This window comes from Scardinius erythrophthalmus (genome assembly GCF_964197995.2).
Source record: "Scardinius erythrophthalmus genome assembly, chromosome: 16".
NCBI lineage: Eukaryota > Metazoa > Chordata > Actinopteri > Cypriniformes > Leuciscidae > Scardinius > Scardinius erythrophthalmus.
Window position 1 is genome coordinate 1442601 of NC_138236.1, and position 144179 is coordinate 1586779.

At 36.7% G+C, this 144179-nt stretch overlaps 3 protein-coding genes across 3 annotated transcripts in view; 1 reads left to right on the plus strand and 2 right to left on the minus strand.

The window, feature by feature from the left end:
• Positions 1 to 5780: 5780 nt before the first annotated feature.
• eif3ha (eukaryotic translation initiation factor 3, subunit H, a) lies at positions 5781 to 93277 on the minus strand. The gene is made up of 8 exons (XM_081389134.1): positions 93116 to 93277; positions 82058 to 82214; positions 34639 to 34806; positions 27014 to 27113; positions 23171 to 23320; positions 15132 to 15252; positions 7977 to 8109; positions 5781 to 6306 (listed from the first exon to the last, which is right to left on the minus strand). Exons 1-8 carry the CDS (start codon positions 93194 to 93196, stop codon positions 6209 to 6211), a joined length of 1008 nt encoding a protein of 335 aa, XP_081245260.1. The 5' UTR covers positions 93197 to 93277; the 3' UTR covers positions 5781 to 6208.
• A 2386-nt stretch (positions 93278 to 95663) lies between these two features.
• rad21a (RAD21 cohesin complex component a) lies at positions 95664 to 116105 on the minus strand. Its single transcript, XM_081389577.1, has 14 exons — positions 115958 to 116105; positions 115086 to 115272; positions 114837 to 114966; positions 114640 to 114739; positions 113056 to 113162; positions 112644 to 112841; positions 111238 to 111360; positions 110255 to 110386; positions 108996 to 109219; positions 103166 to 103319; positions 102173 to 102318; positions 100998 to 101180; positions 99890 to 99970; positions 95664 to 96406 (listed from the first exon to the last, which is right to left on the minus strand). The coding sequence occupies exons 2-14, from the start codon at positions 115227 to 115229 to the stop codon at positions 96215 to 96217; spliced, it is 1914 nt and encodes a 637-aa protein (XP_081245703.1). The 5' UTR covers positions 115230 to 115272; positions 115958 to 116105; the 3' UTR covers positions 95664 to 96214.
• Positions 116106 to 129718: 13613 nt separating this feature from the next.
• Positions 129719 to 144179, plus strand: part of ext1a (exostosin glycosyltransferase 1a) — a 61617-nt gene continuing 47156 nt past the window's right edge. The window contains exon 1 of the mRNA XM_081389151.1: positions 129719 to 131372. Within this exon, the coding sequence (XP_081245277.1) occupies positions 130456 to 131372 (917 nt within the window). The 5' untranslated portion in view covers positions 129719 to 130455. The remainder of the gene's footprint in view (positions 131373 to 144179) is intronic.

Below are 144179 nucleotides of genomic sequence, written 5' to 3' on the forward strand. Positions count from 1 at the left end.
CTCCATAGACGTAAGGGTTTTACACTGTACAAACTATATATTCTGTCCCCTTACACTAACCCTACCCATCACACACACACTAACCCGACCCCTAAACCTACCCATCACACACACACACACACACACTAACCCGACCCCTAAACCTACCCATCACACACACACTAACCCGACCCCTTAACCTACCCATCACACACACTAACCCGACCCCTAAACCTACCCATCTCACTCACACACACCCCCGACCTCTTAACCTACCCATCACATACACTAACCCAACCCTAAACCTACCCATCACACATACACTAACCCAACCCTAAACCTACCCATCACACACTAACCCAACCCCTAAACCAACCCATCACACACAAACTAACCCGACCCCTAAACCTACCCATCACACACACACACACACACACACACACACACACACACACACACACACACACACACACACACACACACACACACACACTAAGCCGACCCCTAAACCTACCCATCACACACACTAACCCAACCTCTAAACCTACCCATCACACACACACACTAACCAGACCCCTTAACCTACCCATCACATACACAGACACACACACACACTAACCCGACCCCAAACCTACCCATCACACACTAACCCGACCCCTAAACCTACCCATCACACACTAAGCCGATCCCTAAACCTACCCATCACACACTAAGCCGATCCCTAAACCTACCCATCACACAAACACACACACAAACCCGACCACTAAACCTACCCATCTCACACACACACACAAACTCTAACCCGACCCCTAAACCTACCCATCACACACACACACTAACCCGACCCCTAAACCTACCCATCACACACACACACACTAACCAGACCCCTAAACCTACCCATCACACACACAGTAACCCGACCCCCAAACCTACCCATCACACACAAACTAACCCGACCCCTAAACCTACCCATCACACACACACTAAGCCAACCCCTAAACCTACCCATCACACACACTAACCCGACCACTAAACCTACCCATCAGACACACCAACCTGACCCCTAAACCTACCCATCATACACTAACCTGAACCCTAATCCTACCCATCACACACACACACTAACCCGACCCCTTAACCTACCCATCACACACACTCTAACCCGACCCCTAAACCCACTCATCACACACTAACCCAACCCCTAAACCTACCCATCACACACTAACCCTACCACTAAACCTACCCATCTCACACACACACTCTAACCCGACCCCTAAACCTACCCATCACACACACACACTAACCCGATCCCTAAACCTACCCATCACACACACACTAACCCGACCACTAAACCTACCCATCACACACACACACTAACCTGACCCCTAAACCTACCCATCACACACACACTAACCTGACCCCTAAACCTACCCATCACTTACACACTAACCCTACCACTAAACCTACCCATCACACACACTAACCTGACCCCTAAACCTACCCATCACAAACACACTAACCTGACCCCTAAACCTACCCATCACACACACACTAACCTGACCCCTAAACCTGCCCATCACACACACACACTAACCCGACCCGTAAACCTACCCATCACACACACACTAACCCGACCCCTAATCCTATCCATCACACACACACACACACACACTAACCTGACCCCTTAACCTACCCGTCACACACACACACTAACCTGACCCCTAAACCTACCCATCACACACACTAACCCTACCACTAAACCTACCCATCTCACACACTCTAACCCGACCCCTAAACCTACCCATCACACACACACTAACCCGACCCCTAATCCTACCCATCACACACACACACACACCAACCTGACCCCTAAACCTACCCATCACACACACAAACCCGACCCCTAATCCTACCCATCACACACACTCTAACCCGACCCCTAAACCTACCCATCACACACACACACTAACCCGACCCCTAATCCTACCCATCACACACACACACTAACCCGACCCCTTAACCTACCCATCACATACACACATACACTAACCCGACCCTAAACCTACCCATCACACACACACTAACCTGACCCCTAAACCTACCCATCATACACACACACACACACACACACACACACACACACACTAACCTGACCCCTAATCCTACCCATCGCACACACACACACACACACACACACAGTATTTCTTGTCTTGGTCTGCAATCTTCAGTATTTTTCCTCTCATCACGCAAATCCTTCATTCATCTTTCCCACCCACACCTTTGCTAAATCAATATTTTCGTTAGGTTTTGAGGATTTACCAGATTACTCCAGAAGGGTTGAGACTCCTCTCGTCTTCTATCGCATGTGCAAAGGGAATCTGCAGTTGCCATGGCAATTTCAGAGATGAGGAAGAAAAAGAAGGGAGAAGTAAGAGAGTCATGACTTAACAGCGAGATAACTCGTTTCATTTTATTAATCCGAGGCAATGTCCATCATTACTGACAAGCTGATGTGAGCTGTATTTAATCAACACAACATATTTCAATGGCTCGCTGTAACACACACACACACAGGCGGAGGCCATCGAGATATCGGAGAAACACACATCTTCTGCTCTATTCCTCACACAATATGAAGCACACGCTTGTTTTCAGGAGTAAAGGACATCACAGTCTTCGATGGTGAAGCTGGACTGAGCCCTATATAGTGCGCTGCCTTCCGAGCACCCTTACACTGTAAACATGGAGGATAAAACACGGATTCTTGGAATGCGTTTACTAATAAAACCCTTTCTATTTTAAGATTAATTTTCTAATATATGGAAGCTTGTGTCCTGAAATGACCTGAATGAAAAATTAAAAGGGTAATTGCAACTTTTTTCTCACACAACTGCGAGTTTACATCTCACAATTCTGACTTTTTATCTCAGGATTGCGTGATATAGACTAATTGAGTGTTATAAAGTCAGAATTGTGGAGAAACACTTCCATAGAAATTTAGCAATATCTGGGTGAAAATGGTTTCTACATCTATTTCCCCCAAAAAACATTGGCTTGAATGTTTCTTGAATGTTTAATAAAAAAAAAAGTGGTGGCCTATCAAGAAAGCCTTCAAATCTGGAGATTATCAAGATTTTATTAGAGACTGAGAGAAACAATCCAGTAAAATTTCACATTTTAATAAGCCCTGCAAAAACAAATGAAAAACTAATTGAGCCACTAGTGCATTTGACCAAAGATAGATTTTTTTTATATATCAAATTAAACCATGTTAGATAATAATCTAAACCTTGTATCGCTGCTGCTTAAATCCACGTAAAAAGAAGAAAAAAACAGTTAGAAAAGAATTAGAAAAGGCTGTGGAAAAGCTAACACTCAATGCTTTTGTCTCCAAATTAATGTTTCGCCCACGCTCTGCTGCTAATGGAAATTATGAATACGTGAGTATAATCTTTACAAGAACCAGATCAGACTTCTTTCAGCTACTAACTGAACTCAAGAGTGCAAAAAAAGTGCAAATTTTTTATCAAAGTGACAAATATCTATTCAGTCCACTCTTGATGTGACAAGTCCACTTTTGAAGCACATACAAAGTGTTGTTTTTTTGTTTTGGAACTCAATGTGATCATAAAATGACAACGACAGGAAAGCATTATTGCACAGTAAAATAAACGCATTCACTAATAATAATAATAATAAAAAATATATGTATAACACATTGGTAGTATTAAAATAGCAATAAATCATGTTAATGCATGAAAAGCAAGATTTATTTTAGCTGAAAATGATTTGGATTAATTGTGCAGCCCAAAAACTACTATATGCCTTATTTTAAAAACATTTGTAAATGAAATGTGTTGTGGCTTCGGATGTCATTCGGTTTCCAGATATTTTTTGCCGTTCAGAAATGTTGCAAACTGGTATTTTTCACATATTATTTGAATGTATTGCCTTGATCATAAACACACTGGTTTGTAACGCAGTTTTACCATTTACTGCACTTTATTATTGCTTTTGTGCATTACTGCCACCTTATCCATCGGCTTTGGTTCCAGATGTATATTTTTCATTCATTTTTTCCATAGGGATTTAAAATAGTCTTAAAGTGTTATAAGCCATGAACCAAACCAGGCAGCTACGAGAACCACAACATTCCAAACTTTGATTTGAAGCAAAATTTGGCACAAAAAAAAGAAACTATCGAGAAACATAAAACTACTCATTTAAAAATGTTGATGTATAGTGAGGAAAATAAGTATTTGAACACCCTGCTATTTTGCAAGTTCTCCCACTTGGAAATCATGGAGGGGTCTGAAATTGTCATCGTAGGTGCATGTCCACTGTGAGAGACATAATCTAAAAAAAAAAAAATCCAGAAATCACAATGTATGATTTTTTAACTATTTATTTGTATGATGCAGCTGCAAATAAGTATTTGAACACCTGTCTATCAGCTAGAATTCTGACCCTCAAAGACCTGTTAGTCTGCCTTTAAAATGTCTACCTCCACTCCATTTATTATCCTAAATTAGATGCACCTGTTTGAGGTCGTTAGCTGCATAAAGACACCTGTCCACCCCATACAATCAGTAAGAATCCAACTACTAACATGGCCAAGACCAAAGAGCTGTCCAAAGACACTAGAGACAAAATTGTACACCTCCACAAGGCTGGAAAGGGCTACGGGGAAATTGCCAAGCAGCTTGGTGAAAAAAGGTCCACTGTTGGAGCAATCATTAGAAAATGGAAGAAGCTAAACATGACTGTCAATCTCCCTCGGACTGGGGCTCCATGCAAGATCTCACCTCGTGGGGTCTCAATGATCCTAAGAAAGGTGAGAAATCAGCCCAGAACTACACGGGAGGAGCTGGTCAATGACCTGAAAAGAGCTGGGACCACTGTTTCCAAGGTTACTGTTGGTAATACACTAAGACGTCATGGTTTGAAATCATACATGGCACGGAAGGTTCCCCTGCTTAAACCAGCACATGTCAAGGCCCGTCTTAAGTTTGCCAATGACCATTTGGATGATCCAGAGGGAGAAAGTCATGTGGTCAGATGAGATCAAAATAGAACTTTTTGGTCATAATTCCACTAAACGTGTTTGGAGGAAGAAGAATGATGAGTACCATCCCAAGAACACCATCCCTACTGTGAAGCATGGGGGTGGTAGCATCATGCTTTGGGGGTGTTTTTCTGCACATGGGACAGGGCGACTGCACTGTATTAAGGAGAGGATGACCGGGGCCATGTATTGCGAGATTTTGGGGAACAACCTCCTTCCCTCAGTTAGAGCACTGAAGATGGGCCGAGGCTGGGTCTTTCACTTTAACGACAATTAATTGGTAATTTTTATTGCCATCAAAGTGAAATAACTGAACATAAACATACAAGATTGATAAAAATGATCATTCTAGAAGGAAGTTTCAGATGGCACTTAGAGGCTTATGCATGCATGATGTATATATATATATATATATATATATATATATATATATATATATATATATATATATATATATATATATATATATATATATATATATATATATATATATATATATATATATATATATATATATATATATATATATGCATCTATATATACATCTCAGTGTGTATGTATATTTATACACTTCAGTATTAGAGTCTTGTAATCATCTCGATCTCCCTACGCTCAAAGGAAACCCAGATAATGTGGCATAAAGTTACATCTACAGTTCAGATGTGGAGAGCCACCAATGATGCTTTAAAATGCACAGAAACACAGACGACTGCTTGCTGACCAACTGAGTGTTTTTACAAATACCATTTAATCAACAGCAGACGCAACCCTTCCATCGCATGCAATCGCTATTCCTTTGTTGGAAGTGACATGGAAATCTTTACGTACCATTTAAAGCGAATAACCTCTTGTGGAAACACACTACAGCCTTCATAGTGCATATGATTATTCCCCATGCGACAGCCTCATTAAGACCACAGGCATTTAGTGCGCAAACAAGTCTGTCAATTCAAGAAAACCCTCACCGTTTTACTCCTTTAGACAGCAGGATTCTTCCTGCAACTCGGATAATGAACAAACACCACAAAGAAAAATAGACAGTTATGAGAGATGCATACATTTTTATTGTACAAATTGCAAAAAATCTGTACAGGATCTCTCGTCGAGCTCCTCATAATGGTTCGTGTGTGTGTGTTTGGAGATGGGAAAGGCTGGTTTCTCTCTTTAGCTGTTGTGACCCTGAAGACCCTCGGCCATGAACAGCTTCCCGAGGTTCTGCGAGGTGAACTCCTTAATGTTCTGGCAGTAGTTGTTGATTTGTCCTTGTGAAGAAGAAGCAGAAATAAAAATTAATTATAGACAAGACCGAGCGATACGTGTTATTCAGATGGAGGACCGGCCACACACGCACAGATCTGGAGAAACACGGTAAAACTACAACAAGACACAGATCCGTGGTTCTCCATCTGGATCCCGAGGGAACCCGGCATTGCACATTCTGAAGGGTGAGCTCATGATATCAGTCAGGTGTGGAGAGACATCCAAGATTTCTGTTTTATTCAGTTTTTGCTAATTCTGCTTATAGATAATGGAGTTTAATTGGCTAATGGATGTGTGTAACAGGCTTAGCTGGAAGGACTGAACATTGTAAACGAATCAATAGCCGTGTCCATCCAGCTTTTATTATTATGTGCATTTTTTGATATCGCATAAAAATGCGCATCAATTCTAAAAATGCACATAAAGAATCTTATGTGCTCAACTGAGGTGGATGCATTTTTCATTCGATGAGACGACATGCATAAACCACGATGGAAACGTATACTGAATAAATCCCAGGTGACTTTCTTAGCTTACTGTGTTTCATCTGAGACACACTCGTTTATAATGGAGGGAATACAGCCTGAATGCAGAAACTTAGTTTATTACTGATATTTTGCACCAATTTCCCAGGAAGTGACGAGTTTATTCTCTTATAGACATGGGAAGGAAATTATGCTTTATTTGTTTTACACCATATTCAAAAGTTAAATCGGCAATTATTATTTTGCATAAAAGTATGCCATTGTGGAGTCATGATGGAGTTATTATAGAGTTTCATGGCTGTATGCAGCGTATCTGCCATAATCAGCCCTTCCAATTTAATACCATTTGCAAAACCTTTCCAAAAAATTAAGACTTGCATATCACGATGCAATCACCCTGCTCAGCAGAGATATGAAAATGTTTTGTTATATTAATACTGGACTGAAAATATATAATTAATACACTTTACTTAGGGATACAAACAGCAATATAACAAGTGTAATATATTTTTGTTTTAACTCACTTTTATGGATTAGACCAATTTTATGATTTGAAAAAATTGGTGAAGTGAATATGTAATTAAATCTTTACTGTTGTGTCAGTTCGATTGCATTAAGACATTAAGATATTTTAATGCTAATTAAGGCCTTATTTTTACATTAAGGAATTTAAGACAGTTTAACACTCAAGGATCCGCAGACACCCTGTTTGTAGTTTCCATATCACTGATTTAGATTGTTCTTAAAAACAAAACAAAAAACAAACAGTGTAAATATAATAGTTATATTCATGAAAAAATAAGTTGCTAAAAATGTTAAGCAATATTGACAGTGCAGGTTAATTAATTAAATCCTTCTATTCCCTGATTTACACAAAATATATAATATTATAAATACATTTAGAAACAAAATGAAATTTAATTAAATGAGATTAATAGCAAAATCATGTTAATAGCAAAAAAGAAAAGATGGTTCTCTGATATAAGAGGGCAAACCTTCCCGCTTCTCCATCAGGATAAGAACATAGTGTGATAGATTTAAGACCTGCAGTAATTCCCATTCCCATTTAAACTGATCCGTTTATTGCTGAACTGACCAATTCATGGATCAATTCTTCTGGACAGAGGACAATAAATTTCCGATGGCCTGCAGAGCGTGCTGTGGGAAAGGCTGAGGGAGAAGAGTACCTGCGATGAGGAGCGTGTCCATGCGAGGAGGAGCCTGAGGAGGTTTGAACATCTTACTGATGTCTTCCTCCGGTAACGGCGGCTCTCCACGACTCTGGCGCTGCGTGTTCTCCTGCTGACGCCTCTGCAGATACTGGGAGATGCAGGAGAGAAGAGGAAATGAGGCGAGGAAGGTCAAACATATCACCTGTGGAAACTTTTCATGGAGGAACCAGCAAGACTTGAGCCGTGTGAAGGAACACACACACATTTCACACTATTCCCATGACCTCTCTAGATGATTGAGATTATTTTCATTACACCATTATATAAAACCTTAAACTAGTCTAGACAAAAGAAGCAACTTATAGAATGTGGCTTATCCGAATTTAGAGTCAGATTTTATATATATATATAAAGTACAACCAAATATAAAGAGGGGATTGAAGTAAAAACGGTGTGAATACATTTATTAAATTGATGTAAATGGTTTACATCTATTCAAATATAAGTATATCCACTGGAGGTATAAAAAAATAGAGGAATAAAAATGAAGAGAAATAAAGAACAAAATTTAGAAAAAAGGTTAAATAGAGAAATAAAGAACAAACCAGGAATGAAGGACGAAGGAAGGAAGGAAGGAAGGAAGGAAGGAAGGAAGGAAGGAAGGAAGGAAGGAAGGAAGGAAGGAAGGAAGGAAGGACGGAAGGACGGAAGGGAGTAAAGAAATAAATAGAGGGAAAGGAAGAACGGAGGAAAGGAAGGAAAAAAATAAAGGAAAGGATAGGACAGGAGGAAAGAAATAAAAGGAAAGAAGGAAGGAAGGAAGGAAATAAAGAGGGAAAGGAAGAAGAAAGCAGGAAAGGAAGGAAATAAATAAAGGAAAGAAGGACAGGAGGAAAGAAATAAAGGAAAGAAGGAAGGAAGGAAAGAAGGAAGGAAGGAAAGAAGGAAGGAAGGAAGGAAGGAAGGAAAGATAAAGAGGGAAAGGAAGAAGAAAGCAGGAAAGGAAGGAAATAAATAAAGGAAAGAAGGACAGGAGGAAAGAAATAAATAAAGGAAAGAAGGAAGGAAGGAAGGAAGGAAGGAAGGAAGGAAGGAAGGAAGGAAGGAAGGAAGGAAGGAAGGAAGGAAGGAAGGAAGGAAGGAAGGAAGGAAAGAAGGACGGACGGAAGGAAAGAAGGAAGGAAGTAAAGAAATAAAGAGGGAAAGGAAGAAGAAAGCAGGAAAGGAAGAAAATAAATAAAGGAAAGAAGGACAGGAGGAAAGAAAGAAATAAAGGAAAGAAGGAAGGAAGGAAGGAAGGAAGGAAGGACGGAAGGAAAGAAGGAAGGAAGTAAGTAAAAGAAATAAAGAGGGAAAGGAAGAAGAAAGCAGGAAAGGAAGGAAATAAATAAAGGAAAGGATAGGAGGAAAGAAATAAAAGGAAAGAAGGAAGGAAGGAAGGAAGGATGGAAGGAAGGAAGAAAGGATGGACGGAAGGAAGGATGGATGGAAGGAAGGAAGTAAGGAAGGAAGTAAGGAAGGAATGAAGGAAGGAAGGAAGTAAAGAAATAAAGAGGGAAAGGAAGAAAGGAGGAGGAAAGGAAGGAAAGAAAGAAAAAGGAGGAAAGGAAAGAAGGAAAGGAAGACCCTATCTGATGTCATTAGTGCGCCAGAAGTGTAGTGCGACTGATCCGACATGTGGAGCTGTGCCGTTTCAGAGTCCTGGTGTGTCGGCTCTACCATCCGCCTTTCTTAAAGATGTAGTAGATCAAATTTGAACATGAAGAAAAAAAAAAGAAAAAAAAAGAAAAAAAAAAAGGATGAGGAATTCATAACCTATTTGAGTTTGTGCGACTTATGTCCCCGCTGAGGATACCGGCCACTTCTGTTGAAATTAGGCATATGATTTAGGAACGCACACTGCCAACACAGCGGCCGTTCTCTCTGATATTAAATGGTGATTGATGCGGGTCATTTGGTTTATATGGTGCACCGGGGCCGGAGTGTGTGTGGAGTGTGTGTGCAGACGGGAGGGATATGATCGATGACAGCAGTAATTACAGCAGATTTCAGCGTGGTTGATATAGGAGCCGTGGAGATGACCTGCGCGTGACCAAGCCTCGTTCAGGACACGCTTTAGATTCCTCTGAAAGGCTCAAACGAAACGCTGCACTAACGTCTTCCTGACTGCAGAGTGTTCTGTTCTGGGAGAAAGCAATGTTTTTAAAAGTGCTAATGAGGCGAGAGCGGAGAGGAATATTTCACCCCAAAAATATAAATCATTACCACACCATCAAGTCATTTGAAAACCATATGAATTCATGGAATCCAAAATGAGAAGTTTAGTCTCGGGAACAGTCTGTTCCGGAAGTAAATCTCCATTCTCGATAAGGAAATCAATAACTTATAAAGTGTTAAAGTCAGCCCTACTGTGAGAGACGAGGTTGTTAATCGATGCTATTTGCTTCTTTTGAAGCCGTTAGTCTGCGTTATTTATATATTAAAATAATAGTGTTTAACAGAAGAATTCATGGTGAAAAACTACATTACCCATGATACTGTGCAGAAAATTCCACCAATCAGAGTCAAACTAAGCAAAATGCGCCAAAAGATCTTGTTAGCTCCGCCCACTCCCATGAAGCACTGCGAATGATGTAATCGAGTAATGTAATCTCTCTACACACATTCTATTTATTTATTTGTGTGTATATATTTATTTATATGCATAGTTTGCAATAAATTTCATGTTTATATATCAATTTTAAAATGGTTTTATGTTTGTCCATCGTTTTTTGATTTGCTTATGCTGTTCGCAATGCTTCATGGGATTGTAGTTCGTTCCCTCACTAAAGCTGTGAAGTTCAGTCTTGTAACGTAATATTTTTGTTCCGATTTTCAAATACTTTTTGTTTCAAATCAAAGTTTGTAATGTTTTGATTCTCCTGGTTGCTTTGGTTCATGGCTTATAACGCTTCAATAGACTTTTTTTTTTTTTATCCTTACGGGATAAACGAATGGAAAACATTCTTCCGGGCGACACTAATGTACTAATGTCGAGCTACAAAAACGACCAAAAATGCCTCATAAGTACCATAAAACACCTAATTTGATTTGCTTTTTTATTATATACTTGATTCCGCTAATTGCCGATATTAGGACAAAAAAAAAAAAACACTATACCTTTAAATTTTAGTTGGTTCCTGATGCAAACTAGGGATGCACAATATATCAGCCACCATATCGGTATCGGACGAAATATGATCATTTTTAGTGTTATCGGTATCGGCCCGATAAGATTTGGCCGATATATTAAAGCCGATAAATGTATTATTTCCTTCAGCTGAGACACAGATGCTTCTGTTCAACATGATGTTTTAGAATTGCTTGAAATATTATTGAAATCACTTCAATAAAAGGAAAATACAGTTCATTGCAACATGTGCAGCGCAAGTCTGTCATATCGGCTACATAAAATTATAATGAGAACATAATTGTGTGTTTGGGACACGGCTTTTAACGGTGAGACTTTTGTTTTTGTAATCAGGCTCTCGATTTATATAAAAAAATTGGATTTGGATTTAGATTTCTCAGCCAATATATATCGGTTTTCAAATATAAAGAATTATCGGTTATCGGTATCGTCCAAAATGTTCATATCAGTGTATGCCTATGGAAAACTATTGAATGTCTAGGGTTTTCCTCATTTTTGGAGCTAAACAACTTTCACATGACAATCAGTGGCTGTGATTTTGCAGGGTTCGTACCGATACTGTAAAATGAAATTCCACTACTTTTTTGGTTTTCAAGGATGACAATCAGAGATCTCACTTATCTAACAGTATCTTTATTATCCTTCAAATCTAAAAAAGGTAAATAGATAAATAAAAATAAACAAATAAAAGGTACAAATAAAGTGCGGCACATGCAATGCCTGGTTAATTTAACCAGTGAAAGGATTCTATGACAAAGATATTGCTTTCCTTATTCAAACTGATTTTTATTTTCTCATGAATATATTTCTCCTGAAAAATGAACGCTGAATCATATACTTGGATATTTATATGAGCAAGATCACGCTCAGCAATGTAAAATGGCTCTCTCTCTATATCAGATTGGATGCAGTGCTAATTAAGCATCATTAAAAATAATAATGATAATCAAATAAAATAAAAGCATCAAGATCTTGGAACTGATTTCAACATGACAGCTCAACAAACCATGAGAAAACATGAGATCAAGTATGTGAACTTGCAACAGAACACATTATTATTTTACATTTGATATTTATTTCTACATAACTTCATATGTTGGTGTGCCTTAAGCCTTTATTTACTACTTAAATTATGACTACATTATGTAATTATTTGTCCCATTTTTATTTAAATAATTTAGCATTTTTAAAACTTTTTTTTAAATGCCATAAATTGTGTATGCCAGATAGGATCATCATTTATTATGCATTATGTAGTTTCGTGCGCGTGTGAACGTCATGGCAACGTACAACACAAAGTACCTCACACGGGAAACACTTAACGTAACGCGTAAATGCACGTAACTAGCATAAATCAAGCGAGCTAGTGCGCATAGGCCACATGGAATGGAATGTATATGGAATGTTTTACAGAAAACTTCTCACACAAAATAAATTCAAGCACTTTCAAGGACCTGTATCTGTGTGTGTTTATTTTCAAGAACTTTCCACGGCCTTGAATTTATTTATTTTTTTCAGATTCTCAAACTTTCAAGGATTTCAAGGACCCGTGGGAACCCTGCAAGCATAAGCACCTTGTATGAACCATTCCTTTAAGGCCTTTTGTATTTTATCCAGACATTTCTTAGTAAATATTCTCCACTAAGCTTTGTTCTCTTTAATGAACGACCGTAGTCTCCGTTCGCTGCTGAAGACAATCTCCACAGTGGAAAAACACAGACACACACTTTGACAAATGTGCAGCCGTTTCCGTCACATTCCCAGCGTGAGGAATAGTGTTCAGTGCTGTCTGATTTCAGGGGTGGCCTCTCTTCAAATGATCCTGTTATACTTGCATAAGGTCAGATATAAAGCGACCCGAAGCCTCCCGTCGTGATTCACGCTCCTCGTTCTGTTTTCAGAACTCATGTTTACAAAATGCCAGCAATGCAAAAGCCTGTAAATGTCAAGAGCATTCTGGCCAATTTGTCAGCCTGGCGAAATGGATGAAATTATGAATCTGAAGCGAGTTGTGATTGTAAATTAGATGGCCATCCTGAACCCTAAATAACATCTATTGAGTGGTGTTATCTCAGGCAGAGCAACAGCAGACATTTATGCTGCAAGTCAAATCATATATATTGGATCAAATATATAATTCACAATGTCAAAGATAGAAATCACATTAGTTTTCTTAATAATATAAGACATAAGTGAACATGAGAGGGACTTTTGAAATAATTTCATTAATTAATTTGTGTCAATATATAGTGTTTCTTATTTCGATTAGAGCGAGAGAAAAAAAGATTCTTGAGAATATTGTTATAAATGATCTATTAGCAGTGTTTTTTGTATTATTTATATACCATTATACTATTTAAAAATATATTGAAATATCTTTATATTTTCAGTTTTCATTTTAGTTGTACTAATTTTGTTATGTGCTTTTGTCAACAATCAGTTACAAAAATACAAAAAACAATAAAACCAAGCAAACAAACAAGTCATATAATTTTTTTTTTTTAATTAACATATGATAAAAAAATCTTAGGCATAATCTTAATCTTACTAAATAAGTCCTCAAGTGAAATAACTTCATAAAAGAGCATTCTACTTGTATTAAACCCAGGACAGTCCAATAAAATATGTTTAACAGAGAGGGGAATCTTACAACACACGCATAGAGTTGGTCTTCACCTTTAAGCAAAAAAGCACGAGTCAAACTCGTGTGACCTATACGACATCTGGAGAACACCACTGGTGCACTGATCACATCTAGTTTCAATTGTGATCAAAAGTCTGAAATTTCCAGATGAATTTCATATAGCTTATTATTCTTGCACATGTTCCACTCCTCTTGCCACTAATCCAATATATACTGATTAATAATAGGTCTGATATCTGAGGGAGGAATTTAATCGGAGGAAGAAACGGCGTAAAAGAGGATGAAACGGCGTAAAAGAGGATGAAACGTTGTAAAAGAGGAGGAAGAAAGGGTGTAAAAGAGGATGAAACAGTGTAAAAGAGGATGAAACAGTGTAAAAGAGGATGAAACAGTGTAAAAGAGGATGAAACAGTGTAAAAGAGGATGAAACGTTGTAAAAGAGGATGAAACAGTGTAAAAGAGGATGAAACGGTGTAAAAGAGGATGAAACAGTGTAAAAGAGGATGAAACGGTGTAAAAGAGGATGAAACGGTGTAAAAGAGGATGAAACGGTGTAAAAGAGGATGAAACAGTGTAAAAGAGGATGAAACGTTGTAAAAGAGGAGGAAGAAAGGGTGTAAAAGAGGATGAAATGGTGTAAAAGAGGATGAAACGTTGTAAAAGAGGAGGAAGAAAGGGTGTAAAAGAGGATGAAAGGGTGTAAAAGAGGATGAAACAGTGTAAAAGAGGATGAAACAGTGTAAAAGAGGATGAAACAGTGTAAAAGAGGATGAAACAGTGTAAAAGAGGAGGAAGAAAGGGTGTAAAAGAGGATGAAATGGTGTAAAAGAGGATGAAACGGTGTAAAAGAGGAAGAAACGGTGTAAAAGAGGATGAAACGTGTTAAAGAGTAAGAAACGGTGTAAAAGAGGAGGAAGAAACGGTGTAAAAGAGGATGAAATGGTGTAAAAGAGGATGAAACGTGTTAAAGAGTAAGAAACGGTGTAAAAGAGGAGGAAGAAAGTGTAAAAGAGGAGGAAGAAAGTGTAAAAGAGGAAGAAACAGTGTAAAAGAGGAGGAAGAAACAGTGTAAAAGAGGAGGAAGAAACAGTGTAAAAGAGGAAGAAAGGGTGTAAAAGAGGAAGAAACAGTGTAAAAGAGGAAGAAACAGTGTAAAAGAGGAAACAGTGTAAAAGAGGAAACGGTGTAAAAGAGGATGAAACAGTGTAAGAGGAGGAAGAAACGGCGTAAAAGGAAGTAACAGTGTAAAAGAGGAGGAAGAAAGTGTAAAAGAGGAGGAAGAAACAGTGTAAAAGAGGAAGAAAGGGTGTAAAAGAGGAGGATGATGCGACTGTACCTGCTGCTTCTGCTGGGTCTGTTTGCTGAGGTTACGACAGTACGTGTTGTACTTGACGATATCTTGGTTGGCGTCGTCCACGCGGTCCATCAGCAGCTGGAGGCTCTTCTCCAGGTGGTTACTACGGCAACAGATCGACAGATAGTTTAGTCCAGCAAAGTTTGCGTAATAAACGGCTGACTGCACATCAAAGCGTAATTGCTGCACAGCGATCATTCTCAATTAAAAGCCCAAGATGACAGAAGCATGATGTGCCTGATAAGGACGACTCTCTGCTCTGCATTTACACGGTTCAGAGAGACGTCTAATCGTAGCATGTGCCACCAAACATGATATATCGGCTCTGTTCCAAAACCTATTAGGCTGCCTATGTAGGGAGCGCATTAAAGGGCTGTGCTGAAACAAAGCCTGCTCCAACAACTAAGTGTGCAAGCATGCTTTTCCAGAAAAAATTAATTATCATAAAGCAGTATTGCAAGCATCCTTCCTCGAGAAAGCAATCCCATAATGCACTTCCCAGGTATTTCAGACCGTTTTGTGACCCAAGTTGCTGCTTATGTAGTGTGTTCCAAATTAGTCACTTATGAGGCAATGCACTTAAAACTAAAAAGGGATTTTTCGCAGCAATGCTATAGAACGTTCTTAGAATAGTGCGGAGAACATTTTAAAACCTTTTTTTCACTATAATGAATCTTATGTGTAATGGAAAGCTTCCATGGTTACAAGTTCTTTATGAAAGTGCCGATGCCAATAAGGAACGTTTATTTTTAAGAGAGCATTAGGGGTGTGTAATATATATATAGTCTCTGATAATATCACGATTGTTTTAACGATGTGTGATCTGACATTATGGAGTGTGTCTCTCACTTCACAGAAACACATCTATTGAGCGCACACATACACTACGTGATGTAGTCTAGTAGGTTACACTAGTGTGCTTGAGCATTTAGACAATTAATATGCATTTATAACGCCCTCGATATTTAAGATTAGGGGCAATAGGCTAATACCTTTTTATTTATTTTTATAATTTAATATAGTTAATATCACAAGGACAATGCCGTTTTTTTCTCTAAATATCAGCATGATTACAAATGTGATTTTGAACAGTTCAATAAACAAGTTAATATATAGTGACTTACATTTTAGACACAATATCGCCTGTTTTTGCTCTATTTCGCCACAAAAATCATTCCAAACAAAGACACAGGACTGTTTCGTGTCTCTGAGCGACACGGCGGAGTTTCATTACTGAATGAACGAATCGGTGGAATGAATGATTCAATGACTCACTCATGTCCTGAATGAATCAGCCGTTTGAATGAATCGGTTGAATGAATGATTCAATGACTCACTCATTATTTCCTGAAAGTATCAGCCGTTTAAATGAATCGGTCAAATGAATGATTCAATGACTCACTTATGTCCTGAATGAATCAGCCGTTTGAATGAATCAGTCGAAACTCAACGACTCGCTCACAGTGACTTGCTGTCTCCTATTGGCGGTTTTAATTTGATCAAGTATCTAATAATTTTTTTAATCATTTCAAAGAATTTGACAAAAGATGATGCATACATATAATTAGGTTAAAAAAACCGCCCATATACCACACACAGAATATGAAGAATAACCAAAGCTTTAGGAGGCTGATGCCACGCCAGTCCAAAACCAAAACATCATGTAATTAATAATAATTATTATTATCGATAAAATCCCAGATAATATTGATATGTTATTATTTTTGTCAATATCACACACTCCTAGAGCACAGCAGGGTTGGAACAGAGCCATTTCACCTCGTACTGTAATTCCCCAAAGGCCAAGAGAATCACTTTATTAATCAAGATTAGGCTTCCGAAGAAAAAGTCATTTCCATTTTTATTTGGGGATAACGTGCCTTCGAGAACATTCTGGAGTGTCAGGAAAGAGATGACATCCGTCCACATTAAACACCTTGACGATAGTGTAAGTCACAAACTAGAGTTAAAATGTTTAAATGATAGCACTAGATCATCTAGTTAACATCAATATTTAATCATTATGTTCCCATCATATATTTTGGATAAAATATTAAATTCATAATGTCAAAGATGGAAAATAACATTTAGGTTTTCTTGCAATATAAGAATTAAGTGAACATAAGGGAGACTCTTGAAATAAATTTCAATGCTTTAGTCAATATTCCAAGTGTTTATTTCGACTAGAACAAGAAAAAACACGTTTATTGGGAACAGTTTTAATTGATCTATTAATAGCAGTGTTATTTTTGTATTATTTATATACTATTAAAGTATTTCATAATATATTGAATTAGCTTTTATATGTTTAATTTCAGTTTTACACATTTTATTGTATACTTTTGTCATTTTTACTAGTTTATTATATTTCTATTTAGCTTTAATTTATTTTTTACTTCAGTTTGAGTCATTTCCAAACCATTCTGAGTTTAACTACTTCAAAATAAATGAAAATGAATGAAGACACCTCCAAAAATAAGCAAAAGCACCATAAAAACATAACGGTTTATATAACTCGTGCACAATACTCAAAGCCTAAACATTTTCTAGTGATAAACCATGTTTATTAGCGGTTTAATTCATAATTTAAAGGGGTGGTTGATTATGATTTGACTTTTCGAACTTTAGTTAGTGTGTAATGTTGCTGATTGAGCATAAACAACATCTGCAAAGTTACAACGCTCAAAGTTCAGAGCAAAGGGAGATATTTGCTTTTAAAGAAATCGCTTTTTAAGGACTACAACAAACGGCTGGTAGAGACTACACCACATTCCTCCCGGGTTAGTGACATCACCAACCTTAAAATTTACATAAACCCCGCCCCCGGAACACGATTTATAGATTATCAAGACAGAATATGCTAATCAATGACTAGAAGATAACTCCACATCAGCTTCATAAATTCATCAACTAACCATTCAGAAATGTCCTGTTGCTTCTACATGTCGTCACTTCTTCGAGTCTCTCCATCATTGTCTGACTCTGGTTTGAACATAAAAGGCTAAAAGTTTTTGAAATTTTCAGCGCATGTGTGTGTGAGGTAAAAGAACACGAGCTCTTGAAGATCCGCCCACTGTGCCGGGAGCAGCAGCTCATTTGCATTTAAAGGAAGACACAAAACGGTGAGTTTTTGCTCACTCTCAAAAAGTGACAATTTTAACATGCGATATTAAAATATCTGTGGGGTAATTAGAGCTAAAACTTCACACACACACATATTTTACATCTTGTGAAAAGGGCATTATACCACCCCTTTAAAAAGGTTCTAGTGAAGAAAAATCTAGTGCACGAGTCGAACGAAGCGCTTTTGCACCCTTTAGGCCCGAATTCATTGTAAATGCATGGGAACAAAAAAAAAACTTAAATAACTTTTGGAACGACATGATGGACAAGCAAATGAAGACAATTTTCAACAATTTAACATTCAATATTACATGCTTTCAAGCCTCTGTTTTTGGAGTGACACATCTGCTCTATAGACCTATTGGTATTTGCCAAGAAAGGAAAGGGCATCTTCTGCACACCGGAAGACTGAAATTACATGAATACATTATCATTATCTGCGCGCTGATGGGAAGGCTGAATGATTTCACCGGCAGGGCCGATTAAACACACACCAACTCCTGGGATGTTCTGAACTACAAATGAAAGACTTAGTCAAAATGGCAAAGATAGTGCCGACTCATAAAGCATTAACTATAAAGACCAAAACACCTGCTCACGTCTCAAGTATTTAGTCTATCAATTAGTGTGATTGAGATGAGGGTCCTGAACAGCTGTGGCTGATGGGAAGCATGAAGTCAGAAAAATTACATTTTTAGCTCATGTGTTCATTAAAGAAAAAGAACAAAAAGATGATATTTCTTGCTTTTTCGAAATAAAAGATATCAATGCACTCACAATGCAATGTAGATCAGAGCTGGGTGATATAGCTAAAAAAAACCCTTGATTTTCTTCAACGCTTTGATCATGAAACTCTAAATATATCAGTGTTTATCTTTATGCACTGAAATGGTTTCTTTTTAATGGTTTCTTTTTTTTAAACAAACAGTCATTGCAGCCTCAATATGTCTAATCTAGAAACTAAACTGATGTAAAGATCTAGTTTTAAAATAATCAAGGCATGCTTTCCATGCAGTTTTTCACTAAATGAACAAGAATACTACTGTTTAAAAGGTTAAGATTTTTTTTTTTAAATGTTACGTTAAGATTTTTAAAATGTAAAAAAAATAATTAAAGAGTGCACTTATGACCAAAAATTTGGAAATATTATTGCAATTTAAAATAGCTAGCCTGACGTCGTCATACGTCATGAGTCTGATACTGGTCCATTGAGCTTTGATTATGGGGCGTGTTTCAACCGAACCAGGAAAAAAAATGCCTCTGCACTCAATTGGATAGAACGTTACAACCAATCAGTGCAACGGAGTAAGTTTTCATTCATGTTTCCGATCGACAAATGCCTTGATCGCGGTTCTCTTTTCCTCTTTTAAAATTAATGCACTGTCGATATCTTCTATAACAGACGCGATGGCGGAATCTACACATGATGTTTCATAAACAAAGTTCAGCAGGAGCACGTTCACATAATCAATCCAATCAACTTGTCATCAAACACAATGTCTACACTATCAGGATGAGAGGAAGCATATATTCACTCTGTCAACTCACCTAACATTCCTTTGACAGTTTTCAGCATCCCTCCACTCACTCTCAGCTTGTCCTTCCACAGCATTGGGTTCGGGCCGAATACCGAGCCCTCTCCACGCACAGCACGCCAAATATGCATTTATTCTATCTGACTTATTTGTAAGCGTGAACTCGTGAAATCTCAATTCTACAGCGGCAGTCATTTGAATTCAAACCAAGCGTTTGTTGATGACGTGGATGATTACGTTACCGTTGCTCATCTGTCCACCATCGTATAAAGCCCGCCTCTGACAATTTGATTGGTCCGAACAATTTTTGTTCGGGCATAATAGCTCCTCAACGGATCGAGTCCAGACCGAACTTCCCGACCTAAAAATTATGTGGGCGGGGCTAAGTTCGGCTGGCGTCCAGGCTATAAAATAGCGGCTCTCTATGTGAATATATAGTGAAGTGTAATTTATTCCTGTGATCAAAGCTGAACTTGCACAGGGTTCGTACAGATTCTGTAAAATGAAATTCCAGGACTTTCAAAGACTTTAAGCACTACTTTTTTTTGGATTTCAAGGACTTCAATCAGCACTTATCAAACAATATCTTTATTTGTTACTCAAATTACATAGGCCTATATATGATATCTAATGTTTCACGTCATAGAGATCAATCCATTGACCAGTGCTGTCAGGCATGGGAAATCACCTTAACCATTGAAAGGATATTGAAACAGATTTTTTTCCTATGAATATATGATTGACCTGAAGAATGAAAGTTGTATTACATAATTATCATATACTTAATATCATGCTCATAGCCATGCGAAATAGCTCTATATCTCAGACGGGTTGCAGTGTTAATTTAGCGTGAAACGATTGTATTTTTTCAACAACAAATTTTTTTTAATTAGGGATGCACCGATAACACTTTTTGCAGAACGAGTCCAATACTTTCATTTTTGGTACTCGTCGATACTAAGTACCGATACCGATACCTGAATTGTCAATGAAACCAAAATAATATAAATCATATTAGTTGGCTTAATTTGTTCATCAAATATATATTTCAGTTATTTTCATGCTTAATTAAGCCTGCTAAAATGCATTGTAAGAGCTTCTGTTACTGTCAGAATTTCAACTAGTAAGAAATAAATTCTTGATATCGACAATTGATTTTGAATGGCAGTCTATAGTGACATTTCACTAGTGAAAATACAATTACAGATCAAAAATAATCAAGAATTATAGTTTTTACTAGTTGAAATTCAATTCTTAATATCTAGAATGAGCATTTTAACTAGTAAAAATATAATTGTTGATATCAAGAATTAGCACTGTTACTAGTGGAAATGTAATTTGTGATATAAAAAATTGTCATTGTTACTAGTATAAATCTAATTCCTTATACCAATAACTAGAAATTGAAATAGTGAATATTGAATTGTTGATATCAAGAATTCATATCCTGGAAATTGATAAACGTTAAAATGGCTTGCCATACAGTAGTGTTACTATATTGGTTGTTGGTATCGGAGCATTTTTACGAGTACAAGTACATGAGCTCGCTATCGGTGCTTCCCTATTTTTAATAATTCAAGCACTTTTCAAGTACCTCTTCAAAAATATGGCTCTTTTCAAGGGTTTTAAAGGACTTAAATTTCAAAAAGTCAAATTCAAGCATTTTAAGCACCCTGTACGAACCCTGTTTTCAGCATCATTACTCCAGTCTTCAGTGTCACATGATCCTTCAGAAATCATTCTAATATGATGATTTGATGCTCAAGAAACATTTCAAGACCTATTCAATATATTCAACAACTTGGCAAAACGGATTTAACTCACATTCAGAAGTAAAATAAAAGGAAAAAGAGCCAGAGTGGAAATGCTATAGGAGTATGGCCATTTTATAGACACTAATCACTGCTCTAAATTCAACATGTTTAACATGCTGTCCTTGAAGCTCATATTAGTAAAGGGAAAAAGAAAATTCATTCCGAATGTAATGAGGCTCATTTCTGGGAACTGCTCTCCTGGAAACAGACTCGACTCAATCTGTAATAAAATTCAGTGGGATCTAACTGGATTAGCCAAATTAATTTAGAAGAGAGGACTATTTGCAGGAGAATAAAACGTCCAGCTCCGGATAGCAGCGTTACTGATGGACCCCCGGAAACTTAATTTTAGGGCAGTGGCTCTCATCTGGTATAGAAAATTATATTAAACGCAAATAAAATGCATTTAATCATGCAAAATAAATAGGCTTATAAACTTTTACAATGCTTCCTTATTTTTGACGTCTGGTCAAACACCACAGTATATTGGCACAGATTCCGATGGTAATATTGCTAATACTAAAACCATATTAGGTCACACTTTATATTAGGTGTCTGTACTTGCATCAATGTGTTTGTGTTGATGTGGGATTTATGGGTAAGGTTCAGACAGGTTTGGAGGAACAAATAGGTTTTAAAGTCCCCCTGTGGTGAAAATCCAGCTTTTAATGTTGTTTATGTGTCTATGAGTTGTTTTTAATGTGCTTTAAGACAAATCATGTGTAAATTCATAAGTCGACAGCATTGCGGAGTATTTCCTCCTTAAAACTGCAGTGAACCAAAGACAGTCTCAAAAACACGCTTTGAAATCGCTGGTGTTTCTGACGTCACAAACTACCTTGTAACCAATCAGATCAACGTGTGATCGTCAACCAGTGGATCTTTGAGCTGAGCGAGTGAGTGGAGGCGGGACTTATTTGAATATTCATAGAACCGTGCATACTAAATGAGGCGAGGTTGTCGAGTTACATTCAAGATATTTTAAGGCATGAAGATTTTTTTCATGGAAAAAACGTTTAAATCTATAATTTTGGTGAGTTTTAAGGGATAAAATGATTGACTACAGGGGGACTTTAAGGGGTCAACAGTGTAATTATATTACAGAACTAAATATAAGTACAATGTAAAAACATTAAGTGCATTGCATCAGATTAGATTTAATGTTCGTAGACAAAATAAAGTGGGAACCAATATTAGATATAAACCCAATTAAGAAGCACAGCTTTTGGGTTCTAGTGAGGGATGATGATAGACTAGACGCTTGTGCTTATATTTGCAAACGCAAGAATAAAATCACTGCTTCGCATTCGCAGCATTTCTCTACTCCCAGAAGGCTGTTTCTGTAACTATTACAGGCCCTATTCCGAGTGTCAAGATTAAACTGTGAGCATGTCAGCATGTATTGCATTTCCTCGGTCAACCTGTGCGAAACAGAGCCGTGACAGAGAGGCTTAAAAGACACAAACTGACGAGATGAATCAGCAAACAACATTTTTCCCCCAAAATAGCAATGTGAGTGCTGGGTCGCGGAGGTCGGGGTGATTCTGACCTGCTGGACAGATTGAGCAGCTCGTGCTTGTCAGCCACCGTACTCTTCTCCTGCAGATGCCACATGAGCACGTTTATGAGGTGAGAGTTCTTGATGACGATGGGGACTTCCTCGAACATGTGCTCGAAGCCAACGCACGCCTTCTTCAGCCTGGGGAAACACAGGCGTTCAGAGTTACAAACCAAACATTAGGAAAATACACACCACCATTCAATATATATATATAGTATATATTTAAAGAAATTAACACTTTTATTGTGCAAAGATTGTGGGAAAACATGCATCAGTGAAACATTAAAGTTCCCCTATGATGCTATTTTAAAGGTTTTGCATTTTGTTTGCGACTCCTAAAATAGATTTACATGCATTTAAGATAAAAAAAAAAAAAACACTTTAGTTCTCAAAATAGACATCACAGCATCAGCTCATTTCTCAAAGCGTCTGAAACGGTTAGTTTGAAGATTCAGTCTCTCTAAACTCCGCCTCTCCGAGAGCTGCTCTGCTCTGATTGGTCAGACGGCAGAGTCTGTTGTGATTGGTCGCTTTAGGAGACAATAACTCTGCACTGATTTTTTTTAAACTTTGCAGACCTTTTACATTCACAAACAGCTCTATTACACACTAAATGAAAGGGAATATCTGAAAAAGCATATTAAAATAATAATGTAAAAGTTTTAGGTTAGGCTTACAATGTGAAGGAGACTATAAACGGCTGTGAGAAAGAATTCAGTATGCAAATACTACAATGACCTTATCATCATTAGTTGCATTTTGAATACTTGGTGTTCTATTAATTTAAGAAAAAAAAAAAAAAAAAAGTTTAAATCTTCGACAACATTAACATCCATCTCATGTGATCCAGTGTCCAGAAATAAATACAGGTGTAGACCGGGTTAAAAATGTTGCATTCAACGAACGTAATGTAAATACAAAAGCACAGTACTTTTAATTTCTTTTTACATGTTGATGCATCCAAACAACACCTAAAGACGGCGTACTCAAGTGTCAATCATCTACTAAACTTAAAGAAAATAATGATTCAACACGTGGAAATGCCCAGATTGTGGAATATCTCCAAAAAAAGAAAAGACATTTGTGTTCCAAACATCATGTTTGCAGTGAGATTAAAATGCATTAGGGCTGTCAAATAAAAATTCAAATTTCGAATATTCGTAAAAATAATAATAATAATAATAAATAAAAAAAAATGCAAATCGAACGCAAAAACAGTGCATTAGAATTTTTGGTGCTTTAAGAGGCGCGCGAGACATGACGTAACTGACGCGGTGTGTGTGTTTGTTAGCTTATCCAGTATACAGTGTGCTGAGTGTGTGTGTCATCAGCCGGAACACTGTCAACAGAAGTGCTCAGCACTCGCTCAGATCAAGAGCGCCTGGTGTTTTTGATTAACAATATGTAGATGTAGTGAGTAGAAGTGTTTCTGAATGCCAGTTTGCTGTTGTGTGTTCATGTAGCTCATTACGCGTGTTTTCTCAGTCACTGATGCACGAACAAGTTTTATGCAGGATTGTAACCTTATTTTCCTTGCATGCAAATTAAAAAAATTATATTTTATTTAAGAACAATTGTTTTAAAAGTCAATGCACTTTAAAAAGTGAATATTTCATTTCAACAAAAGATGCGATGCCTTCATTTATATTTGCTTATTGCGCTCGCATGCGCCCTCTTTTGGGCATAGGAGACAAAACAGTAAATCTTTCCTCTAACATTAAGTATTGCCTTTAGAATTCAAATATAATTTGAATCTTGCTAATATTTAAGAAAGAAATTTGAATTTAGCTTTTCAGCCATTTTGACAGCCCTAAAATTCAGGAATATATTGAGAAGCATGCGTGTCTGATTTCATGCACTGATGTAAGTATGCATGAACTCAATCAATACAGTTCAATGAAACGCAGGCTATTAGGTGTAAACGGCCATCGGTCATTCAGACGACTCACGAGCACCTCGTTCTGAGCAGTTGAAGGGTCACTGGACCCTCCGGCCCTAACGCTATCCATCATCTCAATGAGTCGGTGTGTTCTGCCAATCGAGCTGAATTGCAGAAACTCATGGAGGAGCAGGAGAATGTTTGAGGAATACCAATATAGCACTGCCTCGCACAGATTTCAGATTGATATTCCGTATGAATCTGACAAGCGATCTTGTATGCATCATTCACGATGACCCCCCCCCCCACCACCACCACCCTGCTTCCTTCACTACACAAATAAAGGCTTATTTTCATAAATCAATAGCAGTGCTCTTCTTAACTAGCTGAATATTCAAGAAGCACCGTCGCATGACGAGTGTCAACCCGGCAGATGACAAGGTCAACACGAACATGTCCGATGTCAACATGAAACACTGTGCTTTACCCATTAAATCTGTAATATGACACGGTTCTGAGTGAAACCAGACATTCTAGGAGACACCAGCTGATAGTAGTACTGTACACGTTCTTTAATTTTAACCCGGGAAATGTGAATGTAAAAGGTCTGCAAAGTGTAAAAGATCAAGATCCTTCGTAGGATTGTAACAAGTTTAATAGGTGTTTGGTTTCCGGCACGCGCTCTAATCAACCAATCACAACAGAGTGAGCCGTCTGACCAATCAGAGCAGAGAAAGCTTTCGGGAAGGCGGGGTTTAGAGACTGAGTATAACCAAGAGCATATAAATCTAAAATAACAATAAATAAATATAATTTATTAAATTTATGGATTAATTAATGAATAATAATACAATTGTATACATACAAATATAATATTCAAAACAAAAAAAATTATATATATAGATTTTTTTATATATACATATATAGTTGTAGCCTCTCTTTGAATTTGCTATCTTTTATATACACACACACACGTGTGTGTGTGTGTGTGTGTGTGTGTGTGTGTGTGTGTGTGTTGTGTGTATGTGTATATATATATATATACCCTTCAGAGTTCAAGTCCCTGAGGGAAAGATAGTGTTATCCTGATTGCTCAAACGTCACTACTTTGCTGATACACTCCCCCATTAGCCTTATGTCTAGCAGCAATTTAAAACCAATTACCATCTGCCGAGAAGCCAGTGAGGTTGTAAACTTTGTGCATTTGTTTGTAGGCAGACAGTGCTGACAAAGACGCCCCATCGTCACAAATAAAAGCCACGGCTCTTTCTGAGCCCAAACACACTTCTGTTTGTGCGCTGAAGATGGTTCTCATTTGCAACAGATTAATAGTAACAGGAAAGGGGAGTGACATGGTAAATGTAATGAAGTGCTTTAAAGGGATAGTTCACCCAAAAATGAAAATGAGTCCATGATTTACTCACCCTGAAGACATCCTAGGTGTATATGACATTTAATGCAATCTGCGTTATATTAGAAATGTCGTGGTTCTTCCAAGATTTATAATGAGAGTTAATGGCTGTATATCTTTGGAAGTCCATCCAAGTGCGTGTCATAAAAATATCCATGTTTAAAACTTCAGCCATGTGGAGCACCTTTATCACCAATGGATGCGCTTTAATGGACTTCCAAAAAAAAAACAGCTACACTTTATTTTAAGGTGTCATTGTTACAGTGTAATTATATATTTAAGTACTGAGTAATTACAATTCACTACATGTACTTGCTATAGGGTTAGGGTAGGATTAGGATTTGGTTGAGGGTTAATTGCATGTAATTATGCATATTTTATGGTTATTACTATGGTAAGTACATGTAACAAGGACACTGTAAAATTAAGTGTTGCCAAAAAATATACCCATTGACTCCCATTATAGAGCTTGGAAGAGCCAGGACATTGTTATAACTCCGATTGCATTCGTTTAAGTTGGCAAGAACAGAAAGTGTCTTACCCCTCCGGACTAAAGTCCTTCTCCTTGCAGATCTCCATTAGTTTGGGGGTCAACCTGTAGGCCTTCAGACACAGAGAGCCCTGTGCAGTCTTTATGGGATCTATGAAGCAAAAAACAAGCTAGATTCACATAAGTTGTTTCTCAACATGTGTTCTTGCCTGTAATTGTGTTCTTGTGAAGCTTCATCAGTCTTTACCCAAATACTGTTCCAGATCAACGCTCACATCTAGTCAAGTACAGTTAAAATCCCCAGATATGTTCTTGATCCGCCTCTTATCGAGCATGCATCAGGAGGTGACTTGAGCTTAAGGCAGCCAGGTATCCCAGAATGCATCTCGCACCAACCAGCAAGCGTCAATGGCGGAGGAGAACACCCACGTAATTTTAAAATACTACTGCTATTGTGTCACAACACACACAATTGTATTATTATTCATTAATTAATGTGTGTGTGTGTGTGTGTGTGTGTGTGTGTGTGTGTGTGTGTATACATTCTCACACACATACAAATATACATTTACACACACATACATACATACACACACACACACACATATATACATGCATACACAAATATAATTCTCACTCAAAAATATACATTCACACACACACTGTACATACACACATACATACATATACACACACACCTTGTATTAGAGAACCGACTTTGTACATTTTACTGAAATTGTTCGTCTCTTTATTTAGTATTGTATTAGATTCTTATACTTAATAGCTATAATTGTTAATTAAAACTTTTTTTTTTACCCTGTATGAATTTTATTATAAAGCATGATGCATTGGAATGTTGTAATATGCAGATACGTGTACGTGGAATATGATTGTTTTTATTTGTTATTTTTTTAATATTTTTTTTAATTTTAGTTTGTGATGTGATGCAACAAACTTAGAGACCGTGTTGTGCGCATACATATTATATACACATATATATATACATACATAGATATATATACATATACATGCATACATACATACATGCACAAATACTGGGTAAAATAGTCTGAACTAATTTTTTTGGTATTAAATGAAAAACACAACATTTCTTTTGCTTTATCTGTCCTCTTGAATGGAGTTTTCCCAATACATTCTGGTTTGCCTAAAAAGTAGTCAAGGTGATGCTTTGGATCAAATATTTGGATACATTGTTATCAAATCAGTTAAAGGGTCATGCAACTAGACATTAAAGGCCCCGATATATCCATTTTTTCCGTTCTTCGCTTCCTCATGTCTGTCCTCAATGGACTGAACAGAAGAAATGAACCGGAAAAAGATTTCCACCTCAAAGGAGGCGGAGCCTCAGAGCCACACCCACTTATTACATCACCACGGACCAATGAGAGTTCAAGTGTTAACCAACCAGAGCGAATTTTTTTTTGTAAATTTAAATGTTGCTTTGGCAAACCACTTCAAACTCCCGAAACGAACACCAAACGAACATTGTGTCCTGAACTTGTTCGAGATGTCACACCAGTACGTTCTTAACAGTATGTCCTGCCTGTAATGGAAGACATGATAAAAATCAATGTTGAATGAACATGGTGTCTACAATGGATCTGAACTCATATACACCATCAGTACCTCAATGTTATGAGAAATGCTTTCTTTCAGCGGCATTAAACCACAAATATAATGGTTCAAAAGGACAAAGGAAGGAATTGAATATTCTCTCTGGCAATGCAGACTAAAGCCTTCGTGAATGGCAGATTTTAGGGCTGGGCGATGCAACTATAAATCAATTACTTTTCATCATATCTTTAATGATATTTGACGCACACCGCCATTCAAAAGTTTAGAATCGCATTTTAAATAGGCTTCTGCCAAATTTTGCTCACCAAGGAAGCATTGAATTGATCAAAAACAACACTAATGCTGAGAACTATAATCACTGCTTGAAACGATGGCTTTCAAGAAACCTCATCCTTACAAAATAACTGTGCTAATTTGGTACTACAGAAACATTTCTTATTACCTTAGTACTGTTCGGAATGGCTCTGCTACTTAATGAAGCGTGGAAATGGTAATACAATGTCTTTTTCAGTTGTTGAAATATTGAGTACACTTTTCCTCAAGCCCAATTTTGGTTTTACAAAGAAACTGCATTTCCTAGAAACTCTCCAGTCTCTCCAGAGAGAGAGAGAGACAGAGAGAGAGAGAGAGAGAGAGAGAGAGAGAGAGAGAGAGAGAGAGAGAGAGCAGAGAGAGAGAGAGAGAGAGAGAGAGAGAGAGAGAGAGAGACAGAGAGAGAGAGAGAGAGAGAGAGAGAGAGAGAGAGAGAGAGAGAGAGAGAGAGAGAGAGAGAGAGAGAGAGCGAGAGAGAGAGAGAGAGAGAGAGAGAAAACGAGAGAGAGAGAGAGAGAGAGAGAACGAGAGAGAACGAGAGAGAGAACGAGAGAGAGAACGAGAGAGAGAACGAGAGAGAGAACGAGAGAGAGAACGAGAGAGAACGAGAGAGAACGAGAGAGAACGAGAGAGAACGAGAGAGAACGAGAGAGAACGAGAGAGAACGAGAGAGAACGAGAGAGAACGAGAGAGAGAACGACAGAGAGAAAGTAGATCAGAGTTTGTAGTTTGAGATGCATTTTGGGATTAAATATCAGGTTTATCTGAGAAGAGAAAACAGTTTCACTGAAAAAGCTTTACTAAATAAGGTTCAAATGCACAATAGAACAAAAGATTAGATGGTCGGGTTTTACGGACGGATGAATCTGAGGTTTGTAAGAAACACCACAAGCTAAACCACTTCTGCTGGAAGAGCCGCTGAAAGCATGAGATTAAAAACCTCACATGAATATTAGTGATACGGCACAAATTTTCTGCCAAAAATGCCCTTTGCTGCAAAAAAAACCCCCGAATGGATAAAAGGCAGCATGCACATACAAAGATCCAGGTTTAATCATATTTAATGTAAACACTGGCTGATCTTGCTAGAAAGATGTGAGAGATATCACACACTGTGTGAAATACGACACATTAGCACTTGCCTTTTATTCTAGAAGCAAAAGCAACATCTCATTTGATGCATTACATGCATTTTAATGAATCAAATCAGTTCAAGATTCATTTGGGGACCATTGGGTTTAGTTTATAATAAAAAGCACATCTAAAAAAATAATATATATATATATATATATATATATATATATATATATATATATATATATATATATATATATATATATATATATATATGGCAATATCTAATTAAATATGTGCTAATTTGCATATATTTTGGATATGCATCTGAGTATTGGATAAAGCCAGGCTAAAAATTATTTTTTCATTGTGTTCACATATTAGATGGGAAAAAATTACAGAGGGATTCATGGATTTCTACTTTTGTTATCCTGTAAATCAGAATATACTGTCAATAGCCTTAAAAAAAGATTTTCGCCATGTTTTTTGGAATAAAATGTTATAGAAATCAGGCTAGGAATAATATATTTACAAATCCCTCTGTAAATGTCTTCATAATATAACTAGGTACAAGACTGGAGAGTTTGGTGTGTATCGGTGCTCCTGAAGAGGAGATTTCAGACTTGGAGAATGAGAGAAAAGTCATTTTGAGAAAACGGGCTTTAAAGATTTATCATCAGCCAATGAGATTGCGCATTCAGCCCTATTACTTTCACGATTGGTTGCTGATAAAAAGGAAATGACCATATTTGGATCCGACAGCATTGTAGAGGAGAGAGAGAGAGCTTTCTAACGGTGTGTGTGATGACAGGAGCAGACAGCGGTCGCAGAGCAGCGGGAGGATTTACAACGCCAACTTTTGTCGAATTTATGAGAAATTCGCAAAACGCAAACAGACAAAATGTAGTAAAATAAAGACCTAAATGTGTATTTTGGACTTTTTTTCACCACAAGTCTGAAAGACGACATGTTGAGGACAAATATCCCAAAATCTCAAAATTGACCAGTAAAAAAAAAAAAAAAAAATCATTTTTGCCTGCCGTGTCTCGCCTTAACCTCATAAAAAAATAAAAAAATAAATTCCCTTTCCTTTAAATCTTCGCTTATCGGGCTTATGCTACTCTGAACAATGTCTGAATTTTGTATTTTGAGCACTTCTTGCTTTGTTTTTTGCCTCTTCACAATGACTCGCTTAATCTAGTCCTAATTTGTAAGTCGCTTTGGACAAAAGTGTCTGCTAAATGACTAAATGTGAATGTAAACGATAATACTACCCATCAGTACATTTTATTGTGGTTTATAGTGAAACCGGTAATCGTCCCATCCCTATTATCACCAGCAACAACAAAAAACAAACACAAATTTATTGTGAATGTTCAATACATAACCCAGCCCCAATTGTTACTTTGATGCATTTTAAACCGCAGATTCAGGTTATGTTTAGACTCAGGTTAGGTTTACATATTCAAGTTACGAGATTATTATTAACATCATTACAGATCATCTTTAAACTATGTCTTTGAGTAGAGGAGAGAACTCAGACGAGCGATACAGTGCCTTTAATGGTCCATTTGAAACGGGAACAAAGCGTATGACAATAACAGAAAGGTCACAGAGTTAAGCGCCATAAAACAACCACTTCCATCCAGCGCCTACAAGACATTTATATTCACCCGCCGGATAACCAATCTCAGGCACGAGGGCCAGGAGGTCACGCAGAGAAGCTTTGTCTCCTGTTTCATAAAGAAATCATGGACTGCAGGAGCTGTCAGGTTTCATATTCAAGCTGCGCAACCACACAAGCCCTCACTGCTTTTAGTGAGAGAGATGTATTGAATTAATGTGCTTGTCAGAGAGTTGTCAAAGACTTTGAAGTGTTCACACAGGTCTTATCAGAGCTGCCACTCTCTCACACACACACACACACACACACTGCAGAGGGTCCTGCGCACTTTGCAAACGTCCTTGCTTTGCCAGAGGAACGGCCATCTAGAGTCACGGTGGCCATTTTAAACGATGATGCAATGATAAAACAGAAGCCAGTGCAAAAAAACAACAACATTTCAGCATCAACATGGCGTCGCACAGTCACATCGCAGAATGAGCAATGCCAAATTAAAGCTGCAGTACGTAACTTTTGTGTGTTAAAAATTACCCAAAATAAATTGTAAAAAACAACATAACCAGCCAGAGTTCAAAACTCTCTGCTTGCCTTAGCTCGATTCAAATCGGTTAGCTTTTAATAATGATTTTAATTCCAGTGGTACTGGTGGATTTCCGTGGGAAATTCGAGCATGTGTTTGCGTCATTACTTCACATCTGTACACATAAAGAAGGAGTCCCGCTAGTAGGCTATATTGCATGTGAGGATGTTCGAGGTGTAGATTTATAGCCTTTTCTCACAGCACTTGAAATAATTAAACTCATGGCGGATCCAGAATGTTTCAAACGACAATCACCAGTGAAAACTGGAGATTCACCAGTTGTAAAACCCAAAAGACTTCGGACTTCGGAGTGGCTAGAGATAAAAAAAAAGAGACTGCAACCGGCCCATGCGAGAACCAGGATAAACATCTGCAGGGCTTTTGAAAGATGGCGTGAACTCCGTGTTTTAAAGGGGTTCAAAACGGACGCAGAGACGGCTTATTTTTGCTAGACAGGTTAGACAGTTCAATAGTTCAATTACATAACAGTAGCGCACTTGATCGCTTAATTTACACAGATACAGAGTTTCCTTTATTGTGCCTTTCTCGTTTTGCCATTATGGTAAAATTGAATTATTTTGTGCTAGCTATGAGAGGGAGCAATTCACCTCTACTCCAAGAAAATCAAACCCGCCTCCTCCGTTGTCAAGTATTGGATCTGAATCAGATTGTTAAAGTGAAAATTTCCCTGACGTAAGATGTTTATATTATGTTATATTATAAACATTGGATTCATCCGCGCTGTTTCATGCCGATGTACAACCCACGTAAACTTGATAATTCCGCAAATAACTGCAATTGCAGATTTCTTACAGAGATGGCGACAGAGGAAAAACTACGGACTGCAGCTTTAAATTAAATAGTCCCCCTGTAGACTATAATTTTATCCCTTAAAACTCACCAAAATGACATTTAAAAAATTTCTGTTGAAAAAAAAAATTATTCATGCCTTAAATTCATTTCATTTATCTCTTAATTCCTTTTAAAACCATTTTAATTTCCCTTGCTTTTATTTTGTGTTTATTTTCTAAGCAAAGCACTTTAAATTGCTATTGTGTATGAAATGTGCTATATAAATAAACTTGCCTTGCCTTAAAATAGCTTGAATGTAGTAACTCGGCACCCTTGCCTCATTAATAAATCTTAATAAAACTTAAATTATAATATTCACAATGCACTAATATTTTTCACCTGATAAATGCAATGCAAGTCGCTTTATGTAAATATTAGGATTACAAGTCTGCTAAATGCATATTTAAAAAAATATGCAAAAGTAAAAAACGACGTGTAAAAAAACGTGTCATGTGAGATTTGTCTTGGAGTGAGTTTCCACCAAAAGCTCACAGCTTTCTCAGAAAGAGTCAGATCTGATGAACTCAAACAGAGAAACTGTCTGAAACGGCGAGACTTCTTTCCTCGATATGCAGAGAGATGTGAGCAGATTTTTATTTAGACTTTAATATATCAGCCTGCATTATTGATGGGTTTAAAGGGGGCAAGATTAAATATAAAGCACAGCAGCAGTGAACCGAGTCTAGAATACAGGGCAGTAAAATACTCGTGATCCTGAACACACACTTCACCCAGCATTGTACCAATGCACTTTACATTCACACCATTGACGGATGCGTTCATCTCAAGCGATGCATTGCATTCAAGGCATTTATTCTGCAAGTTTGTGTATCGACAGACTTTAACATTGAAACGGTGTTCTCAGGCATAACTGTAAAGCAGAGAACATAAAATCACCTTGACAATGAGGAAAACGCTCAAAGCACTCGCAGCAAACACAAACAGGTGACGTAGTGGCGGCAATAAAAAAAATAAAGAATTGTTGAAACGAGAAGCATTCTGGACTTATAAACTTGAATAATGGAATGAATAAGGAACTAGATCTTTGTTTATCTATAATGATTCAAAATAATGATGAAAAATTATATATGCACACACATACATATATATGTATGTATGTATGTATGTATGTATGTATGTATGCATGTATGCATGTATGCATGTATGCATGCATATATATATATATATATATATTAGAGGTGGGCATAGATTAATTTTTTTAATATATAAAAAAAAATGTATATATGTGTGTGTATATGTATGTATATGTATGTGTATGTATGTGTGTAAATATTTATTTATAATAGGAATAATTCATTAATATCTAAATACCATTATGGCATTTTCAGAAAAAAAAATTAAAATGATTGTTGCAGAAATAAATGCAAAATCCAATTATGAGACACACACACACTCTGATACACAAACACACACATTTATACATACATCAAACATTTGAAGTGGATCAAAAAATTACATTAAAGTTGTCCAAAGACAAGAACAGGTAGTGTTCAAAATTCACGTATAACTTTGATGAAAGGTTTTGATCCACTTTTTTTGTACTTTTATCTGCAAATACAAGTGAAAAGCTCTTGCTGTCGAGCCCTGAATCCAGGGTTATTAACTAATGAGACTCACCATAAATGAGCACCACAGACTCTTCGATGGCGTGCTGGTAGCTGAACTGCGAGTCCAGAAGAGCTCGGCTGACGAAAGACCCGTAGAACGTGGACTGGTACCAGCCGACGTGAAGATGGTCGATGTTCACGTGCCGGAGACTCCTCATCATCTCCATCTGGTATTGAACTGGAAGAGGCAAAGAGAGAGAGAAAATGAGTTTATATCTGCTTTATGAGAAATGATTGAGCTGGGTAACGAAAAGTTTGACATTTCCAGGGCCGTTCATTAGTCAAAGCGAAAGGCTTTGAGCTGGTGCATCATGGGAGATGCTGGAAGAACAATGGCTGGGTGGGTTCCAGTATCACTTTTCCCCAGTGCACTTTCATTTGACCAAAAGCACTATAACACAGTGACTTCTCAACATTGTGTGACGAATTAGAGAGCTCCCTGTCATTATAACGCACCTATATCAAGATACTAGGCACAGATATGATAAAAATGTAACAAATTATTATTGGATGACATGTATAAAGCATAGACAACATGCAATTTAAAAGGCAGAATAACTATTTATTCGGATTATAAAGGAAGCAAGAAGAAAAAGCATAACATTTAAAAAAAAGCATATTTGTATTAGATTAAACTAAGATTAAAAATTAAATGTTTTTTAAGTTGTGCTTAAATTGTATGCAGTGTTTAAAAGCAGAAACAACGCTCTTATCTCAATTAAAGTGCTCACACAAATACAAAGTGTGTTACTTGAACTTTAAAAGTTGCTAAAATAATTTCTAGGTTTATTAAATTGTGTTATGCAGATGCTTGCTTTAAACTGAGCGTCACACGGAGGCGTTTCATTCCTGAATGAATGAGTTGAATGAATGACTCAGTGACTCATTAAGAGAGTCAAATGCTTAGTTTCTGAATTAATCAGCCGTTTGAATGAATCGATTGAAACTCAATGACTCCCTCATAAACAGTGACTTGCTGCCACCTACTGGCGGTTTTAATTTCACACATAAAGTATAATTTCAAAATATCTACATTTTATGTTTAAAACATCAAAACATTATGAAAATGCTGGTTAACCTTAAAGCCACTTTAGACGCAGATTCTGTGTTTCCTCTACAGCGCAAAGATGAATTTTGATGATGTCGATTTCATTTGAATAACATCACTATTATGTCTTATTTTTTTTAGAATTTATTGATTAAACGTAAGAATTTGACTCAGAAGATGGTGCATACATTTATTTGGTTAAAAAAAAGCCTTATAAAAGGTAAAAATGCCCATAAAAGATTTGTCACTGCTGTGAACTGACCACCACACAAAATATTGAGAACTTCAGTAGTCAGCTGTTCACAGCAGTCCTAAATCTGACAAGATACCAACACAGTCATCAAAACATCATCTAATTTTTGTTATCAATAAAATCCCAGAAAATAGAGATATAATTGTCAATACCGCACACCACCTACGAAAACTACATCCTAATCCGATAAGCCTAGAGGCAAATTTTAGGTGCGCTGTCTGTAAAAACACAAGTCAAGTTTGCAGGAGTGATCCGGCACAGCCAGACAGAAGAAAAGAGAAACGAAGGGCAGCAGATTATGAGGAGAGATGTCAAGTCTGCAGAATGCCAGGTGAAAAGGGGACAGCGTGAACTTTAACAAGGATTTACACAGGGACAGCTCACTTTCAGATGGAGAGGAGAGAAGCAGAACACACAAGACCGACTGCTTATAAATAAACCCAAGGTAATGTGTAGTGCACACTCCAGGAGACAGCGCTAAAGACACTGGGATTCTCTCCGAGGAACTCGAGTCAAACACATTCACTGGGGAAAGTTTAATTGCCTGTGCCAAGCTTTTCCGGTGGGATAGAGAAGCGTGGGATGACTCGAGGAACGTCGGGATCCTGACATGCTGTCGCCACTCGTGACTGTACGGGATTACAGCTACACCGGATGAAAGCAGGAAAGAATCAATCCTCATCAGGGCTCTAGAGTGCGACCAATTTGGTCGCATGTGCGACCAAATTTTGTAAGTGTGCGACTAACATTTTTCCTAGGTCGCACCGGTGCACCTAACGTCCTCGCATCCGCTGCCTCTGCACGAACGTTTGTTGGCGTTTGTTCTCCTTTGACGGAACTCGCACTCTTCTCTCACGCGATGCCTCAACTCGCACAACACGACAGCCCTGCTTAATGAGTGACGACGGAGGACAGAATTAAACATTCAAACGTAGCCTGGTTACACTTAAGGTCTGTTATATTAGTCTGATTTTATTGAATTTCGGCTTCCAAAGATTATAAAAAATAATATATTGAGGTAAAACCATTAAAAACTAACTACGCGCAACTTCTTCCCTTCGCAGCATTACGCTGTCATTTCTCCCTAAAACTCAGAATCAGCACGATCGGTGATTGTTGTAAATGCAGTCTAGCTACTGTTGCTAAATTGCGGGACGCGTTTAATAATTGAAAGAGCTATTAAAAAACACAAAAATCTGCGCAATAGATGTTGTTCGCATGGCGGCGCGCGCTCCGAAACAGACCGAGACAAGCAAATTATACTTTCGGTTTCATGTGCAGATTGTGCGCGTCTAAACGATCAATTGTACACAAAGGCGTGTCAAAATTACCGGCTTTGAGATTCACTAAAAACAATTTATGTCTTAAATGGACGTAGTTATGGAAATGGTTGGGAGAATATGGTGCATCAGTAGCCTATTAGATCTGCACCCGGTCTTAAAGGGGCCGCAGTCTAATAAACATTTTGACGATCGCGCCATTACTGCAAATCAAACAACAAGAGAAAAATCACTCACAGCTCTTGAAAGAATAACTTCAGCTTTAATAAGCATTAATCTATTTATGATAAATTTTACAGTGTTATTTTACATTTTATTACTTTATTAGATTTCTTTTTAGACCATACCTGAACAGTAGTAGGTCTTCCTGAAATTAAAGCACTGTAGGCCTATATGAAGTGTATCTTTGTTTAATTGTTTATCTTTTGTTTATCTATTGTTTATCTTTGTTTATTACATATAAAACAAAAAGAACCATAAGAATACAGTTAAAGTACTGTATCGATAAGCAGTATCGGTAAGAGTAGGAATACCGTTAATAATTGTGCTTCAAAAAATAAATAAAAGTTTTTACCTACACCTTGTTTAAATTCATTTACATAATATATGTGAATGTGTATAGAGCGTGATAAAAAGGTGACCTTAAAATTGTGGCGTTAAAGGTGATACAGCCGAGGAAAAATTTGGGTGCACCCAAATTTTGTGCTGGTGCACCTAAATAAAAAAGTTAGGCGCACCAGTGCAACCAAAGCAAAAAGTTAGTCTGGAGCCCTGCTCATGGAAATTGCCTTGAAGAGGCTAAAGTTGGAGCATTGGGTTTTTCTCTGGATTGAGGATGGGCCTGAAACACACTTCATTCAACAATACTTCCTTGTTGAACGCAATTATGTAAGCCGCTGTGCTTTAATGGTTGTAACAAACCTCAGAACTCGATAGAGTTAGTGAACTTGGCCAGTTGATAATACCTAGAATATTAAAATCGCCTGCTGGCGGAAGATGCTTCTCCTATTTAGCACCTAAACTTTGGAACAGTCTCGTAACATTGTCCGGGAAGCAGACACACTCTGTCAGTTTAAATCTAGACTAAAAACGCATCTCTTTTACCTGGCATTCACATAGAACATTATACATTTCTAATATTCAAATCAGTTAAATGATTATTAGGCTGCATAGATTAGGTCAGCCGGAACCAGGAACACTTCCCATAAATCCTGATGTACTCGTTACATCATAAGAAGAATGGCGTCTACGCTAATAGTCTCTTTGTTTATTCCGAGGTTTACTGAAGTCAGCCGGATCCAGGCCGTATCCAGATAAGATGGAGGACCTGCGCCTGGACACGACCACAACACCTAATGTAGTCAGCCGGATCCGGGCCATATTCAGATAAGATGGAGGACCTGCGCCTGGACACGTCCACAACGCATGATGTAGTCAGCCGGATCCGGGCCACATCCAGATAAGATGGAGGACCTGCGCCTGGACACGTCCACAACGTATGATGTAGTCAGCCGGATACGGGCCATATCCAGATAAGATGGAGGACCTGCGCCTGGACACATCCACAACACAATGTAGTCAGTCGGATCCAGGCCGTATCCAGATAAGATGGAGGACCTGTGCCTGGACACATCCACAACACAATGTAGTCAGTCGGATCCAGGCCGTATCCAGATAAGACGGAGGACCTGTGCCTGGACACATCCACAACACAATGTAGTCAGTCGGATCCGGGCCATATCCAGATAAGATGGAGGACCTGCGCCTGGACACGTCCACAACGCATGGATGTAGTCAGCCAGATCCGAGCCGTATCTAGATCAGATGGAGGACCTGCGCCTGGACACGTCCACAACGCATGGATGTAGTCAGCCAGATCCGAGCCGTATCTAGATCAGATGGAGGACCTGCGCCTGGACACGTCCACAACGCATGGATGTAGTCGGCCGGATCCGAGCCGTATCTAGATTAGATGGAGGACCTGCGCCTGGACACGTCCACAACGCATGGATGTAGTCAGCCAGATCCGAGCCGTATCTAGATCAGATGGAGGATCTGCGCCTGGACACGTCCACAACGCATGGATGTAGTCAGCCAGATCCGAGCCGTATCTAGATCAGATGGAGGACCTGCGCCTGGACACGTCCACAACGCATGGATGTAGTCGGCCGGATCCGAGCCGTATCTAGATTAGATGGAGGACCTGCGCCTGGACACGTCCACAACGCATGGATGTAGTCGGATCCGAGCCGTATCCAGATCAGATGGAGGACCTGCGCCTGGACACGTCCACAACACAATGTAGTCAGCCGGATCCGGGCCATATCCAGATAAGAGGGAGGACCTGCGCCTGGACACGTCCACAACGTATGATGTAGTCAGCCGGATCCGGGCCATATCCAGATCAGATAGAGGACATGCGCCTGGACACGTCCACAACGCATGGATGTAGTCGGCCGGATCCGAGCCGTATCTAGATTAGATGGAGGACCTGCGCCTGGACACGTCCACAACGCATGGATGTAGTCGGATCCGAGCCGTATCCAGATCAGATGGAGGACCTGCGCCTGGACACGTCCACAACGCATGGATGTAGTCAGCCGGATCCAGATCAGATGGTGGACCTGCACCTGGACACGTCCACAACGCATGATGTAGTCAGCCAGATTCGGGCCATATCCAGATAAGATGGAGGATCTGCGCCTGGACATGTCCACAACGCATGATGTAGTCAGCCGGATCCGGGCCATATCCAGATCAGATAGAGGACCTGCGCCTGGACACGTCCACAACGCATGTAGTCAGCCGGATCCGAGCCGGATCTAGATCAGATGGAGGACCTGCGCCTAGACACGTCCACAACGCATGTAGTCAGCCGGATCCGAGCCGGATCTAGATCAGATGGAGGACCTGCGCCTGGACACATCCACAACGCATGTAGTCAGCCGGATCCGAGCCGGATCTAGATCAGATGGAGGACCTGCGCCTGGACACATCCACAACGCATGTAGTCAGCCGGATCCGAGCCGGATCCAGATCAGATGGAGGACCTGCGCCTGGACACGTCCACAATGCATGATGTAGTCAGCCGGATCCGGGCCATATCCAGATGGTGGACCTGCGCCTAGACACGTCCACAATGCATTATGTAGTCAGCCGGATCCGGGCCATATCCAGATCAGATGGTGGACCTGCGCCTGGACACATCCACAACGCATGTAGTCAGCCGGATCCGAGCCGGATCCAGATCAGATGGAGGACCTGCGCCTGGACACGTCCACAATGCATGATGTAGTCAGCCGGATCCGGGCCATATCCAGATGGTGGACCTGCGCCTAGACACGTCCACAATGCATTATGTAGTCAGCCGGATCCGGGCCATATCCAGATCAGATGGTGGACCTGCGCCTAGACACGTCCACAATGCATTATGTAGTCAGCCGGATCCTTGCCGTATCCAGATAAGATGGTGAACGCATCCCTGAAGTGCCAGCCTCATCAGCCCTATGAAGGCCTCATCGACACGACAACCATCGGCACTGACCGGCGTGACTCCGATCTTCAACCAGATGGAACTGGATGATATTGTGATTGTTCCAAACCAATCTGACTTCTGACCTGTAATGCCTGAATCATAATCACACACTGTTCGCTCGTTGGCCAGAGGAGAAATGAGCGACTGAGTCTGGGTTTTCCCAAGGTTTTTTCCTCCCTTCTGTCACTGATGGAGTTTTGGTTCCTTGCCACTGTCGCCTTGGCTTTTGGCTTGCTTAGTTGGGGACATTTAATATTCAACAATATTACTGATCTGCCTTAAGGTGAATGATGCAATTTTCTTCTAGAAACAAACTTTGTTGTATTCATTTTCCTGTTATCACTGTGAAGCTGCTTTGATACAATCTGTGTTGTAAAAAGCGCTATACAAATAAAGGTGACTTGACTAGACAAAATAACATCCATGTTGAAAAGCAACACTTACTTGCATACAGACATTTCAAAATGCAACAACAAAGAACATGCTTGCATATAGAAGTATTACATTCAACAGCAGTGTTTTTACAGTCTTGAGGAAGAACGGCCTTCGGAAACACAAAACAAAATAATCCAAAAGACACAAAACTATTAATCAGGATCGGATGAATCAGTCTCAACAGGTGTGTGTCTCAGGCCCTCTTGACCTCTCTACGGTATTACATCCACAGACACAATATTTCACCAAATAAACAAACTCTCATCAAATATCAAGAGGATTAGGCCTCGATCACAGTGTGTGCATGTGCAAAGGACAAACTCAAGTCTAAAATTGGTCTTGGCTAAATAATAAAAAGCATCAGATGAGATCCGTTAACTATAATATCTCCCAGAGGAGACTGAAGCGGTTGACGAACTCAATCTCACGTGTGCAGGAAAGCATATGCACTGATAAAGATGAGTCTGTGGTGAAGTCAATTCTACAGAAAAAACTAAATGTAATTTCTACATGAAAAAGGTAGTTCAGGCAAGAATAAAAAAACAAATAAAGGTAAATCCTATATTACTACTCAATTCAAGCTTGCAGAAATTAAAGCGTAAATCTCAAATGATATAAAGTTAAGTAAAACCTACTCAACTTTTCTAATACTGGTGTTCCCATCATGCACTGGGGCATGAATTATTAATAAAGGTGGATATCACACATTCATACTCAAAAACAATCTATCAAATGTTACCATCGCTGTATATTGTGTAACAAGAATTGATGTCTCCGTGTTCAAATGCTACTTTAATATAGATACAGTATGGAATCTATACAATATCTATTGTATTTACTTAGATAATATAATAGATATTCTTCTAAGTAAAGCATACACTTTAAAAGTGTGGATTAATTCAGTGTTATATTGTTTGAGTAAAAAATGTAATTGTAAAATGTACTTAGTTAAGTAGAAGCTAATTTAATTTCACATATAGAATTAATTAAATAAATATAATTAAGTAAAATTTACTTTAATCCTACTAACAATATGTGCCATTTATATTTTATTTTGAGTTATTTAATATATTATATTTATATTTATTTTAGGATTTATCACTTTTATTACTATTATACAATATTTTACAATAATATCTTCTATTATTTATTTTAGGAGTTATCATTAGTAGTAATAGTATCAGTAGTATTGAATACTATAAGCTATTTATATTTATGTTAGGAATTATTATTATTATTGAATAATATATGCCATTTATCTTTATTGTAGGAATTATTACTATTAAATAATATGACAATTTCATTTATTGTAGGAATTATTGTCTTATTACTATTATTAAATATTCCACCAATCACACGTAACGGCGCACTGGCGAAACCTTTTCTTTTGCTATCGGCATCTTACATACCGGGCGCCCGGATCGGTCCCAGAGCTGCGAGCGTGGAATACACCGAGCACAAGCGTTTGCTTTGGCATATTCAAGCGTGCCTATCAGGCCTAACAACTAAACTCATCAGCGCTCGCTCCTGACAGGCGATGCTGAATATGAATGAGACCCCGAGATGTAATTTGTTCCTAAACTCTTGGTTGGCTTCCTCTGAGCGAATGCACGAGGGGGCGACGTTTTAAAGAACTAAATTGAAGCCAAACAAGCGATTCAAATCTTCAAGCCCCAAAACAAACACTCTCAAGGCCCCGCTTCCAGTGAAAAACCAGCTCTGCCACAGTAAACAACCCCACAGTGCTGTAACAGCGGATGGGTATGAGGCAATACATTCAGCCGAGATGCAATTTGCATTCCTATGGAAGCCTCACGATGACACTTCCCTTCGTATCAAACCCTCTAAAAATACCCCTCTTAAATGAGACGAGGACCTTTACGCAATTTTTACAATAGCCACCAGATGATGAAACATCACAACAATCAGCAACAATGGCTTTTACATCTACAGCAGAACATTCAATGGTTTTTTGGGGGGAAAATATAATAATATATATAATAATATAATGTGTGATGCAAATGCTAAATATCAGTCGTTGGTTACAAAACCTTTGCATTAAAAGGGTTAAACACCGCAACCAGGGTCTGAAGTTAAGTTTTTCACTCACCGGCCTATTTTGGCTACTAAATTAAGTGACTGGCCATTCAGAACTTCTACTGGCCGAGCAAGTGTGTGTGTGAGTGTGTGTGTGTGTGTGTGTGTGTGTGTGTGTGTGTGTGTGTGTGTGTGTGTGTGTGTGTGTGTGTGTGTGTGTGAGAGTGTCAGAGTGTGTGTGTGTGTGTGTGTGTGTGTGAGTGTGAGTGTGAGAGTGTGTGAGTGTGTGTGTGAGAGTGTGTGTGAGTGTGAGTGCGTGTGAGTATACACACGCACACATACACACAAACAAAGTAGTCAACATTTGAAGTGGATCCAAAAAGTTCATCAAAGTTGTTGTCCTAAGACAAGAACGGATATTGTTCAAAATTCATGTATAACTGATGAAAAGTTCTGATCCACTCCAAATGTTTCTCTCTCTCTATGTGTATGTGAGTGTGTGTGAGTGAGTGAGTGAGTGAGTGAGTGAGTGAGTGAGTGAGTGAGTGAGTGAGTGAGTGAGTGAGTGAGTGAGTGAGTGAGTGAGTGAGTGAGTGAGTGAGTGAGTGAGTGAGTGAGTGAGTGAGTGAGTGAGTGAGTGAGTGAGTGAGTGAGTGAGTGAGTGAGTGAGTGAGTGAGTGAGTGAGTGAGTGAGTGAGTGGTGTAAGTGTGTGAGTGTGTGTGTGTGGTGTAAGTGTGTGAGTGTGAGTGTGAGTGAGTGTGAGTGAGTGTGAGTGAGTGTGTGTGTGTGGTAGGGCTTGCATAGACTAGTCGAGTAGTCGATAGATCGACTACTTCAACCACTAGTCGACGCTGTCGGAAACAATCGACTACTCGAGCGTCCATTAACCATAAATGAATTAAAAATGGCGAACGTCACCAACAGACACCACACGTCAGATGTGTGGAAGTATTTCATCAAGGATGACAAAAATATTGTAATTGACCAACTCTGCAAGAGGCCGTTCACATATTGCGTCTAAAAACGTGTGGAAAGCGCGCGCGGCCGTGCCGCTGTCTCCTACAAGCGCTCGCGCTCCCGCGGCGTCTGTCGTTGCTATGCAAACAAACTGCGCTCTCCATGATGACGACGAAGAAGTATCATTCCGCAAAGGATTCATTGATTTCTAGCCCTTGCATTAGCTTTACTACTAGATATATTTCTGGAGATGAGAAGAAAAAACCCGCTTGGAAAAACTAGTGCACCATGTTGCTTTCATTATGAGCGCGCGCCTACATTTGAAATGACGACCTTGAGCGCGGAAAAGACGTGATGTGAACGGCCCCTAGAAGCAGACGTCTGAAATGAAAGGCAAGAACGGCCATTTATTTGGCTATAGACTGTTACATGAAAATTTAAAAATGAAATGTCATAATTATAATGTTTTGAGAGTTTACTTATGTAATTGTTGCATTAGGCTATGAATTAATAAATGTTTATTGATAAGATCTAGCTATTTCATGTCTTTTCATTTACAGTAGCATGAACCACGAGTAGTCGAGTAACTCGAGTATTGTTTTGATAAGAAATCGACTAGCAGAAATCAGTAGTCGTGCAACCCCTAGTGTGTGGTGTAAGTGTGTGAGAGTGTGTGTGTGCGTGAGTGTGAGTGTGTGTGTGTGTGTGTGTGTGAGTGAGTGAGTGAGTGTGTGTGTGTGTGAGTGAGTGAGTGAGTGAGTGTGTGAGTGAGTGAGTGAGTGAGTGTGTGTGTGTGTGTGTGCGAGTGCGTGAGTGAGTGAGTTCTTTCATCCTCATCACCAAAAATGTGTTTTAGGTGCACATATCAAAAGTGCAAAGAACAAATGCTTTTTAATCTTCACTATTGCTTCAATGCAAATAAACAAGCGCGCCGTTATTTGTTGTGTAGTGATGTGTGTGTTCAAGTAAGCCAGATATGAGCAGATTCTGTGCAATACACTGTATCTAATACATCATTATGACTTATGAGTCGCGTATTTGCGCTAAATTTGGACAGATTTGGCTACACGAATTTCCCCAACTTCCCCAAACATAACCCGCCAAATTGGCTCGTGATTTGTCAGCGTTACCCGCCAATGTTGATTTCAAACCCTGATCGCAACAATTAACACAATGGGTGGGGGGGGGGTAATATTGCATACCATATAACAATGGTTATATGCAAATGCAAGGATGCAAATGCTAAATATCAGTCGTCGGTTCCAAAACAAACATGCAAAGGTGTCCCTTTACATAAATGCCGTTTGAAGAAGACGATGACTCGCTCCCTTGATCTTCACAGAAAGCTGAAGAGAGCCGGGAGAGAGCAAGGAGAGCTGGGATTGCAGAGCATTGCGTCCCATTGTTGTGACAACTAAGGGTTTTCACAGAGGCTGTATCATTCAAAGGCTTTTGTGCACAACTGGCACTCGAGGGTCAAACCCCACCCGACCTGAGTTACTCAGAGTTACGCCATCACAGAAAGAAACATTACTTTCATGAAACCCTGGGTTGTGCTGTCAAACCTCGAGTGTGAAACACAAGCCGAGTGGGAGGCGAAGACGTCATTACCTGGACAAACGCTGACATTGGATTTATGCCAGAAAATTCTTCCCCTGACGAAATCCACCATTAGTCCAACACGGTCCTTCTATGCAGAGTGACACAGGTAATAAGAGCTCGTGTCAGGCGGGAGAATAATTTATTGCCTTTCTTTAGACCCGATTTCTTAGTGTCAGGGCAAACCATGAATTCAGTTTGGCAAACAGGCCCGTCAAACATGAGAGCAATAACTGGCGTCTAGAATTGCACGCTTTCACATCCAGCACTTCTCGGGTCATGTTCCGCTCAGGCACACGTTGTAATTCATCAAGGCACGGAGTTGCAAATGGATTGCTTATTATTGGCCAGGCCTGATAGACTTGAGCCGTAGGCCAGAAGACATGAAGTATAATGCCAGCGCAATTTCATTCCAGACTCTTTTCCGCACGTCCATTAACAGGCTGGCGATGCCAAACAGAAACGGCACACGAAAGCGAACATCAAGGGCATGTTTTGAGGCGCAGGTCCATCTGTAATGTTCTCGCACACTTTAAACACTCACGACACGCTTCTGATTTACGAGCGATTCGCAGTAGTGCAAGAACTGGCCGAGGGAAAGATGTTCCTGATCATGTAAGATAGGAGACGTTTAACGTTCGAATCCTTGGGGAATTTGCATAGATGGTGGATTGCAGGCACTAAAATAAGCAATAACCAAACTTAATGTTTGGGTTCAATAATATTGATCCAAGGTTAAGAGGAAATGAGTTAAATGGAAAATATATGACTTGGAAAACTAATAAAATAACAGTAAATTCTGTAAAATGAAATTCCAGGACTTTAAGCACTACTTTTTTGGATTTCAAGGACTACAATCAGGACTTATCAAACAATATCTATTTTATTTGTTTGTTTTTTTAACTCAAATTACATAAATATGGTCTCTGATGTTTCACTTCATAGAGATCAATCCACTGAGCAGCGCTGTCAGACATGGGAAATATCCCCTTTACCATTGAAAGGATACTATGACTTATTCAAAATGATTTTTTCCATGAAGATATGATTGATCTGAAGAATGAAAGTTGTATTATATACTTTTTGTAAACTTACTATCATGCTCATAGCCATGCGAAATAGCTCTATACCTCAGAAGTAGGAATGTACCGATATGAAAATTGACCGATAACCGATAATTCTTTATATCTGAAAGCCGATAACCGACATATTGGCCGATAAATCTAAATCCAAGTTTTTATATAATTTTTAAGAGCCTGATAACAAAAACAAAAGTCTCATCATTAAGAGCCATGTCCTAAACACACAATTATAATGTTCTCATGATCATTTTATGTAGCCGATATGACAGATTTGCGCTGCACGTGTTGCACTGAACTGTATTTTCCTTTTTGAAGTGATTCCAATCATATTTCAAGCAATTCAGAACCATCATGTTGAACAGTGCGCATCTGAAGCGTCTCAGCTTAAGGAAATAATACATTATTTATCGGCTTTAATATATCGGCCAAATTTTCTTATCAGGCCGATAACCATAACACTAAAACTGAACATATATCGTCCGATACCGATATGGTGGCCGATATATCGTGCATCCCTACTCAGAAGGGATGCAGCGATCATTTTGTGTGAAAAGGTTGTGTTTTTCACACACAAAAAAAGTGAAATATTTTCAATAATTCAAGCACTTTTCAAAAACTTCTTCAAAAATATGGTTTCAAGGGTTTTCCAGGACTTAAATTTTAAAAAGTCAAATTCAAGCACTTGTACGAAACCTGAAATAAATGACTTAAGGCGACACGTTTCTGATTTATGAGCAATTCGCAGTAGTGCAAGAACCGGCCGAGAGAAAGATGTTCCTGATCATGTTAGATTCCTTGGGGAATCAGCATGGATGGTTGATTACAGGCACTAAAATAAGCAATAACCTGTTTGGGTTCAATAATATTGATCCAAGGTTTTAAAAAAAATGGTCTAAATGGAAAATATGACGTAAAAAAAAAGAAAAAAAAAACATTTCATTTTCTTCAACATGTCAATGTATTTTGAGTAAATCAGCCTTTCTTTTAAACCAACTGTTCAGAAATTTCACACCAACATTGATTCTGATTAAAGCTACTAAAGTTCTGAGTCAAAAGCAGTGAATGATTTTCTCTGTTTTTATGTTTTAACATCAAAGGGATAGTTTCCCCATGTTATTTACATGTTATATGTTTGTTATTTACTCCCTCAAGTTGTTTTAAACTCGAAGTTTCTTTCTTCAGTTGAAAAGTTATTTTGCGCAATGTGGGTAACCAGACAGTTGCTGGTCCCCACTGACTTCCATTATAGTATATTTTTTCCCACTGTGGAAGTCAATGGGGACCAGCAACTGTCTGGTTACCCACATTGTGCAAAATATCGTCTTTTGTGTTCAGCACAAGAAAGAAATGTATACAGGTTTGGAACAGAAATTAAAAAAAGAAAAGAAATTATGGCATGAAGCCAGATATTTTCTAATAACTCATTTACAATGGTATTGCATTGCATTGATGTTATTGTATTGTTCCCAATACAAGAAAGTTTTCCATTCATGACGGTGCACACAAGATTAACAACCACTACGAACAGCTTCATCTACAACATAGCTGAAGATTCATGCCTCAAATAACCAGAGAGCCACAGAGACGATTAGACAAATTACAGCCCGACAAGTCAAACCAGAACCTCCAAGGCTAATCATCATGGATTCCAACTTCATTTTTCCTCCCAATGAACCCTGAAAATGAGCCACAACCAAACCGAAAGACAATGCCACGGCTCCTCCAGGCCACAGCGGTGACAATCAAACAGATCGAGATCTGCATTATACATGCGTCTCAGCTTTCCAAAGCTGCAATTCTCTAATTTGCAACGGCTGTGCGTGATGGGACTGCAAAATGGCCCATCCAAACCGCCAGCTTTAAACCCAAAAATAAATAAATATTATAAACCAGATGATTTGAAACCACAACTGTGCACGTTCAACCCACAAAGGTCAACACCGGAACCTTTGACACACACCATTCTTCCATTTGGAGTAACAAAATGTCTCCCGTCGGGGCAATCGACTGCGTCACTAATTCTGAAAATCACTAAATCTGCCAAGCCCAACACCAGATGCAGAACTGGATTTTGGTTCATTAAGCACAAACCATGGTGAGAATTAATACGAGAGCAGGCCAACAGCATTACCTCACTCTAGAGCCTTGTGGGCATTAGTCAGGGTAAACACCATATTTAATTTAACGTAAATGACACGGGCTTTGGCGTCAAGCTTTTAGACAGCAAAAAATTCAAGGTTGTGCAAGATTCAGGATTGAAGAACTGGCTCTTGCTCAATTCATCAGCGTGATGTTGAATTGAATTGGTGACAGAAAGTTAAATTAGAAACTGAACGCACTGGAAAGGGAATTTACTGAACTTCAACTCAGGTAATGCATTCTGTGAGAAAGCGTTTTTCCATCCGAGCCAACTTATTAAATTATGAAATTTTAAACTTGCCTACAACCCTTCAAGACTTTTCAAACCTTTCAAAAGAACTTTTCAAAAACTTTGCTTTTTCTAGTTCAAAATAGGGTTTTGAATTCATGTTTGTTTTTTAAGAATGTCCATTATAATTTTATTTTATTACATTTAAACAAACTGCATTCAAATAAACGCTGCTAACTCTGGTATTAAAAAGGCATTATCACTTTAATACCTCAGTTTTTAAATCCCCCACCACGAGCATTTTTAAGTCAATAAAGAGTAAGTATGACTCTTAAAGTCCCCCTGTGGTGAAAATCCAGCTTTTAATGTTGTTTATGTGGTGTTTTTAATGTGCTTTAAGACAAACCATGTGTAAACTCATAAGTCGACAGCATTGCTGAGTATTTCCTCCTTAAAACTGCAGTGAACCAAAGACAGTCTCAAAAACACGCTTTGAAATCGCTGGTGTTTCTGACGTCACAAACTACCTTGTAACCAATCGGATCAACGTATGATCGTCAACCACTCGTGAGTGAGTGGAGGCGGGGATAATTTGCATATTCATAGAACCACGCATACTAAATCAGGGAAGGGTGTCAAGTTACATACAAGCTATTTTAAGGCATAAAGAAATTTTCTTCAAGGAAAAAACACTTAAATATGTAATTTTAGTGATCAAAGATGAGTTTTAAGGGATAATATGATTGACTACAGGGAGACTTTTGGTTCCATTGTTTTGTCCTGTCTAGTAAAACAAAAAACAGTGGTCTTTTATAAATTCCCATGTCCATTCAGGGTTAGATGAACCCACAACCAGCCTAAAAACCAATTAGTAGTATTTGAAAAGTAATTTTGCGCATCTTTAACTAAGTGGATTTAGATGTGGATCGGATTCAACAGTCGGTGGGAAAGTTTATAAAGCACATTCTTCATTGAGACGCCAGCAAGGCTGCATGGAAAACCTCAGAAAGCGAGCGAGCCAGTGAAGAGAATCCCACAGGAATAACGAGGTGCGCTCACAAAGCTAGAGAAGCAAAAGGAGGGGCGAAGAAGCACAACAGCTTGAATGATGGGATGTATTTGTCAAATGAAGGGTTGCTTTGGTCGAATCTTGTCCCATTAGAGGCACAAGATATTGACTTGTATAAACCAGCCTGATGTTTATTTTCCCCTCTGCTTTTCCGCAGCGCTGCGTATAAGGGTGTCAGGCACACACAGGGCTCTCTTAACTAAGATTAATTGCAGCTAATCTGCGATGCCCGGTGGAACAGAACAAAGCGAGCCTCAGATCCTATTATGCTGCCGCTCGCGAGGAGAAAATGAGCCGGCCGACGACGGACGAGATGAGGGAGCTCGATGTGGTGTTTGCTTCCAGTCACACATGCATCTGTCAAGACGACGGCAAGAAAACACGTGCGCCGGTGCATCATGATGACATTCCCGTCGCATTTCACACAATCCCTATCGCTGGCTAAGCCTAGAAAGGAGAACAGAAGGAAAATAGATGTTTGCACTTTCCAAACGCCATCCTTGTGCACATCTGCAGATGATTTCATATTTTTAAGTCAATACAGAATTAGCATGAGTCCCCCTGAGGGGATACTCCAGCTTTTAATGTTGTTTATGTGTCTATGTGGTGTTATTAATCTGCTTTAAGACAAACCATGAGTAAATTCATAAGTCGACAGCATTGCTGAGTATTTCCTCCTTAAAACTACAGTGAACCAAAGACAGTCTCAAAAACACGCTTTGAAATCGCTGGTGTTTCTGACGTCACAAACTACCTTGTAACCAATCAGATCAATGTGTGATCGTCAACCAGTGGATCTCTGAGCTGAGTGAGTGTGGAGGCGGGGCTCATTTGCATATTCATAGAACCACGCATACTAAATGAGGCAAGGGTGTCGAGTTACATGCAAGATATTTTAAGGCATGAAGAACATTTTTTCAAGGAAAAAACACTTATTACAAACACTTGTTCTACAGAAAGCGTGCCTGGCGAGCCTCTAATTACCTGTAGAAAATTCAATGACAACATCAGAACGAGGACATAAGCAGTGAGAGCTCAGGGATTCGCTCATCCCTCACCAACAAGGTCTTCTTGTTCCTGTTTTCACATCTGCACCAGGACTATATCTTCTCTAGACTCTAGAAGAGGACAAATGCAACAATGAACCACATGGTTCACCATGAACTTCATATTTCATGGCAGTCAATTAAGGGGGAATCCTCTAGGGAGGCGAAACACAATAACTGTTTTACGCAGTGGCTTATGGCAGACGCTGGATGAAATATGGCCCTCCGGAGATCAGATTATAACCAGCATTACCCAACAGCCAAACACTAGAGCTACTGTCATTGCTTTATATGCTCATATTATCATTTTTATGTTTGGCGTCTTCACGAAAGGAAAAACGAAGACCAATCTGTAATTACTTGAATGGCAGGTTGGATGCTTCAAACAATTAAAAAAAGTTCGTTAACATGAGTTAGGTTTTATGAAAAACATTTTTACAATATCGAACCCGTTAACTGTCACCGTCCCACTAGCGCTCTTTTTTTTATCACCATTTGTCATATAACGTAGTAATTAGCATAAATTATGCATCATTGTAAAGCCTACGAAATCAATTCAAATTGGATGTTGCGTTACCATAGAAATGGTAATAGCAGGCTCCTCCCTTATTGGGCAGTGTCAGGTTTCATATTACAACATTTATTTTAAATACTTCATAATCAAAACAGTTTTCTAATCTTGACAAAATCACATATCGTCAGAAAGTCTCAAGGTTCCATATTTTGTAATAGAAGTGATATTTGGACCGAAATTTATTAATTTGACAGGAGAATGCATCAAGAAAGAAAAAAGCAAAAAAAGAAAGAAAAAAAATAAAGTCTATTTTTTGTATTATGCCTAAAATTTCTCATGGGAACTTCAATTTATGTAATATCAAATTTGGAATACAACTTATGGCTTTGATTTTATAGTAATTTTAGAGAAACCTTTGATTTACAGTAAATTTGCACTTTTAATATCATACTTTCATTTTCTTTAGTACTTTTACTTTGTCTACTTTAAAACAAGACCAAAAATTAAGTCTATTTTCCAAAGCATTCTTGAATTACAACCAGTTAAGTTTGGATATTGCATTTTCATGTTTATTCTCAAAAAGGGGGCTGACAGTAAAGAGGTTAAAGGTAATTTATACAATTGTTCTTCTTTACTTCCTATAAATATGATATACTGGAATAAATGTAAATGCTGTAAAAATTGTTAGTTTCTGATACCTAATGTAATAACCATAAAAAGTTACCAAAAATTAATCATCCAAGCCATTCCAGATTGCCTGGTTTAATTATTATTTATTTTTTGTTGGTTGAAAAAAACAAAGAATTTTTTTTTAATTTAGCAACTTTATTTTGATAGTCCACTTAAGACATTTTACTGACTATAAGTAACTTTAAAACTACATGTCGACTTATTCTACTAACCTGAAATTAAAAGTCTACTAATACTCTAATGAGAGCTAGCAATTAAAACATAAGGTTACACTTTAGACATTCTACTATATCAATATTAAATTTACAAATTAAGTTTTAAAATCTCCCAATGACCAGCAGGATTGATTTATTCAGAACTAAAGCCAGAAGCCCAAACTCACTCTTCCACCGCCTTGCAAACGCTGCCATTTCCTTCTGGAAATGCAATTCAGGCTTGTAGATTAATTAGCCAACGTGATACGATTGTGACATGTCAGTTCACAACCTTTCATAATTTGACAGATGGCGTTTAATTCCGTTGACGTGTTGGCAAAGTGCAACTTCACTCGCTCTGCTGCTGTTCGGCTGGAGCGCTAATCTGGAAAATACTCCGCCTGTCACAACCTTCCCAACCACTGTTTACAACCAATCTTTCAGTCTGCAATGATCCAACTAAAGAAAGCATTGAAATGCTCATGTTAGCATCTCACAATTATACAAATCACAAATGTTCAATGCTACATTTTCCAAACTTATTTGGTTTATACTTGCATCTGGATTCAAGTCAAATTATGACTATCATTCTTCTTGCATAAATGCTATTTAGTTGTTCTTAAGTTGTCATTAAGTCAAACTTTTTTCTTGTCAGTTCTGTAAAATGAATACTAGAGTAAATGTATTAGTTCATAAATAAATAAACGTTATTGCCTGTATCTGAATTTTTGCTACATCTTCCCAAACACACAAGGTTCAAAATGCCTGATTTAATGAATTCTAATGGATTATACAGTCATTTAGGATTAATTGATAATGATTGTTAAAAGTTCATGTTAACCAGAAGTTGCAACCAACTTCAGAATATTCTGAGAGAAATAGAATATTTGACGATAAAATAGAGGGGTGAAACTTGATTAACTTGCACAAATTAATCGTTTACCACAAGACAAAAAATGTGCGCTAACAAAATAAATAGGGTTGATTTTGATTTCATACCGTCTATACAGTAGATAACTTGTTTTATTTAATGCCATGTCAGCATCTAAGGCTATTTTCAAGGCAAAAATTAAATTACAAAAATACAAATATCATATAAATACAATAAAACCAAGCAAACAAACACAAGTCGTCATATTATATATTTTTTTTTAAATTAACATGAAAAAATCCAAAAACCTTTTCAGGCATAATCTTACTAAATAAGTCCTCAAGTTAAATAACTTCATAAGAGCATTCTACTTGTAATAAACCCAGTATAGTCCAATAAATATGTTTAACAGAGAGGGGAATCTTACAACATAGGCTTTTTTCCTTATAGGTGAAGACCAACTCTATGCAGGAGTCAAACTCGTGTGAGCTATACGACATCTGGAGAACACCACTGGATCACATCTAGTTTCAATAGTGATTAAAAGTCTGTTTGAAATTTTCGGGTGAATTTCATATAGCTTATTATTCTTGCACATGTTCCACTCCTCTTGACACTTATCCAATATATACTGATTATTAATAAGTCTCCGTCTTTAATATTATACGTCCCTCCAAAAGCAAATTCTCATGTTGAGTTGATATTTGTATTCACAGAAATTTCCCCAAAAACAAGAAACTCCAATTCTATTCTATTCTATTTTCTAAGATAAAGAAAAAACGTTTTGGGGTTAATTAACTTGCATGAATGAATTGTTTACCACAAGACTAGTAATGTGCACTAACAAAATAAAGAGGCAATTTTGATTACATGCCGTCTTTAATACTATACGTCCCTGTAAAAGTAGATTCTCATGTTGAATTGATAATTCTATTCACATAAATCTCTCAAAAACATGAAACTTTAATTCTAAAGCCCAGGTTTTGCTGTCTGTGGAGAGCGACTTAAGAGTGATTGGAAAACACAGACATCAGTGACACTCGAGACGTGACTTCATGCGTTCGAGCGCTTCTCTTCATCCGACGCTGGAGTCACGACGGCGTGATTCCCGGAAGATACGCACTCGTCACTGTGGCTGATCTTCCAGCACTGGTGATTAATTATGCTTTGAGAGATCGAGGTGCAGAGCAATCCACTAAAACCCTGGACGGGACACATTCAGTGGTGGCATCAGGGACCATTAATAAATCAGGCCATTTAAGTAGAAGATGGGAACAGCGCCAGGGTCACGATGGCGGGCCACGTCCCCTGAGAATCCAAACGGGAAATGGCTCGTGATTCCTCACTGATTAACTTACCCTTAAGGTGCGCATTAGAGCCGAGGTTCAGGAGTCTGACTGGTTTCCCGGCGAAACCTCTACGGGTTTACAATTAAGTTTTGTCAGATTACGGTTGAAAAGTCAAAGTCAAATTTAATTCTTAAGTCGAAGTCCCCCTGTGGTGAAAATCCAGTTTTTTTTAATGTTGTTTATATGTCTAGTGGTGTTTTTAATGTGCTTAAACCATGTGTAAATTCATAAGTCGACAGCATTGCTGAGTATTTCCTCCTTAAAACTGCAGTGAACCAAAGACAGTCTCAAAAACACGCTTTGAAATCGCTGGTGTTTCTGACGTCACACACTACCTTGTAACCAATCAGATCAACGTGTGATCGTCAACCAGTGGATCTCTGAGCTGAGTGAGTGAGTGGAGGCGGGGCTCATTTGCATATTCATAGAACCACGCATACTAAATGAGGCAAGGGTGTCGAGTTACATTCAAGATATTTTAAGGCATGAAGACATTCTTTAAGGAAAAAACGCTTAAATGTGTCATTTTGGTGATCAAAGATGAGTTTTAAAGGATAAAATGATTGACTAGAGGGAGACTTCAAGTTGAGGCACTTTGAAAATGAAAATGGCAGATTGAACTCCCAAGAAAGAAAAAGAAAAGAAAATGTGGTAAAATATGGTAACCACATTAAAAGTAAAAATAACTGACTTGGAACTGCTGAATTATTGAAAATTAGTGCCACTTCAAGTGTCATACCATGACTGGATTACCACCTCATAATTCAACATATTCCATCACCTATTTCCAAGTCCTACATACAGTACCAGTCAAAAGTTTGGAAACGTTACTATTTTTAATGTTTTTGAAAGAAGTCTCTTATGCTCATCAAGCCTGCAGTTAAAAAAAAAATAAAAATAATAATAATAATATTATGAAATATTACAATTTAAAATAATGGTTCTCTTTTTTAATATAATTTAAAATGTAATTTGCAAAATGCAAATGTAAGATGCAAAGCTGAATTTTCATCAGCAAGTACTCCAGTCTTTGGTGTCTTATGATCCTTCAGAAATCATTCTAATATGATGATTTATGATCAATGTTGGAAACAGTTGTGCTGCTTAATATTTTTTTTATAACCTGAGATACTTTTTCCAGGATTATTTGATGAATAAAAAGTTAAAAAGAACTGTATTTATTTAGAATAGAAATCTTTTGTAACAATATACACTACCGTTCAAAAGTTTGGGAACAATAATTTTTTTTTTAAAAAGAAATTAGTACTTTAATTCAACAAGGATGCGTTAAATTGATAAAAGGTGATGGTAACGATTTATATTGTTAGAAATGTTTTTATTTTGAATAAATGCTGTTTTTATGAATAAATGCTGTTAACGTTTTACTCAATGAATCCTGAAAAAAGTATTCCAAAAAAATATATTAAACAGCACAACTGTTTCCATCATTGATAATAACTGAGTATCAAATCATCATATTAGAATGATTTCTGAAGGATCATAAGACACCAAAGACTGGAGTACTTGCTGATGAAAATTCAGCTTTGCATCACAAAAATAAATTACATTTTAAAATATATTAAAAAAGAGAACCATTATTTTAAATTGTAATAATATTTCATAATATTAGTGGGGTTTTTTTTGTTTTTTTTACTGCAGGCTTGATGAGCATAAGAGACTTCTTTCAAAAACATTAAAAATAGTAATGTTTCCAAACTTTTGACTGGTACTGTATACCATTAACATGGTATAAAATTACTTGTGCTGTGTTTTAAGACTGTGAATCGCACGCCCGGAGCATTTAAAAAGCTTTTTGAAATCTAAGGACGTGCTTCAAGCCAGAGGAGTGTGTATTTCTTGTTTGTAATTTCACCAGTGTAAGTGTAACCACCGCACACTTCTTCCCCGAATGTGCAGAATCTGCAAAAGCGCGAGTCTGAGAGGATTAAGAAAAGAAGAGGGAGGCAAATCCATATAGCCGGTCCAAAATCCAAATCCAAAATTAGCCAATCACCATCGAGTATTTCCCTTTCAGCGATTAGGACTGTTGAGAAAAGTAACATTGGCGGAGGAGGCTATCTTCCCTTGGAATATCAACCAATCATCGACCAGACGTAACTTACGTGATATTAGTTTGAACTGCTGCCGCTGATGTAACTATGAAGAGTAGAGATATTGAATATTTGATCGCAAACAAATTTATTAAACTACCACTCAAACAACAGCCACAAATTAAGAAGGAATGTTGTATATAGGCTTCGGCTTCACTAATAGGGCTGTGGCGGTGAAGGATTTTCCCTTGCGGTAATTTTGAGTCGCTCAATAGCGTGATATGCGGTATTATCTGCATTTATTTATTTATTTCGATTTATTTATTTATATTTATTTGTTGCTATATAAATAAGTGTGACGATGTGGTCAGCATGCACAAAAACGAGGACGTTTTCAGTAACCGAAACTAAAAATAATTCCAGGATTTTTCTACACAGAATGGACTTCAATGGCAACCAACTATACCAATGTTCAAAGAGGGTTTAAATGTCCGTCTCAATGCAGCTTCAAAGTCTCTACATGATCCCAGTTGAGAAATATATATAGAGCCCTTTGAAATGGCATTGATTTGAACTTCAACATTCTGGTTGCCATTCAACTCCATTGTGCAGAGAAAAATCCTGAAATGTTTTCCTCAAATTTATTTTCCACTGAAGACAGAAAGACATGGACATCTTGGATGGCATTGGGGTGAGTAAATTATCAGGAAATTTTCATTTTGAGGTGAACTAATCCTTTAATAGAGACCAATGGATATGGCTTGACCTCAAAGACAGACGCAGGTAATCGCACGCGCTCCGTCAATCAGTCTAAGTCAAAGCCTCCGTACAAATCATCATGATTAACAGTTTTGTTATTAACTTGTTTAACATTCAATACACATGCACGAAGGTCAAAACAAGAAGGGTATAGCCTTATGAAAAAAGAAAACGCGAATATCGCGGATACTTGCATTCCTGTGCGGTTAGCCTGTCAGTTGCGCGATGCTACAATATTGGTTATCGCGACAGCCCTATTCACTAAACGACAAATGTGCTTTAAACACGGACATTTAAAAGGATTTTTTGCTTTAAATGATAGGCTAGGACTAGGTGAGTGAACTTATATTTATATTGTCTATAGAAGTGAACAAAAAAGCCATATTTAAGTAAAATTGTGTGCCTCCATTTTAAAACCCACCAGCCGCCACTGAACATGTCATCAGGAGTTGGACTTCACTTGGTCAAGTTGATTACAAAGCGGCTGAAAGCCTCTGACCCGCCCGACGTACATGTGAACAGCACAAGCCAAACGGAAAGTGTGTTTTATTCAATGCACAGCGTTAGATAAGCTTATCTAAGGGCCACATTGTGGGCTAATCTCAGAGAAGCGCACATGACTGGCAGTGCCCGTCCCTGCAGGGTCCGTTTAATCGATAACCGGCGCACACCTGAAGCCGTGTCATCCCGACCTCACTCCACATGAGCTCAGTGAATCTGCAGATCCCTGGAAGCCTGAATCAGGCTCAGGGTCACCGCTTTCTTTGATGCGTGCAGATATTCACTGTAATCAAGCAAACTGCATCTTTTCTTCCCGGCGCTGACGCTGATACTGGGATGAGCTCCGGTGTAATCAATCCACTCTCTCCGACATTTTCCACGTCAGTCTGGCAGACGAACAGGGAACAAAACCCTGGAAAGATGTAAAGTCTGTGAAATGTGGAGCTTAAACTTCAAAACAAGATGCTCGTCCACCTCAGGAAGGTCAAAGGTTTGGAGTCTGTGCGATTTTATGCTGTTTTTGAAAAGTTGCATTTATTTAAAAAAAATCAGATCAAAAATACAGAAAAAACGTGAAATATTATTCCAATGTAAATCAGCTGTTCTCTATGTGAATATATAGTAAAGTGTAATTTATTCCTGTGATCAAAGCTGAATGTTCAGCATCATTACTCCAGTCTTCAGTGTCACATGATCCTTCAGAAATCATTGATATGATGATTTGACGCTCAAAATAAAACAATTCTGATTTTCATCAATGTGCTGCTGCTTAAGATGTTTGTTGAAACTGATGTATTTTATTCAGGATTCTTTGATGAATAGAAAGTCTAAAAGAAAATTTGAAATAGAATCTTTTGTAACATTATAAATGTCTTTACTGTCACTTTTGATCAACTTTAATGCATCCTTGCTGAATGAAAGTATTGATTTCTTTAATAAAACATACTGAACCCAAACTTTTGAACAGTAGTGTAAATACTGAATTTGTCAATTCACCTTTATATAGCACTTTATATACAATACAGATTGTTTTGAAGCAGCTTTACAGTGATTTAAGTAATGTTGCAATAAAGTACAATTAAATGCAAGCATAAATGTCCTATTTATTTATTTGTTCTAACTTTTTGTTATTCTTTTACTTGATTTATTTCATGATATAGTATTGATTTACTTTGCTGTCCACTACATTTTATTAAATGCATTTCATTTTGAGAGTCAATTCATTTTAAGTGGCATTTCAAATCCTTTTTTTTTTTTTGCATGAAAAAATGCATTTCACACCTTGTTTGTGCATGCATGTCAACGTACAACATTGCATGATGTGTTAATTTGTTTTAGATTTTAATTGTTTAATCTAAATTATTTAAACTTTTCTCAATGAAATAAACATTGTGAAATTTTTATTCATGCAAAGTCAACCAAATAAAATTAAAAGTCCTAAAGAACAAATGACAAGCACATAAGCCGCTTTTCAACCATCGGGACAAACCGTGTCCATGTTCTCCTCCGTTGTTGGTTTCTATAGCTTTGGTTTTTGTGTTGGATTATCTTCCCCATGATTTGACCCATCATGTGTTTTTGTAGTTTATAAAAGCGTAACTCTCGCCAAAATGAAACCTAGGGTCTTTTTGTTAATCTACACGAGGCAAACTTTGGTTTAAAAGCATAATTAGAATGGAAACGCCACTTAAGTTTGACCGTGTTTTCGTTTTCGGTCAAATTGCCTTTTGAATGGGAGTGAATGGGGCACGACTATGATAACAAACTTTTTTTTTTTTTCTCGCTATTTTTAAAACACTAAGAAGGCTCGACACAACATGAATCTATCATAGTCTATCATAGTTGATGCGATCATAGTCGTGCCCCAAGCACTCCCATTCAAAAGGCAATTTGACCGAAAATGAAAATACGGTCAAACTTAAGTGACGTTTCCATTCTAATTATGCTTTTAAACCAAAGTTTGCCTTGTGTAGATTAACAAAAAGACCCTAGGTTGCATTTTGGCGAGAGTTACGCTTAAAGGGTATAATGGCCTTTTCACAAGATGTAAAATAAGTCTCTGATGTCCCCAGAGTGTGTGTGTGAAGTTTTAGCTCAAAATACCCCACAGATATTTTTATATAGCATGTTAAAAATGTCACTTTTTGAGGGGGAGCAAAAACGCACCGTTTTGTGTGTGTTCCTTTAAATGCAAATGAGCTGCTGCTCCCGGCACAGTGGGTGGAGCTTCAAGAGCTCATGTTCTTTTACCTCACACACACATGCACTGAACATTTCAAAAACTTTTAGCCTTTTATGTTCAAACCGGAGTCAGACAATGATGGAGAGACTCAAGAAGAAGTGACAACATGTAGAAGCAACAGGACATTTCTGAATGGTTAGTTGATGAATTTATGCAGATTATGTGGAGTTATCTTCTAGTCATTGATTAGCATATTCTGTCTGGGTAATCTATAAATCGTGTTCAGGGGGCGGGGTTTATGTAAATTCTAGGGTTGGTGATGTCACTAATCCAGGAGGAATGTGGTGTAGTCTCTACCAGCCGTTTGTTGTAGTCCTTAAAAAGCGATTTCTGTAAAAGCAAATATCTCCCTTTGCTTTGAACTTTGAGCGTTGTAACTTTGCAGATGTTGTTTATGATCAAACAGCAACATTACACACTAACTAAAGTTAGAAAAGTCAAATCATAATCAACCACCCCTTTAAGTTATTGGGCAACTGGCAAACGCATGCTGGGCTTCGACCGCATCTATCATTCAGAACTCAGAGCCTTGCTGTAGTGATACTGTAAGCGGCTTTGCATTGTTTTGACTCTAGCATTGATCCTGAAGTACAGGTGCGTTTGACTCCTCTACATGAAGAGAGAGGTTGCCCTGTTCAACGTGATCCGCCTGTAAACTCCGTCTCATGGATCACACTCGCCGCTCATCAGTCATTCAGTCGCATCAAGCGCACGGGTGTGTTTCTCCTGCATGATGAGTAATGGGATGTGGAGAAGTGCTGCCGAAGGAACGTTTCTTACGCCTCCTCCTGATTCTCTGTTGGTTATTCCCTGAAGTTTAACGGATGACATTACTCGGCTTCCTTTGTATTGTGATCGTCTTAAAAATGGAAGATAAGCTGAAAGGCTGAGGTTTGTTTTTGTTGGAAATATTTGCCTTTCTACAGCACTGTGTTAAGTTATCTACCTAATAAGTGTGTGTGTGTGTGTGTGTGTGTGTGTGTGTGTGTGTGTGTGTGTGTGTGTGTGTGTGTGTGTGTGTGTGTGTGTGTGTGTGTGTGTGTGTGTGTGTGTGTGTGTGTGTGTGTGTGTGTGTTTCACTTTTTCTTCTGCAGGCATTTGGATAAATGAATAGCTGTAATGTATTCCATCACAGAATAAAACATTTTAAAAGATAATTGCGACTTCTCACAATTGCGAGTTTATATCTCACGATTCTGACTTTATTTCTCAGTATTGAGTTTATATCTCACGATTCTGACTTTATTTCTCAGTATTGTGAGTTTATATCTCACAATTCTGACTTTATTTCTCAGTATTGAGTTTATATCTCACGATTCTGACTTTATTTCTCAGTATTGTGAGTTTATATCTCACGATTCTGACTTTATTTCTCAGTATTGAGTTTATATCTCACGATTCTGACTTTATTTCTCAGTATTGTGAGTTTATATCTCACGATTCTGACTTTATTTTGTCAGTATTGAGTTTATATCTCACAATTCTGACTTTATTTCTCAGTATTGAGTTTATATCTCACGATTCTGACTTTATTTCTCAGTATTGAGAGTTTATATCTCACGATTCTGACTTTATTTCTCAGTATTGAGAGTTTATATCTCACGATTCTGACTTTATTTCTCAGTATTGAGTTTATATCTCACGATTCTGACTTTATTTCTCAGTATTGAGTTTATATCTCACGATTCTGACTTTATTTCTCAGTATTGAGTTTATATCTCACGATTCTGACTTTATTTCTCAGTATTGAGAGTTTATATCTCACGATTCTGACTTTATTTCTCAGTATTGAGTTTATATCTCACGATTCTGACTTTATTTCTCAGTATTGAGTTTATATCTCACGATTCTGACTTTATTTCTCAGTATTGAGTTTATATCTCACGATTCTGACTTTATTTCTCAGTATTGTGAGTTTATATCTCACGATTCTGACTTTATTTCTCAGTATTGAGTTTATATCTCACGATTCTGACTTTATTTTGTCAGTATTGAGAGTTTATATCTCACGATTCTGACTTTATTTCTCAGTATTGAGTTTATATCTCACGATTCTGACTTTATTTCTCAGTATTGAGAGTTTATATCTCACGATTCTGACTTTATTTCTCAGTATTGAGTTTATATCTCACGATTCTGACTTTATTTCTCAGTATTGAGTTTATATCTCATGATTCTGACTTTATTTCTCAGTATTGAGTTTATATCTCACGATTCTGACTTTATTTCTCAGTATTGAGTTTATATCTCACGATTCTGACTTTATTTCTCAGTATTGTGAGTTTATATCTAACAATTCTGACTTTATTTCTCAGTATTGTGAGTTTATATCTCACGATTCTGACTTTATTTTGTCAGTATTGAGTTTATATCTCACGATTCTGACTTTATTTTGTCAGTATTGTGAGTTTATATCTCACGATTCTGACTTTATTTCTCAGTATTGAGTTTATATCTCACGATTCTGACTTTATTTTGTCAGTATTGAGTTTATATCTCATGATTCTGACTTTATTTTGTCAGTATTGTGAGTTTATATCTCACGATTCTGACTTTATTTTGTCAGTATTGTGAGTTTATATCTCACGATTCTGACTTTATTTCTCAGTATTGAGTTTATATCTCACGATTCTGACTTTATTTCTCAGTATTGAGTTTATATCTCACGATTCTGACTTTATTTCTCAGTATTGTGAGTTTATATCTCACAATTCTGACTTTATTTCTCAGTATTGAGTTTATATCTCACAATTCTGACTTTATTTCTCAGTATTGAGAGTTTATATCTCACGATTCTGACTTTATTTCTCAGTATTGTGAGTTTATATCTCACGATTCTGACTTTATTTCTCAGTATTGAGTTTATATCTCACGATTCTGACTTTATTTTGTCAGTATTGTGAGTTTATATCTCACGATTCTGACTTTATTTCTCAGTATTGAGTTTATATCTCACGATTCTGACTTTATTTCTCAGTATTGTGAGTTTATATCTCACGATTCTGACTTTATTTCTCAGTATTGAGTTTATATCTCACGATTCTGACTTTATTTTGTCAGTATTGTGAGTTTATATCTCACGATTCTGACTTTATTTCTCAGTATTGAGTTTATATCTCACGATTCTGACTTTATTTCTCAGTATTGAGTTTATATCTCACGATTCTGACTTTATTTCTCAGTATTGTGAGTTTATATCTCACAATTCTGACTTTATTTCTCAGTATTGAGTTTATATCTCACGATTCTGACTTTATTTCTCAGTATTGTGAGTTTATATCTCACGATTCTGACTTTATTTCTCAGTATTGAGTTTATATCTCACGATTCTGACTTTATTTCTCAGTATTGAGTTTATATCTCACGATTCTGACTTTATTTCTCAGTATTGTGAGTTTATATCTCACAATTCTGACTTTATTTCTCAGTATTGAGTTTATATCTCACGATTCTGACTTTATTTCTCAGTATTGAGTTTATATCTCACGATTCTGACTTTATTTCTCAGTATTGTGAGTTTATATCTCACAATTCTGACTTTATTTCTCAGTATTGAGTTTATATCTCACAATTCTGACTTTATTTCTCAGTATTGAGAGTTTATATCTCACGATTCTGACTTTATTTCTCAGTATTGAGAGTTTATATCTCACGATTCTGACTTTATTTCTCAGTATTGAGAGTTTATATCTCACGATTCTGACTTTATTTCTCAGTATTGAGTTTATATCTCACGATTCTGACTTTATTTCTCAGTATTGAGTTTATATCTCACGATTCTGACTTTATTTCTCAGTATTGTGAGTTTATATCTCACGATTCTGACTTTATTTCTCAGTATTGAGTTTATATCTCACGATTCTGACTTTATTTCTCAGTATTGAGTTTATATCTCACGATTCTGACTTTATTTCTCAGTATTGAGAGTTTATATCTCACGATTCTGACTTTATTTCTCAGTATTGTGAGTTTATATCTCACGATTCTGACTTTATTTCTCAGTATTGAGTTTATATCTCACGATTCTGACTTTATTTCTCAGTATTGTGAGTTTATATCTCACGATTCTGACTTTATTTCTCAGTATTGAGTTTATATCTCACGATTCTGACTTTATTTCTCAGTATTGAGAGTTTATATCTCACGATTCTGACTTTATTTCTCAGTATTGTGAGTTTATATCTCACGATTCTGACTTTATTTCTCAGTATTGTGAGTTTATATCTCACAATTCTGACTTTATTTCTCAGTATTGAGTTTATATCTCACGATTCTGACTTTATTTCTCAGTATTGAGTTTATATCTCACAATTCTGACTTTATTTCTCAGTATTGAGTTTATATCTCACGATTCTGACTTTATTTCTCAGTATTGAGTTTATATCTCACGATTCTGACTTTATTTCTCAGTATTGAGTTTATATCTCACGATTCTGACTTTATTTCTCAGTATTGAGAGTTTATATCTCACGATTCTGACTTTATTTCTCAGTATTGAGTTTATATCTCACGATTCTGACTTTATTTCTCAGTATTGTGAGTTTATATCTCACGATTCTGACTTTATTTCTCAGTATTGTGAGTTTATATCTCACGATTGTGACTATTTCTCAGTATTGAGTTTATATCTCACGATTCTGACTTTATTTCTCAGTATTGTGAGTTTATATCTCACGATTCTGACTTTATTTTGTCAGTATTGAGTTTATATATCACGATTCTGACTTTATTTCTCAGTATTGTGAGTTTATATCTCACGATTCTGACTTTATTTCTCAGTATTGTGAGTTTATATCTCACGATTCTGACTTTATTTCTCAGTATTGAGTTTATATCTCACGATTCTGACTTTATTTTGTCAGTATTGTGAGTTTATATCTCACGATTCTGACTTTATTTCTCAGTATTGAGTTTATATCTCACGATTCTGACTTTATTTCTCAGTATTGAGTTTATATCTCACGATTCTGACTTTATTTCTCAGTATTGTGAGTTTATATCTCACAATTCTGACTTTATTTCTCAGTATTGAGTTTATATCTCACGATTCTGACTTTATTTCTCAGTATTGAGTTTATATCTCACAATTCTGACTTTATTTCTCAGTATTGAGTTTATATCTCACAATTCTGACTTTATTTCTCAGTATTGAGTTTATATCTCACGATTCTGACTTTATTTCTCAGTATTGAGTTTATATCTCACAATTCTGACTTTATTTCTCAGTATTGAGTTTATATCTCACGATTCTGACTTTATTTCTCAGTATTGAGTTTATGTCTCACGATTCTGACTTTATTTCTCAGTATTGAGAGTTTATATCTCACGATTGTGACTATTTCTCAGTATTGAGTTTATATCTCACAATTCTGACTTTATTTCTCAGTATTGAGTTTATATCTCACGATTCTGACTTTATTTCTCAGTATTGTGAGTTTATATCTCACGATTCTGACTTTATTTCTCAGTATTGAGTTTATATCTCACGATTCTGACTTTATTTCTCAGTATTGTGAGTTTATATCTCACGATTCTGACTTTATTTTGTCAGTATTGAGTTTATATCTCACGATTCTGACTTTATTTCTCAGTATTGTGAGTTTATATCTCACGATTGTGACTATTTCTCAGTATTGAGTTTATATATCACGATTCTGACTTTATTTCTCAGTATTGTGAGTTTATATCTCACGATTCTGACTTTATTTCTCAGTATTGAGAGTTTATATCTCACAATTCTGACTTTATTTCTCAGTATTGAGTTTATATCTCACGATTCTGACTTTTTGTCAGTATTGTGAGTTTATATCTCACGATTCTGACTTTATTTCTCAGTATTGAGTTTATATCTCACGATTCTGACTTTATTTCTCAGTATTGAGTTTATATCTCACGATTCTGACTTTATTTCTCAGTATTGAGTTTATATCTCACGATTCTGACTTTATTTCTCAGTATTGAGTTTATATCTCACAATTCTGACTTTATTTCTCAGTATTGTGAGTTTATGTCTCATGATTCTGACTTTATTTCTCAGTATTGAGTTTATATCTCACAATTCTGACTTTATTTCTCAGTATTGTGAGTTTATATCTCACGATTCTGACTTTATTTCTCAGTATTGTGAGTTTATATCTCACGATTCTGACTTTATTTCTCAGTATTGAGAGTTTATATCTCACAATTCTGACTTTATTTCTCAGTATTGAGAGTTTATATCTCACGATTCTGACTTTATTTCTCAGTATTGAGAGTTTATATCTCACGATTCTGACTTTATTTCTCAGTATTGAGAGTTTATATCTCACGATTCTGACTTTATTTCTCAGTATTGAGTTTATATCTCACGATTCTGACTTTATTTCTCAGTATTGAGTTTATATCTCACGATTCTGACTTTATTTCTCAGTATTGTGAGTTTATATCTCACGATTCTGACTTTATTTCTCAGTATTGAGTTTATATCTCACGATTCTGACTTTATTTCTCAGTATTGTGAGTTTATATCTCACGATTCTGACTTTATTTCTCAGTATTGTGAGTTTATATCTCACAATTCTGACTTTATTTCTCAGTATTGAGTTTATATCTCACGATTCTGACTTTATTTCTCAGTATTGAGTTTATATCTCACAATTCTGACTTTATTTCTCAGTATTGAGTTTATATCTCACGATTCTGACTTTATTTCTCAGTATTGAGTTTATGTCTCACGATTCTGACTTTATTTCTCAGTATTGTGAGTTTATATCTCACGATTCTGACTTTATTTCTCAGTATTGAGTTTATATCTCACGATTCTGACTTTATTTCTCAGTATTGAGTTTATATCTCATGATTCTGACTTTATTTCTCAGTATTGTGAGTTTATATCTCACGATTGTGACTATTTCTCAGTATTGTGAGTTTATATCTCACGATTGTGACTATTTCTCAGTATTGAGTTTATGTCTCACGATTCTGACTTTATTTCTCAGTATTGAGTTTATGTCTCACGATTCTGACTTTATTTCTCAGTATTGAGTTTATATCTCACAATTCTGACTTTATTTCTCAGTATTGAGTTTATATCTCACGATTCTGACTTTATTTCTCAGTATTGAGTTTATGTCTCACGATTCTGACTTTATTTCTCAGTATTGTGAGTTTATATCTCACGATTCTGACTTTATTTCTCAGTATTGAGTTTATATCTCACGATTCTGACTTTATTTCTCAGTATTGAGTTTATATCTCATGATTCTGACTTTATTTCTCAGTATTGTGAGTTTATATCTCACGATTGTGACTATTTCTCAGTATTGTGAGTTTATATCTCACGATTGTGACTATTTCTCAGTATTGAGTTTATATCTCACGATTCTGACTTTATTTCTCAGTATTGAGTTTATATCTCACAATTCTGACTTTATTTCTCAGTATTGAGTTTATATCTCACGATTCTGACTTTATTTCTCAGTATTGAGTTTATGTCTCACGATTCTGACTTTATTTCTCAGTATTGTGAGTTTATATCTCACGATTCTGACTTTATTTCTCAGTATTGAGTTTATATCTCACGATTCTGACTTTATTTCTCAGTATTGAGTTTATATCTCATGATTCTGACTTTATTTCTCAGTATTGAGAGTTTATATCTCACGATTGTGACTATTTCTCAGTATTGTGAGTTTATATCTCACGATTGTGACTATTTCTCAGTATTGAGTTTATATCTCACGATTCTGACTCGATTTCTCAGTATTGAGAGTTTATATCTCACGATTCTGACTTTATTTCTCAGTATTGTGAGTTTATATCTCACGATTCTGACTTTATTTCTCAGTATTGAGTTTATATCTCACAATTCTGACTTTATTTCTCAGTATTGCGAGTTTATATCTCACGATTCTGACTTTATTTCTCAGTATTGAGTTTATATCTCATGATTCTGACTTTATTTCTCAGTATTGTGAGTTTATATCTCACGATTGACTTTATTTCTCACTATTGTGAGTTTATATCTCACGATTGACTTTATTTCTCAGTATTGTGAGTTTATATCTCACGATTGACTTTATTTCTCACTATTGTGAGTTTATATCTCACGATTGTGACTATTTCTCAGTATTGTGAGTTTATATCTCACGATTGTGACTTTATTTCTCAGTATTGTGAGTTTATATCTCACGATTCTGACTTTATTTCTCAGTATTGAGTTTATATCTCACGATTCTGACTTTATTTCTCAGTATTGTGAGTTTATATCTCACGATTGACTTTATTTCTCACTATTGTGAGTTTATATCTCACGATTGACTTTATTTCTCAGTATTGTGAGTTTATATCTCACGATTGACTTTATTTCTCACTATTGTGAGTTTATATCTCACGATTGTGACTATTTCTCAGTATTGTGAGTTTATATCTCACGATTGTGACTATTTCTCAGTATTGAGTTTATATCTCACGATTCTGACTTTATTTCTCAGTATTGTGAGTTTATATCTCACGATTCTGACTTTATTTCTCAGTATTGAGTTTATATCTCACGATTCTGACTTTATTTCTCAGTATTGTGAGTTTATATCTCACGATTCTGACTTTATTTTGTCAGTATTGAGTTTATATCTCACGATTCTGACTTTATTTCTCAGTATTGAGTTTATATATCACGATTCTGACTTTATTTCTCAGTATTGTGAGTTTATATCTCACGATTCTGACTTTATTTCTCAGTATTGAGTTTATATCTCACGATTCTGACTTTATTTCTCAGTATTGAGTTTATATCTCACGATTCTGACTTTATTTCTCAGTATTGAGTTTATATCTCACGATTCTGACTTTATTTCTCAGTATTGAGTTTATATCTCACAATTCTGACTTTATTTCTCAGTATTGAGTTTATATCTCACGATTCTGACTTTATTTCTCAGTATTGAGTTTATATCTCACGATTCTGACTTTATTTCTCAGTATTGAGTTTATATCTCACGATTCTGACTTTATTTCTCAGTATTGAGTTTATATCTCACGATTCTGACTTTATTTCTCAGTATTGTGAGTTTATATCTCACGATTCTGACTTTATTTCTCAGTATTGTGAGTTTATATCTCACGATTCTGACTTTATTTCTCAGTATTGTGAGTTTATATCTCACGATTCTGACTTTATTTCTCAGTATTGAGTTTATATCTCACGATTCTGACTTTATTTCTCAGTATTGAGTTTATATCTCACGATTCTGACTTTATTTCTCAGTATTGAGTTTATATCTCACGATTCTGACTTTATTTCTCAGTATTGTGAGTTTATATCTCACGATTCTGACTTTATTTCTCAGTATTGAGTTTATATCTCACGATTCTGACTTTATTTCTCAGTATTGTGAGTTTATATCTCACGATTCTGACTTTATTTCTCAGTATTGTGAGTTTATATCTCACGATTCTGACTTTATTTCTCAGTATTGTGAGTTTATATCTCACGATTCTGACTTTATTTCTCAGTATTGAGAGTTTATATCTCACAATTCTGACTTTATTTCTCAGTATTGAGAGTTTATATCTCACGATTCTGACTTTATTTCTCAGTATTGAGAGTTTATATCTCACGATTCTGACTTTATTTCTCAGTATTGAGAGTTTATATCTCACAATTCTGACTTTATTTCTCAGTATTGTGAGTTTATATCTCACAATTCTGACTTTATTTCTCAGTATTGTGAGTTTATATCTCACGATTCTGACTTTATTTCTCAGTATTGTGAGTTTATATCTCACGATTCTGACTTTATTTCTCAGTATTGAGAGTTTATATCTCACAATTCTGACTTTATTTCTCAGTATTGAGAGTTTATATCTCACGATTCTGACTTTATTTCTCAGTATTGAGAGTTTATATCTCACGATTCTGACTTTATTTCTCAGTATTGAGAGTTTATATCTCACGATTCTGACTTTATTTCTCAGTATTGAGTTTATATCTCACGATTCTGACTTTATTTCTCAGTATTGAGTTTATATCTCACGATTCTGACTTTATTTCTCAGTATTGTGAGTTTATATCTCACGATTCTGACTTTATTTCTCAGTATTGAGTTTATATCTCACGATTCTGACTTTATTTCTCAGTATTGTGAGTTTATATCTCACGATTCTGACTTTATTTCTCAGTATTGTGAGTTTATATCTCACAATTCTGACTTTATTTCTCAGTATTGAGTTTATATCTCACGATTCTGACTTTATTTCTCAGTATTGAGTTTATATCTCACAATTCTGACTTTATTTCTCAGTATTGAGTTTATATCTCACGATTCTGACTTTATTTCTCAGTATTGAGTTTATGTCTCACGATTCTGACTTTATTTCTCAGTATTGAGAGTTTATATCTCACGATTGTGACTATTTCTCAGTATTGTGAGTTTATATCTCACGATTGTGACTATTTCTCAGTATTGAGTTTATATCTCACGATTCTGACTCGATTTCTCAGTATTGAGAGTTTATATCTCACGATTCTGACTTTATTTCTCAGTATTGAGTTTATATCTCACGATTCTGACTTTATTTCTCAGTATTGCGAGTTTATATCTCACGATTCTGACTTTATTTCTCAGTATTGAGAGTTTATATCTCACGATTCTGACTTTATTTCTCAGTATTGAGTTTATATCTCACAATTCTGACTTTATTTCTCAGTATTGCGAGTTTATATCTCACGATTCTGACTTTATTTCTCAGTATTGAGTTTATATCTCATGATTCTGACTTTATTTCTCAGTATTGTGAGTTTATATCTCACGATTGACTTTATTTCTCACTATTGTGAGTTTATATCTCACGATTGTGACTATTTCTCAGTATTGTGAGTTTATGTCTCATGATTCTGACTTTATTTCTCAGTATTGTGAGTTTATATCTCACGATTGTGACTTTATTTCTCAGTATTGTGAGTTTATGTCTCACGATTCTGACTTTATTTCTCAGTATTGTGAGTTATGTCTCACGATTCTGACTTTATTTCTCAGTATTGAGAGTTTATATCTCACGATTCTGACTTTATTTCTCAGTATTGAGTTTATATCTCACAATTCTGACTTTATTTCTCAGTATTGAGTTTATATCTCATGATTCTGACTTTATTTCTCAGTATTGAGTTTATATCTCACGATTCTGACTTTATTTCTCAGTATTGAGTTTATATCTCACGATTCTGACTTTATTTTGTCAGTATTGAGTTTATATCTCACGATTCTGACTTTATTTCTCAGTATTGAGTTTATATCTCACGATTCTGACTTTATTTCTCAGTATTGAGTTTATATCTCACGATTCTGACTTTATTTCTCAGTATTGAGTTTATATCTCACGATTGACTATTTCTCAGTATTGTGAGTTTATATCTCACGATTGTGACTTTATTTCTCAGTATTGTGAGTTTATGTCTCACGATTCTGACTTTATTTCTCAGTATTGTGAGTTTATATCTCACAATTCTGACTTTATTTCTCAGTATTGAGTTTATATCTCATGATTCTGACTTTATTTCTCAGTATTGAGAGTTTATATCTCACGATTCTGACTTTATTTCTCAGTATTGTGAGTTTATATCTCACGATTGTGACTTTATTTCTCAGTATTGTGAGTTTATGTCTCACGATTCTGACTTTATTTCTCAGTATTGTGAGTTTATATCTCACAATTCTGACTTTATTTCTCAGTATTGAGTTTATATCTCATGATTCTGACTTTATTTCTCAGTATTGAGAGTTTATATCTCACGATTCTGACTTTATTTCTCAGTATTGAGTTTATATCTCACGATTCTGACTTTATTTCTCAGTATTGAGTTTATATCTCACGATTCTGACTTTATTTCTCAGTATTGAGTTTATATCTCACGATTGACTATTTCTCAGTATTGTGAGTTTATATCTCACGATTGTGACTTTATTTCTCAGTATTGTGAGTTTATGTCTCACGATTCTGACTTTATTTCTCAGTATTGTGAGTTTATATCTCACAATTCTGACTTTATTTCTCAGTATTGAGTTTATATCTCACGATTCTGACTTTATTTCTCAGTATTGAGAGTTTATATCTCACGATTCTGACTTTATTTCTCAGTATTGAGTTTATATCTCACAATTCTGACTTTATTTCTCAGTATTGAGTTTATATCTCATGATTCTGACTTTATTTCTCAGTATTGAGTTTATATCTCACGATTCTGACTTTATTTCTCAGTATTGAGTTTATATCTCACGATTCTGACTTTATTTTGTCAGTATTGAGTTTATATCTCACGATTCTGACTTTATTTCTCAGTATTGAGTTTATATCTCACGATTCTGACTTTATTTCTCAGTATTGAGTTTATATCTCATGATTCTGACTTTATTTCTCAGTATTGTGAGTTTATATCTCACGATTGACTTTATTTCTCACTATTGTGAGTTTATATCTCACGATTGTGACTATTTCTCAGTATTGTGAGTTTATGTCTCATGATTCTGACTTTATTTCTCAGTATTGTGAGTTTATATCTCACGATTGACTATTTCTCAGTATTGTGAGTTTATATCTCACGATTGTGACTTTATTTCTCAGTATTGTGAGTTTATGTCTCATGATTCTGACTTTATTTCTCAGTATTGTGAGTTTATATCTCACGATTGACTATTTCTCACTATTGTGAGTTTATATCTCACGATTGTGACTATTTCTCAGTATTGTGAGTTTATGTCTCATGATTCTGACTTTATTTCTCAGTATTGAGTTTATGTCTCATGATTCTGACTTTATTTCTCAGTATTGTGAGTTTATATCTCACGATTCTGACTTTATTTCTCAGTATTGTGAGTTTATATCTCATGATTCTGACTTTATTTCTCAGTATTGTGAGTTTATGTCTCACGATTCTGACTTTATTTCTCAGTATTGAGTTTATGTCTCACGATTCTGACTTTATTTCTCAGTATTGAGTTTATGTCTCATGATTCTGACTTTATTTCTCAGTATTGTGAGTTTATATCTCACGATTCTGACTTTATTTCTCAGTATTGCGAGTTTATATCTCACGATTCTGACTTTATTTCTCAGTATTGAGTTTATATCTCACAATTCTGACTTTATTTCTCAGTATTGAGTTTATATCTCATGATTCTGACTTTATTTCTCAGTATTGAGTTTATATCTCACGATTCTGACTTTATTTCTCAGTATTGAGTTTATATCTCACGATTCTGACTTTATTTCTCAGTATTGAGTTTATATCTCACGATTCTGACTTTATTTCTCAGTATTGTGAGTTTATATCTCATGATTCTGACTTTATTTCTCAGTATTGTGAGTTTATGTCTCACGATTCTGACTTTATTTCTCAGTATTGAGTTTATGTCTCACGATTCTGACTTTATTTCTCAGTATTGAGTTTATGTCTCATGATTCTGACTTTATTTCTCAGTATTGTGAGTTTATATCTCACGATTCTGACTTTATTTCTCAGTATTGCGAGTTTATATCTCACGATTCTGACTTTATTTCTCAGTATTGAGTTTATATCTCACAATTCTGACTTTATTTCTCAGTATTGAGTTTATATCTCATGATTCTGACTTTATTTCTCAGTATTGAGTTTATATCTCACGATTCTGACTTTATTTCTCAGTATTGAGTTTATATCTCACGATTCTGACTTTATTTCTCAGTATTGAGTTTATATCTCACGATTCTGACTTTATTTCTCAGTATTGAGTTTATATCTCATGATTCTGACTTTATTTCTCAGTATTGTGAGTTTATATCTCACGATTGACTTTATTTCTCACTATTGTGAGTTTATATCTCACGATTGTGACTATTTCTCAGTATTGTGAGTTTATGTCTCATGATTCTGACTTTATTTCTCAGTATTGTGAGTTTATATCTCACGATTGACTTTATTTCTCACTATTGTGAGTTTATATCTCACGATTGTGACTTTATTTCTCAGTATTGTGAGTTTATGTCTCATGATTCTGACTTTATTTCTCAGTATTGCGTTTATGTCTCATGATTCTGACTTTATTTCTCAGTATTGAGTTTATGTCTCATGATTCTGACTTTATTTCTCAGTATTGTGAGTTTATATCTCACGATTCTGACTTTATTTCTCAGTATTGTGAGTTTATATCTCACGATTCTGACTATTTCTCAGTATTGTGAGTTATGTCTCACGATTCTGACTTTATATCTCCCAATAGCTGGGTTTCAGTGTGACATGATTATTATGACGCACGAAGGCGGGGCGATTTCAGATGGAGGGCAGGAAGTAAACTTGGAGAATATGTCTATGGAGGAAACCGTTGCGGAGTGTCCGTATTGTACATTTATCCCTTTTTTTTTGACCGTCCGTTTACACGTTCTTTCAACTCTGACCCATATCCGATTCATGTGTTTACACTTGCCATACTATCTGAAACATCGCGCATGCTTAAAGGGTTAAATTCTCTTGCACAGAGGGGCGGACGCGAAATATGCTTTATCCTAGCTCTGCGACGTATGCGAAGTTCGCCAAACATCACCATGATTTTGATGCGGAGGAGGACGAAAAGTGCCATCATTGCACAGTTATTGTGTGCGGAGAGATCTCAGGACTGGTGGGAGCATATTGAGTTTAAATATTGGCTTTAACTGCGGAGACGTTGCCTAACGTAATGCCTCAGAAAATCCGATCTGAGAAACTGCCCGTTTACATGACAGTCGCATTGGCACGTCCGATTTATTTCCACATATGAATGAGGCCTGAAACCGATCTCGAAATATCCAAATGCATGCGTTTTTTTCCTGTTTACACTGTCATAGAACGCATCCGATCAGTGTCACATATGAGCAAAAAATTGGAATTGGGTCACATTTCACTGACAGTGTAAACGAGGCCTTAAATGAGCATTTAACGACAACCTAATGCTATATAAACACAGACACAAAAAGTTGGCTAGCTAACATACCTCCGACGAAAATGGTCGCTGAGACACGGGATTAACAGACTCTGCTCCTCCCGACCGCAGACGTAACCTTACGTTAAAAATCCACTTTTTACGGCGTTGTTCTGAGAGCTTTTTACATTTCTCACCTTTATGAGTGACAATCTTCGCTACTCTATAAAAACCCTTTCCTCGATTAGAACGATTGGAGCAGCCGTAAACTACACAAAACATTGGCATTTTTTCAGACGGCAGATCCTCAGCTATTTCACTTCCTGCCCTCGCGATGCAGCAGCGTGACGTCACGTGAAACCAACCTATTGCGTGTTATGAAGTCAGAATTGCAAGATGAAAAAGTCGCAATTACCGGTTTTATTTTTTATTCTGTGGCGGAAACAAGATTCAATAGTCTAATTTATATCTAATTTAATTTTCTGCAGTTTCACATATTGTAGTGTTGACATTATTTGTCAAGCTTGAACATTCAAACCTGTTATTGTAATCAAAATGATCAAACAGATGCTTTTTATTTTATTTATGAGATTTAAAAGTCTATCAGGAAGTACAATCCAACATTTGGACTCATACTGACTACCCCCTACCTAGTGATTTTAGCACATTTTAGCCATTTTACCATTTTACCACAGTTCATTTTGTCATTTACTTAATTGCTACAGAGTGTTTTTAAACTATTTAGACCCAAAATTTAAACTCTGAATATAATAAAATTCAACCACTTCTACATGAACGTTTAAAGTTTGGTTAAGGTTTGGGGGCAAAAACTATTTTTACTAAAGTGACAGTAAAGACATTTATAATGTTTTAAATGATTTTATTTCAAATAAATGCTGTTCTTTTGAACTTTCTATTCATCAAAGAATCCTGACAAAATGTATCATGGTTATAAATATGAAGTAGCCTATAAAATATAAAGCAGCGGCAAAACTGTTTTCAACACTGATAATAATCCTAAATGTTTCTTGAGCATCAGATCCTCATATTAGAGTGATGATCATGTGACACTGAAGACTGGAGTAATGATGCTGAACATTCAGCTTTGATCACAGGAATAAATTACACTTTACTGTATATTCACATAGAAAACATGTAACAATTTCACAGTATTATTGATCAATTGCAGCCTTGAAAGCAACTTTCCAAAACATTCAAACTTTTTAACGTTAGTGTATTAAACTCCTCCACATTTGAGGCTATGTGACAGTTTTAATTTAATTGTTAAATGAGTGGGTTCACTCACACGCATAATATCTTGCAATATCATAATTAGTATGAAGAATAGTGAAATTTCACTTAAACGACTAATCTACTTTCCTCTAGATCTATTCTCTGCTGAAATAAAGTGCTTCCGTACAGTAGCTGATCTCAGGCCTGCTCTTATCACGGCAAGTGTATCTCTGTCTGTATTGATTCAAGCATTAGGGAGCGATATTTCATACGCCGGCCGGAGAGATAAAGCGGAGTCTCTGAGCAGTCGTCCTTGGACAACCGACAGCGGTTTGCTTTCTGGTCCTGCTCTGTCTGGGCTTGTTAGCGCTCAGCTCAGCCAAACGGTTCAACTGCGCTAACAAGCAGCATCTAACGGCGAGGTCATCCGCTCAGAATGTGTGCGTGACCTCTTCATGACTCCTGACACCAAACCGATGAGGGTCCGGGAGATAATTACACAGCCACCAGTGGACCAGGCCAGCGCAGAAAACTAATACACACTCGCTGCCACGGATGGACAGAAAGGCGTAACGTTTCGGCTGCAAAGCGAAAACAGCAATAATCGCAAGTCGAGATGGAAATAATTGCAGGTTAACTATAGAGGCCTCCAGATTGCGAGCAAATTGTTCTTTTTGTTTTAAGCCATATCTGATCAAAACAGCACTGACGCAGAACCCAGGAGAAACATTAGCCGCGTTTCCACTGTCGCTAGCCAGTGTCACTAATATGCTTTATTGGCAAGACCAATATTTTTACACATTGGCAAAGCATTCTGAGTGTTGCTGAAGTCGATCCGCAGAATCTCTCCAACAAAAGCAATGATTCAGAGAAGCTGGGCGATGAAACGCTCCTTATGTGACAGTCGGTCTTTAATACAGAAACCACCAAAGAAGAAACACGCTTCGAGAGGCGGGAGGAGAAATATGAGAGATTCAGTCGTGAACGACACGGCACTAATCTGAGTGTCATTGTGCCAATCAGAAAGGACAACCAGCGAGTCATAAGCACTCTGATCCACAGATACGTGACGCACTAATGACACAATTATAGGCTACGTCAAGATTAGAATTTATAGATCAAAAGCAAAATCATTGGAATTAGTTTGGATGTCGTGTCAAATGCAATGTAGTGTGTAATGCAAGCAATGAAACAAAACTAGAACGCTCCCATTATATTCAGCATTTATGAAGACAATATGCAATTGACCCTTCGCTAAGCCCCGCCCTCCTTAGTTACTGTTGCTACGCCTGACAAGCTTTCGCGCCTGGCACGTCTCTCACAGTATATACGCACCGGTGTCAGACATTCCCAAGGAGATTATTAGTCATTTTTTTGCGAACAGGTGAAATATCTGAGAGAGCGAGACAAAAGGGACTGCAGTTTGCATTCGAGGGCTATATCCACGACATAATATGCAACCGATGAGAGAATAATTTCATCAAAACTGAAGCTAAAGCCTATAGGTCCCAGAGCAAGCAGCCAACGCCTCATACGCTCACCATTCAAGTGGGAAACACACAAACTGAGGAACAGGTGTTCATGCACAGCAGGGCGAGTGAAATTTGAAAATAATGTAATAATTATAAATCAAACAGCTTATCCATAAATCTTGTGGAATAAACAAGACATTAGCCTGACCACTCTGCAATGATAACATTCTCCCGCTTATATCTTGGCTACCGCTCACACGTCGTGGAGCAAACCTAAGTGTGTTTGATAATCCTGTTGACATTTAGTTGTGAATGGGGCGTCCCACACTGATTGATCCACGCCCGGCATTTCTCCCCTTGGGTTTTAGGTTTCGGGAAAGGAAAAAATTCCACCCCCCCCCATCTGAACTTTTAGGATACCGGGTATTAGGGCTGCTCGATTATGGGAAAAATCATAATCACGATTATTTTGGTCAGTATTGAAATCACGATTATTTCACATGACTTTGGGAACGTGTTGCATTTATTAAAAAGACACCTTTCAACAATAAAACAAAAACAAAAAAAATTTGAACATTGATTGTACTTTTTGAACTATTAAAATAAAGAATATAACAGATAATAAGTTATTTAAATGAGTATTTTAATAATTCCCGGAAGGTCTATAATCACTTATAATGCGGAAAATTCCCCCGCAAACATTGATTCACTTTAGCATGTAGATTGTATGAGTAGCCTAAATTAATCCACACAGATCATAAAATCAAGTCTATCATTTTAAAACTTTCACAATTTCACAAACCGTGTGAGTGTTCAGCGGCGCCGCGTCTTCTCTCTCTCGGTCTCTCAAACTGGGTTGGAGCGTCGAAACTACACTCTCGCGTTCAGGAGTCGGGACATGACGGAATTGTCACTTGCACAATCGGGTCAGCATTGCATCGTAACTAAAGTTGATCATTTTCACTTCTTTTTAAGTTTTATCAGTTTAAACATTCAAGCTGAGAGAGTTTATGGCTTCGGGAGGGGTGGATGTGCGCGTACGCGTGTCATTCAGAACACAAGACAAAATTAGAGTGTTCTTTCAAAACAGAACATGGCAAAATAATCGTTTTTACTCGATTGTACTATTTTGGTGATCGTTGGGAGCCAAAATGAAAATCGAAATTAAATTAATTGCACAGCCCTACCGGGTATAAGATTTGCAAAATCCACGATTGGCCTGTGGCGGTTTTCGGGGCGTGGCTTAACGAAGGGTCAATTGTCTAGACATGGAGTTTCCGAACATTTTTATCCCAAAGGATTCCCTTTGCAAGGGATCAAAATACCCCCAAAACTCCCTTCCTAAAAATCCAAATTACAAATTAATTCTGGGTTTAATGTTCTTAAGGTCTTAAAGTCAAAAATAAAATAATTAAAACTTCTCTGGGAAAACACATCTTTTCTCCATGCACTTAATGATAAAAAAATTTAAATCAAAAGTAAAATCAAAAACAAATCAAAAACAAATCAAAAACAAATCAAAAAGGAAATCAAATAAAAATAGCGACAAAAATAAATAAAAAACGCTTTATTTTACAGTGTCCTTGTTACGTTACATGTACTTACCCTAGTAAGAACAGTAAATTATGCATAATTACATGCAACTAACCCTCAACCAAACCCTAACCCTATAGTAAGTACATGCTTTTAATTAATATTATTCAGTGCTTAAATATATAATTACACTGTAACAATGACACCTTAAAATAAAGTGTAACCCACTATTTTAAGTTGAGGTAGTTACATTGTACTTCCTGAAATAGCCTAAGTGTAATAAGTAAATATAAAAAAAACTAATAAATATAAGTGCTGAGTAATATTAACGACCTACATGCACTTACTATAGAGTTGTTTAGGGTTTGTTACTTGTATTTATGCGTAATGTACTGTTATTACTATAGTAAGTGCATGTAGTATTGTATAACTGTGACTTTAAAATAAAGTGTAACCAAAAAATTAAATATCATCATCATCATCCTCATCTCCGCATGCGGCCGCAGTTTGAGACGGCCTGGTTTAGACAGCTTCATTTATCACAATGGGAATGTTTGTGAGAATCAAACAGTTAAACTGTAGATTTGCAGAGACAGCTTCAGTAATTACAGCTCGAGTACTTCTGCGTGACTCCGAAATATGAGCGGTTTTGTTTTTCACGCCGCTAAGAGGATCATAGGTGACCGTTTAGTCACTGTCTTGATTTAATGATGTGTAAAACAGCAATTAATTCATTCAGGAACAGCGCTAGCAGTTTGCTTCGGGTGTGCGGAGAGACATAAACTTCAGTTGCCCCACACACAAAGTACGTATTTTAATGCAACTTCTATTAATCAAAACGAATCGTGAACATAAAATAAAAGCAAAGAAGCAATTCCCCTTTTTACAGCTCTCTCTCTCTCGGCCTGAAATCAATGTAATCGTCTAGACCAGGGGTTTCCAAAGCATTTTTATCACAAGGGATTAAAAATATCCCATCCTAAAAATACAAAAATACTCCAAAATTAAGTAACTGGGTTTAATGTTCTAAAGGTATTTAAGTCAAAAACTAAAATAACTAAAAATTCTCTGGGAAAGATTTATTTAGCACATTTTCTCTATGCACTAAAAACTAGGATAAAAAAGTAAAATAAAAAAACAATAGATTACACTATATTTTAAGGTGATGTACTTACTGAAATAAGTGCTGAGTAGCATTAATTAACTACAAAACTTACTATAGAGTTAGGATCTGGGGTTACACTATTTTAAGGTGTCTATAGCCGTGTTTCCATTACCCTTCAAATTGCGCAAATTGAAATTGAGAATTGAAAATACGCCCGATGGAAACACGTCAATTTCGCAAAAACTCCCATTTATCGCAAGAAAGTTTTTCCGCTCGCATGAGGAGGTTTTTCAGGCAATTCGAAAAAGAAATATTTAGCAAAACTGCAATGGAAACAGTTTAAGTGCATTTACAGTCACCTGACGTAGATGACGCGGTGTGTTTGGACAGAATACGAGACTGAGTTCTTTATTAAATTCATAAGACAAAATAATTACAGGAATAATGGTTTCTAAACCTCAAATAAATGCCATAATCAAGACCTCAGAGCAGAAATGAGGGAGAAACACCCAGAAACTCCTCATATGAGCCGCTCACAAGTATAATAAGGGTCGTTCCTTACCATTAATGCTTGGAAAACACACATACGTCTCCTTTGATTAATAATAATGGCCAGTGCGGCGGCTGAGATATAGTACATAAACCTCCATTTTGGAATGATTTTACTCATCGCGAGAGGAAAAAATTAAGTTTTAGTCACATAACATCGGTTAATGGAAACGCCGTCATTTCGCAATAGTTTTTTGTCGACATTTAGAAGAAAAGTTTTGCGCAAATCTGTAATGGAAACTCGCCTATTGTTACAGTGTAATTATATATTTAAGTACAGAGTAATATTAATTAACTACATGTACTTACTATAGGGTTAGGGTAGGATTAGGTTGAGGGTTAGTTGCATGTAATTATGCATAATTTACTGTTATTACTATGGTAAGTACATGTAACATATGTAACAAGGGCACTGTAAAATTAAGTGTTACCGGATTTAGTACTTTATGCATAACTGACTGTTATTACTATAGTAAGTACATGTAGAAATGTATAACTATGCCACCTAAAATAAAGTGTAACCAAAAAATTAAATATCATCATCATCATTTCCCCAAAGTAGGTATTTTAATGGCAATTCTATTAATCAAAATGAATCGATTCGTGAATATACAATAGTGAAAAGCAATCCCCTTTTCACAGCTCTCTCTCGCCCTGAAATCCACATATAATCCCTCTCTCTCTCCGTTTCCCAGAGTGCCGAGTGCAATCATCAGTGATTGACCGTGCCGAGACTGTCGAGCGCCTCACCTTCGTCGAACTCCACATCGTCTTCGGTGTGTTGAGGGAACGGGAAGCAGTTGGTGATCTCCAGTCGGTCTTCAACCACCAGGCCGAGTAAAACCCCCTGGACCACCTCAGTGCCCTGGCCCTCCTCCTGGTAGTGCTTGATGATCTTCAACACCACCTGCACACACACACACACACACACACACACACAGCATGATCAGGGACATTTCTTGTGTAACCAAGTTTGTGCCTGGCGAAGCAAACTGAATAATATCTGATGCAATTTCTCTCCCCTAAAGGCATTTGAAATGTCTTTGTGTCGCCTCTGCAGGAGCGCCGGCGAGCGGAAATAACAACATTTATATACATTTATTGCTGAAAGATTAGCGAGGTGTAACCAGGTACACATCTGCACACACACACACCTGGTTAGCATCTCACTACGCACGTCAAACACCACGTTTCCAGAATCTACGAATCGAACACTAGCCGTACGAAGCAATAATTCATTATTTGGTTTATTGGGTGTAAAAGAGGTTAACATGCTTTACGGTTCAAAACACACATTATTAAAGGGGTCCTTAATTGTGATTGCACTTTTTTAACTTTAGTGTGTAATGTTGCTGTAAAAATAAAAATAATAAAATAAAAATAATAATAATAATAATAATAATAATTCTCCCAAATAATGCTGTAATCCAGGGAACATTAATATTACGGGTTAAAATTAACAACAGACCCAAATTATAATACACAACTGTTATTTCTTTTCAGATGTAATAACTCACATAAAAACTGAAATGTTTGTCGAACTAAATGCAACGTTGTGACATTGTTCTTTCCGCGTTTGAAACACTGATTAATCGATTACATGAGATATGATTCATTTCAGTAAGTTGTACAGTATCTTTCAACATTCCCATGATGTCCATGCATGTTTTTTGAAGAAAGACTCTACATTTACGCATGAAAACGGCACTTATTGTTTGAATTATTTTGAGATAAAATGGACAGAACTTGAAAGCGGAGACCCAGAAGTAACAGAGCTCAAAGATCTACGATTATTGAATGCGAGGCACTACAAATAATGTTTGATAGAGGGAAAACCTGCAGATTCATACGCTCAAATATAGCCTGCTTTAATGTCGCTATTTCCTATTTCTCTTTTATCCATAAATCTATCGGTATCGGCCTGATAAGAAAACGTGGCTGATATCTTAAAGCCGATTAATAATAGATTATTTCCTTCAGCTGAGACACTTCACTGTTCACAATTATGTGCTTGAATTGCATAAAATATGATTGTAATCACTTCAAAAAAGGAAAATACAGTAAAGTACAGCACAAGTCTGTCATATCGGCTACATAAAATTATAATGAGAACATAATATAATTATGTGAAACATGGTGAGACTTGTTTTTGTAATCATGCTCTCAAAAATAATATACAATTTTTGATTTTGATTATCGGCCAATAGTTATCGGCTTTCAAATTGAAAGAATTATCGTTATTGTATCGGCCAAAAATTTAATCTCAGTAAATCCCTAGTTTTTAGGAATAAAATGTTCTATAAAACAGGCGAATGGCATAATTCAGAATAAGAGAATACACTGAAGTTTGGTGTGAGTGCTGCTGATTTCAGACTCAACTCACTTTGAGAAAGCCTTGCATTGTAATCGAAATCTCCAGATGCTAATAGATCAAATGTAATACACACTTAAGTGTATTTTGGATGTTTTCTTTCCATTGGTCTGAATGGACAGTAACCTGTGCATGAAAGCTCTTTCCCAATCAGACACATTTCTAAAAACACAACAATATTCAGATTTTTTGCATATGTGCAATCAAAACGCAGTAAAAGCAGTGATCATCTCAGCAGACACTTGCTATCGGATCTCCGGAGATTGAAGTTAATACCAGGCTTATGTTCACATGTGCTTTAGACGAATATTTATATGTGCAAGCTTCAATTTGCAGATTGGCAGAGATGGAAAATATCCATCTGTCTGAGTTCCCCAAGTTCGAGGGCTAAAACGCGAGATTGCTCCTCTATGCTAACATGGTACTTTGCGACCACTCAGAGCAGAAAAGCATGGAGAAAGACCTGGGGTTAATGGAAGAACAAATACACTCACTGTCTAATTACGCCGTCTGTAAAGCCTCTCTGAATACCAATCCACCGGGGTTCCATTCCGTTCTATAGAAGCAAGAACATCTTCAATCACCTTAAGAGCGCCAGCTCACTCGCCCCAAGGCATGATGGGATACATTGGCGTTTCTCAGAGGGGACACATCATTTCATATCACCAATATCAGATGGGGGACTAAAGTGCATCAGTACATCTGTAATTACACACGGAGAACGAGGTAGGTGAAGCATTTAAAGCGAACGCTCATATTTACTGATAACAGCAAATCCAATTCCAACCGCAAATCACTCCTATAGGGTTCTGCGAATTATTACATGCCATTCGGTTCTAGGGCAGACAAAATGTCTGAAAAGCTTAATTCGAATTTCTTTCTTAAATATTAGCAACATTCGAATTGTACTAACAAAAAGTTACGTCATCATGACTCGCGCCTTTTGACACACCGAAAATTTGATTGCACGGGAATTGCTCTCGAATGTGCTTTTTTTTTTTTTTTTTGAAGAATATTAAAAACAAATTTATTTGACAGCCCTATTCGGTTCCATTAAATAAGCTAACAAAAACAAACCACGCCAGTTACATCATCATCATGTCTCGCGCCTCGACACCAAAAAACATTTTTTTTATTATTCAACAAATATTTTAAATTCTAATTATTTGACCGCCTATTCGGTTCGAAATTCGAATTATTTGACAGCCCTATTCGGTTCTATTAACGCTTATATTTTTCATTTCTAATATTCTTTTTCAGAACACTGGGATTGACCAATCAGAGTCGAGTATTCCAGAGAACCTTTAGATCAATTATTTCTTGCAAATCGCAAAGCCACCGAAATCATTAAGTGAACAAAATTCCTTACGATTCCCATCTTTATCCCGAAGCCACATGGAACAAATCCACCATCATTTACCACAACATTCATAAAACACTGAGCCGGAGGCAATATTACACACAATTCTCCGGGTGCAAGTAACATGTCAAGCCCAAATGACCTGCCAGAGCTCACCACATCCCAGCTGTAAAGATATATGAAGCTTTTCACAGTGCTGTTGAATTAATTATGGGCGGACTCCCTGTAAACAAAGTTACAACCTTTAAAACTCCACACAGATGGTGGTCGGACACATGGCACCTCATTTCCACATGAGCTTCAGGCTCTATATGTTGTTTTCCAGGGATTATTGTTGCTTCTTTGAGGGTTTGTAACAGGTTTTAAGGTCAGACAGAAAAAAAAGAAAAAAGAGGTAGAGTCAATATTCTCTGAGCTGAACCCAGCGAATCTGATCATTTCAAGTTGAGTCGTCGTGCTGGAAGAATTGTGAAAAGCCCGTTCCCTTAAATCATTCAGGAGAAGTCACACACACCTGCTTCCTCAATGAACTGAGATTTGCTTGGATGGGCAATACAGACGGTGACAAAATACAAAGCCAGCGGCTAAAAGGACGGCACAAACACGGTGAAACACTTACCTTATCTATATTGTTTTATTTAATGCTATATTAGCATCTGACACGTGTGCTAACCTCACACGCGACGCGCGATAAAAGGTTACGGTTTCTATTTTTCTGCGACGTCGCGCTGGAACAACAAACACAAAGTGTGGCGATGATAATCTCAGGTGCCGTTTATGTGCTTTATTTAATGTTAAAAGCGTGTAATGTGACTTTAAATATCATTTAGTGCTCCAGCTTTGAAGCTGTAAAAGCAACAGTGGATAATTCACCTCAGATCTTGAAATTACACAAATGGAAACAAGAACGTTCAAACTGTGAACAAACAGTGTATTATTTGACAAAGATTGTTTTAGCAACTCAGTAGCCTATGTATTTTTAATGTTTAAATGGTGTAATATTTGTGAGTTTGATTATGTAGCTACTTATCCATTTTCATGCGAGTGCCGTCGAGATTACTCTCTGGTGCCACGAGACTCCGCCCACACGCTGTTCTGATTGGCTGTGGGTTTTGATTGATTGACGCATCTCGCAATCGCGTCTAGTGTGGACAGACAAATTATTTGTCGCTGGAATCGTATCGCATCGCGTCTGGTAAGGCTATTGTCATTGCATAAATTTAATTACAAAAATACAAATATCATATAAACACAATAAAACCAAACAAACAAACAACAAATCATATTATACTAATTGTTTTAAACTGTGAAGCGCTTAATACGACCGAGAAACGTGAGGGAATGCGAATGTCACTAAATTGTCCAATACAGTCGCGACAAAACAAGAAGTCAGCAGCAAAAATGACGCCACAAACACGGAGAAACGATCAATACGGAGGATAGATCGATATAGACAGTTTTATTTATTGCCATGTCAGCATCTAAGGCTATTTTCATGGCACAACTTATATTACAAAAATACAAATATCATATAAATACAATAAAACCAAGCAAACAAACTAAACATATATATATATATATATATTAGGGATGCAACGGTACACGGTAAAATCCCGGACCGTTCGGTCAGCCCTGCACGGTACAATCTACCCTCGTGTCCCGCGGGACTTCGGTTTTGCCATTGAGTTCGCGCTGATCCTTTTAGTTTTTGCTTTAGGCGCCGTTCACATATCGCGCCTAAAAACGCGTAGAAAACGCTAGGCGCGCCGCGTTCTCCTTTTTCCAAAGCGCTAGGGCGGTTGCGCTCCGGAGGCGTCTGTCGTTGCTAAAGCAACCATCAGCTGCGCTCTGGTTGGTTCTTGTCACGTGACCTACGGTGCGCTTGCGGCATTCTGAAAAGTTGAGAATTTTCTACTGGGGACATCGTTAGTGCCAACCGGTCTCGCCTTGCACCAGACAGTGTTGATAGACTCATCTTTTTGCACAAGAATCTCTCAATAGTGGATGAGTAAATAACATTGCACTTTGTATCCTGAATGCAGTGTTTTTTTATTATATTATTTTGCTCTGTTTTTTTTTATTCAAAGCACAAGCTAATTTATGTTTGTTAAAGGTAAAAGTGCACTTTTTCTTTCACATTGATCACTTCATATACCAGTTATCAAGGTTTGGAATTGGGATCCACTTGAATATTTTGAAGTGTGTTTGTTTACATTTTGTATTTCATATAAGTGATAGTTGAAGAGGTTGTATTACTTAGTGTTGTTCAGTACAGACTAGAGTGTTAATTTATTACATACATTGATGTTCTTCCTACTGTGACATTCTGTTTATGCTCATAAGAAAAATAAAACATATTTTTGGGATGAAATAGCAGTCTCTTTCTGCACAAAACATGTACCGAAACCGAACCGAGACCGTGGCCCAAAAACCGAGGTACGGACCGTACCGTGGGCTATCTGTACCGTTGCACCCCTAATATATATATATATATATATATATATATATATATATATATATATATATATATATATATATATATATACAGTACCAGTCAAAAGTTTGGAAACGTTACTATTTTTAATTTTTTGAAAGAAGTCTATTATGCTCATCAAGCCTGCAGTTAAAAAACAAAAAAAACAGTATTATTATGAAATATTATTACAATTTAAAATAATGGTTCTCTTTTGAAAATTCAGCTTTGCATCACAAAAATAAATTACATTTTAAAATATATTAAAAAAGAGAACCATTATTTTAAATTGTAATAATATTTCATAATATTACTGTTTTTTTTGTTTTTTTACTGCAGGCTTGATGAGCATAAGAGACTTCTTTCAAAAACATTAAAAATAGTAGTGTTTCCAAACTTTTGACTGGTACTGTATATATATATATATATATATATATATATATATATATATATATATATATATATATATATATATATATATATATATATATATATATATATTTTTTTTTTTTTTTTTTTTACATATGATAAAAAATAAATAAATCCAAAGCCTTTTCAGGCATTATCTTACTAATAAATCCTCAATACAGTCGAGAGACGTGAGGGAATGTGAATGTCACTAATTGTCTGAACAGTTGTAACACATTAAAAGCAGTTCAGTTCCCCGTCGCTCCAGTCGCAGTGTCTGAATCATCACTCGTTTGATTCAGAGCGATTAATGGCTGATTAAACAACTAAACCTGCTGTGTGCTAAACTGCTGCACTCCTCATTCATGCTAATTGTTTCAGTGGCGTTTGAGTCTTGCAATTCTTCGCCACTCTCTCATCAATGCAGTGGTTTTACACGCAATTCCAAAACAAAAAGCCAGATTCTTTTAAATGTAAAAGTCAACATCTTACAAGACCCATTTTACTTCTGTAATGACATATTTCACATTATGTAGGGTGAGCGGCATAACCAAAAATATCACAGAATAAGGAATTACAGAACGGAATCAGGCAATATAGTTAGTTTTAATGGAGTTCATATTAAAGTAAGCTAAATTATACTTTAGATTTAATTAAATGCAATAATCTAATTTATTAATTTTCCTTTTTTATGCAACTTGGATACAAACCAAATGATTTATCATCATAAATTAATAAGTTTGGCATCAGTGCACAGAAACAGCTTCACATAATGAAACATTCGAGGTAAAAACAAACAAAACATTACATTAATAGAAATACATTATAAATCTGATAAAAGTGTAAATACAGTGACAGACTTCAAATGATGTTCGGTTATTCCGTGTCAAATTAACCAAATTTCTGAAACGTCCTTGATTTTGTTAATATTTTTTTCTGAATAGTGATGAAAGACAGAATATTAAATATCACATATGTATATTGACGGAGTAATCCACTGTTGGGGGTCAAAATGACTATTTTCACCTGAGATTTGGTGCCAAATTAGAAATTAGAAATATGGAAGCATCATTATTTTATGTTTACACATAAATGGGTAATCTATAAGTTAGATCTGCTGACTTTAGCAATCTGTGTTACTTAATATCGCCAACAGTGGCAGTTCAAAAATTACGGAAATAAATATGAGCCCTTCATTATACGTGTCGAAGAAAGAAAGTTGTAATTGTATTTTGTGTTGCTGCTGTCAATAAATATTTGATTATAATAAAATAATATTGGCTATTATTATATAATATGTGACCCTGGATCAATAAACCAGTCGCACGGGTATATCTGTGGCAATAGCCAACAATACAGTGTATGGGTCAAAATTATGGATTTTTCTTTTTATGCCAAAAATCATGAGGATATTCAGTAAAGATCATGTTCCATGAAGATATTTAGTAAATTTCCTACCGTAAATATATAAAACATGTATTTGTGTGAGTGAATGCAGCACAATAGCCAACATAAATGAACAACTTTAAAGGAGATTTTCTCAGTGTTTTGATTTTTTTGCACCCTCAGATTCCAGATGTGTTTCGGCCAGATATTGTCCTATCCTAACAAACCATGCATCAATTTGTCAACTAATTAACAATCAACAAAAGAATTGGCCCATGTGACTGGTTTTGGGTCACATGTTATCTGAGAGCAACAGTGATGCCACAATTGGCTCATTAACTCCCATGAACCAGTCAGTCGAGCTGAAGGGTCTGGTGTTTTAACAGGTTCAAAGTGCCACACACACACACACACACACACACACTCCCATTCTCCCCTATCAGGAGACAATCCCAGAATACCTAACGAAGACATGCTTTCCAGACAACACACACTCCCATCAAAGCTGCACAACACTTCATCTAATGATCCCGTGAACTCGGGAGAATTGCACGCTTGCCAGGTCTATTTTTGATATGAGCTTTGGCTGTGCGATGACTAGCCTAGCGCTCTCTCTCTGCGGCGTATTGCGAACGTTCGACGGCTTTCTTGCTTTGAAACGCGCCTCAGCTGAGCGCTGACGCAAACACACGCCTGAAGCTATCAGGTTAACTCGCTAACACACACCCCGCTGATCACCTGACGTGAACGCCTGTCCCTGTCAGCTAGCGGAGGAGGGACACTGATGACTAGCGCTCTGCTACGCCGAGGCCTATGATCCATCTTCATGAAACGGGATCTCTGACAATCGCTACACTGGATGGAGGAATCTCGACCCGAGGACTCAACTTCAAAGTCCACATGAAATCAAAACTGAATATGTTAGCCTTACCGTTATCTAAAAGCTAGTGTGCTCCAAAACAATGACGAAATTCGCATTTAGAAGATATAAGCGTTCAAAACCTAGTCTTTCACTCACGGCAATATGGATTAATGATTCTGATGACATCACTCTGCACTTCAGCTTCTCATCAGATTTCCTGTCCAATCAAATGCTCTATAGAATCTGAAGCTCCGCCCCCTATTAGTGTCGGGTATCGTCCGCATTTTAGCGATTTCAGTTGCGACTTCGATTCCCGTTCTTATCGATTCCAATATAGTAAAGAACTAAATTAAGAACATTCAGGATAATCTGAAAATTATGTCGACACATTGACGTCACAGTGAATTACCGTAAATTAATTTTAAAATTAGTTTTTTTATAAAAAATTAGTTAACATATCTTTGTTTTAAAAATAAATTACATACACACACATGTATATATATATGTGTGTATATATATGTGTGTGTGTGTGCGTGTGTGTGTATATATATATATGTATATGTATATATGTGTGTATATATGTGTATATATATTTATGTGTGTGTGTATACAAGTAATTTCTCATATGTGTGTGTGTGTGTGTATATATGTATATACAGTATGTGTGTGTGTTTGTGTGTGTGTATATTTATATGTGTGTGTGTGTGTGTGTGTGTGTGTGTGTGTGTGTGTGTGTGTGTGTGTGTGTGTGTGTGTGTGTGTGTAGATATACAGTAGAATTTTCTAACCTTAAAAAAACAGAACTGTAAATATTGTTCCCAAAATGCGAATATAACGGTCAAAACTGCAACATTTGGATAAAAATATAATACAGGCACGACCACAATTCTAGCACAAACATTAAAGTAAAAGTTCACTCAGAATTAAAACTTGTCATCAATATTGATTGAGCAGAAGAAAATGTATGACTACCATCAAAACTCCCAGACAATATTTACAGATCTCATTCATCACAGCAAACCTCATCTGTGTTCAGACTTCAATCAGTCATGTGACACACGAGAACCAATGGCACATCAATAACACATCTCAAGTCATCGTTTACTTTTATTATTATCATTTAACAAGCGCAAATGAGATCTGAGAACTCTGGATGAACTCTGTTCCCCAAAGCAAAGCCAAAATACAGTAAAAATAGATCTTTTTTGGAGAACTGAGCAGTTGTAAATCATCTATTCTCATATGTAAAAGAGCAGCTCTATCGGTCTACATAATATCTCCTTTTGTGCTCACAGACTGTAACTTTAGGATGGATGAAAATAATGCTAATTGGACAGATAAAAGTCAAGCAATGCAATGTAACCACAAGCTGATAATCACAGAAAGTGTTTTTTTCTTGAGACAACATCGCCCTCTTTGGGCAGTGAGATATATATATATATAATGCAATGTATTTCCACATTAGCACTGCATCCATAAACACACACAAGCTCTTTAATGAAGCAAACTCTTCAGTCCGGACGCATTACTGTGGCGATAATTGGAGGGTTTAGTCCAAAAGCCAAACTACAGTCTCTGCACTCAAACTCCAGGCTTTCTCCGACGGGAATCGCCGGTCCGTGTGAAGAAACACAACAGCAGAGAATGAGCTGGAAAACAACTGCATGAAAATACCTAAAGTGAAGGCCAGAAATAACACAAGACAACACACACTAAACAAATGAAAGACTCAGCAAAAGTGTGTTAAGCAATTATCCCACTGTAAAGAAGTTTCAGCGATGAAGAAATAATGACCAGCAGTTCTCCAGACCTGTGTTCAGAAGAGCTAACGATACTGCGTTTCAGACAATTAGAAGTCAAAACATCTCTATTTCGAATAAACGCCGTTCGTCTGAACTTTCTATTCATCAAAGAATCCTGTCAGATCAAATGTATGCCAGTTTCCACAAAATATATGAAACTCTTCAACATTGATAATAATCACAAATGTTTCTTGAGCATCAAATCATCATATTAGAGTGATTTCTGAAGGATCATGTGACACTGAAGACTGGAGTAATGATGCTGAACATTCAGCTTTGATCACAGGAATAAATTACACTTTACTGTATATTCACATAGAAAACTGATATTTAACATTGTAATAATATTTCACAATTTTTACTGTATTTTTTATCTAATAAATGCAGCCTTCTCTTTAAATAAAAAATATACCATATCTCTATATATATATATGATACCTTCATTATGTTGCATTTTGTGTTGTAACTTGTTAATAAAAATAGAATACAACTTTTAAAATAAAAGAACAGAATCATACTAGCATAAGTAATAGAATTATATAACTTATTTCTTATTTTTTTATTACATTTATTATTGTACCTTATATGTTTTAATATAAATATATAATATCAAAGTTAATTGTATTTTGTGTTTATGTAAATAAATTAATTAGTATTAATAATATAATAATAATAATATATAATATCTTACAGACCCCAGACTTTTGAGCGGTAATATTGTCATCACTTAATAAAACAAAGCTATCGACATGTACAGTATAAGACACGCTGTACACTCTGAAATAAACCTGACGTTACTGAGATTAATTTACAGTAAAGTATTCATAGTACTTTTAGTAAGGCCAGATGCCATATTAGCTTCAGTACCATGGTATATCTCAAACTACCATGGTATAGCAGATGGTTAGCCACAGTACAACCACTATACATTAATACCATGCTGAAAACCCTGGTTTTACTATAGTACATATCCACAAAACTAGTAAGTTTCCAGCATTTCTGTGTTCGTTTTCCCCAGTGTTCTCCTGTTAAACGATGAGCGCTGAGCTCCCCCTACCATCCTCCGGCCCGAAACACACACACACACACACACACACACACACACCCCTAACAAACATGATGATAACACTCATAATGATCGCTCACCAGCCCGTCGATCTGGATCTGCTTGACCGGGGAATCCAGCGGACTGGAAGCCGAAGCTGCGGGTTCTTTACGGGTCGCCATTGTCGGAAGAAGAGCGGAATCGGGCCGAAGCACGTGGAAGAAGGTTCTTCCGGAACAATGCAACCACTTCCGGTGCGAAGACTCTTCAAAATAAGAGTCGCGAGTTGCACTTTAATGTCCTTGGCCTTTTTTTGTAAATAAATAAACAAACAAATGCGCAAATAAATTGTCATTATGAAGTTCATGCTCCAACATCCTAGTAACCACCAAATCTTGCCCCTGTTTTCTTTTTAAAATGCTTTTGAAAGACTGTTTATTAGCGGATTTTGCAGTTTTATGCTTGTCCCCAACCCAGACTGGCCCTCTTTGAATGTTAAAAAATTATGCTATCGAAATTTCATATGTATATCACAATTTTAAACTATTTTTGGAATTAAATAAGTCTGTCCCCAGGTCCACCTCCCTCAACAAAATCCACTTTAATAGATCCACCTTAAATATTTTATTTACTTGGTAATCATGGAAATAATAGAGAAAAGGACGTATTAGTTGAAGATGAAACTTAAATCAAGATAACTCAAGCTTTTATACAGAGTATTTTTATTCAGCGTCATTTCCACCTTGGCTGTAGTTCGGTTGAATTATGTACAACAAATATGAAAATAATGTATTTATGTTTATTACGAGTAAACAACATAATAAGTAAAAAAGTAGCTAAGCCTGACATTAGGGAGTGCTAATATTGCAGAAAAACTGCTAAAATGTCATTTCCACACCTCTGAGAAGTTACAGGCGCAGCTTTGGACATGATATATGCTGTTTTTGTGCGCTATTTGCATGTTCTCACGACATATTTGTGCTTTTGGACTGAGAACTTTATATATCACCATTACAGTACACTCTAAATTTATTTAAATGTATCTATATTTAAATGAATGTTTAGAGCAGGTTGATATAATTTGCATATCATTTGTAATCATTATTTTTTAAACTATTAGGTATACTGTTCAACTCATATATGTTAAATACATGGTTAAAAATATTTTGGACTGACAATTTAAGTAAAAGTAAAAATAAACAGAAACAATCTTTCCACCATAAACCGTCATTTCCACCAGTTTTTAAGAAAAAAAATGAGAATAACCAATGATGTGGATCTAACTGTATTTTAAATCAAGTAGTAATAGTTCATTACTTACAATATATGTGTGAGTGACTTATAATAAACATAGACCTGAGCAAAAATGAGATGCTGTAGGCACAAATCCCAACTCGTGGCATTCAGCAACTTTAAATAAAAATGCATTAAGTTCATGAAGTATTAAGATTTATTTTATTACATGATTAGGTAGCCACTGATGTTGTTGACTGATACATAATCTTAGATAATCAGTTTTCCAATATTATATTCTAATAAAATACATAAATTGAAAAGTGGTGGAAATGACATCTTTGAAAGCTCTCTTCAGAAAAACTGTTAAATATAATAATATTCCTCTGAATTCTAAAACTGCCCACTGTTATATTGTGTTAGAAGACAAATTAATGAAGCTAGGAAGATTGTTTAAGTGTGTTTTAAGAGAGTGAATTTTCCATAAGCTCACAGTGCCAAAAGTGCTCCTAGTTGGAGAATCACCCATAGCGCTTTTTTATTATACAGATTGTTTCAAATCAGCTTTACAGAGATAACAGGAAAATAATGCAACAAAGTTTGTTTTAGAAGAAAGTTAAGTGAGCGTTAAGTGAGTTCAGTGATGTTTCATTTTTTGTTTGTAAAAAAGTTATTAATTTAGTTGATTTATACAGCCGCTCTGTCATCGTCCAGCTCAGTTCTGATGGTGTCAATGCAGGAGATCAATAATAGTCAAATATTAAATTAAATGTCCCCAACTAAGCAAGCCAAACGCGGAAAAGGCGAGTTAAATGTGCGATTCTCATTATGACATCCTGAAATCAAAAGCAAAAATGCTGGATTTTGGATATTATTCACGTAATAATTAAGCAACTCACTTATGTGAAACATTGCACATTATGCAACAGTAAAACTTTGAAACGGTAGTGTTATAAAGTCGTCAAACCTCATCACTGCAGTTATCATTATTAGAATAAAAAAAAGAGTGTGTAATAAAAGCCTGGTCGAATAACTATTAAGGTAGAACATTGCATTGTGGGATATAAAATTCCACACAGCATGATCTGCTGTATGATTAGTGTATGTTAGGTAATCTGGGTACTGTAGATTCATAAACAATTTACATATTGTATTTGAGGATTAGAAGGTTACAGTCCCTTTAAAGATGGAAAAACACTGAGATCGGGTTAATTTAGTCATGAGACAAATTACATTTTACAAGTCTTGCAATGGTCATTATATTATAACACACACACACACATATATATATATATATATATATATATATATATATATATATATATATATATATATATATTTGTGTATATGTATGTATATGGATATTCATGTATATGTATATTCATGATCTATCCACACACACACACACACCACACACACCACTAAAGAACCAGGTAAAAAGAGGAACATGTGACTTTTTTCAATCCATATCAAAATTTAATCAAGTGCATACAAATTCCAATTGTATTTAGGAGTTTAAGAAACCTTTAATAATCATAATTGCCATTAAAAGAGAGATACAAAACATTGAACTATTGTGTAATTAAATCCAAATGGGTTTCCAAAAATAAACCTTTGTCTCTCAACTGTGACATTATTAAAAAGTTCAAATGTACACATTACTAACTCACTACAAATGTAAAACTTACTGGGATAAAGCTTATGAAGGAAAATAAAAACAGAACAATGAGGGAAAAACAAGTAGTGAATCTGAAAGATCCCGACGGTCTCGTCGATATAGAGGTCCAACATGTACTAATAAGCATTTAACACCTTACCTTGTGGACTCAATGTTTTCATGATCTATAGGGTTTGACTCAAAAATCTTTTTTTAAATTGGCCCCAAAGAACAAAAACAGATACAAAAAGCAACAGTAGCAAAACAAACCTGTTAAATACAACTACTAAAAACAAAAGGGATTAGGCGTCTATACAATGTGGAAGCGCGGCCCGGGCGCGGCGATGATGTCGCTGTAGGGCTCGGCCTGCGTCAGCTCGATCGCCTGCTGCTTCTTCAGCACCAGGAAGCTGTAGAACTTGGCCGCCGCCTGCTTCTTGTTGTTGTTTCTGCACAGCTCCAGGAGGCTGATGGACTGGGCTCCGGTTTTAGCCACCACACGCTGTCGAGCACAGGAGAACAGGAGAACATGAGGAGCGAGCTGAGAACGACTTTCATCAGGGCTGCCCTCGACTAAAGATCTTTCGGTAAATAATAGGGCTGGGTATTGACACAAATTTCACAATTTCGATTCACAAGCTTGCAATTCCATTCGATTTCGATTCCGATTCAATATTGATTATTTTGGATATCTGGTACAACACATGGCAAATTTTCTCAAGGAAAACAAATCTCCTAAGGCAAGACACTACAGGTGAATAGGGTAAACTTTTTAACTAGCACATATCAGCATGAAACCTTCCCAGTTGATTACATAGATTAAGATGAGGAAAAAAAATATGCAAATTAGGCCATATCTAATTAAGTATGCGCTAATTTGCATATATTAAAAAAAAAAACGAAATCTGAGTATTGGACAAAGCAAGGTTAAACTTATTTTTTCATTGTGTTCACATATTAGATGGGTAAAATTAGAGAGGGATTTATGGATATCTCTTTTGTTATCCTGTAAATCAGAATATACTGTCAATAGCCTTAAAAAAAAAAAAAGATTTTCGCCATGTTTTTTGGAATAAAATGTTATAGAAATCAGGCTAGAAATAATATATTTACAAATCCCTCTGTAAATGTCTTCATAATATAACTAGGTACAAGACTGGAGAGTTTGGTGTGTATCGGTGCGACTGAAGAGGAGATTTCAGACTTGGAGAATGAGAGAAAAGTCATTTTGAGAAAACGGGCTTTAAAGATTTATCATCAGCCAATGAGATTGCGCATTCAGCCCTTTTACTTTCACGATTGGTTGCTGATAAAAAGGAAATTACCATATTTGGATCTGACAGCATTGTAGAGGAGAGAGAGAGAGCTTTCTAACGGTGTGTGTGATGACAGGAGCAGACACGATCGCGGAGCAGCGGGAGGATTTACAACGCCAACTTTTGTTGAATTTATGAGAAATTCGCAAAACGCAAACAGACAAAATGTAGTAAAATAACTTTTCACCACAAGTCTGAAAGACGACATGTTATTGAAGACAAATATCCAAAATTCTCAAAATTGACCAGTGAAAAAACCACAATGTGTTTGCCTGCCGTGTCTCGCCTTCACTAATGCTGTGAACTATGGGAGTCAGTGTTAGCCTATAGGCTTCATTAGCCTACTGTAATCAGGGGTTAAAGTGAAAAAAAATCCTGAGCCTGAAATTTTTTTTGGGGGGTGGGGGGGGGGGTATGGCTTGGGCTTCATTGGCACCATTTATTTTCAAGCATGTTAATGGCATATTTTTATGAATGAAGCCCAGTATCACTGATATAGCTACTTATGTCTCGATGGAAATTTATTTTTCCAAAATTTGAAATTTATTAGGCTTAAAAAAATATAACTTTTAAATCAACTAAACTTAAAACAATCATCACTTAAACCCATAATAAATGTCATATTTACCTGTACCTTACCTGTCTAACCGATGTGAATTATATAGAAATTGAATACGTTTATAAAACAGTCCGCACTGCATAAATTATATATGTATATATATATAATGAAAAATAGATTAATCCTTAAGCATTGAGCAGTTAGTAATTTTCCCATTGTTCTTTGGTTAGTAACTTTACTAACAGAGAGAATTGCTGTCACTTAATACCCGCCGCTGCTGACAGGATCTCACGCATCTCATTCTCTACTCTTTACGAACTATTTAAGATTGTATTTAACTCATTTGACTGTTCTTGTGAAGATACTCGACAAAACTGTAATTTTGGCATAAATGTGTTGTGTTATGGTTCGTACAAGCGCGAAAGAGAACTCAATGGCGCACTGTCGACTGCGATACTGGCGCGCGTCTTTCTGTGTGTGTGTGTGTGTGTGTGTGTGTGTGTGTGTGTGTTTCAGGAGGACATTCATTCACTGACAGCGCGTTCTCTTTTGTCTTCTCGCGCATTGATAGTTTAAAACATTTGCGTGAAGGAGAGCATGATCATATAACCCAAAGGATGACAGAAAGAACTGACGCTGCGATAAATATTTTAACACGTTAAAGCTGGACAAATGAATCGCAGGCGTTTACGTTGACAGCACTAACGTTAGGCTACTTGTCATACATTGCTGACAGAAAATGCTGCGGTTTAAAGTGGACTCGTTTTCATGGTAGGCCTACACAGAATGTGTTTTTTTTTTGTAAGCTACACAGAATATTTAATTAAATATTAAAATTAAATATTTAGCCAAGTCTGAAGTTACCAAGGAGCAGTGTATGTTAACGTTAGCTCAGTTATCAACAGGTGTAGACAGAAAATATGATTATCCTGACCTGAGCTAATTTACTGAACCAACTCACATCTCCTTTCTTTCTTTTCATCCATGATGACATTAAAGTCACCTGTTGTAGTTTCTGGCGTTTCATCACTGTCTGTGCCGCAACCGCTACTTGCTCATTAGAACATTCAGTGAGCTATTTTACACAGGCTCGGTCCTGCTCCTCCGTGGCAATGACGGCGTAAACATCATAACAAAACGAATTTAAGTGGGGGTGGGGGGGACAACGGGATTTTGGAAAGTGTCCCCATAGGAAATTACGCCCGTGGGTAGGACATCATCCCCAAGCTTCATGAACTAGCGCTCCTTTCACCGACAACGCTAACGTGACGTATAAATCTCAATCACACTGTGTTGCCAGGCCCCGCCCTGCTCTGCTTCTGATAGGCTTGTAACGTTAGTAGAGCTGCGTTCCTTTCATATGATTGGTAGGTGAAATCAATTGACTCGAAAATATTGAACCGCATGCAAGTTTCAAATTTATTTATTTATTTTTTTCTTCCTCACGGCCGCACGCCGGAGATCCGGCACGGTGCCGGAATACTTTAAGCCCTGTGTAATATTGAAGGTAAAGATGAACTGATTTGTGTACAAACTTCAATTACACTTATTTATTTTTATGATAATTAGGTTATATGAAATATAAACATTTAAATGATGGCTGTCATAAAAACCTGCCAGATTTATTCAAACATGCATTAAGATTTGAAGAACATTACAAATTATAATGAATGTAATATAGTGCATATATTTAGCAAAATGCTCCTCTAGAGTTAATTTTTCTCGCTGACTAACGAGTTTATGGTCACTGGATATGGTTTTTCTAATGTTACTAATGTCTTTCCACGGTTGAAACACTGATTGAGCGATTCCATGTCACATGATACGGACTTCGATAAGTTGTACTCTTATCTTTTAACACACTTTCAGAAGCTCGTTCATGTTTATCTCGCATGATCAGCTCAAAGTGTCCCAATCATTTTTGGTCCCAAATTTGTATAAATTTTACTGGTATGAAACATTTTTGGGTATAATATGCCACAGTTTATTTTGCTCTCCTCACTTACATTAATGAACTATAGTGTCCTGCACACACTAGCGAAAAAATATAAAAAAGATATCTGGTGTCTGAATAGTTGTTTGTTTGACAGTATATGGTCGAAACACAAACCTGCAGGCCGTGAAGCATCTGCTGAGTTCTCTTGTTCCACCTCCTCTCCTCCTGGTCCTGGTCTCCTTGTCCCTCTTCGCCCTGTTGTTTAAAACAAATCCAACAATTATCAGTGACACCAATGTTGGAGCTGCGTCGTTAAAAGATCGGGATTCAAACATGCGTGAGCTTATTCTGAAATGATAATGATTCAGCTGCATGTTCGATAAGATCACAGTGAACGTTCAGATCTGCGAATTTGCTTTTCAAACACACAGGATCATTATTTCTGTTACAATAATTCAGATTACCACAGAAGTACTGGGATAGTTGGGATATAAACACTGATGTCTATGGTAGTGATTAAATAAAGTAAATAACCTTTTGAAAGTAACTTGATGCTTGAGATAGAGATTGTATCTGTTGCGACAAGTGACTTTTCAAAAATGTATTCGTCACTGAATCAATCATTCAAGAGAATCGTTCAAAAACGCTGATTCATCCAGTAATGAAAGAAGTAAATCTTTATGAGTGAGTAATTGAATCATTAATTCAAGAGAATCGTTCAAAAACGCTGATTCATCCAATATTGAAACAAGTGAAGTCTTTATGAGTGAGTCATTGAATCATTCATTCAAGAGAATCGTTCAAAAACGCTGATTCATCCAATATTGAAACAAGTGAAGTCTTTATGAGTGAGTAATTGAATCATTAATTCAAGAGAATCGTTCAAAAACGCTGATTCATCCAATATTGAAACAAGTGAAGTCTTTATGAGTGAGTCATTGAATCATTCATTCAAGAGAATCGTTCAAAAACGCTGATTCATCCAATATTGAAACAAGTGAAGTCTTTATGAGTGAGTCATTGAATCATTCATTCAAGAGAATCGTTCAAAAACGCTGATTCATCCAGGAATGAAACAAGTGAAGTCTTTATGAGCAAGTCATTAAATCATCAAAAGATTTTTTATTAATGAATTAAATATTTCTTAAATCGACTGCAGCAACTGCATTAACATTTTGTCAGAACCTCTAGTAAACTACATGATATTTGGTTTAGTCGTCTATTCAGAATCGTGAACTCTTTTGAGAGATTTTCTTCGAGCTGTAAATGCCGAGTGCCTCACCTCTTCGTCGCTGTCGTCCTTGTCCTTGTCCTTGCCCTTGTCGTCTAACAGGTCCAGCTCTGGCACCAGTGAAGAGAGGTTTGTGATGTCCTCAGGAGGAAGATCCACTTGGGGCATCTCCAGCTCATGGGAAAGGACTGACTGATCCACGGGCTGAAGCGTCTGATCCAACACTTCCATTTGCTGGAACCACAATTGTGCACTGTTAGGCTCAGTTTCAAAACATTTACTCTGGCGCTCTTCGTCATTTTTGACCGAAAAATGTTCCTTTTTTTACTTCATTGGAATGGTACGAAACTTGATTTTCGTACCACCTGGTTTTGGAACTTGAAAAAAAATATCATGAACATGATTCAAAAAGGTTAAATGGGCCTATAAAATAGTCCCTCCTCACGGTCAAAAATGAGTGCAATGGAAATGAATGGGAGTCTAATTTCATCTAGTGGAAACTTTTGGTACTGCAGCTGAACAACATCTGACCGAAAGCAAATTTTTTTTAGAAAGCTCAAATTTTGTATCATTTATTATGATTTTATCCATCATAATAAATTTTGAAAATATATATTTCATATAAAAATTGAAAACAGTATTTTTGTGCATTTTTCAAAACACACGTAAAAATCTGTTTCTTTTTTTAAGTTCACTTCTTAAACTTTTTTCAGCAATAATCTGCCAAGTGTCGTCTTTAAAAAGAGATCAAACTTACATCTGTTGCTCTAAAGCATTCAAGATTTACGAGTTTAAGTTGGAAATTTAATTTTCAGGTCTATGCTTAAAAAGTGAATACATTTATTATAAATACAGTTTAATGTATTATGAATGCATTTTAATATAATTTAGAATTTTTTAAAAAAAAAATCCCCTAAAAATACAAAATAAACATTTTCAAACTAAAATATAGTACATTAATTTCATTGACAAAAAAAAAAAATAATCAGTCATTTTTGACGTCCCACGAAGAGCACCAGAGGGCTAGGCAGAATGATTATCTGTAGGGATGGACCAATACCATTTAATGTTTTTGTGCCTTTTGTGAGGCTTAACAATAACACACAATAGTATACGCACAATATCGGATTTGGATCGGTCTCGTCTGACCGATACCTGATCCGGCAAAGAATGGCACTATCGGATCGGCACATCCCTAATGATCTGGTTGATTTATGTTAACTCACAGGCAACGCTGCTTCTTTCTCGAGCGACTTGCGCTTGATTCCCCGCTGGCGAGATGGAGGAGGCATCATGGACTCGTCGAGAGCGGTTCTGCTGCCCTCCATAGAGGACGCCTGAAGCAAACTGTGCTCCTCCATGATGGTCTGATCTGTAGGGCACAAAAAATGCTTTTAAATGACTTCTACACTAATGTGTTAAAGCCAGGGGCTTTCAATCTTTTAGATGATACTGAACCCCCAAACACAGGGTTTGTACAGAGACTGTAAAATGTAATTCCAGGACTTTTCAAGCACTACTTTTTTGGTTTAAGGACAACAGAGATCTCACTTATCAGACAATATCTTTATTATCTTTCAAATACTAAAAAAGGTAAATAGATAAATATAAAACAAAATGGTCCAAATAAAGTGTAGCTGATGCAATGACTGCTGTAACTTGAACGTATTAACATCGTAACAGTGACAAAACGCATTTGTCCGTTCAGGGCCACCGTAGAAACATGTCGATGTAAGCGGACCCGAGGTGTGTGAAGAGAGAAATGCCTCATTCTAAGGTAATAAAAACATAACGGTTCATTATGTAAGGTCTTTATAAACCACTCAAAACATAGTTATGTATATGATATTTAGTGATGGGTCACGATCCGTTCATTGCGTCTGTCACGTGACAAATGAACGAAAGAAGGTAAAGTAAATATGCTCCCTGTAAATTATTTCTGACAGCATTTTAATGATTTCTTAATTCAGAATGTGATCAAGATTGCGTATAACATTAAAAGTATAAAAGTATAACATTTAAAGCCACTTAAATGAACGAATTGATTTGAAAAAAGATCCGTTCATTTTGATGAAGGAGATCGAACAAGAGAGTCAGTAAAATTATCCCATCACTAATGAAGGAAATTGCATTTCTGTCAACAGATCCTCCTAAATAATATTACACAACGCACGTTTAAGCTACAGTAGCTGTGGTTGTGTAGCGACGCAAAAGCTTACCAATCACGTCACTCCTGTGACCCAGCGGCTCCTCTCTGGGCACTTCTGGGTTCTCCAGCTCCTTCAGGAAGTCCTCGAGACTATCCGCTTCTCCTCCCTTCCTCCTCTTCCTCAGCTCATCAGGCACCAGTGGAGTCAAGCAGCGAGTGAACATCTGCAACACACACATTCACTGTGATTTCAGCCCTGGGCTTTAACACACTGATGTTAAAGGGATAGTTCAGAGATGATGGATTCACCATCAAGTCATCCTCGGTGTATATGACATTCTTCTTTCAGACGAATATAATCAGAGTTATATAAAAAAAAAATCCTGGCTCTTCCAAGCTTTACAATGGCAGTTAATGGCCATTTCTGTTTTGAAGTCCATCAAAGCGCATCTATCCATCATAAAAGTGCATTTGTCCATCATAAAAGCGCATCTGTCCATCATAAAAGCGCATCTATCCATCATAAAAGTGCATTTGTCCATCATAAAAGCGCATCTGTCCATCATAAAAGTGCATTTGTCCATCATAAAAGCGCATCTGTCCATCATAAAAGTGCATCTATCCATCATAAAAGCGCATCTATCCATCATAAAAGTGCATTTGTCCATCATAAAAGCGCATCTGTCCATCATAAAAGTGCATTTGTCCATCATAAAAGCGCATCTGTCCATCATAAAAGTGCATTTATCCATCATAAAAGTGCATTTATCCATCATAAAAGTGCATTTATCCATCATAAAATCGCATCTGTCCATCATAAAAGTGCATCTATCATCATAAGTGCATCTATCCATCATAAAAGCACATTTGTCCATCATAAAATCACATTTGTCCATCATAAAAGCGCATCTATCCATCATAAAAGCGCATCTATCCATCATAAAAGCGCATCTATCCATCATAAAAGCGCATTTATCCATCATAAAAGTGCATCTATCATCATAAAAGTGCATCTATCATCATAAAAGTGCATCTATCATCATAAAAGTGCATCTATCATCATAAAAGTGCATCTATCCATCATAAAAGCGCATTTATCCATCATAAAATCGCATCTGTCCATCATAAGTGCATTTATCCATCATAAAAGTGCATTTATCATCATAAAAGTGCATCTATCATCATAAAAGTGCATCTATCCATCATAAAAGCGCATTTATCATCATAAAAGTGCATCTATCATCATAAAAGTGCATCTATCATGATAAAAGTGCATCTGTCCATCATAAGTGCATTTATCCATCATAAAAGTGCATCTATCATCATAAAAGTGCATCTATCATGATAAAAGTGCATCTATCCATCATAAAAGTGCATCTATCATCATAAAAGTGCATCTATCCATCATAAAAGCGCATTTATCCATCATAAAAGCACATTTGTCCATCATAAAAGTGCATTTATCCATCATAAAAGCGCATCTATCCATCATAAAAGTGCATCTATCATCATAAAAGTGCATCTATCCATCATAAAAGTGCATCTATCATCATAAAAGTGCATCTATCCATCATAAAAGCGCATTTATCCATCATAAAAGCACATTTATCCATCATAAAAGCGCATTTATCCATCATAAAAGCGCATTTATCCATCATAAAAGCGCATTTGTCCATCATAAAAGTGCATTTATCCATCATAAAAGTGCATCTATCATCATAAAAGTGCATCTATCATCATAAAAGTGCATCTATCCATCATAAAAGTGCATCTATCATCATAAAAGTGCATCTATCCATCATAAAAGCGCATTTATCCATCATAAAAGCACATTTATCCATCATAAAAGCGCATTTATCCATCATAAAAGCGCATTTATCCATCATAAAAGCGCATCTATCCATCATAAAAGCGCATTTATCCATCATAAAAGCGCATTTATCCATCATAAAAGTAGAGCCCGACCGATATATCCAGGGTCCGAAATTAACTTTTTGGCTCACCTGCCACGGGGACTGGTAGATGAAAAAATCCACCAGCCAAGCATATTTTTTACCGGCCAAAATAATAAACAGCCTTTTTTTTTTGTCACATATACATTCATTCAAGTACTTTTAATTGAGATTATAAGGTAGGCAAATTATGTTGAATACAAACGTAAAAAATTGTCCAGAGCAAAATTTGAAATGTATAATAAAAAAATAAAAAAACTATATATATTGATCAAAATATATGAAATATTACTATCATTGGGGTAAAATAATTATTATTTTTTTTTTTTGTCAGTTTTGTTTCCTGACTCATGTGGAAGGGAAGGCAGAACGTCCTCGGTTAAGTTACTTACGTAACCTCGGTTCCATGAGAGATAAGGGAACGAGTATTGCGTTGCAAACGCTATGAGAAAACTAATTTTATCGAGAAAAGAACGGCCAAAATGTAACTTAAAGCAGAAGCAGCCTGGCCAGCGGCGGAGTATGCACGATCCGCGAGTGCTGAAGACGCTCTGCACGGCTTTTTTGGGGCGACCGCTTCTTCCAGTGGCGGCAGCTTCACATATCCTTTTTCCTCAGCGCCGTCAACAGATAGAGCGTTAACTGTACGTACACACCACCGCCGACTTGAGCTGCAAAGAAGCTCTGTCAAAAAGTACGGGGAAGCTTGACGCTTGTCCGCTCTGAATAGTGAGTGCGCGCACGCGGCCGGGGCTCATTCACTCGCGCGCGCTCTCTCTCTCTCTCTCTCTGCTCGGAGGCAGAAGAGCGCGTGCGCGCTGACAATTTTATTATTTTGGTATGAACATTCACCCGCCACTGTGGCGGATAGCCTTTTGAGATATACTCGCCAAACGGAAAATCTACCCGCATTTGGCGCTTGGCGGGTGTTAATTTCGGACCCTGGATATATCGGCAGGCCGATATTATCGGCCGATATTAGGCATTTTCAAAACTATCGGTATCGGCATTTATAACGCCCGATAAATTAATATTTCAAAAATAAAATAAAAACGGACGAAACACCCTTCAACCATGTTATGAGGGTTGACCGCGAGTGAGATCATCGGTGAATTGTGTTCATGGTGAGTTGGTAACGACTCACGAGACATACATTGCTTGAATAACAATTAAAAGAACATCCCTATCAGTTCTCTTAACTCAAATAAGGATGACAAAATTCGTGACTCATGTCCAGTTTTGCTGCGGTTAAATAAGCCGAGAGTGAAGCGGAACAACGCGACGTAGGCTATATTCACATAAAATGTTAACACTGCAGTTCACAAAAGTTCATAATGTGCATGTGCTTTAATGCTTTGTCGGTTAAACATTTAATTTTAAATGCTGATGCGCTGTTCTAACGTGTGCGTTTCTCAGCGCGTACATGTGAAGCTCACATGCACTAAAAGCCTTTCTAGTACCAGCGCCTGGATACTGGACTAAGTTATCTTTCGAGTATTATTGTGCTAATACTGTTAAATACACACAAGATTTACATAAACAATGTCGGTTGTCCGCTTGTCAAATGCGTGTACATTAGACGTGTCGTGCTCAGCTCTTAAAGAGACAGTAGCAATTGTAAACACATTGCCGCTTGTCCTTAAAGGGATAGTTTACCCAATAATAAAAATGATCTCATTATTTACAGGCACTCTAATGTTGTTCCAACTGTATTAATTTCCTTCTAATATTTTTCTAATATTAATAGTTTGAAGAATGTGGGTAACCAAACAGTAGCTGGTCCCCATTGACTTCCAAAGGAGAAAAATATACTATGGAAGTCACTGGGGTACATCAACTGTTTGGTTACCCACATTCATCCAAATAACTTATTTTCAACAGAAGAAAAAAACAACTTGAGAGAGTAAATTATGACATTTGTTGTCAATTTGAATGTGAAATTGTTGTTTTTGTTCAAAGGACTAAACGTTTAGTCTTAAAAAAAATCTTAAGTTTGTATTTTTATACATTTTATTTATCAGAACTTTAATATATTTTGATGTTCCTCTGTTCTGTTGTGACAATACAAGAAACAAGTTTCTTTTTAAAATGCATTATCATATTAGTTTAGTTAAAACTCATAAATAACTACAAATAACTAATGTTAGGGAAATTTGTTAATGTTTTGTTGCGCGTTTCTGAAAAAAAAAAAAAAAAAAAAAAAAAAAAAAAAATCGCTTGATATATCGGAATATCGGATTTTAAAACCAACAAATATTTGTACCGGTATCAGCCTTTATCAAAATCCTTTATCAGTCGGGCTCTAGTACCCATCAAAAGTTTGTACACACCAATTGTAAAGTGTGTCCAAACTTACTGTACTATAATACACATAAATAATATTGCTACTGTATTATAATATACACATAAATAATATCGGCCGATATATCGGTATCTGGCTTTTTTTTATCGGTATCGGCGCCCAAAAATCCATATCGGTCGGGCTCTACATAAAAGCGCATTTGTCCATCATAAAAGTGCATTTATCCATCAAAAAAGTGCATCTGTCCATCATAAAAGCGCATTTATCCATCATAAAAGTGCATTTATCCATCATAAAAGCGCATTTGTCCATCATAAAAGCGCATCTGTCCATCATAAAAGTGCATTTATCCATCATAAAAGCGCATCTATCCATCATAAAAGCGCATCTATCCATCATAAAAGCGCATTTATCCATCATAAAAGCGCATCTATCCATCATAAAAGCGCATTTATCCATCATAAAATCGCATCTGTCCATCATAAAAGTGCATTTATCCATCATAAAAGCGCATCTATCCATCATAAAAGCGCATTTATCCATCATAAAAGCGCATTTGTCCATCATAAAAGTGCATTTATCCATCATAAAAGCGCATCTGTCCATCATAAAAGTGCATTTATCCATCATAAAAGTGCATTTATCCATCATAAAAGCGCATTTATCCATCATAAAAGCGCATTTATCCATCATAAAAGTGCATCTATCATCATAAGTGCATCTATCCATCATAAAAGCACATTTGTCCATCATAAAAGCGCATCTATCCATCATAAAAGCGCATTTATCCATCATAAAAGCGCATCTGTCCATCATAAAAGTGCATCTATCATCATAAAAGTGCATCTATCCATCATAAAAGCGCATTTATCCATCATAAAAGCGCATCTATCCATCATAAAAGCGCATTTATCCATCATAAAAGCGCATCTGTCCATCATAAAAGTGCATTTATCCATCATAAAAGTGCATTTATCCATCATAAAAGCGCATTTGTCCATCATAAAAGCGCATCTATCCATCATAAAAGTGCATTTATCCATCATAAAAGCGCATCTATCCATCATAAAAGCGCATTTATCCATCATAAAAGCGCATTTATCCATCATAAAAGCGCATCTATCCATCATAAAAGCGCATTTATCCATCATAAAAGTGCATTTATCCATCATAAAAGCGCATCTATCCATCATAAAAGCGCATTTATCCATCATAAAAGCGCATCTATCCATCATAAAAGTGCATTTATCCATCATAAAAGCGCATCTATCCATCATAAAAGCGCATTTATCCATCATAAAAGCGCATCTATCCATCATAAAAGCGCATTTGTCCATCATAAAAGCGCATCTATCCATCATAAAAGCGCATTTGTCCATCATAAAAGCGCATCTATCCATCATAAAAGTGCATTTATCCATCATAAAAGCGCATCTATCCATCACCAAAACAGAAACAGCCATTCACTGCCATTATAAAGCTTGGAAGAGCCAGGATATTTTTTTATATAACTCTGATTGTGTTCGTCTGAAAGAAGAATGTCATATACACTAGGATGGCTTCAGGGTGAGTACTGTAAATCATGGGCTAATTTTCATTTTTGGGTGAACTATCCCTTTAAAAGAGACGCAGGACCAGCCCATCACCTTCAGCAGACGCCCGTTCCAGAGAGGTTGAGCCGGCAATGAGAAAAGCTTCTCTACGCCTCCAGTCTCCTTCCACATCATCAGCTTCTTAGTGGGAGGAGCCAAATCCAGCGTGGTGACGATGTCGGAGTAATCGCTCAACTGGGCCCGGATGGTCTTGCTGTCCAACTCCTTCAGGCTGTCGACGATGAGCTTCCTCTTTCTCTTAGCCTTGGTTTCTTTCACTGAGGACGCACCACAAGTGTTTTATTAAGGAGATATTCAGGCACAAAATTTACAGTTAATGTGTGACCCTGGATCACAAAACCAGTCTCGAGTCACACGGGTATATTCGTGGAAATAGCCAACAATACACTGTATGGGTCAAAATTATCGATTTTTCTTTTATGCCAAAAATCATTAGGATATTAAGTAAAGATCATGTTCCATGAAGATCATGTATCTCGGCCAAATATTTTCCTATCCTAACAAACCATACATCAGTGGAAAGCTTATTCATTTTCCTTTTGAGATTCCTTTTGTGGTCCAGGGTCACGTATAGATTACGTAGACAAGCCATGATTTACCCTCATCTTTCCCTCGCAGGTCAAAATCACCCCAAGCCCTAAATTTTCCTTCTTTTTTTTTGTCCAGAAAGCTTATTTTATTTCCTTTTGATATTATTATTTGTTTGTTTTTTTATCTTATTTACCTTTAAATTACTAGATTTTATCAATAAATAATATATAAATAGTGATTTTAAGCACATTCATCACATTCTTTCAACTTAAATTCAAAATATTGTGATGCATGAACCTTTTAATTCAGCTTATAATATTTTACATTGGGTTTCTTGTCCGACCTCTTTTTTTAAATATGATATTTCATGACTCTTGCATTTAGATGTACTTATAGCTCTATATGGAGCAAATGAGCTGCTCACTACAGATACACATGCAGACATTATAAAATTATTTTTTGCTAAAGTTTTAGCTTTTTTTAGTTAGAATTTTGAGCATTTTTAGGTTTTCTATGTGTGGCAAAGCATTCCTCGCATTCCATTCATTCCTAAGGGCAGGGCTCAAATTGACCTGCGAGGATACGATGTGTTACTTTTTAGAAATTTTACCAAAAAATCCTCAAATCCATTACATTTTTTGTGTGTGTATTCGTGGTTCAAGTGCAACAAAAGTCAGATGAACACACACAAAAAAAATTCCTGGTCAAAATGACCCAAGGGAATGCTGAGGGTTAAATATGAATTTATCGTTCATTTTTACCAGTAATGTCGATGGGCTCGAGCGCGAACGCTTCGTCCTCATTGGGCACCAGAGTGGTCTGTTCGGTCTGGTCTGTGGTGTTGGGAAGAGGCTCGACTGGGCCCGATTCTGGACTGTCAGGACCGCCAGGAGCTGAAATAACACAAAAGTGTCATGAGAGGTCAATGGCATTACGTTCATACATATCATACATATTGACTTGACATTTGAAACAAGAAATTTCACATCACAGAAAGGATCCCTGTAAACCCTCATGATTGTGTATCAGAGTAAGTTTTGCATTTTTTAAATATAAAAAAAATGGCATGGCAAGATTTGCTTTTCCCAAATTAATTAGTTGCAAATATTTGTTGACACTTTATATTACATCTTACTAAAGTAATAACAGTAAATTTTGCATAATTACTAAAGCAATCCTTAACCCATAACCCTATACTAAGTACATTTAATTAATTACAATTTCTCAGCATTTAATTGTACAACCTTAAGAGTAAAATGTGTTTGAAAATTTAGGATCAAGTCACTCACATGTCAAGAAATATTCATTTGAGTTAAAAAACTTTTTCCAGAACAAATAAAATATTTTTAGAAAATCCTTTATAAATTTCTGAGGAAGTTGATTGAGTGGCAAGGAAAATTCAAATAGTAAAAATCAGGTTCTCCATCTTCCACAATTGTTTGTTATTTTATTCACCTTATTTTTAAAGTAAGAGCAACACGGTCATTTGTACCTTGAATGCGTCTCAGCAGCATCCAGTTATTTTAGCTGTACAAAAACTGCAAACTGTTATTTATTATCGTAATTAAACACTGGTTTGTAGCACAAATTGTTTGACCATTCTCTGCATTATGTTATTCTACCAGTTATTTACTATAGCAGCTGATGAATCAGAAGTTCACACACATTCACAGAAAACAGCTTGTTGCAAAATAAGTAGAATAGATTCACTCAAAAGCCAAGAATGTTTGTAGGATCTACTCACGAGAAAAGTTATCGAAGTCGTCTTCATCGTCGCCGTGGTCTTGAGGCATCATCACGCTGTCAGTGATGGCAGGAGGATCGTCGAATATTCCTCCACCATCGTCATTGCTCAGAATCTTATCCACTGAAACACACACACACACACACACACACACACAGTTCAGCATCACATGATCACAGGGACGGGAATCTTTTGGTTCATCACGATCCGATTCAAATCGATTCTTAGTCACGATTCGATATTTATTTATTTTTTACAAACAGCAATGCTTTTTTTATTTTTTATTACAGAATGTATATAATTTAAATTCGATATGTGCATAGATTTGATTGTAGTTTATTGTTTTGTGTTACTTTTCTAATTTGACTGCGGTAGACAGTGTAATTAGTCTAAAAGGAAAAAAAAAATTCTACTGAATTAAATGTGAACCTTGAAATTTATTATTTACATTTTCTTCCCGTTTTAGTCAACCCAATATTATAAAACAAATGGCCTTTAAGCGGACTACAATAATTACACACAGTCTTCTGTAATAAAGCAGGCAATTTTATTTTTGATATTAAAAATAGGAACAAAGAAGCTAATTATAAACAATAGGACAAATGCAATAGAAAAACATTAAATAAACTAAGTTTTCAGGTACAGTAGCATGTGTTTATTTAACGTAATATTAAGAAATAGGAAATTGAATGGTAACATTTTACAATAAGGTTCATTAGTTAACATTAATGTAACATGAACTAACAATGAACAATACATTTGTTACAGTATTTATTAATCTTTGTTAATGTTAGTTAATAATAATCCAGCTGATCATTGTTAGTTCACAGTGCATTAACGTAACAAATACAACCTTTGATTTTAATAACGTATAAATAAATGTTGAAATTAATATTAAATCAGATTAATACATTAATAGATGATTAAAAAAAGCATTCTTAGTTCATGTTAACTAAGGTAGTCCTAGTTCACGGCTTATTGTGATTAACGTCAATAACTTCAAGTAACTTTAATTTATATTCCAATAATAACCCCAAGAAATTAGTTACAAATATTTGTTGACACTACTATTTCTCAGCATTTAATTGTACAACCTTTTTTTTTTTATTGCATAAACAAAGTGCAACCAAATACTTTTATTACCTAGAATAAAATGTGTTTCAAAATTTAGGATCAAGTCACTCACACGTCAAGAAATTTACATGAGTGCAAAAACTTTTTTCAGAACAAATAAAACAAGTTATTTTTAAATCCTTTTAAAGTTAAATAAGAGTAACGCTTTAGAAATTAGATTTTTGAAATTTGTGAATCGATACAAACCAGAACAACAAAGAAAAATCGCGATTCATACATGAATGGATTTTTCCCCGTGCCTCTAATCGCAGGTCAAATGAACATGAACTTACTCAGAATTCCCCCGTCGGTGTTTTCCAGGTTGTTGTCCCCGAAGTCGTCGTAGTCGAGGGTCGTGGGTTTGTCGGGGAGGTGAGCGGGACCGGGCTCCGCTTCCAGGAGCAGGTTCGAGGCAGAAGATCCATGGATGATGTCCACCTCAAAAGCATTCTCCTCTCTCATCATCTCACGATCATCCATGCCAAAGTCACCTGGCATGACATCACAAGTTATGAGGACACGGACATCGCGACTTATCTTTCTACAGTAGTCAACATTTGAAGTGGATCAAAACCTTTCATCAAAGTATTACATGAATTTTGAACAATACCCGTTCTTGTCTTAGGACAACTTTGATGAACTATTCTGATCCACTTTAAATGTTGACTACTGTCGTATAAATATAAACAGCTTGTGAGTTTTTACCGAAGTCATTGTCGGTCATGAGGCTGATGTTTCCCACTTCTTCCCTCATGGTGATCTCCTCAACACGACTCTGGTTCAGGGTGAACTGCTGTGCTACATCTATATCACTGAAACACACATTTTTCATTTAGAAATCACAAATGCAAAAAGTCACATTCATGAGTAGTTTATCTCTCGGGTTGGGTATCGTATGAATTTTATCGATTCCTAATTTTGATTCCAATAAGGTAAAAAAAAAAACTATATCATTCACATTTAGTCTTATTACAAAACATTTAATTGTATCTGAATATCATGAACAAAAATCAACAGGTTTAAAGGGTTAGTTCACCCAAAAATGAAAACTATGTCATTAATGACTCACTCTCACGTCGTTCCAGGCCCGTAAGACCTTTTAAGATATTGTAGATTTAGTCCGAGAGCTTTCTGTTCCTCCATTGAAAGTCAATGGACGGCATACTGTCCATGTCCAGAAAGGCAGTACAGACATCATCAAAGTAGTCCATGTGACAGGCAAACGTTATAAGTAAACAAAAATAACGACTTTATTCCACTATTAATTTCCTTCTCTCTGGGTCTCGAGCTATTTCACGTAGTGTAATAGTGTAGCGCGTCTGTGTTGTACGTCACACGTAGGCTCACTATTGGCCGACGCTGGTCATGTGTGATGCGTGTGACGTACAACACAGACGCGCTGCGCAAAAACACTACGTGAACTCACTCGAGGCCCAGAGAGAAGGAAATGAATAGTGGAATAAAGTCGTTATTTTTGTTTACTTATAACGTTTGCCTGTCACATGGACTACTTTGAAGATGAACGGAGGTCTTACGGGCTTGGAACGACGTGAGAGTGAGTCATTAATGACATAATTTTCATTTTTGGGTGAACTAACCCTTTAAAAGAACACTTACACACAAGGAACGTTTGCCTGTAGTTTAAAAACACCATAGAAAAACAACTAGCCGAACTAATGTAAGCTTCAAGCATTATTAAAGACAAGTAAACACTCAGTTATTAAAAAAGAACAAATATAAAATTAACAAATCACAACAAATAGATGCAACTGAACAAAGATGTGATTGAAATAAACAGTGTTTTAAGATTTTCAGGTATTCAGGTACAGAAACTGTAATCAAATGTAAAATAACACTGAACTTTATAAATAAAATATACATTACAAATATAGTTACAAGAGAGTTATTCAGTCAAGAGCGAGTGAATTTTCTCTTAGTCTTTTGTTGTTTGATTAGTGTTATTATAGAGAAAGCATCAGGAATATTAGTGCTGTCCCTTTAAGAGCTGCACGGATCCAATATACTGATACACGTGAAGCACAGACAACAGTTTAAAGTCATATTGAAATGCTCACAGAGGAATCGATAAGAGAAATCAAAAATGTTATTTTATAAAAAGTATCTCGCCCCTATTTATCGCAGAAGCATGATAGATAATTATAAAAATAATCCAGGACCTTTGTGTAGTTTTATATCAAGCAATTTCACAATTTCAATGAAAATGACCCATACACTTAGTCTTAATATAGACTGAAGATGAAAAATTTTAAAAACAGAAGCGTCTCTTACTCCAGATCAGGAAGAGGCTGGTCAAAATCGTGGAACTCCTCTGGTAAAGTGATGGCGTTGTACGCAGCCTCGCGGTTGTCTTCTGGCAGATCAACGACACCTGGAAACACACAATGCATTGCAGTAAATATTACCAGGCAAACCCAGCTGGCCCTGAAATTAATACTTTTACGGTTACAGGTTTTTAGATTCAATACCTGGGCGGAAAGCCATTTTGATCTTGATAAACGCTTCGTTACAATCGGCCAGAAGATATTTGGCTTTTCTGTGGTAGATCCTCACCACGCCCAGGAGAAGATGGCCAGATGTACGCAGAGCCATTTTCACCTATTTAGTAGAGTAGAAAAAACAGAATTACCACATGCATTAACACACACCACTCAAAAGCACACAACATATGAACACACACCACTCAAAAGCACACAACATGCAGCAGAAAGACGCACCTTTGGTGAGATGATGCTTTCCACGCTGCTTTCCAGGTTGCATTCAAAGACGTGTGCTTTGGTCAGTTTTTTGTCCCAATGGGCCGCCAGCCAGATCTTGGCCAGCGGCCCACGTTTACTGAGGACGAAGTGGGCGTAAAACATTGCCCTGGTGTCTGGTCAATCCTCTGAGACCTCTCTGCTACACCTGGGGGAGACACGACAGGATTCATTCAAAACTAGGACTACAATAAACTCTCATGCACTTCAGCATGCCACAGATGTTATCTAACGGCAACTCAATAGGGCTTGAGACACAGTATAATGCAGATTCATCTAAAACATGCATACGTCAAATCTTACGCAAGCAATCACTATACATCTTTAAATTGACTGTATTGCATGCTTGGCTTACATTGCCCGCCTTTACACCAGCATTAAAACATGACGAAATCGAGGTTAAACACAATTCCAAGGGCCCAAAACGCCACATAATCTAATGCAAAGTGTTTAAAAAGGTTTAATGCACGCAAAATACGACAAAAAATGCATTTATTAACGATGCAAAACAAATGCGTTATTTTCCACACAAGCGTTTGGCTAAGTTGTTGCTTAGCAAGCTGAGCTAGTTAGCTTTATAACCAATGCTTATATCACTTTACACATATGTACATGATTATAAATTATTTTTCTTTGTCATATATAACGACTTAAAGTTTCAACTGATTTATATTTAAGTACAGCTTGCACAGCCAGGCTATTTTCAAGCTATCGTTAGCAATTAGCATTAGCCAACTGTTGATTAGCAACGGCGTCAACTTTAATTCTCCTGCTCGTAAATTAGACTTAACACGCAAATGAATCCGCAATAATACACATTTTCCATAACGTACCATTCAAAATATGTTGTCCGTGTTGATTGCGGCCAGGCTTTTCTCTCCCCTCCCGCGGAGAGAAGTTAGCAAGCGCTTCCTCTCATTGAATCCGATCAAGATGGCGCGCGCTCTCGGCGGGATGTTTACAGTCAAAATTTGGCGGAGGGAGGAGCTTGGTCTGTGATTGACAGGTCGTGGCTGCAGTGGAAGATGCCGGTAGGCGGGGCTTGGCCGGTGATTGACAGGAAGCAGCTGCAGTGGAAGCTGCCGGTGGGCGGGGATTTGCTGGTGATTGACAGGAAGTGGCTGCATTGGAAGCTGCAGGTTGGGCGGGGCTTGGCTGGTGATTGACAGGAAGCGGCTACAGTGGAAGCTGCCGGTGGGCGGGGCTTGGCTGGTGATTGACGGGTCGTGGCTGTCGTGGAGCGGTTGGCAGAGGGCGGTGTTGTGTTACTAAACGAACAATGGCTACAGGAAGTCGAATGAATATACACTTCTTAAATGTATAATGTAATGTAATGCTGTTCTTTTGAACTTTCTATTCATCAAAGAATCCTGAAATAAAAATGTAAATAACTGTTTTCAACATATAATAATGAAAAATGTTTCTTGAAAATCAAATCATCATAATGATTTCTGAAGGATCATGTGACACTGAAGACTGGAGTAATGATGCTGAAAATTCAGCTTTGATCACAGGAATAAATTACACTTTACTATATATTCACATAGAAAACAGCTGATTTACATTATAATAATATTTCACAATATTACTATTTTTATCAAATAAATGCAGCCTTGGTGAGCAGAAGAGACATCTTAAAAAAAAAAAAAAAAAAACGAAAAATCCAAAAACTTTTGACTGGTAGTGTATATGTATGTGTTGGAAGGGATATTCAAAAGCAAAAAATATTCCTACAATCCTCTCCCTTATACGTGAACATATTTTTCAAAGAATCCAGAAATAAAAATGTAAATAACTGTTTTCAACATATATGAAAAAATATACATCATTAGTCTATTATTCTCTCATCATCAACATGTAAACATGACCCTCAAACTCTATATTTCCCCTGATGGATGTGCAGCTGAGAGTAATATATTTCACTCCTTGCCTGTGTTTTGCTGCAGGCTTTGATTGGCTTCTATTAAGGAGTTGATTCAGTTACCAAAGGCTAGTCATTAAAGGCCCGAGTCTCTTTCACGGTGTTAAGTTGATTTAAATTACGGGGTCGTTTGCTGCAGACCCGAAGCCATTCTCCGCCATTGATCTACTGCGCCTTTGATACCGAGTCTAAATGAATTTAGACCTCAATGAGTCACGATGGAATTTTTAGAAGACACATTTTTAGATTTCATCGTGGAAGACACTGTGTCACATTAGAAATGCAATGCTTTATTGAAACACTGTAAATGTGAAATGGCACAGTCATAAGCGTACATTTGTGTGCCTTGATGCTTGAAACTCTTAGTATGTGAGTTTAGTGTCTTCTAGTTTCGTGCATTGATGCATCATTACTTGATGCATTCTCAGCATTAAAGAAGTCCTATTGTGCTTTTTTCCCATGTTCATCTTTCTTTAGTGTTTAATGTTGCTTTTTGAGCATGAAAAAGCTCTGCAAAGTTATTCTCTATATAAGTGTCAGTGTTTCTGAACTCCCTGTTTCTTGAACGAACACGTCACAATATTCCTCATTTAAATAATTAATGCTAAGTTGAGTTAGTTAGTAGTGTGTTAAACTGGCGGTTATGGTAAGGGGCGGGACATTTCCCAAACACACTCGAAGCGCTCGACCAATCACAACACACTGCTCCAGCCGACCAATCAGAGCACAGTGTGCTTTTCAGAAGGCGGGGCTTCATAGAGACAGGAACTAAACAGAGCGTTACTGTCAGACTGGGAAGAGAGGAGCCGCAACAATGGAGAATATGAGGAGAATAATCAACATTCAAGCAGGAAAACCTGTTCTAGTAGAGCCTGAAAAAAGTCTGACCAAGATGCCCGCAGTGTGAAGTGACTTGCCTATAAAAGGGGCTTTGGAGTGTCTCAGCGTTAACAAAACCCTCAGGTGCCGCAGGTCTGCGTGTTCAATCCTCTTGGCCTCCTCTAATGTCTGTTTGGCATGGTAATGAGAGAGGGTGATGGCATTGCTTAGCATATCAGACACAGTTTGTATTCATTGGGAACAGCTCTGAGAAATGGGACTAATCAAAATGTGCAAATTAAACCTCCCAGTAAATTGATTCCTTTTATCCAATTGAAATTCCACACATGCTGCAGATTCAATTGAAAAGTGTGCAAGACACCTATAGGGTTCACAATCTCATATTTACAAGATATCGCCATGACATGTGGTCTGGGTTTTTAGCATTTAATGTAAAATCTCTGTTGTACATCGACCAGGGAGTGTAACATATGTGACCTGATTCATGACTGTGGCCCGAAAACACATTTTGACTTATGAATGATTAATAAACAGCTCTGACTATATATATATATATATATATATATATATATATATATATATATATATATATATATATATATATATATACTCTAGTTATACTCTATAAACAAATATAAACTACTAGTTATAATATAAAAATATATTTGTAACTTAAAAAATATATATTTATGAATCATTAATGAATTTATGAATCATATAAGAATCATATATGATAAATTAATTTAAATGGTGGCTGTAATAAAAACAAACAAAAACATTTTTTTACATTTATTATGAAATTTATCCCCAAAAAGTGTAAAAATTGTTTTAATGATTTATTATTTAGTGCATATATTTAACAATCTTCTTTTTACTGTTTTATCCACACACTCTGATGTTTATTTATGTTTATTATAATTATAGTACAACAGAAAACATGATCGGTTGCTTCATATGGAAGCCCATTTCCGCCAACAAAAGGAAAAAAAACACACAATATTTAGTGATGACAAAAATGATGACATAAAAAGTCACAAATTCTGACATTAAAAATAAAAATTATGACATTATAATTTTGTTTTTTTGTTTTGACTTTTAAGTCATAATTTTTACTTTTTAATCCCATAATTTTGACTTTTTATCTCATGATAACTTAGTATGTCACAATTTTGACATTTTAACCATAATTAGACTGTCATATTTTAGAATTTTATCTCACAAGTATGTCTATTAAAGTCATATTTTTGACTTTTTATCTCCTAATTATGACTTTTTAATTGTATTTACATGAGCTTCATAGCTTCGTGCTTAAGTGATCTGTTACTCTACATCATCAAAATAAAATAACAATGAATATCATAATAAAACTCACATGATTGTGAAACCTGATATGTCGTATTACCATAAATGTAATAAGAATTTATAAAAAATAAATAAGAATATAAATGTGTACCTTGAAATGCAATGTAAGTCGCTTTGGATAAAAGCGTTTGCCAAATGCATAAATGTAAATGTAAATAAATAACATTAAACATGCAAGTTTTTCTTGGAATTGCATTTCTCTATAAACTGAGATATTTTGATGGAATTGTGCATTGAATATTTGGATATTACGAAATATCTGACCGGGAAGTGGTGTAGTATTTCAGAGAGCCGTGTGATAAATGTGGATCGCAGCTCAGATCAGATAATTTGATGAAACCTCTAACGTTTGATTTCAGACTTGGGTCGTTTTCTCAGGAGAAATATAAGATAAGCAAAACTCCATTTGCTCTATGAGAGACACTGGGATATTAAAGAGACCTCAGGTTTAATCAAGTACACAAAACCTTGTAAATATCATGCATCAACATGATTTATTTCTGAGTGTGAAGATGCAGCTGCACACGTCTCAGATGCTGATAAATGTGTGAATCCCAGCACGCTCAAAATAAAGCTCAGAAACCAGATAAAAATGGAGAAAGGCGGTTCTGAGCATTTATAGGTGAGTGTCAGATGAAAAGGCGCAACTGGAGACCTCAACACTCTGATCTCAATGTGTCTTGATCAAACGTCGGTCTTTTATTATGTGAACACATTGAAACTGGCAGATGTATTTGCATATAAATGGTCTCCATGGCCTGCCGTGAAACCGCAGGGCTGGAAACAGTTCTTTTCTAGTGTTAGGTGTGGAACTAGGTATTAATATTGCACAAAAAGTCATTATAAGTCAAGTGATTTGAACTCTAAGCATTAAACTTTACCGTGCTACTCATGAATGATGCCTCAAAACATGTGTCTTGTTGAGAAGTGCAACGTTTTATGGACTTTTAGTTTGTATTTCATTGTTTCCCTGCTTCCTTTGTTCCACATTTCCCCACTTCGTTTTTTTTCCGTAGGTTACTGGTTATGCCATTGTTTGTTGCTATGGTTACTAATTGCTTTCCACACCTGTTTCTTGTTCAGTTTTTGTTCACATGTATTTAAGCCCTCAGTTTAGTTCTCCTCAATGTCTTTGCTTTAGTGAAGCTGTTAAGCTGATTCCTGCCTTCTGGATTGCCTTCTTAGCCTTTGTTTTTGTAAAGGATTTCACGCAACATGTAAAAAAAAAAAAAAATCCTTTGTTTTTTTGTTTTTTTTTGTGTACAGACAACATTGTTGTCAAAACGATCCCTGTTCACAAGGATCCGTGAAAATGACTAGAAACGCTGTATTCTGCTGCTAGGCCAGTAGATGGCGATGACACTTTGTTAAGAAACACTAAGCGTCTGTAGACTGAACACGCATGTGCATGATGTCAACGTTAAAGTCCCCCTGTAGTCAATAATTGTATCCCTTAAAACTCATCTTTGATCACCAAAATTACATATTTAAACGTTTTTTCCTTGAAAAAATATTCTTCATGCCTTAAAATAGCTTGAATGTAACTCAACACCCTTGCCTCATTTAGCATGTGCGGTTCTATGAATATGCAAATGAGCCCCGCCTCCACTCACTCGCTCAGCTCAGAGATCCACTGGTTGACGATCACACGTTGATCTGATTGGTTACAAGGTAGTTTGTGACGTCAGAAACACCAGCGATTTCAAAGCGTGTTTTTGAGACTGTCTTTGGTTCACTGCAGTTTTAAGGAGGAAATACTCAGCAATGCTGTCGACTTATGAATTTACACATGGTTTGTCTTAAAGCAGATTAAAAACACCACATACGGCACTTTCGTACAATTAAAAGGCGTTTACTTGCTAAAAAGTCTATCAATCAGGCGACAGGCGGCATGCAGTAGGCTAGCCTACATTGTGTGCAACAGGTTTCTCAGATCATGTTGATCATGTAGCCAAAAGGCCTTAGAAATATCGCTATAAACTAGCTAATATAAAATAGTTACTGTTTAGGCTACTCGCATCTGAAGGCAACCTTCATTGAACTCAAAAATACTTTCTCAGAAAGTTGACAGTTTTTTACCCGACTCTAAATTCAGATGCTATCAGATGGAGTCAGTCGTGTGTCAGCCTGTTCACTCTTCAAACACACCGAGAGATTAGACGAAGCCTTTAGCAGTTCTGTTGATATGATGCTATTCTCCTTGTACACTGGCACAAGAAAGCAACGAGGGAAGCCGGTGTTAACATGCCTTTGACAGTCAGATTATTTCTACCTCCGTATTGACGGATGGCTACGCAAATAAATCTGCCACAGATTTTATACGGAAAGATCTAGATCTCGGAGGATTATAACACAAAGGCACGTTGTCTTTACATCTGTTATATGCTTGTGTAGTCATTCATATCTAGGCCGGACTGTTCACATATATGCTTGCTTGCTAATTGTATCTCGTTTCAGTGTTGTGATGTGCTCATGGCACCATGTAATGCACTTTCGCAATACGCTGAAGGTTCGGTTGAAAACGAATGACAAGCATTAGTATAAACATCCCTAGTTAAACAACCGCTGAATATGAAGTTCAACTCAAACGAAGTGTTTTGGCACATTTTCACATCAGATTTGCCTCTTTGTCAAGCAGTTGGAACGTCAATGCAAACTCTTCATCAGTCCATAAATATCCGTAACCGCAGTGAAATGCTTTCACAAACACATTTTCTTCAGTGTTGATGTATTTCCTCGTTGTCCTGCTGCCAAACCTTAGCGAGTTGACTATGTAAACAGCATTTTAAAGCACCATATGTAATCCCAGAATGAATTTCAGTGTTCTATGAAAGCTTGTTTATGCAACAGAATAAAAAAAAGTTAATTGCGACTTTTTATCTCACAATTGCGTGATATAAAGACAGAATTGCGTGATATAAAGTCATAATTGTGTGTTATAAATTCACAATTGTGTGTTTTAAAGTCAGAATTGCGTGATATAAAGTGAGAATTGCGAGATATAAAGTCATAATTGTGTTATAAATTCACAATTATGTGTTATAAAGTCAGAATTTTGTTATAAAGTCGCAATTGTGTGTTATAAAGTCACAAATGCGTGTTATAAAGTCAGAATTGCGTGATATAAAGTGAGAATTGCGAGATATAAAGTCATAATTGTGTGTTATAAATTCACAATTGTGTGTTATAAAGTCAGAATTTTGTTATAAAGTCAGAATTGCGTGATATAAAGTGAGAATTGCGAGATATAAAGTCATAATTGTGTGTTATAAATTCACAATTGCGTGTTATAAAGTCAGAATTGTGAGATGAAAAGTATTTTTTCCTTAGAATTGGAAATTTTTATAATTCGCTGTGTTTATATCTCACAATTTAGTCAGAATTACGAGATGTAAACTCGAAATTGCGAGCGAAGAAAGTAAGAATTAAGAGTTTATTTCTCACAATTGAGTTTATATCTCGCAATTCTGACTTTATGTAATGTAAACTCGCAATTGTGAGATAAAAAGTCCGAAATATCCTTTAAAATGTTTTATTCTGTGGCAGAAACAAGCGTCCATAGTCAAGGTAAAATAAAATAAAATATTTTACACAACAGATATGCATGCTTATCATTAGTTTAGCAACATGTGAATGCCAAATGCACATTAATTCACAATCTTAAGCATAAAAAACATGTAAAATACCACAGATTTTTAGGGAAAATAAAAGGTGTGGGTTGCATCAAAATGTAGGAAAAACATATATTTAATATTCCAGTAGCCTGTTTCACATATAATAAAATATTTTACTGTTTCACTCCTTGTCTCAACAATCAGGTGAAGAACATGAGGTAATGTTTACACATATTGAATCATGGCAATCATTCACTCTGAGTCTGACGCTTGTTTTTGTTCCGGCTCATTTGTTGTATTATTAATAACACTCTTTCACTGTAAGTCAAAGAATATATGATTAAGAAGTTGTCAGCTGTTTTCCTCCATCGATATTCTCAACCGATGATCCGTATGTTACATTATTCCTGCGGTTTCCCAATCCCATATATCTGCTGGAGATCAGAGCCCTGCATAAGATAAACCTGACATTAACGCATTTTTATGGTCCACAGACACTTAACACACACTCTACGCCAATAGACTATTCTCAGTTAGCTGAAGGAAATTACCTCAATGAACTGCTTAATATTCCCGGAGGGAAAACCGGCGTTGGGTGATTCTCCAACTAGGAGCACTTTTGGCACTGTGAGTTTATAGAAAATCCACTCTCTTAAAACACACTTAAAACAATCTTCCTAGCTTCATTAATTTGTCTTCTAACACAATATAACAGTGGGCAGTTTTAGAATTTAGAGGAATATTATTATATTTAACAGTTTTTCAGAAGAGCGCTTTCAAAGATGTCATTTCCACCACTTTTCAATTTATGTATTTTATTAGCATATAATATTGTAAAACTGATTATATAAGATTATGTATCAGTCAACAACATCAGTGGCTACCTAATCATGTAATAAAATAAATCTTAATTCTTCATGAACTTAATGCATTTTTATTTAAAGTTGCTAAAAGTTGCTGAATGCCACGAGTTGGGATTTGTGCCTACAGTATTTCATTTTTGCTCAGGTCTATTATAAGTCACTCACACATATATTGAAAGTAATGAACTATTAATACTTGATTTAAAATACAGTTAGATCCACATCATTGGTTATTCTTATTTTTTTTTTTTCTTAAAAACTGTAGTGGTGGAAATGACGGTTTATGGTGGAAAGATTGTTTCTGTTTATTTTTACTTAAATTGTCAGTCCAAAATATTTTTAACCATGTATTTTATTATTTAACATATATGAGTTGAACAGTATACCTTATAGTTTTAAAAATAATGATTACAAATGATATGCAAATTATATCAACCTACTCAAAACATTCATTTAAATATAGATACATTTAAATAAATATAGAGTGTACTGTAATGGTGATATATAAAGTTCTCAGTCCAAAAGCACAAATATGTCGTGAGAACATGCAAATAGCGCACAAAAACAGCATATATCATGTCCAAAGCTGCGCCTGTAACTTCTCAGAGGTGTGGAAATGACATTTTAGCAGTTTTTCTGCAATATTAGCACTCCCTAATGTCAGGCTTAGCTACTTTTTTACTTATTATGTTGTTTACTCGTAATAAACATAAATACATTATTTTCATATTTGTTGTACATAATTCAACCGAACTACAGCCAAGGTGGAAATGACGCTGAATAAAAATACTCTGTATAAAAGCTTGAGTTATCTTGATTTAAGTTTCATCTTCAACTAATACGTCCTTTTCTCTATTATTTCCATGATTACCAAGTAAATGAAATATTTAAGGTGGATCTATTAAAGTGGATTTTGTTGAGGGAGGTGGATCTGGGGACAGACTTATTTAATTCCAAAAATAGTTTAAAATTGTGATATACATATGAAATTTCAATGGTATGATATTAATGTATTTGTCCTTAAGACAAACATGTTAAAACATATTTTTTAAATCGATACTTTAATATAATTTTCTAACATTCGAAGAGGGCCAGTCTGGGTTGGGGACAAGCATAAAACTGCAAAATCTGCTAATAAACAGTCTTGCAAAAGCATTTTAAAAAGAAAACAGGGGCAAGATTTGGTGGTTACTAGGATGTTGGAGCATGAGCTTCATAATGACAATTTATTTGTGCACTTGTTTGTTTATTTATTTACAAAAAAAGGCCAAGGACACAAAAGTCCCTGTAGTTGGAGAATCACCCTGTTATTGTGCAAGACTTTCTTTCTTGTATTGTTTATGTATGTACAGATTGCAGAGATATAAATTAGCAGCTTCTAGGTTTGTCATCACATAATCAGATAAACTAATCTAAAATGTGGATCTAAACATTAGTTACATGTAGCCAAGCCAGTCTTCCTTGTATCTGCATAAAGTCTTATTTCTCAACTTTTCTGGCCAAGAATTGCCTTAATTTGGGCTGTTCACAGAGTGCGTTTTCCATTCCACTCATGATCTTCCATTGTTTCTCTGTGTAAACACTGGCTTGACGGACATGTTTGACCGCTGCGTCTCGCGTCTTTTTGCAGCGTCTAAAAATGTTGTGCTTTAAAACTTGGTCAACTTTTTAAAAACAACGCCACACCCCTAAAGCCCCTAAAGGGACACGGTGAAAAATATGAGATGGAGGAAAAATGATCTTTCCCCCGAGAAACTTTGCGCTTGCAAAACGTTTTGCGTTCCAGTGAGAAACTTTGCGTTAGTTAAAACAAGTTTAACTTATTGAAAACGCAACCACTTTTTCTCGTGCACTGACCGGCGTCTCTCGTTCTAACAGCGTGAACCCACGCTATAGGGTACGTTTACACAGCAACTATGTACTAGAAAAACGAAACGTTTTTCCTTGGCAATTTTTGCATACAGGTGACGATCCAGTTCACACGGATCCATGAAAATGACTAGAAACGCTGTATTCTGCTGCCAGGCCAGTAGATGGCGATGTCACTTGGTAAAGAAACACAATGCACCTACAGACTACTGAACGCGTATACCGTTGCTGCGTTCCAGTCCACTTTTAGACACACACTTGCGAACTTCCCTAAGCACTTCCCCTTGGGGGAATCCCCGCCGCCATTTTGAAGTGCGTTCCACTTCGTGAAGTGGACGAGGGAAGTTTATATGGACAGACCCTCGTTCCCTCGATTTTAACCGAGGGAGCGAGTCTAATTCATATGTACACTTCAGGCACCTATATGTCCCACAATGCAGTACGATTGTGACGTCACCACAAATCTCGTCTAATCACCACCACAACAAACTCTATGATATATTAATTATGACCGCCGCAGAGTGAACGAGACGGAGGGAAGTTAGCGAGTGAAGGGCATGACAATTTTGGACTGGAACGCAGCCCGAGCGGCAACCTCCCTGTCTCTCTCTTGAAACCAACACGGAAGTGAATTCAGCGCCAATTCATCGACTGGCCACTAGAGGCTGGGTGCAGAAGTGAGTCAAATCTGTATCTCCTCCATGTTAAAATGCCCAACTTTACAGCAGAAAAAAAAACACGTTTACAGCCTGGAGCAAAAAGTGGCTTTGGTCTATACAGCTTATTTTTCCCTTCATGACGACTGTGAGGGGGTGAATTTTTTATAATTCATCTGTTTAAATTATATTAAGCCTTACAATTTCTGCATAATTAATGGTGTGTCCACTTTTGAGTGACAGGTGGATTCCCGCTTCTGTGGTCATTAGTCATCATTAGCCGTTTGTCCGCTGTCTGTTAGCCGTCACGTTACCTCAGATCATTGTCTGACTGTAAAAATAAATAAATTCGGGAGTGACGCGCTGCCAAGATGGCGATGGTTGGCCACGCCCACTTTAGGCTTCAAAAACGGTCTTCAGAAACCTACGGGTGACGTCACGGACACTACTACACATGCACATGATGATTTGTAGTTTACACTGAGACTATTTTCAAAAACTTGCACTTTTTACGCCGTATTATTCAAAGTTTGCATTTTCAGACTCCCAAAATGCATTTGTCATGTAAATGAACGTCCAAAACACATAAAAACTTTTTAATTAAAATTTTTTTTTTTTTTTTTACGTCTCTTTTAGGGGCATGTTTATCTGAAGAAGAAAAAAATCCCCAATAATAAACTGCCATAATTTTTTTTTTTTTTTTTAAACATCAAAGTAATTTGTAGAAACCTAACTTTGTCATAAAAATCCCAAAGTAAGAAGAGCAGGGCCTGAGGGGGGGATTTTGGGTCCGAGGCTCAGACTCGTCTAAAATCTACATGTCAGATCAACAGCCCACGGTGGCGAAGGCATGCTAATGATGCTTAATGATGACGGCTCCACTGCAGATAATAGCTTCTTAAGTTCTGCTGAGGCTGTTGGGGAGTCTAAAAGACCCTGCATTGGTCATGTTGTCCTGAGGGTCCAGAGATTCACTTTGAGCCTGTATTCTGCTCTAATGGCATCAGGGATTAACCCAGGGATTCATTTCATTATCGAAAACACCATTACATTCACTTTCTCTGGACAAACAAAAACAGTATCTTCCCTTTCTACTGACTAAACGGTAAATGTGCATGGTAGGCGATGCATAAATGCATATATATACACTGTATATATATGCATAATGCATGATGCATAATATGTTGCTTGATGCATAATATGATATATATACATTTATGCATCTGGATTGACAGTGACTTTGTGCCAGTGGGACAGTGACTTACTTTGAAATCAGATCAATTTCACCGCATAGTGTCGGCCCAGATCCGGCCCACATCCGGCCCACATCTGGGCTGTGTGGAATCCATGTGTACCGGATATGGGCCGGATCTGGGCCGACACTATGTTGCTGTCTGGGACAAGTCTGATGTCATTATGATTACATTAAACTAGTGATGGGCAATGATTAATCACGAATAATCGCATCCAAAATAAAAGTTTGTGTTTACATATATATGTTTTTGTACTGTGTAATCATTTTGTATAAATACACACATATGCATGTATATATTTATCTATACTGTTTATATACATAATTGCATACATTATATTATATATAAATACAAATATTTTATATATGAATAACAAATTTTTCTTAAATATATACATGTGTATATATATGCATATGCACATATGCATGTGTGTGTATTGATATTTACAAAATAATTATACACAGTACACACACATATAATAAACACAAACTTTTATTTTGGATGAGATTAATCGTTGCCCATTAACATTAAACACGTCATATATCAACAGACTTTTTAACACGTTTAACATAAATACATATAAAATAATCAGCACAGAAAATGAAAGAAAACAAATCAGTGGAAGTCAAACACACTCACATGCATCTGAACGGACCGTGTTCGAATAAAAATGTGACTTGCAACATTATCTCCCGAGGAAAGAGTGAGCGAATGGAAGGAATGCTGGACAGAAAGGAGAGGAGGAAGACCTGGGCTTTGATCAGCGGCCCGTGGCAGAACCCGAATACTGACACGGCTCCACAACTTCTGAGGAATGTGCTTTACATACCTCCCCGTCTCAGCCGGTCCCGAGGAACCGCGTCTCCTTCAGCCCTGCAGCTGGACCAACAAGTCAAGGGAACATTTGGCTGACATATTTAATAACCTTCATTTATAAAGCCTTGTTTCTTCCAAATAATGTGAACATGTAGAGAACTATTCAACATGACTTTATTGACATTAAATCTTTGTCATCCTTGTTCTCTAAATATGCAATACTGCTTTTAAAAGAAATATAATAAATCAAAAAGCTGTGAATGCTTAATTCACCCTTGCAAAAAAAAAGATATATATATATATATTTAACACCTAAAAATTAATGTTGCCATAATTATTGTAATAAATTGTTACGATGTTTTGATTAAAAACAGCTCTTTTCCTATCAAACTGTGCCACATATTAATGTTTCATGTTTCAACCAAGTTTCTAGTAAAATAAGTGTCTTGTATGAAATAACTTTTTATGCTTTCAGTGGATTTTTATTTATTAATTGTAGTGTGAGTTATGCCACTGAAAATGTGTTCACAAAGATAAATACATCCTTGACATTTCAGAATGACTTACTTTTACTTTTGTTTTAGAAAAATGTCACGAATTGATCAAAATTTAGCATAAACATATTCTAACGTTTGACAAGCAAAAAAAAAAAAGTGTCTAAATTGAATTAATTTTGAACAGTACATCTATTCTTATCATCTCAAATCTAACAAGCTTACTTTTGTGAAATGGTTTGAAAATATCTTTTAGAATTATAATAAATCAAAATGCTGTTTAATTCACCCATGAAAAAAAAAAATATCTTTAGTGCCCCCAAAAATGTATGTTGATATTAAATCTTTGTCATCATTGTTCTCCAAATATGCAAAATTGCTTTTAAAAGAAATATAATAAATCAAAATGCTGTTTAATGCAAAAAAAAAGAAAGAAAAAAAGAATATATATATATATATATATATCTTTAAAGGAATAGTGCACCAAAAAAATCATGTCATAATTATTGTAATGAATTGTTTTAATGTTGTCATTTTAAAACAGCTCTTTTCCTATTAAATCGTGCCAGATATAAATGTTTTTGGCAACATTTGTTGTTAAATCATGTTTGAATCAAGTTTCTGGTGTCAATTCTGTCTTCTACTATAGAACTTTTCATGCTTTCAGTGACATTTCTGACCCCAGTGTGAGTTATGCCACTGAAAACATTCACAAAGATTCAATTTCACATACGTGTCTAAGTCTAAATTGTATTAATTTTGAACAGTACATGTATTTTTATCATCTCAAATCTAACAAACGTACTTCAGCGAAATGGTTTGAACGTATCTTTGTTTAAAACACTTTGTTGCAGTGATATGTAGTTGCTGCTTTAAGACACAGCGGCTGTGGTCATGAACGGGTTACAGGAGCGTCGGCTCGACCGGAACTGACGCGAGCCAATCACAGCGCGCGGTGCGTGACGGAGGCGCGCGACGTCATCAGGAGTCTTGAGGGGATTGGAATGCTACATTGTAACAATCGCAACTGGACGCTTCGGATTAAAGCGCTGGAATGTTACATTGTATCATCGGCTTCGGCGGAAGGGCTTTGAATGAGTGTAACACGGAATAGAACTACGCGTTTGTGATGTTTCCAAAACAGCAACTGCTCGATTCCAGAGGAGGATTTATTTTAGCCGTGAAATATGTGAGAACACACGGATTTGTGGGGATTTATCCGGCCGGGAAGTTTGTGACAGGATCTTTCTGACCCCCACACACACACACACACACACACACACACACACATCACGTGAGATCTATCACTGGGGAACTTCTCTGATTCCCCGAGCCTGGATTTCAAGAACACGTCTCTGAAAGTACTTTCTGATGATTCTCATTGATCCAGAGCAGGTCAGGTGTCATCAGACAGTAGTTTAGATGCTGTCTAATGCGGACCGGGCACTGGAAAGGAGAGAGGTAGATCCGTAAAAAAGGGGGTTCAGGTTAAGTCGCCCACATGCTCTGGATTTGGGATCGGAATCATAAGGTGGAAGTCGAGAGCATCAAATCCCTGCAGGTCTGTGGAAGAAGATGCTGTCCAGCAAGAGTTAAAACCTCCAGATTCATCAGCAAACCGCTCCATCTGGATCTAAGGACACATGCAGGCCAAAAAACGCTATTTAATTCTGTCCTCTGCAGGTGTGTGTCTCATTCTCCTCTTTTACCTGCAGGGACCGTCTTCCAGAAGGAGTCCAAATCAAGGGAATGATCCTCATCCACACTGGCCCCCCTTCTCAGATCCGCTCCGAGCTTTCGTTCCCTGGGATCAGACCCAAACCGAAGACTACAATGTCCGAACTTCTCCGAGACACAGAAGAGATGACAACTCTGGATCTTACAAGTGCAGAATGGACTCGTGCTTCGACTTCTCCTTGTGCAAGAAGAACAACGGCTTCAAAGTCTACGTCTACCCTCAGCAGAAAGGCGAGAAGATGTCGGAGAGCTACCAGAACATCTTGTCCTCCATCGAAGGGTCCAGGTTCTTCACTTCGGACCCGGGACAGGCTTGTCTCTTCGTTCTGAACCTCGACACCCTGGACCGAGACCAGCTTTCTCCTCAGTACGTTCACAACCTCAAAACCAAGATCCAGAACCTGAACCTGTGGAATAACGGGCGTAACCACCTGATCTTCAACCTGTACTCGGGCACATGGCCGGATTACACGGAGGATTTGGGCTTTGACATCGGACAAGCCATGTTGGCCAAAGCCAGCATCAGCACCGAGAACTTCAGACCCAGATTTGACATCTCAATCCCGTTATTCTCCAAAGATCATCCTCGGACTGGAGGAGAGCGAGGGTATTTAAAGTACAACACCATCCCTCCTTTTAGGAAATACATGCTGGTTTTTAAAGGCAAGCGCTATCTGACTGGGATTGGATCTGACACCAGGAATGCGCTTTATCACGTCCATAATGCTGAAGATGTGGTTCTCCTCACCACATGCAAACACGGCAAAGACTGGCAGAAACACAAAGACGCTCGCTGCGACAAGGACAATGCTGAATATGACAGGTAAGATTTCTAATGGTGACGCTTTACACTAATGCATCCTTATGCTAGTGGATCATGTACAGTGGCCCCAAAAAGCATGTGCTAATGCAAAATGAACGTGTTAATGCCACTGCAATAGATATCAAATATTAAAGCAAGTGTGTTTTATGGTAAATTAAAGATTTTTGCATTTTTAAAGCAAATTTTTTTTTTTTTAGATTTGGAGAAAACAATAGATGCTCTGGCAACACTTTACAATAAGCTCCCATATTTAATGAAGTGATAATTCTAACTAATGCATCCTTATTATATTATGCTAAACAGTAGATCATGTACAGTGGTCCCAAAAAGTATTTGCACATGCAAAATATGTTAATGTCACTGCAATAAAAAACAATATCAAAGCAAGTGCCATTTATGTTAAATTAAAGATTTGTGCATTTTTAAAGCAAGTTTTTTTAATAAGCTCCCTTTAGTTAATGCAGTAACTAACATTAACAATGAACAATACATAAGTTACAGTATTCTTTGTTAATATTAGTTAATAAAATACAACTGTTCATTGTCAGTTCATGTTAACTCGGGTCTATTAACTAATATTAACAGATACTAACTTTACATTTTATAATGTATAAGTAAATGTTGAAATTAACAAATGCTTTCGACGTGTTTTTCATTATTAGATATATTACTGATATATAATTGTTCAAAGTGAAGACAAAAAGATTTTGAACAATTAAAAATGTTTTATAATAGCAAAATATTAAGAGCTAACTTCACTTTTCTGATGTGTTTGCATTGCCTTTAAAGCAACTGTTGTGGAAAAGTATATTTTAACTAATAATCTGAAGTAAATGTGTTATTTTAATGAACATTAGTTATTATAAAGTGTTACCAAAAACATATTTGCTGTCATTCTGCTGGGAAAGACACTGAACGTTGTTATATCTTGAAATGCTACTACAGTTTTGCATCATTCATATTGTTTCTAATGATGATCAAAAACTATTTTTCTAATGCAGTGATTTTCTTTTTAAAACCATAAGCTGATGCTTATCATTATAACATATCAATTCAAATTGAAGTGCACATGAAATGGCTTTAATGCATTAAGATGTGCAGCTCGTTGGAAGCAAAAGCTTTCAATGTGCATTACATAATAATAACCCTGAATATTTCTAGCACACATGCTTTCAGGATATATTCGTCAGTGCAGACTCAACCCGTCAAAAGTTTGGTGTCGGCATGGTTTCATGGCTCGGTTTTTTGAAAAAAATACAGTAAAATTATGAATTATTATTACAATTTAAAGCTGAATTTTCAGCATCATTACTCCAGTCTTCTATGAAAGCTTGTTTCCACCACAGAATAAAAAATAAAAAAGGTACTTGTGACTTTTTATCTCACAATTTTGCCTTTTTCTCTCCCAATTGTGAGTTTACATCTTGCAATACTGACTTTATTTCTCAGAATTGCATGTTTACATCGCGCAATTCTGACTTTATAACAGGCAATTGGGAGATATAAGTCAGAACTGCATGATATAAAGTTGCAATTCTGAGGAAAAAAGTCAGTCATTTATTCCTCAGAATTGGACTATATACTGTAACTTGCAATTGCGTGTTTATATCTCACGCAATTCTGAGAAATAAAGTCAGAAATGCATGATGTAAACTCGCAGTTGTGAGATAAAAAGTCGCAATTATCTTTTAAAATGTTTATTCTGTGCTATTAAGCTTCCACAGTCTTCAGTGTCACACACTCCTTCAGAAATCATTCTGAAATGCTGATTTGCTGCAAATATTACTGTATTTTTGATCAAATAAATGCAGCCTTGGAAAAACAATCTTTCCTACTTTTTAACAGTGGTGTGTTTTTGTTCAGAATTAGGATTGTTCTGCAGTCTCCTTCCTCAGTTGTTGTTATGGCAGGTGTTAAGAAGTCAAACTCTTGCGTCCGCTTTAGCGCTGTTGATCACACCGGGATCTCCGCGTGTGTGTGTGTTGTGTGTGTCCCGGTTCCCTGCTGTGTGTTTTGTCCCGGTGAGACGGGGACGGGCGGCTCTGGAGGATTAGTGGGAACAATGCTCACTGGTGCCAGTGGGGGAAAGCAGCTCTCTCTCTGTTTAAACAGCCGTTCCCAGACCCCACCAGTGCCTGTGTCCCGAACGACCCCTCGTGACCCCTCGCGACCTCACTGTCATCCCGCCCATCGCCGGGCTGTTCTGGGTGACTTGAGGAGATGCTCACATGCCACTCACACAGTTCATAACCCTACAGAAACAGCTGTGTTCTGACTGAGAGATTACTGGCATACACTGTTCCAACAAAACAAATATCTAATATAACGCATATACAGTCAAACCAATATTTATTCAGACACCTTCAACATTATCACAGTTTATTCGCTATAGTTTAGAGAATGGTAATAAAATATGAGCAGAACTCAGTTGATATTTGACTGGTTTTGTCCGTCCTTCTGTTAGACTGTCTCACACATGAATTATGTTGAATATCTGTCAGCTGTTAAATTTAACTACACAATTAGATAATACCAGTTTAGCTCAACCAATCACCAAGCAATGCTTCATTTTGTTCAGTCTGTGTGTAAAAAGAGCATTAGCAATTAAAGAAAACACACTTCAGAAAAACATGATCAGCTCAAAGTGTCCCAATCATTTGTGGTCCCAAATTTGTATAATTTTTACTGGTAGTCTCTGTATGAAGAATGTTAAATTGGGTATAATATGTCACACTCACAGTTTATTTTATTCTGCTCTCCTCACTTACATAAATGATCTATAGTGTCCTGATCACACTAGCAAAAAAATATCAAAAACTATATCTGGTGTCTGAATAATTTTTGGTTTGACTGTATAATTTTTTATGTCAAATGAACATTTATTTTTTGCAATATTTAATCAAAATTTTTGATTTTTGGAATTGGTGTGCCTAAACTTTTGCTAATTAATCAAACAATGCCATGACTATCGGCATCTCAAATTGGCTGAAAAATTGGCTGATTAATCAATCTATGAATGTTTGAAAACCAAATATTTGTATGATTGTCAAATTTCTGTTGTAACCTTTTGAAGATCTTCTTTAAAGTCCACCTTGAATACGTCGAGGCTTCCGGTGGCATTCGCTTCCAGTTATTTCTAGCTGTTCAAAAACAACCCGTTATACTGTTTGATATTGCAAACTGGTATTTCTTACCACATTAAATTAATGTATTTCGTAATTGAACGCACTGGGTTGTTGCGCAAAGAGTCAAACACCAGCATCCGAACGCAAGAGAACATGATGTTTCGTCTGACACTCTGAGACACACTCGTTTATGATGGAGGGAAAAAGAGCCTGAATGCAGAAACTTAAGATTATTACTGATATTTTGCACCAATTTCCCAGGAAGTGCCGATTTAGACGTTTTATTCGTGAATGTTTTATGCCATATTCAAATGTGGTGCATAAGTAAGTTTGGATGGAAACAGCTCATGTGGCTTATTGCTTATAAAGTCTTAGTAAGTAGTAGTTGCCTTTACAGTCCGTACTGTATTACAGTAGCAGCTTGGCACATCAATCAATATAAAATCTGTGTAACAGTTTTGCTTTTTTCAGCAGTTTGCAATGACTTCAAGAGTCCGTTTCAGGATTACCCACATGCCATGTGTTTTGATTTTGGGTGCAAGAGCAGTAGTCGAAGCTTTTCTAGTTTTTCCATATTTAAGAGTTTAACCTAGAACTGTAATTCAGAGTTTTTTTATGCAGAGGGAACCATTTGCAAATGTTGATCATGTCAGCTTTACTCAAGTTACTCCTATAGCTTTGCTTTCAGAATTTGAGCCATGTGTGAAATCCAGCTGTACTAGTTTAAAACTATAGTTGCGTCCCAAATGACGCACTATACACACTATGTACTCAACCCTGTACAATGTAACTTGCTGACTTCATAGCTGCCAACTTTTGAGTTTAGCTTGGAGTGAGATTTATGGGGTGGGTTGGGGGTAGTGGGGGGGTTATTGTCATAAGTGTATTGTGATTGTCAAAACATTTTAGTAACTAAACTGAATTTTATTAGGTTTAGTGACAACATGGTACAATTTCTGGTAAGCTACGTTTTTTTTTTATTATTGCCTGACACAAATTTCACGATTTCAATTAAATTTAATTCTTGTGATTTGATTTAATATTGACTCATTTGGATAAATATTAGGTACACAAGATAGGTGGGCAAGAAAAAAAAAATCTCACCTAATGCTGTAAACATACAGAGCCCTATCAGCTGGCAGCCTATTATTTAAGGTTAAAAATAGACTAACTGAAATTAAATATAATGCGTTTTTTTATTATAATAACAACTTTAGTAAGAGTAAAATAAAATATGTCAAGTAAAAATATAATAAATATGTAATAAAGTACACATATTTAGCAAAATCTCTATAGCTCTATTTTTCTAGCTAACTGCTAGCCCATATTATGGTCATTAAATGGCTTTCCTGTTATGTGCCATAATAGTTCTCCAGCTGTTTTATTGACCCTTTCCGTGGATGAAAACACTGATTGATCGATATCATGTATGAGGAATATACATTTCGGTAAGTTGTACTGTATCTTCTAACAGTGTTCGTGTTTATTTACTATTAGCGCGCTAGTAGAGATGATCGGGTCACGTGCCGCTAGCGATCTGTCACGTCACATTTACAGGCGCCAAAACGGTATTTATTGTTTGAATTTCGTAATCAAATTGACAGAATCTGAGAGCTGAGATTTTTTTATATCATAAGTAACCTGTTCTGTCTAGTCTGTCGGTCTCCGTGTTCTCTTTGCTTCGCGATTTTTCTGTGCGTGAGAAAATGGACGTGAGAGCGTGTTAAAAATGTCAATCGCGTGAGTCTCGCGGTGAATGCGTGAGTGTTGGCAGCTCTGCACATACATTTTTTAAGTAGCTACAAGCAACCTGGATGTTTAAGTCATTTCATCTTAAATAACATTAAACTGACTTAAGAAATGAGTTGAATCTTGCTAACTTATAAAAAAAGTTTAAACATGCTGTCATAACGAAATGATATATACTTTTTTACAGTGTACTGAATGAATTTTATATGGTTATTTTGTCATTCATCATCACCAACATTCCACACGTTGGTGTTTTCAGTTAATTAATTGCATCATCAGGGTTATTTAAAGTGTTCTTATTATTCCATTTGGAAATTTTCAGTGTGAAAACACTTCTCATTTAATTAATGCCAGAACAGTGCATGAGTACATGAATTGGGACGCACATTAGGCCTATAATTAATTGTGGTATTAAGAGGCTAATATTCATATGGACCAAATTCACTTTGAGTTGAAATGTAGTGCTTCTTTTGACATCCCGAGGCGCACCGTCTCAAACATTTAAAACGAAATTTTATGGACCATTTCTCTTGAAGTGCCGAATGACAAGTTTGAAAAATGCATGGCGTATTTCCATTGGAGGCGGATGTTCATTGCGTTCTCATTTCCCGCTGTAGCCATAGGCCTTCTCTCTGCGAGGACGGATGCTGGAGTTGTTCAACATGACCGTTCTTGTGAATGTGAAATACTGACGGCTGTGGCGCTGAATAATTGATCAGATGTGTTTTATTCATGTTATGAATTTATTTATTTTTTCTCCACTTGAAAATTTCGGAATCTTCATGAATTATTTATGAGCGCACAAAGTCATCTGCATCATTCCAGTCCGGCATTCAGACTTGCTCATGAAGGATTAAGGAACAAAATGATTAGCTTGAAACTGACCAAACTCAACTGCATGGGAATAACTGATTTTTTCATGCAATTATGGTGCATGTGAGTCTTTAAAGTCCCTCTATTGTGCTTTTTTGAATATTAACTTTCATGCAATGTGTAATATAGCTGTGCACGACAAATACTTTTTGTCTTCTAAAAGAAAGGATCGATTCTGAAGTGCAGAAACAAGTCAGCAGCAATTGCATGTTGCAAGTGCATGTTTGAAGAAATGTGAATGTTTTAAACTTGTATGCATCTGTTTTATAATGTAGGCTACTTAGAAAAGCCCAACCAGGAGTTGAAAATTAGCATTAGCTATAAACTCTATAAGTTGCAGGATTTATATTGTAACTCTGTTTGACTGCATTGTCCCTGTTGAATAAATAAATAAATAAAACAATAAAAACCTAGGTAACATTTTTTACAAATTTGCTAGCCAAAGATCTCCATTGGCTGCCTGTGAGTGAACAACTTCTACTTTGCCCCGCCCTCAAACACTGTAGTTGTAGTGGTTCGTGTTGTCGACATTGTCGGTTTTCTGTGCATTTTAATGCACTTTATAAGGAATTAAACTCTCGCTGGAATGCATTAAAACCGACGTCATTGTTCATATCACTGTGTATCAAGCGATAAGGAAGAGCAGAGATTCAAATATGGTAATGTGCTTTTCATTTGTGCTGTAAGCAGTCGACCAATCATAGCAGACTGGGTCGTCTGACCAATCAGAGCAGAGCAGCTCTCAGAGAGGCGGAGTTTAGAGAGACCATTTCAGACTTTTTGAGAAATGAGGAGATGTACAGTGTATATTTTGAGAAAATTAAAGTGTTTTTGACCTTGGATGCATGTAAACCTATTGCAGGAAACTCCAAAACATCATCAGGAATCTTTAAGATGGCGTAATAAGGCAGCGTTAGATTGCGTGCAACTCCCAAGATTATGATTAAACTTTTGCAGAATCACCTTTTGCACTTAAAAATCTGAAACAATGCATTTAGACTGCAATGTCTGTTAGCTTTCTGAAGGTTATGAGATCAGCAGCGCTGCTGCTCTACAGAAACCGGGAAGAATGACTAGAAAGAGTTGACTTTGAGTTTTTCCACAGATGTAAAGAGCAAAGCACACTAAATAAATACTTGATGAAGTGTCTGTATTGTGTCTGTTCGTTGTCTCGATCAGGCTGTCCGCTCTTTGCAAAGGAACTTGGACAGTGGTTGATGATGACAATGCCGGTTAGGTTACATAACCTTGGATTTACTCTGTTGCCCTGATAACACGGCTAATCATCTTAAACGAATCCCAATCCTTTATTAGGCTGCTTCTTAATTGAGGAAGTGGCTTAAGTGCTGTCATTGACAAAAGAAAATGACCGAGCCAGATGGCTGATGTTCAGATGCATGCAGATTTTAGTTGTGATTAAAAGGGTCATGACATGAGAAATCAAATTTGTCTGGATCTTTTGACATAATAAGAGGTCTTTGTACCGTTAAAACATCTTGTAAGTTTCAGAGCTTAAAACGTCCTCCTCATTATAAACAAAGCGTTTATTTAATCAAGCTCCAAAAACAGCTCGTTTTGATATTGTGGGATCTGTGACATCACACCGTGAAATACATTTGCATATGCCCGCCTCCAGAGCAAGACATCCACCAATGGTGGTCCATCATCGCACCATAGGCCACGCCCACTGGTGTTCAGTCACTGACCAGCCTTAAAGGAGCCGCGCCTTAAAAATGTATCATTTCTGACAGAGGCTCAGAATGAAGATTGAAAATAATAATTTTTCCACATTTATATTTGTTTTGTGTGTGTGTGTGCAAAAAACGTCATTATAAGTGACCTCAAGGAATATATAAAAAATAAAAAAATCTATGTTATGACCCCATTAAAATCTGTCTGCTAGTGGAACTCATTTGGACCTTCTGCTTTTAAATTAATTAAAAAATATTTTGTGTGCATTTGATTTTGTTAAATCATAGGTAAGATATCTGTTTGTTGGACAAACTTCCCTATCCCAGACCAGACCCCTAATGAACATGGCTGGAATATGAAAGCTTATCAAATGCAAAAACCAATCAAACAGTGATTTGTAATGGTTGTCCGTGTTCAGCATTTAGCTCTTGCGTACAGAATCCCACCGGACAGTGCCGTCTGTGGTTAAATAAGGTGGAAGTAATCCTCTCCCCATTTTCCACTGCCTATTATGTGGAAAATCCCGCCTTTATCCGTCACTAATAACAAGGAAGTCGTGATTGTCTCGATTCAGCGACTGAAAACACCAGGCGTGCAAAACGTCACGAGTCTGTTCCCGACGGCGTGGGGATAACTTTGATTATCTGCATTTAGACTTCATATCACTGAACAAAAATGACAGTTGTGAGCTTTGTTATTATTTTTATTGAAGATTTTTGCTCACAATGTTCATCATGTGATGATGCTTTTGTCGTGATCAATTGATTCACATATTAATAATCTTGATTGCCAAGAAGACTCAAAACATTTAATGCAAAAAATAAAAAAAAAACAGTAAAAATGTGTATTAAGCTAAAATTAAATGTACTTATTTTATGAAATTTATTAAATCATATTAAAAATACAATTCCTAAATAAATACATATTTTATTCAATTTGATTGATTTATTGATTGATTGATTGATTGATTTGACAAGAAATGCCACATGGAGATTTCCTGGAAATAAATAATGAAATCATTGCAATATTAAGATCAATAAATAACCTTTTCTTAGTTTACTCAAGAATTTTTCTGCTAGCACAATTTTCCTGCGTTTTTTTAATGATTCATATCATTGATGGAGTGGAGTTTATGCCCTTTAAATATATCTATATATATAAACATTACATTTTGTCTGATATTTCTGACATATCATTTGACTTTTATGTAATTTGTCAGAATATATCATCTTTGATTTCCCTCAGGCTCTTCTTGTTGCCCTCTCCCAGGAGATTTCGCCGTATTATTTTGTCAGCTGTAAAGCAAGTACTAATTTGAAGGCTCTTGTCTGGCTTGTGTAATGCAGATTTGACGGCGTTCTCCCGCGCGAGCTGCTGTAATTATGTACTCGGGCTCTGCAGAAGCTTTAATAAGACACACACACTTCAGCAGACAGCGGACTATTCACAAATCAATGGCTTCTCCACTCCTCTGCTCAATTACGACCAGTTTCTCACGAGCTTTCGAGATCCTAATATACTGGGATATGAAAACATTTTGGAGAGAGCTATAATAATGACAAAACAGTCCCCATTATTAATCAAAGCCCTGTTGATAAGGACGTTGCCAAGCCTCTTTAAGGGCTCATATCTGCGTGTCACGACTATAAACTTCTCAAATTAGGCTCGATAAGTCCAGAGCATTGTTTGGCTCATTGTAGTTTCCCAGGCTCTCGTCTTTTAGTTTTTGCTGGCAGTCATGGCTGAAGTTGATTTGGATTTCTGTTTGAAGCATGAGTGGATGTTCTTGTGTTTAGAAATGTTTTATCAGTTAGTCATTGGTGCAGTTTCTCATTCTCTCTGAGACAAAAAGCTGATCTTGTCTTCTTGGGAGGTCTTTAATTCATACGCAGAATAAAGGGGCGGGGCCTGGTTGAGTTAGTTAGTAGTGTGTTAAACTGACGGTTATGGTAAGGGGCGGGACATTTCCCAAACACACTCGAAGCGCTCGACCAATCACAACACACTGATCCAGCCGACCAATCAGAGCACAGTGTGCTTTTCAGAAGGCGGGGCTTCATAGAGACAGGAAGTAAACAGAGCGTTACTGACAGACTGGGAAGAGAGGAGCCGCAACAATGGAGAATATGAGGAGAATATGGTGTTTTTTGAACATTCAACTATTGTAGTAGAGTCCAAATCAAGACATTGTAAAAGAGCATAATAGGCCCACTGAAGTGCCTTGGAAAGCGCAGCTTTGTTTGATGCGTTGATGTAATTTCCACTGAAACAGGAAGCTAAAGCGGGACATATTGAATGGCTCCTCCCCCTTTTCAAATAGCCAATAGCGTTTAGTTTCCCTCACAGACTGACAGCATCATGGAAGTGAATCCGAGCGCTGAAGATACGTTGGATTCAATAGTAGAGGTGAATTAATTCTAGCCATTTCATTCTTAACCAACGTACAGTTGGGAAACGGAATAAAAAACTTTGGTCAGGTGGTGTTTACAGCATAGGGGGCGGAGCTTCAGATTCTAGAGAGCATTTGATTGGACAGAAGATGTGATGAGGAGCTGAAGTCCGCGGTGATGTCTTAAACATCCATGATCCATTTTAGCGGAAGTGAGAGACTTATATCTCCTAAATGTGAATTTTGTCATTGTTTTAAAAACAAACCAGCTTATTCATAACCCAAAGGCTATTCATACTAAAAGCTAAAAAAAAAAAACGTAAATTTTGATTTCAGGGGTCCTTTAAGGAAAGATTATGTACAAAAAATGTTTAAAAAAAATCAATGTAACTGTAAACCACCCACAGCACCCGAGCATCATATGAGTTTTGCAGGGACAAACTAAATGGGTCCGAAAATTCAGTTTGATTTGTTTCTATTTCAGTTGCAGAAGTTTTTCTTTAAGGACTCACGGATTAATGTGTCCGTCTCCGGTCTCTGTTAACTGTGGTGGCGTCACACGGTAACATGAACGTAGCGTTCACAGGCTGTGTGTCCTGGGTCGAGCGCTCGGCTAATGTGTCAGTCGGATGTAGTGATACTAGTTTAGACTGTCTCACACCATGTCTCTGGAAACCAGATGGGGAAGAGCCATTCAGATGTGTGGGAAAACACGCCGGGACCCCGAACCTCCTCCCAGAGCAGACATGAACTGGACAACTGATATTCTGATGGGCATTTTTGATTTGAATCCTGCAAAAAAAAACAATTATTTGGGATGTTGTACAATGTTTTTGCATTTCCTCTGAGATAAACACAGCTACATTTTTATATTTGCAGAGGAAAATGTGCAAGGTGTTCTGATAGGGCTGTGAAACCATTAATCGCATCCAAAATAAAAGTTTGTGTTTACATGCATGTGTGTGTACTGTGTATAATTACTTTGTATATATAAATACACACATATGCATGTATATATTTAAGAAAAATGTATTTATATATAAAATATTTATACATAATATAAATTACATGCAAATATTTCTTAAATATATACATGCATATGTGTGTATTTATATATACAACACACACATGCATTTATTATGTAAACACAAACTTTTATTTTAGATGCGATTAATCGTATGCGATTAAAAGTAGCTTTATATGATGAACAGATGATGGAATTTATGCTTTTATTCACTTACGAATATTGATTAACGAACATAAACTGAAGTTCAGCCGTACTTGCTTGATGCGCGAGAGCAAACCTCAGTGGTTCTTACAGAAGCTCAAACGTTTCAAATCACACAAGAATGAGCAATAGTAGTTATTCTTGCCTTCACAAACTACACTAATGATTCTTTGTTGCCTCTCCTCGTTTATAATCAGCTGTTTTGTTGGGAACGTTCTTTCCCCATCCTCAGAGTTATGTGTAAAACTAACAGGCAAACTCTGTAAATGGCTGGTTTTATCAGTGTTGGTATAAAGTAAATGTTATCTGACAGCATTCGGCCGGTAGCAGAATGATAATGACGTGCCAGAGTCAGTCAAACCCAAAGTCAACTGATGTTGGCGCAGAGTGAATGTTTATTGTGTTTTATATGACGTGCACAGATGTTATCCTCCACCGAGAATCGCCCTTTGCTCTGATAATAAACCTGAAACTTTAATCAGAAAGATTTTTCAAAGAGAATTGAAGAAAACCTGCGCAAGTTAAGGATAGTTTGACGTTAAAATTGATTTTGTTTTGCTGTTGAAATTGATTGGAAAAATTGACTCAAAAGCTGTATTTTCTAAAATTCTGCAATCATATATGAATCATGAATATGAAACTTAATGTTTCAGTTTAAGTTTGATTCATTTATGTGAATTAGTTCAATCTGTCCATTGCATTGAAACTCTTGATTCAGTGAATCACTGATTATTAATCTTTTTTTAGCCAAACTTGTATTGCTCAGTCATATTAACTCAACAATAGGCTTAATTCTTTGAACATGGCGACATATAATAAATCACAAACGACAGTAATCAATTCAATTCACGTTTATAATAATAATACACATCATTTCAAAGCAGCTTCACAGAAAATGCATGAGTCCACATTACAATTTACAGTGATCTGTTATCTGAGGAAACTGTCTAAGTTATGTATTTCAGAAATGTTTAATCAAATGTCTTGTCCTGTACAGTTACTATGTGTGTGAGTGAACGTGTTGGCTTGCAGCTCAGCCAGAGACGTGGATTAAACCTGTCTATAAATACATCTCGCGGCTCGACGTCAGGCTGTCCTCATCATACGACTAGCATGTGTTTTTCCCGTCTCTCGTTTGGCAGCGCTTCTTTATTAGAAGCGTGACGTGAGCTTTCGGTTTTACGGTGAGCATTTGATCCCTTCTGGCCGCGGCTGATAGTCTCTCCCTGACTGGTTGAGTTCAGGGGTTTACACTGATATACGGTTTGTACTGTAGCGTAAGACACTACATAGGGAGCATAAATGAGCATCATCCCTGTTTCCAGTTGATGTTTCTCCAGAACATTCATGTTGGGTTGCTCTTGCTCCAGGGTTGTTGTTGATAAAGTTCCCCTATTATACTATTTTAAAGGTTCCTAGTTTTGTTTTGGAGTCTCCTACAACAGGTTTACATGTGTCAAAGGTCAAAAACATGTTAATTTTCTCATAATATATACACTGTAAAAAATGCTGGGTTGTTTCAACCCATGTTTGGGTCATATATGGACAAACCCAACTCTTGGGTTTAAAATTTAATTAGAAAAATGTAAACCAAATGTTGGGTTTGTTCATATTTGACCCAAAAATGAGTTGAAACAACCCAGCATTTTGTACAAAGCACATCATCTAATTTCTCAAAGAGTAAATGATTCGTTAAAAGATTCAGTCTCTCTAAGCCCCTCCTTTCAGAGAGCCTGCTCTGCTCTGATTGG

Bases quoted from the DNA above. Each gene is read 5' to 3' on its own strand.
- eif3ha (XM_081389134.1), bottom strand. From the start codon at position 93,196: ATGGCGACCCGTAAAGAACCCGCAGCTTCGGCTTCCAGTCCGCTGGAT. The intron at 34,807-82,057 runs GTGAGGCGCTCG...TGCCTCTTCCAG, and splicing joins CGATGTGGAGTTCGACGAAG to TTCAATACCAGATGGAGATG. The intron at 27,114-34,638 runs GTGAGTCTCATT...TTTGCTTCATAG, and splicing joins GTCTGTGGTGCTCATTTATG to ATCCCATAAAGACTGCACAG.
- rad21a (XM_081389577.1), bottom strand. From the start codon at position 115,229: ATGTTTTACGCCCACTTCGTCCTCAGTAAACGTGGGCCGCTGGCCAAG. The intron at 101,181-102,172 runs GTGAGTTAACAT...TTGTGGTTCCAG, and splicing joins AGAAAGAAGCAGCGTTGCCT to CAAATGGAAGTGTTGGATCA. The intron at 99,971-100,997 runs GTGAGGCACTCG...TTTAAACAACAG, and splicing joins AGGACGACAGCGACGAAGAG to GGCGAAGAGGGACAAGGAGA.